The sequence below is a fragment of the Tamandua tetradactyla genome, chromosome 5, assembly GCF_023851605.1.
Source record: "Tamandua tetradactyla isolate mTamTet1 chromosome 5, mTamTet1.pri, whole genome shotgun sequence".
NCBI lineage: Eukaryota > Metazoa > Chordata > Mammalia > Pilosa > Myrmecophagidae > Tamandua > Tamandua tetradactyla.
The window spans coordinates 194,628,220-194,772,398 of NC_135331.1; the positions used below are offsets into that span (position 1 = coordinate 194,628,220).

Sequence of the window (144,179 nt, forward strand, 5' to 3'; positions counted from 1 at the left end):
CATTTTTAATACTTTCCATGTTTTCTTCTGCTTACAGATTTTTCTTGATAACAAGCTTTTATGTTTATTTGTATTTCTCAGTTTTAAATATTATCTAATTATTACATACCATAAATGAGATTTTTAACCTTTACACATCAAAGAGAAAGCAACAGTGAGAGCAAGACTGAGAGAGAAGACACGACCTTAGACCATCCTGTTGTTTCCAATCCCAGGTGACACCAGCCTCCTTCAGCGGCACCTGGTGCGTTCTGATCTCCCCCATAGGACACTCCTTGCTGCCGAAGGTTTCTGCTTTCGCAGGTCTTTTAAGATAGTTACCATCCAGCCATCTGCTTTCCAGCTTACAAAAGGTTGACTTTGCTTTTCTGCCGTCATCTCCTCCACCTTCTCTCTCTCTCTCTCTCTCTCTCTCTCTCTCTCTCTCTCTCTCTCTCTCTCATAAGTTTATGCCTTCTTTATTCTTGTACTTCCATTTTGATAGGTAGAAACAATTCCATATGTAAAATGTGTCATATTTAACTGGAAATCCATATCTAATCTTCAAGGTCTAGCTCATATCACCTACCTCATGATACCACTGCCTCTGTGATTCTCAGCTAGAAGCAATTTCTTCCACCTCCAAACTCTCCTGGTCTTTTCCTGCACATCCAGGACGGCACTCAGCACATTCTTGGTATTAGCTATTCATGCACATGCAAAACGGTTGTGGTATATATTCTTTTCTTTTACTTTTTTAACTTTTAAAAATTGTGTAATATAACATATATACAAAGCAAAAAAAGGAAGAAGCAATAGTTTTCAGAGCACTCTTCAAAAAGCAGTTACAGGACAAATCCCAAAGTTTGTCATGGGCTACCATACCATCATCTCAGATTGTTCCTTCTAGCTGCTCCAGAATATAGGAGGTTAGAAGGAATAAATATTTTTTGTCATCACAATTGACTTTTTTCTTTTTTGTGTGAAAAATAACATATATACAAAAAAGCAATAAATTGCAAAGCACAGCATAACAATTAGTTGGGGAACAGATTTCAGTTTGGTATAGGTCAAAATTCCACAATTTTAGGTTTTTACTTCTAGCTGCTCTAAAATATTGGAGACTAAAAGAGATATCAATTTAATGATTCAGCATTCCTATTCATTTGTTAAATCCTATCTTCTCTGTATAACTCCACCACCACCTTTGATGTTTCTATTCCTCTGTTTAGGGGTATTGGGATATGGCCATTCTAACTTTTTCATGTTGGGAGGGGCTGTCATTGATATGAGGTAGGGAGATGGAACTAGCTGATGTTCTCGAAAGGCTGGGCCCCCTCGATTTCAGGACTTACCTGGCCCAGGGACTCATCTGGAGGTTGTAAGTTTCTGGAAAGTTACTGTAGTGCATGGAGCCCTTGTGGAATCTTATAAATTGCTCTGTGTCCTTTAGGATTGGCTGGAATGTCCTGGTTGGGATTGGCAGGTTATGATAGGTAGCAATGTCTACCTGTATCTTGTGTAAGAGCAACCCCTAGAGTAGCCTCTCGACTCTATTTGAACTCTCTCTGCCACTGATACTTTATTAGTTACATGTCTTTTCCTCCTTCAGGTCAAGATGGAATTGTTGATCCCAGGGTTCCAGGGCCAGATTCATCCCTGGGAGTCACTCCCACGTCGCCAGGGAGGCTTTCACTCCTGGATGTCGTGTCCCATGTAGGGGGGAGGGTAGTGATTTCACTTGCAGGGTTGGGCTTAGAGAGACTGAGGCTTCATCTGAGCAACAACAGAGGTCCTCCAGAAGTAACTCTTAGACATACCTATAGGTAGGCTAAGCTTCTCCACTACGTACATAAGCTTCCCAAGAGTAAGCCTCAGGATCGAGGGCATGGCTTATTGATTTGGATGTCCCTAATGTCTATCACAATATCAGGGGATTTTCTGATGGTAAAGTTCAATAGTTTCATATTTTTTCTCCCATCTCTCAAGGGACTTTGCCAATACTTTTTGATTATCTGCTTAATATATTCTAGGGTGTATCCAGACATTACATTAAGCTATACAGGATTAATGACCCTCATTCTTAATCTGGGCTCCTTGTGTTTCAATTGTCCAGATGAGCTATCAGAACAGCTTGAGTTAGATTATGTGCTACAGAAAATTTAGGTTCCAGACAAAATAAACCTTTCTTCCTTTGATCTCAAAACTAGGTGTGGTTCTAAAATAAAATGTCTTCCTTACCCCTGTATTCTGAATTACCGTAATCCCTGCCTGACCAGCTTCATTCTTATCTCTAAATACCAGGGTTTTTTTGTCTGTTTGTTTTGTTTTGTTTTTCCTGGGCAGGCACTGGGAATCGAACCTGGGTCGATGGTATGACAGGCAAGAATTCTGCCACTGAGCCACCATCACACTGCCCTAAGTACCAAGTTATAGAGGTATAAAATGTCCTCTCGAAATCCGTAAATAACAATTACTGCTCCAGACTAAATGAGTCCGCTATAAGAGGTTACAGTCTATGCCCCTGTTTTCTTATAAGCATTTTCTAAAGGCACCCATACAATAATCCTCCTTTCATTTCTGGCTTATTTTGCCTCACCCAATGTCCCACAGGTTCATTCATATCCTTGTATGCCTCACAACATCATTCCTTTTGGTAGCAGCACAACATTCAGTCACATGCATTCACCAATCTACTTCTCAGTCAGTGCATCCTTCAGCCACCTGCATTCGTTGGGCATCATGTAGAGAGCCCAAAGTCCACAGTCCAACAACATTCTCAATTTTAGATCATTTCATTGTTCCCAAGAGAAAGAAAATCAATAAACACACCCTCGCCAAATAGGAAACTAAACCTTCCCTTAACTCTTGTTCTCCCCCCCATTATTTACCCCTGCTGTTGCTATGGTAGTGCTGATGTTTTCCTGTTAAATATAATCCATAGCATGCAATAGCAGTTTCCCCCCCCCCATACCGTGGACTTAAACACTCTTTGTACAGGAATCATACCCTTGAAGTAGTTCTTGCTAGAACTTACTTATATTTGTAGTGTTAATCAGTGGGACACGTAGGTCTACACAACCTTTTACAATCTTGTTCGCTTTCAATATGGTAATACTACTTACAGATCCACTAGTGAACCGCCTTCATGTCTTACATTTGGGCTCAACCTCATTAGCTAACCTTTCACCCATCTCTAGCTTCTCTGTAGCTCTAAGTCTCCTATATTCTGTGTTATAAGTCTGATTATACCTTTTTGCTGGTCACAAAAGTGGAATCATACAGTACTTATCCTTTTGTGTCTGACTTGTTTCACTCAGCATTATGTCCTCAAGGCTCATCCATCTTATCATGTGCTTCAGGATGTCACTTCGTCTTACTGCTGCATAATATTCCATTGTATGTATATACCACATTTTGTTAATCCACTCCTCTGCTGATGGGTATTTTGATTATTCCCATCTTTTGGCGATTGTGAACAACGTTGCTATAAATATTGGTGTACAAATGTCTGTTTGTGTCACTGCTTTCAGTCGTTCTGGGGATATACCAAGTAGTGTTATTTCTGAGTCATACGGCAACTCGAAATTTAGTTTCCTAAGGAACTGCCAGTCTCCCATAATGGCTGCACCATTGTACATGCCCACCAGCAGTGCATAAATGTCCCAGTTTCTCCACATCCTCTCCAAAATTTATAGTTTCCTGATTGCTTAATAGCAGCCATTCTTATAAGTGTGAGGTGGTATCTCATTGTATTCTTGATCTGCATTTCCCTTATAGCCAGTGAAAATGAGCATCTCTTCATGTGCTTTTGAACTATCTGTATTTGCTCTTTCAGAAAAATGCTTATTCAAATCTTTAGCCTATTTTGTAATTGGGTTGTTTGTTCTTTTGTTGTTGAGTTGTTTGATTTCTTTATGTTTATATGATATCAAATCTTTGTCCAATGTGTGATTTCCAAATATTTTCTCCCAAATTGAGTTGGCTGCCTCTTCACTTTTTTTCACAGTCTTTTGAGGTACAGAAGCATTTGATTTTGAGAAGTTCCCATTTATCTATTTTTTGTTGTTGTTGTTGTTGCTTGTGCTTTGGTGTAAAGTTTAGGAAGCTGCTCCTATTATTAGATGTTGAAGATGTTTCCCTACATTTTCTTCTAGAAACTTTATGGTGCTAGTTCTTATATTCAGTTGTTTCATCCACTTTGAGTTACTTTTTGTATAGGGTGTAAAGTAAGGGTCCTCTTTCATTCTTTTGGCTATTGATATCCAGTTCTCACATGCCCATTTATTTAAAAGACTATTGTACCTCAGTTCAGTGGATTTGGGGGCCTTGTCAAAAATCAGTTGACCATAGATTTGATTTTGTATTTCTGCACTCTTGATTCGATTCCATTGGTCAATACTTCTATTTTTGTGCCAGTACCATGCTGTTTTGACACCTGGCTTTATAATAGGTTTTAAAGTCAGGGAGTGTTAATCCTGTCATTTCATTCTTTTTTTTCTTAGGATTCTTTTAACTATTTGGGGTTTCTCTCCCTTACAGATGAATTTGGTGATTAGCTTTTCCAAGCCTTCAAAGTAGGTTGTTGGAATTTTGATTGGTACTGCATTGAATCTCTAGATCAATTTGGGTAGAATTGACATCTCAACTATATTTAGCTTTCCTATCCATGAGCAAGGAATGGCTTTCCACCTAGTTAGATCATCCTTGATTTCTTTTTAGAAATGTTATGTAGTTTTCTGCATACATGTCCTTAATGTCCCTAGTTAAGTTCATTCCTAGGTACTTGATTCTTTTAGTTGCCATTTTGAATGGAATTTGTTCCTTAACTGACTCCTCAGTTAGGTCATTGCTTGTGTATAGAAACATTACTGATTTTTTCACATTAAATTTATATCCCGACACCTTGCCAAATTTGTTTATTAATGAAAGTAACTTTGTTGTAGATTTCTCAGGATTTTCCAAGTATAGTATCATGTCATCTACAAATAATGAGAGTTTTACTTCTTCCTTTTGAATTTGAATGTCTTTTACTTCTTTTTCCTGCCTGATTGCTCCAACTAGAACTTCCAGCACAATGTTGAATAATAGTGGTGACAGTGGGCATCCTTGTCTCGTTCCTGATCTTAGAGGGGAAAGCTTTTAGTCTCTCTCCATTGAGTACGATGCTGGCTTTATCATATTGCAGAAGTTACCTTTAATTCCTATCTTTTTAGGTGTTTTTATCAGAAAAGGATATTGAATTTTGTCGAATGCTTTTTCAGCATCAATCGAGATGAGTATGTGATTTTTTTTCCCTTTTGATTTGTTAAGGTGCTGTATTACATTAATTGATTTTCTTGTATTGAACCATCCTTGCATTTCTGGTATAAACCCCACTTGGTCGTGAAGTATAATTCATTTAATGTGTTGTTGGATTCAATTTGCTAGTATTTTGTTGAGAATTTTTGCATCTAATTTCATTAGGGAGATTGGTCTGTAGTTTTCCTTTCGTAAAGCATCTTTACACAGTTTTGATACTAAAATGATATTAGCTTCATAAAATGAGCTAGGTAGTGGTTTTTTTTGAGAAATTTTTCCTCAATTTTTTGGAAAAGTTTGAGCAGGATTCACGTTAGTTCTTTTTGGAATGTTTGATAAAATCCCCCTGTGAAGCTGTCTGGTCCTGGGCTTTTCTTTGTAGGAAGATTTTTAATGACTGATTGAATCTCTTTACTTGTGATCGGTTTGTTGAGATCTTCTATTTCTTTCTGAGTCAGTGTAACTTGTTTGTGTTTCCAGGAATTTGTCCATTTCATCTAAGTTGTCTAGTTTGTTGGCATACAGTTGTTCATAGTATCCTCTTATGATTCTTATATTTCTTCAGGGTTTGTGGTAACACATCCCTTCTCATTTCTGAATGTGTTTATTTGCATCCTTTCTCATTTTTTCTTTGTCAATCTTGCTAGTGGACCATCAATTTTCTTGATTTTCTCAAAGAATCAATTTTCGGTTCTATTGATTTTTTCTATTGTCTTTTTTTCTACCATTAATTTAACTCTGCTTTAATATTTGTTATTTCTCTTCTTCTATTTGCTTTGGCGTTAATTTGCTGTTCTCTCTTAAGTTCCTCAAGGTGAGCAGTTAAATCTCGATTTTTGCTTTCTCTTGCTTTTGTTTTTTGTTTTTTTTTAATATAGGCATTTAGGGCAATACATTTCCCTCTCAGCACAGACTTTGCTGCATCCTATAAGTTCTGATATGCTGTATTCTCATTTTCATTAATCTTCAGATAGCTTCTGATTTCTCTAGCAATTTCTTCTTTGACCCACTGGTTGTTTAAGAGTGTGTTATTTAATCTCCATATATTTGTGAAAGTTCTTGTTCTTTGGTGGTTGTTGATGTCCAGCTTCATTCCATTGTGATCAGAGATAGTGCTTTGAATAATTTCAATGTTTTTAAATTTACAAAGAACTGTTTTGTGCCCCAGCATATGATCTATCCTAGAGACTGTTCCATGAGCACTAGAGAAGAATGTCTATCCTGGTGTTTTGGGGCTGCAATAACCTATATATGTCTGTTAAATCTAATTCATTTATGAAGTTGTTTAACTTCTCTATTTCCTTGTTGATCTTCTATCTGGTTTTTCTATCTATAGAAGAGAGGGTTGTATTGAAGTCTCCTACTATTATCATTGAAACATCTATTGCTCCCTTTAGCTTTGCCAATTTTTGTCCCATGTACTTTGGAGTGCCTTGATTGGGAGTATAAACATTTATGATTGTTATTTCTTCTTGGTGAATTGTCCCTTTTTTAATATATAGTGTTCTTCTTTGTCTTTTATGATATCTTTACATTTAAAGTCTATTTTGTCTGATATTAGTATAGCTACTCCTGCTTTTCTTGGTTACAACTTGCATAGAACATCTTTTTCCATCCTTCCACTTTCAATCTATTTGTATCCTTGTGTTTAAGATGAGTCTCTTGTGAGCAGCATATAGCTGGATTATATTTCTTAATCCATTATGACAATCTCTATCTTTAAATTGGTAGATTTAGTCCATTAACATTCAAAGTTATTACTGAAAAGGTGTTTCTTAAATCCATCATCTTATCTTTTGGATTTTGTTTGTCATATCTATATATTCTTTTCCCTCTTTCTCTTTTACTCCTTTAAGTCACCCTTACTGCTACTCTTCAATTGTGTGCTCCCCTCCAGACCTCCCTCTCCTGTCTTTTTTTTTTTCAACTGGCAGAACTCCCTTTAGTATTTCAAGTAGGGCCAGTCTCTTGTTCACAAATTCTTTCAGGATTTGTTTGTCTGTGAAACCTTTAATCTGTCCCTCAGTTTTGAAGGACAATTTGGCTGGGTACAGAATTCTTGACTGGAATTCTTTGTCTTAGAAAATTTTAAATATATCATACCACTGCCTTCTTGCCTCCATAGTGCCAGTTGAGTAGTCTGAACTCAGTGCTCTGCAGTTACTTTTGTATGTAGTTGAGTATTTTTCTCTTGCCACTTTCAGGATTTTCTGCTTCTCTTCAAGATTTGACAGACTGATTAGTATGTGTCTTGGGGAAGGTCTATTTGGATTTATTCTATTTAAGTTTGCTGAGTTTCTTTTACTTGTATTTTTATGTCCTTTATAAGGGTTGGGAAGTTCCCCTCATTGTATACTCAACTACTCTTCCTAGCTGTCACTCTTCTCTTCTCCTTCTGGGACACCAATGATTCTTATGTTTGTTTGGTTTGTTTTGTCCATCATTTCCCTGAGATCCAATTCAAAATTTTCCATCTTTTTGCCCATTTGCTATTTTGAGTGTTCAAAATCAATTTTCCTGTCCTCTAGTTTGCTTATTATTTCTTCTGCCTCTTAAAATATACTGTTGTGTGTCTCTAGTATGTTTTTATTTGATGTACAATGTCTTCAATCTATGAATATATGCTATTTTTCTATTTGTTCTTTCAAATTCCTCTTTATGCTCTTCTAGTGTCTTCTTGATCTCCTTTATGTCATTAGCCATCCCATTTGTTTTATCTAGTAGAGTCATATGAACATCCTAGATTAGTTGTTCCAATGTCTGTGTCTCCTCTGGTGTTTTAATTTGGATGTTGGTCTGGGAAATATCTGCATCATGATATGCTTAGTGATTTTCAGCCATCTTAGTGGCATGCAAATATCTTGATTGGTTTACTTTGGAAGTTGATTTCCTTCAGTAGTCTAAAGCCTTGTATTTGTGGGATGGATGTGGAGGAGAATGTAGGGCCTGGGGTGGGGCACAACAGTGTGGTGATGTATTGCAGCACAGGTATAGGTGTAAGTTGGAGATGCTTCGCTGGTATTATAAGTGTGAGTGCCCAATGATGAGACGATGTGGCTGTGTGGGTGCATGGGTCTGGGGGTGGGGCCCTGGCATGTGCTGGCCTAGGGAGTAGGACCCTTTGTGCACATACACAGAGTTCAGGGCAGTGGTTTGGCATTCTGCCTGTGAGGTCTGGGGGCAGATGCCACCTGGCTGCGAAGGTCAGAGCTTGCTTGGGAGCATGTCTGGGGTCCATGTGCATGCACAGGTCTGCTGTGAACTGATGTACACGTGCTCAAGGGTCTGGGGTTGGGGTGCACGACTATATGGGCTAGGGTCAGGTGTAGTCAGGTATAGAAATAAGTGCTGAAGCATTTATGCACTGGCAACCACCTGCAGGGGGCAGGAAGGGGGATGTAGGGCTCAGGAGGGATGGAGTGTGATGTGCTGGTGCTGGAGAGGTGGGTTGTGCTGTGCTTGAAGAGGGGGTGTGGGGTGGGTACACACAGGAGGGGTTCATGGGGGACACTTGGAGCACAGGGAGAGGAGGCGGACGACAGGGCTGAGGTGTGTGGGTTGTGGGGTGAGCTGCGGGTCACGGGGCTGCACTGGTGAGGGTAGCGCATTCAAGGAACATGGCTTGGCTTACTTCCTAGTCCCCGGTTCCCCGTCTGTGCACTCCTGAGGGCTCTGCACTTCTGCATTAGGCTGTTGGCACCAGCCGGACAGTCTCTGGTTCTCTGGTTCTCAGTTCCTCAGCGTTTGCAATGGGGGCTCCCCAGGTGGTTCAGAAGACTCTCCCAGTCTCTCACACCCTGGAACCACCTTCTCAGTCATTCTCCCATCCCTTCTTCAGCTGCTCCTTAGAGCAAGGGTGGACTCAACCTATCCTCTTCTGCCATTTTCCTGAAACCTCTTTTACTTTAATTAGAGAAGTTATAGGTTTAGAGAAGAGTCATGTGGAAAAAAATACAGTGTTCCCATATACCTCTATTGTTGACATTTTGTATTAATGTGATACCGTTCTCACAATTGATGAAAGAATACTAAAATAAGACTATTAAGTATAACCAATAGTTTACATTAAGCATATTTCCCCCATATACCACTGTATTATTAATACCACATATTAGAGTTGTGCATGTTATAATTCATTAAAGAACATTCTTGTACTACTTACCCAAGTCCACCATCCACAAAAGGGTTCACTGTTATACAGTCCCATGTTGTATCTTCTAACTTTCTTTCCAGTCACAAACTGACCCAGGACTTCTTTCAACCACATTCACACACATAATCCAATGTTGTTAATTACACTCACAATAATGTGCTGCCATCACCACCATCCATTTCCAAACCTTTAAAACCAACCTAAATAGGAACTCTGTACAAATAACCATAAGCTTCCCATTTTCTACCTCCAATCTATTCTTTGGTAATTTATATTCTAGATTCTAATTCAGTGGGTTTGCTTATTATAATTAGTTCATATCAGTGAGGTCCTACAATATTTGCCACTTCGTCTCTGATTTATGTCACTCAGTGTAATGTCATCAAGGTTCATCCTTGTTGTCACATGCATCAGGACTTCATTCCTTCTTATAGCAGAATTATATTCCATCAAGGTATACACCACATTTTCTTTATCCATTCATTGATTGATGGACACTTGGGTTGCTTCCATCTTTGAGCAATTGTGAATAATGCTGCTAGGAACATCTGTGAGCAAATATCTATTTTGAATCCCTGATTTCAAGCCAGATGGAAATTCCTGAAATTACTGAACTGTAATCCAGTTGCCCTGATCTTTCATAAGATTGTATAGCTATATAGCCTTTATCTTAGAAAGTTGTGATTGTAAATTCCTTGTCACTTGTACTCCCTTTATACTTTTTTTTAAACTTTAGAGTCTCATAGTCACAAAAGCAAACTCCCGACGTTAACGCAGCAACTTGAGTAAGCGTAGAACTAACCATTGACTTTTTCTTGTAATTGTTAGCTTAGTTCTAGCATAGCTCCACTCCTTTACATTCGTGAATTGTTTCTGCTGATACTTGTTATTGATATGGTAACGTGTCCATCTACCCTTGTTTGAATCAATAAAAACATTGGACTCTTTGGACTCCAGGAGACAGATTTTGGGCTGAAAGGCCATCAGATCTCCTGCTTTGTGCCTAGGAATAAACTCTTTCTCTCTTGGGGTCTCAAGAATGGATCATTTGAGCACATTGTGTGCAGAGAACCCACCACTCTTTTTGGTATCAGTTTCCTTCTATTCTTAGTTTCCCAAGTGTTTAACCAAAGAGGGATGCTGGATTTGTCAAATGCCTCTTCTATATCCTTGAGATGATCGTATGGTTTCCCCCTGTTTTGTTAATGTGACATATTACATTAATCGATTTTCTTATGTTGAACCCTCTTGCATACCTGGGATTAAACCTATTTGATTATGATATATAATTCTTTCGATGTGCCATTGGATTTGATTTGTAAGTATTTTTGAGGTTTTTTTTTTTTTTACTTTTTTTATTGTATAGTATAACATAGATACAAAGCAAAGAAATAAAAAAGCAATAGTTTCAAAACACTCTTCAACAAGTGGTTACAGGATAGATTCCAGAGTCTGTCATGGGATACCATATGATCTTCTCATATTTTTCCTTCTAGCTGCTCCAGAATATAGGAGGTTAAAAGGCTTAAATATTTTTTATCATCACAATCAGCTTTAATTCCTTCTCTTTTTTTGTGAAAAATAACATATATAAAAAGAAGCTATAAATTTCAAAGCACAGCACCACAATTACTTGTAGAACATATTTCAGAGTTTGACATGGGTTACAGTTTCACAATTTTAGATTTTTACTTCTAGCTGTTCTAAAATACTGGAGACTAAAAGAGATATCAATTCAATTATTCAGCATTCATTTTCACTTGTTAAATCCTATCTTCTATGTATAACTCCACCATCACCTTTGCTCTTTCCATACTTCTCTTTAGGGTTGTTTGGGTTATGGCAATTCTAAATTTTTGAAATTAGAAGGTCTGTCACTAATATGGGGTAGGGAGATGGAACTATCTGATGTTCTGGAGAGGCTGGGCTAGGTTTCAGGACTTATCTGGACCAGAGACCCATCTGGAGGTTGGAGGTTTTGGAAAGTTACTCTAGTGCATGGAACCCTTGTGGAATCTTATTTATTGCCCTAGGTGTTCTTTAGGATTGGCTGGAATAGTCCTGGTTGGGGGTTAGCGGGTTATGATAGGTAGCAAGGTCTACCTGAAGCTTGCGTAACAGCAACCACCAGAGTAGTCTCTCAACTCTATTTGAACTCTCTCTGCCACTGATATGCTATTAATTATACTTCTTTTCCCCTTTTTGGTCAGGATGGAATGGTTGATCCCATGGTGCCAGGGCCAGATTCATCCCTGGGCGTCATCTCCCACATTGCCAGGGAGGTTTTCACACCTGGATGTCATATCCCACGTAGCGGGGAGGGCAATGATTTCACTTGCAGAGTTGGGCTTAGAGAGAGTGAGGCCACATCTGAGCAACAACAGAGGTCCTCCAGAAGTAACTCTTAGGTAGTCTAAGCTTCTCCACTACCTACATAAGCTTCACAAGAGTTAAGTCTCATGATCGAGAGCATGGCCTATTGATTTGGGTGTCCCTAAAGTTTGACACAGTATCAGGGGATTCCCTGATGATAAGGTTTAATAGTTCTATATTCTTTCTCCCATCCCTCAGGGGACTTTGCCAATACTTTTTGATTATCTGCTTAATATATTTCAGAATGTTTCCAGGCATTGCAATAATCTATACAGGATTAAAGGACCTCTTTCTTATTCTGTGCTCCCTGTGTTTCAATTGTTCAGATGAGCTATACAGATAGGTTGAGTTAGATTATGCACTACAGAAAATTTTAGTTCCAGATTTAATAAACCTTTTTTCCATCTTCCTTACCGTTATGTTCTAAACTACTTTAACCCCAACCTATTCGGCTTTGTTCTTATTTCTAAATATCAGGTTATATATATAAAACAGCCTCTTTTGAGGATTTTTACATCTATATTCATAAAAGAAATTGTTCTGTAAGTTTATTTTCTTGTATTATGTTTATGTTTTTATTATGGTGATGTTGGCCTCATAGTATGAGTTAAGTAGTGTTCCCTCCTCTTCAATTTTTTGGAAGAGTTTGAGGAGAATGGGTATTATTATTTTTTGGAATGTTTAGTAGAATCCCCCTATGAAGCCATCTGGTCCTGGCTTCACTTTGTTAGGAGGTTCTTGAGGACTTATTCAATCTCATTACTTGTAGTTGGTCTCCTAAGGTTTTCTATTTCTTCTCAACTCAGTGTAGTTTGTTTGTGTGTCTCTAAGAATTTGCCCATTTCATCTAGGGTATCTAATTTGTTGGTATACAGTTGCTCATAGTATTTTCTTATGATCCTTTTTACTTATGTGGGGTCAGTATAATGACTCTCCTCTCATTTCTGATTTGATTTGTATCTTCTTTTTTTCTCTATCAGTCTAGCTAAGTGCTTGTCAATTTAATTGATCTTCTCAAAGAGCCAACATTTAGTTTTGTTAATTCTATTTTTTTTATTATTCTCCATTTCATTTATCTCTTGTCATTCCTTTCCTTCTGCTTTCTTTAGGGTTGGTTTGCTTTCCTTTTTTTAAAAATTTTCTCCAGATGTGCAATTACATCTTTGATTTTAACTCTTTCTTCTTTTTGGATGTAACATTTCGGGCTATATGTTTCCTTGTCAGTACATGCCTTTGCTGAATCCTATAAGTTTTGATATGTTGTATTCTCATTTTCATTCATCTCAAGATATTTACTGATATCCCTTGTAATTTCTTCTTTGACCAACTCATTGTTTAAGAGAGTGTAATTTAACTTCCATATATTTGTTGATTTTCTAATTCTCTGCCTCTTATTGATTTCCTGCTTCATTGCATTCTTGTCAGAGAAAGTCCTTTGTATAATTTTAATCTTTTAAAACTTACTGGGACTTTTTTGTGACCCAACACAGGGTCTATCCAGGAGAATGATCCATGTGCACTTGAGAAGAATGGATATCCTGCGATTTGGGGTGCAATATGATAATTCATTTATCATATTATTCAAGCTCTCTGTTTCCTTTTTGATCTTCTGTCTAGATGTTCTATCTATTGATGTGAGTGGTGTATTGAATCTCCAACCATTATTGTAGAGGTGTCTATTTCTCCCTTCAGTTTTGTCAGTGTTTGCCTCATATATGTTGGGGTACCATCGTTAGGTGCATAAATACTTGTGATTGTTATTTCTTTTTGGTGGATTGCCCCTTTTATTAATATATAGTGTCCTTCTTTCTCTTATAACAACTTTTTACTTAAAGTCTATTTTGTTCAATATTAATATAGCTACCCCAGCTCTTTTTTGGTTACTATTTTCATGGAATATATTTTTCCCATTCTTTCACAGCCAACTTATTTGTACCTTTGGGTCTAAGGTGAGTCTTTGTAAACAACATATAGTTGCTTTCTGTCAACCGGTGTCTTTCACTGGGGGGTAATCCATTAACATTCAATGTTATTACTGTAGGCAGTACTTACTTCAGTCATTTTGCCCTTTGGTATTTATATGTCAAATATTTTGTTTGTTTCTCTTTTCTTTATTGCAACTTTCTTTTCTGTATAGTTATATTTTGTATGGTATCTGACTGATCACTTTCCCATTTCTATTTCTGTATGCTTTTTAAATAATTCTTTGTTGTTATCCCATGGTTTATATTATACAACCTACATCTATAATCTACTAATGTGAAAAGATATGAACTTTCAATAGCATAGCATTCTCTGCTCCCATATCCCTCTCTTTTCCTTCATGTTGTTTTTGTCCCACTTTACTACTTTATCCTTTGCATGTTCATTATCAGGAAATATGTATTCTTCTCATTCAATTTTACTCTATCAAGAATTAAAGGGTAGAGTTGTATATTGAGGATTCAATACTATTGGGATTTGCATTTACCATTTTAGTTACATTTACTGAAGATCTTCATTTCTTCACACTACTCCAAGCCATTCTCTTTTGTCTTTTCCTCTCAACTTTAGTGGATGTAATTTTTGTTGTTGTTGTAATTTTTGCTGATGTGTAGACCTCTGATTGTCTTGATGAGTTAACTCTGATGGTCTTTTTCTCCCCCTTGTCTAGGGTTTTAATGTTGATGGCTTTGTGTTAAGGCTGCTCTTCAACATGCAGTTCAACTTATTCTAGACCTTCAGAATGGCCTACATGTCAAGTGTAACTGCACACCTGGAGAAGATAGAAAAAGGAAAGCAAACCAACCCCAAAGAAAGCAGAAAGAAAGGAATAATGGTTCAGGTCTTCTCAACTCGTATTCATTTGACTCTTGCCCTAGATACAGAGCACCAACTTTAAAACAGCACTTTTTGTGCAATTGCCAGGAGAAAGCTTCCTTTCCTCTGGTTCCTCCTTTGGGAATCTTGATCAGTTCTGTTTGTTTTTGTGCAACAAAACAAACAGAGGGAAGGGGAGGAGAGGAGAGGGGAGGGGAAGAGGAGGGGAGGGGAGGGAAGAAAAGAATGAAGAGATTTGACAGGAAATAATTAGGAGAATTTCTTGGGTTTGCCAATCATCCAAAGTGACATAAGTAAAGTAAGAGACAATATTGGTTTAAAGTTAGATGAAGGGCAATCCAGCTGGATAAGTGTTATGGGATTTCCATGGGAAAACCTGCTCCAGCTTCAAGTACAAATATGATAGGAGGAAACCTGTATCTAGAACAAGTAGAAACTTCTCTCAGTATTTTTGTTTTGAGTATTCCTCATTCTCATCATATTTGTGGATCAGTCTAGTTCCTTTAATCATAAATCCAATGGCTTTATGGTTCTCTTAAAGAATGTCACATGATATGTGTTCTTATTATCACAATTTTTCATATAAAATATTCTCTATCATATACTATAGAGATAGAATTGATAACAAAGTCAAGGTTTTTTTGTACTTTGAGTTGCTTTTTAAGCAGAGTTGCATCAATTTCAACCATCATCATTTGATGTCATTCATCTAAAAAGCTTATGGTCTTTCTCTTTGAAACCAACTGAGCAAGGTGAGATGATGAATTAGTCCTCACCAGCAGCCTGTTCTCGTCATTTGAATTTTCTCTGATATTATACATGCTACCCACCCCTCTAGGGTTCTTTCTCCATACCCTAAGGGGATATTGGCAAATCAACCTCATTCAGGTGGATCACTTGGAAAACAGGTTTTAAGTAGACCAACAGAGAAAACAAAACAAAACCCATTGCAAATTGTAACAAGTCTCTCTGATAAGAGTTCCTATTATGATAAATTCAGGTCTAATTTTCTTGGTTTACAGGCTTAGAATCCATTCCCATATAGTGTCTCAAAATGTTTGCCCATAATTAGCAAAGCCCTGCACTGTTTGTATGTATTATCCTTTTCCTCAGTTTTCCTTTTAATGGCCTTGGGTTGAGCCTCTGGACTCGGACCCTGTTTCTCGATAGGTATGGGGAGGACCGGCTCCTTCCCCCTGTGACCCTCTCTGAGGAGGCCCAGCAAGGAGGCCTCGTTCGGGAAGAGGGAGGCTGCTTGGGCTATGGTGGGAGGTGGGCACTGGGGCGCGGAGCCCGCATACACCCAGTCTCTCTCCCAGAGTCCGACTCCAACCATGAGAGCCCTTACTTACCAAGGTCTGCAGGGGCGTTCACTTTCTGGTACCATTTTCTCTATGAGTCAAGCTCCTTGGTGGTCAACATGGAAAGAAATTCTGATAATTTAAAGAGAAAGGAAATACTGGAAGATGGTGGTTAACAGAATCAGTGAGAAGTGTAAAGCACGAAATGTGGTAAATGAGCAATACGATGCAGCCAACGTCCCACCCGGGAAGAGACGACCAAGGAATGGTGGTCGGTACCGTCACTACGGAGCATCACCCACCAAGGCAGCCACCTGAGTTTGTGACAGTCATTTCCCCTCCTTGTCCTTTTGCATTTCACCACAATTCAAATCCTGCGTTGGAGCGTCTGACAGATGATAACTGGGTTATACCCTCCCTTTGCTTCAAGAAGCTGGGAAAAGGTTACACTCCTCACTTCCCCCAGTTTTCTCCAGGAGAGCCAGAAACAACTAATGTCCCCTAATCCATCACATCAAAGTTTCACTTATTTAAAACAACATTGTTGTTATGATTTCTATTGAAAAGTGTGCTCTACCTTCCCCCCACCTCCAAAGTTTATTCTTTTTCCTAGTGTCTCCAGAACTTCTGCCAACTCAGGGTTTTAAAAATATCATCTTGTCTTCCTTGATTTGAGCAGGTGCCTCCCAACAAAATTCAATGAAGCACGTGAATGAAAGTTTCCTGTAGGATCTCATTCACCTGGGCTTTACCAAATATCCATGGTTGGATCTTCCTCTCTTCCTTGTCCTCCTGATTGCCTGCATCTTCAAGTTGTTGAGAGACATTGCTATTATTCTCCCAGCTCTGAAGCCCCAAAAAGATCCCCTACCTAGGCTGCACGGCCCAGGCCTACATAGTCCACTGGCCAGGCTGTACGGAACGTGTCCTGCTGGCATCATAGCCTTAGACCACTACGTGGCTGTGTGTAAGCCTCTGAGGTGCTCTGAGACCATGAGCCACGAGCTCTGCCCGCAGCTGCCCAGCACTGCTTGGCTCACTGGTCTGGCCAATTCTCTGCTGCAGTCCGCACTCAGTCCAGCTGCCCCTGTGTGGGAACCAGGTACTGGGCCACTTCTTCTGTGAGCTGCCCAGTCGTATAAAGATGGCTTGTGTGGACACAACCACCAATGAGCTCACTTTAGCCATGGTGGTATCCCTCCTGATAATGGGACCCTCTCCATGACCCTGGTCTCCTACGGTTACATCACCCACGCCGTAGTTCGACTCTTGTCTGCTGGTGGGAGACTTAAGGCCTTCAGCACTTGCTCACACACTTACTGGTGGTGTCTTTAGTTTATGGCCCTGGCATCTACATCTATGTGCAGCCCTCAGGCGACACCTCTCAAGATCTTACTAAAGTTCTGACCCCGTTTTACTGCATTTTTACGCCCGTGGCCAACCCACTCATCTACACTCTGAGAAACAAAGACATTAAAGGATACTTGAGGAAGCTTCTGAGGAGGGCCATTTCATCCAGGAGAACATGAGAAAATGATGCTTTATTCTGAACGGGAAACCCCAACAGTAACCTGAAATATATCCTTCTCTCTGTTTTGCACCAAAACCATGCTCAAAAGGCAAGTCAAAAAAACCTTTACTTATGAAGGCACCTTCCTAAAAGAACACCTAACAGACAGTTTGAAAATCCACTTGAACATTCAATACAGTATCCGTGAAAAACACTAAGAGCATTTGAAGTTCTGAGACAAACAAATCTAAAAGGAATACCTGAAGAAGTTTCATACTTTCTTAGAGTCCTACAAACCTTCAAAAACAATTATCAAAGCTATATGGAATTTTCTTGAAAATATAAAATTATCCTATGACTTATTATATTTAATTTCTTTAGAAACATATAAAGCCAAACACATTTCAATAACACGGAAAGGAAGGACTATAGAAAAACAGTGTTGATCCTATCGAATGTTGCCATGGTGAAAAAATAATTTGGGTCTATACTTCACACCACAAATCATGATAAATTAAATTTGAATCAAAAGTTAAAATTTAAAATATTTTTCAGTGGTAAATGAAAGTCCTTTTCTATTACAATTGTGGAAAAGAGAAATACATTTCTGGCAATTGAATAAGACCCAAACCAAAATGAATAGAAATGGTAACTACGTGTGTAACAAAATAAACATCACAAGTACAGTTGTTTTTTAAATGTAGCCAATAATATACCTTATCTATGCAAAATACATAAAGGTTTAACAGATAAATAAGTACTCAATAAATAGTAAGTAGATGTTCAGGTATTTTATGAATGGGGAGGCATCAGAAACAGCAGCATTTTGTAATAAAACTTCATCTTAAAAACAAGCTTTTAAAAATGCAGGCAGTGCACTGGGAAAAGAACCCTGGGTGCTCAGTAAGGCTAAGGGCCAGCCTGCTGACCTGTGCTGGCCTCCTCCCACACCCCTTCCACGCTGGCCTAGCCTCAGGTGCCTCTTGCTGGGCCTAGAGTGTGCGGATCCTGCTGCCGCTGTGCCCGCTGGAAGCTGTCCTGCTGCCTGTGCCACCCTCCCAGGCATCTGCTGGGCCTGCCACCTGGCTCCAACCCCCACTACCCACCCCTGCACTGCCACTCCAGCCCCTTATGGCCTCCTTTTCCTTCACGCTGTAATCACCATCTGGCATATATTCATTTCATAAATGTTTTCTTTATTCATCAACAGAAAATAAGCTTAAAAAAAGTTTATTTTGATCATTGCTGTACCTGGTACAGAGTAAGAGTCCAAGAGATGTATGATGAAAGAATGAATGAATAGTCCTCATCTCACCACACGACAGGTGGAGCAAGAGCTAGTCTGAATCAAGACTGTGCTAACGACTTCCCATGGAAATTTTAAAACCTTAATATTGAAATCTTGTAATTTCCCTCATTTTTCTATAAAATAGAATGGGAGATACTTTAGATAGCTATTGAGTCTCATTATATGGGCTAGTGTCTGCTAATCAGAGTTTTGCTGTGTAATTATAGCACCAATCTCATCTCCAACTTTATTTAATAATCTTTTAATTTTAATTTCTACTCCTGACCTCCCCTCCCAAGCCTAAATCTTCATTTCTATTGCCACTTTGAATATATCCAGCAGCATGTGAGTGCTTATTACAAGTGGAAAAATGTCACTGGACTAGGCCATCCCTGGCTCTTCCTGCTCTAAAACCTCCGTGATCTGAGGTTCAGAGTTTTTTCCTGCTGATGTCGAGTTTTCTCCTCTCTCACCATCTACCCAGCTCCAGACTCTCCATCAACTTCTGCATTCCTCACCTTATACATACATTCTCTTAATTTGATGTACATAATATCTCTTGAATAATCACCATTGTTCAAATTGACATTGTCCATCCTCTCAAGTCAACCTACTCCACTCTCCTCATAACCAGTTCACCAAGCCACGCCTCCTGAAAGAGTCTCCACACATGCGGGTGGCGCCTCTTTGTGTAAAGGGTAAAGTCCAAACTTCTCAGCCTGGGCTTCCTGGGGATGACTCAGTTCCAAGATACCCTTCCAGCCAATGAGCCCAGAGCGCAGTGACTGCCAGTCTCTGGTCCCCATCCCCCCAGTGAGGAAGGCCTGGGTGGGCAGGTGTTTGTTCCCCAGCTCCCTCCCTGCAGAGGACACAAAGGCCCACAGGTCTCACCAGCACCCTTTCCGGTTTCCTGGACTTGCCCCTTCTTGCCCTTCAGGGCCTCGGGGTGGTAGAAATACTAAAAGGAAATAACACTATACTAGAGACAAAAATTTAAAAAGAAAATACGATAAGCAGAGTCAAAACAAGTGGCAAACTGGAGAAAATATTTGCAAATCATATCACAAAGAATTGCTATCCATAAAATACAAAGAGCTCCTAAAATTGAGCTGAAAAAGCCAACCATCAGATAGGAAAATGGGGTTAGAAGTTAAATATACAGATAGTTCTCAGAAAATGGAAGTGGCTCTTAAACCTATGAAAGAAAGTTGTTCAATGTCGCCATAATGAGAGCACTGGAAATTAAAACAACACTGATTTACTATTTCTGAACTATCAGATTCCAAAAATCTAAAAGTTTGACAGTATAAGTGGTAGATGAGTCTGTGAGGAAATAAACATCTTCATATATGATTGGTAAAAGAGCAAACGTTACCATTTTCATGGAGGGGAATTTGGGAATATATAGGGAAATGGAACATGCATTTATCTTTTCAATCCTAAATATGCACTAGCAAAAATACAAAATAATATATTAGCACACCTTGTTGTTATTTGTGGAACTCCAAATAACCACCAAGCCCATCACTGGGAACTGAATAAACTTCGTTAAATACACATGATAGGGCACTACACAGCTTTAAAAGGAATGAAGATCTCTAAATATTTCTACAGATTTATATCCAGTTATCAGTGTGAAGTGTAAACAAAAGTAAAGCACAGAGAAATTTATATAATATGCCTTTTTATAAGAAATGGGGTGGATACAATATAAAAATATATTTCTTATATTTGAGGGAAAATGCTGAAAAGATAAAGCAAATCTAATGAAAATGGGCATCTATAAGGCGCTGGCAGAGAACGGGAGAAGGCACGTAGTGAAAGTGGGACATCTCTAAATATATCCTATTACATCATTTTCACTTTAGTAGTTAAATAAATGTTTTGAATATTTAGAAAGCAATATTTAAATTACAAATCTGAAAAAAAATCCCGAAAAAATGGAAACAAACTGAACCAAAAAACCTCATTATACATCAGATTGGTGACATTGCCACAAAGAAAGAACAACTATATTAGGTGACTCTAGAATACAAAATTATGCAATTTTATGGCAATATATTTCCTGGACAAAATTTACAGCAGTGTAATTTTAAACATCATTTATTAATTTCACTGTTAGTAATAACATTAAAATTGCTATATTGAAACCATATGTGTGTTTTATAAACTAAATCAAGTAAGGAATTATGTTGTAAGGAACTGATAAACAATAGATGCAAGTAAAAAAACAATAAATATTATATTGTTAAAATTAAATAGGAAATATCAGGATGAACTCAAGATTTTTTTTTGCCTTTTTAAGAATATTTGTTAGCTTTGTTCACTGAAAAGGCCTAGAGGCCATGACAACACGTTAGCTATGAATGTCTTAGCACCGAACTGTGGCTTGTAAATAGCAATCCGTTAAAAGGCAATGGAAAGCAAAGAACCTATGAAACACTAATGGAATTATGTCAAAAGGACACAGAAACCAACTTGTAGCAGCTTTTATTAGCCAGATATAGGATAATTTTAGCACCATATAGAATATAGTATAAAATATTGATTATAAAAATCCATGAGTTTATAATGAAATAAAAAAGAAAGGAAAATAAAAATTAAAACAAATAGAATCTTCACTGGGGCAGGCTCAGTGGCAGAGTTCTCACCTGCCATGCTGGAGACCCAGGTTCGATTCCTGGTGCCTGCCCGTGTAATTAAAAAAAAAAAAATCTTCATTGGCCATCATTGGAAATAGTGTATCAACCCCTTACAGAGGTAATTGATAATTAAAGGAAAGAAGTAAACATCTTACTGCCTCTCTGGATTGAAATGTTTCCGTATAATGAATTTGCTCTGAATAGCCTTGTTCAGGTGGGAAAGGCCCACTTTACATTAAAATTACAGCTAGTAACTACAGGAAGAATAAAAGAATTGGATAATCATTGTTTTGCAAACATAACTGAAATACTTGCTTTCGGCAATGACAATCAATACCTGCTTAACCCATTAGGAAGCAGGCTGATGGAGAACTGTACGAAGGAAGGCTCCATCAAGTTTAGCATCACAACAATTGGGGCAATTGATTTGAAATACACGCCACTATCCATAAAAATATAATCTGAGTCTAATCAAGCCTTTAGAGCTAAAGTGAACTTTTTAAAATCATATGTAATGTAGTGTGGCCCTTACTTCGTTCTGTTTGTGTGGGTTGAGTTGTGCGCCCCCCAATAAACCGTCCATCTTCCTGCATGCCTCTGGGGGTGAGCCCACGGTAGACAGCCTTGCTGAAGACATTATTTTTATTAAGACGTGGTGTACTACGTCAGGCCGGGCTCCAATCAGAATTACTGGAGCCCTTTATGAACAGAATGAAATTCAGACAGAGAGACAGCGTCCCAGGAAAAGCCAGAAACTAGAGAAATAGATGGGAGCAGAAGAGAAACAACATCACCAGGTGACAGGAGAGCCAAGGGCCAGGGCCACTGGCAGCCCCTGACTGCCACCGTCTTCAAGTTCAGAGGTGCTGGGCAGATGCCTCAGCTTGGGGCTTCTCCTAAACGTATATAAAAGTAGACAAAATTAAAATGTCAACTTTTTTGAACGAATTAGGTATCAAACTCCTGAGGGACCATATATTTCTTTTATTAACCATGCTCCCCCAACAGTGAATAAATACCTCAAGTTCAATTAAGGAAGGAAAGTGCTAGAAAGGAAACAAGAAATAGATACATATTATAAATAATTAATCTATGTAATACTTGCTAAGTATTACTGAGGTGGGGCTGGGAACAGTCTTTACCACCAAAAAAGTGGACAAAACATCAAAGCATTTTGAAAAAGTCTAAGTGTATGAAGAGTATTTTAAGTTGCATTCAATTTCAATGATATCACAAGGCATAAGGTATATAACCTATTACTTGGAATGAAAACCCTTTGTCTTAGCCTTGCCCAAAATAGGGCATTGCTTGCAGATTCAATATAAACCAATAATTCATTTATATAAACAAGTATCAGTGCTCTTTTGTAAACAACGATACAAAATAATTCATGTAAGTGTGATTTGGCATAAAGGAGATAAATTAAATGTTCCGTTGAGCTTATTAAAATGGAGATTCCAAAAGAAATACTAGAAAGGTACTGATTTCTTCACTTTCCTAGTCACGTTATTCTTGCTTTCTGGAGACAGGTTCTGAAGGGGGTCAGGATTTTAAAAAAGGGATGCCTGATGAAGGGAAAGCAAATTTGTTACACAGGGAATGTGGAAAGGAAAAAGAGCACTTACTGTAGACCTGAGTGACAATGTAGGGGAAAGTACTGACCCAAAGAGAGAAAAGAACTTCATGTGGAAGAAAATAGGAGAAACAGGAGAGGTTTTGAGGGTGAATTTATCACTGATGGATTGAGAAAACTTAAAGGGATGGGTAGCATGCAGAGGCTGGAAGAATTGTGAGCTGCTTGACAGAGAAGGCCTGGACTGCCTTGAAGAGACTTCAGTAGAAATACGGATGCTGGAGGTGCCTCCAATGCAGCCATAGGAGCTGATAAGTGTATTATTGGAAACTGGAAGAGAGGGGATCCTTGCTATAACGTGGCAGAGAACTTAATAAAATTGTGTTCTGATTACAGCTGGAAAGCAAAACTTGAAAATTATGAATTTGCATATTCAGCTGAGATTGCCGGGCTAAGAATAGAAGGTACAGCCTGGTGTCTCCTTGCATTTTATACTAAACTGTGAGAGAAAAAGGATAGGCTGAGAATTTCAACTCTAAAACACAAAGGAACCAGAAATTGGTGACTGAATATTCACAGCCTATCCAGATTGTGTGCTCTGAGACTAGGACACAGAAGCCGCTTGATCAGAGACTTTCAAGCTTTCCCAGGACATGAGTTTCCAGAGAGCAGGATCCAGGAGAGGGCTTAACTGAATAAATCTGTAATATAACAATGTTTTTGCATTTTTCAGTATCTCCCAACTCCTCAACTTTGTCAGCAATTATGTTCATTTCTGTGCACAACCCCCCAGCTCTGTGCCTTCTAACCCCCTGGAGACGTGTTCCCAGAGAGACCAACTGAGAAACAGCCCTTTGTTGGCAGCACATGCCCACCTTCTCTGTGCTGGCCTGATTGGTCTGTGCCACTACGCAGCCCTGCCTCTCCCTGCTCAGTGCGACTGCTTTCCCTCTGAGCTCTGAATCAGCCACCATCAGAGCAACTTAACTCCTAGATTAATTTCTTTCTTCTCTCCTATGAGTCAGTCTCTATAAAGTTCGTGTCTCAGTCCATGCCTGGCATTTTCTTTGGTCCCTTGGCTGCAAAAGGCCCTTTGGGCCGGAATGAACTCTGCTTAAGAGGCTGCACCTGAGCATTAGCCAGGACGGATCTGTGGAAAGTCCTTTTGTCTGAATCCCCTTGAGTTGCACAAAACTGACAAGGCTTTGTGTTTTTCCCCCCATTTCATTTTTTATTGTGAAAAATAACATATATACAAAAAGCAATGAATTTCAAAACATACTGCAACACTTAATTGTAATCTCCCTGGAGTATCAGCCCTCCTATAGGGAAACCACTCTCTTGAGTGAAAATGGTGACAGATTTTGTCATTCAGAGGGACATGTGATAGTTGAGGTAGAGGAGGTTAAGTTCTTTGAACAGGAAATTAACTTGCAGCAGAACAGCCTGTCCAGCCGGGAGGAAGCCTTCTGCTTTTGACAGCTCTGCTACCAGGAGACTCGTGGGCCCAGGCAGGCATTGAGCCAACTCTGGGAATTTTGCCATAAATGGCTGAGGCCAGAGAATCATTCAAGCAGCTTCTGGTGCTGGAGCAGTCCCTGACCATCCTGCCCGAGGGCTCTAGTCCCGGGGGCTGGAGCAGCAGCCCTTGAACGGAGATGGGGCTGTGTCTTGGCTGGAGGATTTGCAGAGAGAACTCTATGACCCAGGATTTCAGGTGGGAAAGGGAGGTGCGCTCTTTGATAGTAGAATACAGCATTTAATAGTTAGGTCAATAGGAAAACAGTGTGGATTCCACACAGGGATAAAGCCCTTTCAGTGTAAAGTGTGGAAGAACCTTCAGTCAAAATTCAACACTTTTTAAACACCTCATAATTCATACTGGTGAAAAGCCGCATCATTGTAATCAGTGCGGTCAAAGTTTTGGTCGAGGCTCAGTCCTCATTAAACATCAGAGAAACCACTCTGGGGAGGAACCTTTTGAGTGCAGTGAATGTGGGGAAACCTTCAGTAAAATGAAGGACTTAGCATCAGAGATACCATACCTTAATAAAATGTTACAGTGCAATGAGGGTGGGAAGGCTTTCAGGGAAAGTTCAAACCTCACTAAACATCAGCGAATTCACACAGGAGAAAAACCCTACAAATGTGATGAAGGTGGAAAAGCCCTCAGTGGAAGTTTTGACCTTACTAGACATCAAAGAATTCACACTGGGGAGAAACGCTATGAATGTGGCAAGTGGGAAGGCCTTCCATGTGAGCTCACATCTCACTAACATCAGAGAATCCACAGCAAAGAAAAATCCTATTAATGTAATAAGTGTGGAAAATCCTTCAGAGGTCAGGTCTCTTTCAACACAAGAAAAAGCACAACTAATCAAAACTGGATTACTTTAATTATTGCAGTAAAAACGTTAAGCAGCATTTGTTCCTTGCAGAATTCAGAGAAGCCACGTAAACAGTCTCAATATCTGTTATCCATCTCAGTCTCCTCTAACGTCAAAGTACCCACAAAAAGTCACCAAAAGTTGGCAAAAATGATGAAAAAAACAACAAACCCTGAAATTGAACATAAGCAAAAACAAATGTCTAACTGTATATGAAATTTATAACATAACCATACAGAGAAAAGAATTCAAGTAAAATGTCTACAGTGAGTTGTCTGTTCTCCCTTAATGGGATATAATCCAAGCACAGATAAAACTGCAAAGACTTTTTAAACTCCATATAGTATGTGTGTTGTTGCTAGTGAGGGTAGTGTAATTTTGAATCTATATTTTTCATATTATAAAATACAGCAAATTGATGTTGGTTGGGAGTCAGGATTTTCTTCGTGAAGGAAAAACAAATACACAATGGTGGAAATGAAGAATTCTGTGGAGTTGTGTTTTTTTTTTTTTTTTTGGAGTTGTATTTGAACTGGAGGTATCCTAAAAAATCTTGATTTTTAAAAATGCATATTTCCCAGCTCTTGTCCACTGACAAGGCATAGAAGCAATGAATACCGGTTGCAGGGAGCTTAATCTATCACACAGAACCCAGCTCTTGGTTTCCACACACCATTCTGCAGTAAAAGAAACCACGTTTTCATGGAGCAGTGACTGATTCCAAGTCTGGGGCGGGGAAAGAATGAAATGAGCCTAGAATATCTTGTGCAAGAAAGTAAGAAAGTGCACAAACTAATAGGGACATGTCCAAAAGACATAGAAACCCACTTGAAAGGACTCCCTCAGATTAAATTTGAAGAAATTTGAGTATCAAAATTAATTACAGTAACTGGCTATAACGTTGAACTTTAAAGGAATTCATGAGTTCATTGAAATAAACAAAAATGGGGATGGAGAAAAGGAAAGCTTTTCTTCGCAGGAAATACCAACTGACTCATGAAGAAGGAATGTGCCTCAGTTTCCTCCCCTGTGAAAGGGGGTCATTGTGCCCGGCCCACAGGTGTAGCAGGAGGAATGCGCGATGGGTGTAAGCCCTGTGCTTACACCCATCTGGGTTACCATGGAGACCCAGAGCCCAGCCGCCTTTCCACCTGGGGTCCCCGCCGGCCTCCACAGGGAGGCGACCACGGAGACGTGGAAACCTCCGGCTTTCTAGAAGGAACGCGCCGGAACTGCGGTTCCGCTGGGGAGCGCGCGGCTGTGACACACTTCCGGCCTTTGTGGTCCGTCGCGCTGCGAGTGGAGGCACCCGGGAGTCCCAGGCGGTGTGAGGCGGCTCGCGCCGTCTCCTCACGGACCCTCGGTGAGCTTCCGAGTCTCGGCGCTTGCGGAGTCCGGTGTGCCGCCGAGGCCCTCGGCAGGGCGGGCCTGTGCGCTGCGGCCCGGACGGGGTGTGGCGAGGGCGGCGAGGACTTCCGGCCGGAGTCTGCGGGCCGGCGGGGGGCGAAGGCCGAGCGTCGGGAGGCCCGGGCTCCTCTGGAACCACGTCTCCGCTCGCCCCGCCCCGCGCCGTCCTAGCGCCGCTGCCCCTGAGCTCGCCCTGTCCTCGCCCTGACCTCGCCCTGAGCTCGCCCTGACCTCGCCTAGGATCCGAATTGACTGGGTACCCAGGGCTGTGTGTGTTTTCCGACGTGTCGTTCTCTGGAGGCGGATAGTTTTGTAACAAGGCCGCCACCTCGCATCGGCTTCACTGGGGTGAAGGCGTTGGGGCCTGCGCTGGTTACATGGCACGGGAGTTTACGTGCCACAGGCTCTCTTCTAAGCACTTTCTAAGCGTTACTTAAATACGTCTGGTGTTTTGCCTACACCCACCCCCTCAGCACCCCTCCTTTGTTTTTTAACGTGGAATAAGGAAATGAGGTCCAGTACGTCAGTTTTTGTATTCAGACAGTGCCCCTGATGCTTGAGCTCTTCCGTAGGGCGTCTCAGTCCAGTCATTTTCTGGTACGTGGTTTCTCAAATGTTTATACTCGGTTTCACTAAGATTGATTTCCCTCCATTCACTGTAATTTCCGGGTTCCCTGCCCTTCCCTTTCCCAGATGGTGCGTCTCTCTGGCGGTGTGAATGCCCACATCCTTCACTCATACCAGCCTATCTCAGACTATTTCAACACGGTTTCTCGAAAATGCTGCACAGGTGTTTTTGTTTGTTTGTGTTTATATGATGTATATGTAAAACCTTGCTTTCCTGGTCCTATGCAGAGTTTTTAATCTCCCAGCAAGGATCACCACCCTATTGTATATTATTAGCGTAAAATATTCCCCATCTTTAAAAAAATAATTTTCTTATTTATAATATGGGTATAATGATAGTACCTTATTCAGGGTTCTTTTGATTATTAAAGGAATAAATATATGTAAAGCATTGAGAACAATACCTGGTGCTTTGAAAGCACTGTAAATGTCAGCCACTATTAATTTTGTGAATTCCTTGAAACTAGGGACTTTGTTTTGTTTGCAGGCTGTATCCCCAGTGCCTGGAACAGTACCTGGAGTATGTTAGGCTGTCAGTAAACATTAGCGAAATGAATGGATGGCATATGCAAACCTTTAACAGAAGAAATAATGTGATGTTCACAGTGGGGGTGAGTCAGCACCAAGGTGAGTCTGCAGGGTAGGCGGGAGGTGGGGGCTTGAAGTCAGCGATCCTGCCTTTGGAAAAGATCCTTCACTGGGGTGACGACGGTAGAAGTTGGTTATGCCAAAGATGTCAGAGATTTGTAGAGAACGTATTTGCAGACTACCCAGAAGGATGTTCCATCTCCAGTGTTTTTGTGCCTTGATAAATATAACCAATAGGAGCAATATGAATTTCTTTTCTTCTAGTTAGAAGTGTGATCAGTGTTCATTAGTTCAAAAATTATGATAATTTTACTACAAAACGTTTTTAAATTGCAAATTAAGATGCATTTGTGGATCATGAAATCTATGTGGTGGGTTGTGAACAGAGTTTTACAAAATAAACAAATATAAAATATTTGTTACTGAATTACTGAAGATCCTGGTTGAAAAAAAAAAATACATTTGAAAGTCTCTGACCAGGAATGGTGCTTGGAAATCACTTGGTCATGTCATATTTCTTTCAGAAAATTGCCCTACACTATCATGGTTAGAGCTTTATGTGGTCATAAGCATTTTTCTCTTTATTAACAGTAATTTTTATTTTGCATAAAGTTGCCTTCCCTCCACCCTCAGGATACTTCAAAGAGAAAACATAATTTCCAAGAAACTAAAATATAGGGAAAAAACAAACTCATGTACCTGTTTTGTTGTTACTGTTTTATTTTGATTTGTTTTTAAAAGAGAACTTCAGTTTTACAGAAAAATGCATAAAACAGTGTTCCCACACTATGATTAACACCTTGCATTCATTCCCATTCCTGAAGGAATGTAATTCTACTATTAACTGTCCATTGTTTGCAGTAGGGTTCCCTGTTGCTGTACGGACCTGATTTGTTGTTTTTTTTTTTTAATTTTCTGGTCTGTATATACAACTGAAAATTCTCCCCTTCAACTTAAACAAATACATAATTCAGTGCTGTTAATTATGTACACAATGTAGTGTACATAATTGTACAGTTATGTACACAATTGTACATGTTTTAAAATATTAGAATTAATATTTCCTTCATTTTTATATCTGAATCAAGACTACACCAGTTGACTGCTTTCTGATTCTTTTTGCGCTAGTGTTTGGCTCTGTAAGAAATTCATTTACTCTTTCAGTAATGTAAGAAAAATAAAAGTAGTGGTGAAAGTAGGCAGTGTTGGTTTTAGGATGCCTGTTGGACGGATGAGAAGAATGAGGCTCTAAGGCCTATGCCCACGATTGCAGAGGAAGTACCTGAAAGATCAATTCAATCCCAGATCTTCCATGCTTCAAACATGAGTCTCTTCTGCACCCCATCAGATTGGAAGGACTGCCACTTAACTCCCCAAGCACACTTCTTTCCTCATTCTGCTTTTCTTATCTTGTTTACTTTCTTTCCCTCCTCTCTTATGTTTCCTTTTTCCCTTGGATTCTTGGTGTCATCTGATCACTTAGGCCCAATGTCCTTGTTTACTTCTGGAAATGCAGTATATTAAGGCTTATTAGTTAGAGCTGTTTCATTCAGGATGATCAAAGTGGCCCCTTCCTTCAGTAAAACGTCGTTTGTTTATTTTTCCAGTTTTCTTTGTCACAGCAAGTCAGACATCTCACATTACCAGTATCAGTATTTGGGTGGTCCTTATCATTTGTCGTGCATTCATTGTTCTTTCATCATGATACAAAGCAACTAGTCTTGGTATAAATACTGTGACTCATTAGGTTTTCTACGTTTTTATATTTTTTCTTTGCAAATTATTTCTTAGATCTCAGGATTTCTGGAAGAAAAGATCAAGGGGGAATTACAAAGAATAGATTCCTTTTCTGAACAGTTAAACCTAAAATGGCCACGACCTTAGGCCTTCAGAGTCCTGAGATGCAGGAAGGACTTCTAGCAATGAAGGTAAAGGAAGAAGAAGAGGACCATTCCTTTGGTAAAGAATCAGGCCTGCCAAGAAATAATCCTCATACTAGAGAGATACATCGTAGGCGCTTCAGACAATTCTGCTATCAGGAGACACCTGGGCCCAGGGAAGCTCTTCAAAGACTTCAGGAGCTCTGCCATCAGTGGTTGAGGCCAGAGATGCACACCAAGGAGCAGATCCTGGAGCTCCTGGTGCTCGAGCAGTTCCTGACCATCCTGCCCGAGGAGCTCCAGGCCTGGGTGAGAGAACATTGCCCTGTGAGTGGAGAGGAAGCAGTGAATGTGCTGGAGGATTTGGAGAGAGAACTGGATGAGCCAGGAGAGCAGGTGGGAAGATGGGAGAACAGGGGTTTGTACTTATGGAGCAAGTATGAGATAACAGTGCAATAAGAGAAGGAGGAGGATTTCTTATGCCTGACTTGATCTTTTGTAGGCTCTTAATCTCTGTTTTTGTTTTTCCTTTGCCAGGTACTTGGTTATTCTTTTCCTATGCATTGGCCTTGAGAAGGGCTCCTCCTAATGTCTTCTCCCTGATATTTGGTTCCCAACTCCTTAATTTCCACCAGGTCTCAACTCATACTCATGAACAGGAAGAATTTATGAGAGAGAAGGCAGCTCTAGGAATAGCCCAGAAGTCATCTGATGCCCACCTCCAAACCTTGGAAGAGCAGCGTCAGTGTAATTTGCAAGAGGCGTGCCCTTTTCAGGAGATTGGTGAGGATTAGATTTCATCAAGAAGCCCTTCTCATTCCCTGAATATTCAGCAGATCAACACCTGTTTATTTAGTGTGTGCTGTATGCCAGCACTCTACTAGTTACTGGGAATACATTTATGAACAGGGCAGTTGTGCTGCCTACCCTCCATGGAGTTTCCAGTCTGCTAGGAGAGGCAGAAAATTAAGTCATTATAATACATTGTATCTTCTCCATGAGGTTTGTGTATTACTGTTTTTTAGTAAGGAAAATAAACAGAAAAAGTAGTTATTTGTCCCCTTCCATCCATACCTATGACCACTTTTTTTTCTTTTTTGTCTTTAGAAAAAAGCATACATGTGATTCATTTATTGTTTCAGTTGGTGAGGCTGGAACTTGGAATGTGGCATTAGCCCCAAAGAGAAAGATTTCTAAAGAAATGAAATCTCTTGTGGAAGAATCTGGAAAACTGAGTGGTGATATTTCTCAGGTCCCCAATTGTGGAGACACCTGTGACCATGAGGGCAGATTGGACAGGCACCGGGTAAGCCCTTTGGTAGAGAGACCCTATGTCTGTGGTGAGTGTGGGAAAAGTTTCACTCAGAATTCCATCCTTATCGAGCACCAGAGAACGCACACGGGTGAGAAACCCTACGAGTGTGACAAGTGTGGGCGGGCCTTCAGCCAGCGGTCAGGCCTTTTCCAGCACCAGAGACTCCACACTGGGGAGAAGCGCTACCAGTGCACTGTTTGTGGGAAAGCCTTCAGCCAGAACGCTGGGCTTTTCCATCACCTCCGAATCCATACTGGGGAAAAACCTTACCAGTGTAACCAGTGCAGTAAGAGTTTTAGTCGACGTTCTGTCCTCATTAAGCACCAGAGAATTCACACAGGCGAGAGACCTTATGAATGTGAAGACTGTGGCAAGAACTTCATTTACCACTGCAACCTCATCCAGCATCGGAAGGTCCATCTTGCAACTGAGTCCAGCTAGCTGCTTGGGAACAGGTAGGGCACAATTTTCTGACATCATACACTAGGCACATAGCAGGGGTTCTGCTTCTTACCTTTTTTGTTCCTGAGACAGTAGTAATGGTTTAATCTTCTAGCATAGGAAGCTCCAGGGAAAGCTGGTGAAATTTGTTTTCTTTTATGCAGAGAGAAGCATAATATCTTAAATACATCTTTCAAGTTGTCTGTGGTCAGTGACATTCACAACTTGAGAATATTGAATATCACTTCTTGTTTTGATTTTATCATAATATATATTGTAGACCTTGTCTCACACACACCTGTGCAAGGAGTTTTCTAAGTGTGCTTCAGATAAACTGTTCTTTCATCTATTTTTTAAAACTTAGAAAAAATTTTTTTTAAACTTACATGCGCAAAAAAAAACCTTACATGCAGCCTGAGTACAAAATAATGTCAAAGGTCATTCACTGAGTATTTAAACATTATACTTAAAATAGTTGTAGCAAAATCTCTAATGTAAACTCCTTGACTTCTTTCCATTCTCATAAGATATAAAATGCTTTATAACCAGTGAAAGGAGGCAGATGAATCCTCCCATGTGAATGTACAAAAGGCTTGTTTCCCTATTTAATGTTTTTGTAACTCAGCCTTCAGTCAGGGACTGAGTGTTGAAGCAACCATGTGTTATTAGCTCAATGACTAATCTTAACAAATACTGCTCATTATTTCAATTTGTGCAGACTAAGAAACTTAGTTAAGATTTAATATCTCACCTGAGATCTTTGTTGTGAAAATACAGCCCTCTTTACATTATTTCCTGTGATATATAACGAGCATTTTTGGTTTAGCTATTTTCTTTATTTAACCTTTTGTTATGGAGAATTTCAAACATACCCAAAAGTAGAGAGGAGTATGATCATTCTTCCATGTTGGTTCCTTTTTATAATCTCCACATGTCTCAGCATTCCCTATTGATTACAACCAAGGTCATGCATACAAAGATTTATTTTATTTAATCTGATTAAATGACTGACTGATTACAAAGTGTTCTAGTGGGTCCAGGAGAGGAAGAAATGGAAAACTAATGGTGATAACAGTTTCATTTGGACCATATACATAGCAAGTAATTTAATAATAGTAGTACTGTAAGAGACTTCAGAAATCACTTCTCCATGCCCTTCATTGGACAGAAAAGGCAGTGGAGGCTCTGGAAAGTAACTGTGCACAATCATACAGCTAGTTAATACCAAAACTGAGAATAGGATCTTGTCTTCTAATTCCCAGTGCAATGCTCTTTCTACTAAACCACTACAAACATTTTATCACCAAATAGAAATTATTAAGTATGTAAAACTTACAGTATTCATAAGTCATTGGGATTTTGCTTTTTATAGCTTAGCAAGTCCTCTCATCTTTATGTTTCAAAAAATGCACAGCCCTCTATATACAGTGGACTTTCAGGGAAGACTTCGCCCACCTTTCCTACATTTGAGGTATTTCATTTATTTTAGTAGTTATTTATTTATTTAAATTTATATTGACTTTTTAAAATTTAATTTACTTAGAGGAGCCTTGAAAAAAAAATTCTTCACATGGTTTAAAGACCAAAAGAATATTTTAAAAGTTCCCACCTGCATGGGTATACCCCTATAGGCAGCTATTTTACTCATTTCTTCTGTATCATTCATTGTTTTTTTATATAAATACAGGAACATATGAATGAAATGTTACTTCCCCCACTATACAGAAAGGTGGCATACTGCTTACACTCTTCTACACCTTGCTTTTTTCACAAAACAATACAATCTGGAAAGATTTTGACATCATTATGTAGAGAGCTGCTTTTCTTTACAAGGGAATAGTGTTTCATTTGTTGATGCTTCATAGTTTAACATAGCCCTATAGATGAAAAATCACTATTTTAAAATTTTATATACTATTTCATTTCTCTCCCAAATTTAGTCCAAGTCAAACTCATCTGTTTATAGAATAGATTTAAATTAGAAAAATTAATAGAAGTGTAGATGTGATAAAAATAAACTGGGTGATGTTTTTCAGTTTGGTGTATTTTGTTCTATTATATATTCATAGACTTATTAGAGTATTTGTATCACTACATGTGGCTAAAATCCAAAATTTCCTCAAGAATATAAGTGTAATTTTATTGTGTCTTGAGGTTAAAATATCCCCAAGGGAAATAAATACATATTGATTTTATAGAGAAGTTAAGGAAAAAATATACTAGATTTAAGTTTGAAGATCAGCTTTTCAAGTCCGTATACATTTTATAAAGTAATATAATATCCATACTAGTAATCAGAGTTTGTAAATATCTTAAATACCTATCCATATGCTGAAGTAGCATGTTTGGATGATTCTATTATATCAGCTCTTAAAAGATTTAAAATATGAACAGATCAAGCTTTTTAAAGAAGCACATTGTAAAAGAGTGAGTTCCTAACACCTGCAGTTGATGGCTGAATGTTTGGTTTGGTTTTTGCTTGCTGTTTTATACCTTCTCAGAAATTCCCATTTATCTCAAAAACTGGTAAAGGAAGAAATAAAATATGTTATATATGTTGTAGAAATCGGTATATCACTTGGAATACAACAATGATTAACATGATTTAAATGGTTGACAGTTAAACAGATTAACTTCCCTTGTTTTCATTTACTAATTATGCTAATTTTTTTATCTGTGATACATACTCCTCATTAGTTGGGAATAATATTTGACCCAAAATAGACAATGGCATGTAGGCCTTGCCTCTTCTATGATTATTCCACTTCTTCCTTGCCAGAAGTTCTTAGTTGCCTCTCACATTTCTGTATTTCCTTGCTACTTCTCTCTTTTCCAACCCAGCTCATTTTATTCATCTCACGAAGTTTAGCCTTCATCTCCTTTCAGGTATCCCGTGAACCAGTACCCATCCCTCCTTGTCCCCATGAACATTCTGGTCTGAAGAACAGAGTAGTCGTAATTCTATGACTAGACCTACCTATCACGATTATATACTCTCTCAGCTTTTCCCGAATTTAGCATTCAAGGGGTAAGCCCAAAACTTGCTGATTGGGTTATTCAGAGGGACCCGATTTATTTAAGGGAAGATTTAGAACAGTGGAGAGCAAGCCAACACCAGCCCCTGAAGAACTTTTTTTTTGTTTGGCTTTGAAGGCCTTGGATCCTCAGAAGGTCATATGGTGAGGGACAGATCTTAGTATGCGTGTGCCTAAACCTTACCGTCCCACCTCTCAGGGACCTGATCGGGCTCATAGGTCCTTGTAGGGGACGATGTGTGGCATCTCCCAGAAGGCCAAGGAGAGAGGGGCCTTAGGGAATGTAAGGGCCAGGATCTGGTGGGATTGGCCAGGTATCCTCAGTGGAAGAGAAAGGAATATAAGCCCAGTCTGAGTAGCTGCTGGACATGAGAAGTTATGTTCCCTGCTTGCCATTACACCCACCTGAGCAGTTCAGGAGAGGCTCTCAAGCACACCAGCCAGGTGAGGCCAACACTCCGATGATGGGTTCTCTGTGTCTCCTAGAGTAGATGTTGAGGTGGTCTGTGGAGATGCATTTGAGCAATGTGATGCCCTTCCAGTCTCTGGGTGATAGCCCCTTTCTCCAAGCAGTCTTCACTTGGTGGAATTCCCCAGCTCTCAGCAGGTGTAGGTAGGAACCTTGACTCTCCCTGCAGGATGCCCCATACCCCCAGAGAGATGACGGGATCTTTTCCCAGGCCTGGAATGGGGTCTGGCACAGCTTCCCCTCCTTGATAAAGAGACTGCCTCTGGATTTGAATTCCCTTTTTCATATCAGCCCTTCCAGACATATCAGAAATGTAGAGAACTGGACATAAGCACTACACAGAGCTGGGTCCACGTGGACCACCTTCACTTCGGAGGCACAGGCTGACTTCCCTACAAGGAGGACTTGTCGAGGGCCATCACAGCAGTTTAACCTAACCAGTTTTTCAGAGTTTTTATTAAAATCTATAATGTTCCTGATACTGCATATCTGTACTGCAAAGGCTTAGCCCTTTGTAAAAGTATTTTACCATAAGGTGATCCTCATAGTTTTGCACAGCAAAGAGAAGATCTATAGGTAAGGAAATAGGCTCAGAAGTTAGCACATTCATCTAACAGCCATTTGTTGAGTGTCAAATGTATGTCAGGCTCTGTGTCAGAAAAAATAAATCAGATAAAAGAGACACTCCCTACCATGTAATGGGGAAGACATAAACAATTACAATGTAGCATGATAAGTGTCTTAAGGAAAATAAAGTAGGAAAGTCTTTAAGGGTATGACTTAGGGGATAGTTTGAGTGGGCAATAGCAGAGCTGTCTCACTGTGACTATTGGGTAGCAAAGAGGAATGGTTTAAGAAAACTGCAAGTAGATGAAAATGGGTGTGGTGGAATTGGAGTAAAAAGGAAAAACAGAAACTGAAATGTGCCAAGGAATTTAAACTTTATAGAGCAGTGTGCTTCTCCATCTTTTTTGTGTCACACAGCACATAGAAAAAAATGGTTGTATGCACACTGTCTTACAGAAGGGACCAGGCCAAGAGCTTCAGCTGTCCTGGGTCTACACGGCTATCCCAGTAAACCTCAGAGATGGATGATGCTGGCACTTCTGTTCATCATTTGAGGCACCCAGTGAACTGTAGCATTGCACACAGATGGGAAGGTATAATCTACCACATGGGGAGTCTCTGGATTTAAGCAGGAGAGTAATCTTACTAACCTAAAAATATTGTAGAAGCAATACAGTAAATGAATTGGAAGGGGCCAAGACTGAAAGATAAGAGACTTCCATTTGTCAAAAAAAGCCAATACCGTAAATTAATGAAAGCAAGGGGAGGACATAACAGCTATGTTAAAGGAGTATTAGAGCCCATGACTAATTACATGGAAGAGAGGGAGAGAAAAATCAGTAAGTGCTTAGAGCATGTCTTGGCACATATTAGGTAGTTCATAAGTTTTTTTTTTTAATAAGATAAATGTCAGGGATAATTAGGTTTTGGATTGGATGCTTAGGTGAATGTGGTGCCATTTGATAAGAGATGGATAATGGAAGAGAGTGGTTAGGAGGGGAAAATGCTGAGTTAGTTTTCAGTTGTTTGGAGTTGGTCATAAAATCAATAAGTGGAAAGGTCTAACATGTTGGATATAAGGATCTAGAGCTCCAAAGACAGATTGGGGCAAGAGATTTAGATGTTCTCAGGAGAGGGTTGATGCCATAGAGTAGATGACACTGCCCAGAAAGAATGGGCAATGTGAAGAAGGCTGGATCTCAACTTTGAATAAGCAGACATTTCTTAAGCAGAAGAAAAAGCTATAAATGAGGCTTAAGAAAGAATTATAAATAAATATAATACTTTCTCATTGCCAAGCACTTTACAAAAAAACTAACTCATGGGAAAACAGCCAGAAGAACTTTTTTTTCCTTAGAAGTAGGGAGTGATTAGCAGTGTTAGGTGTTGCAGGGACACCTAATAAGAAAAGGACTGAAAAGTACCCACTGGGCTTGTGTGCTTAGGGGGCCTTGGTTGATCAACTTGGGACCCACGACTGAAATGCAGGACTCCTGACTGACATGTGCACTATCCCCTTCTAAAATTAAAAATGCCTTTGAAAGCATCTAGCACATTTCTTGGCACAGAGAAGTTGATTTATTAACGTTAATTGACTAAGTTTCTGACATACATTATAAGCAAGCAAAGCTTTTGCATTGCTATTCACAACTCGTTTTTCTTTATCATCTGAATATTTTATTGACATTTTTAGATATAGAAGGTAAGAGTCTTGCTCTGTAATCCTGAAGTAACTGAATTATCTTCTCTTAGTTAATTTTGTATCATTATTCTTATGCCATCTTTTCTTTGTTTTATCTTTTACAGAATTTTGACGCCTTCAAATCATTTCCTGGATCCCAGCCATTCACTCTGAGTAAATATGTTCTTAGTTTGGAGTTGATCTCTGTTATCAGTGATTTGGTGCACCATAGCACCAACCTGAAGCATGCTTACTGCTTCACTGAGCCATCTTCTGGGCTCTTCTACCCAGGGATGGATTCTTTCTGGACCTTCTGGGCTATAGAAGAACAGAAGGAACGTCAATAGTTAAAAATTCTAGCCTGCATGAAAATGGAGCTTCTGACTGGGTGCTCTTCAGACAGATCTTCAGACAGTTCTGCTATTAGGATTCCCTTGGGCCTTGAGGAACCCTGAGGTGGTTCCAGCCTCTGTGCTGTCAGTGACCAAGGCCAGACGTGCACACCAAGGAGCACATCTCGGAACTGTTGCTGCTGAAATAGTTCCTGCATCCAAGCCTGGGTGTGGGAGCATCCCACAGTGTAGGGAAGAAGCTGTTATACTGTACTGGACAACTCGGAGAGGGAACTGGCTCATCCAGGAGAAAAGGTGAGATGAAGGAGAGATGATCTTTACCAGAAAGTGGGTCTTATCTCCAGAGAGATAAGAGAGTTGATATCTTCTCAAATTTAGTGAGAGGAAAAAGGCCAACCTCTGGGGGCCAGAGTACAGTCTTCTGTGTATGTTTCTCTCCCTCCTTTTACCCTGCCCTTGCAGATTGAGACTGCTCTCCCATGCTGTGTTCCATGGTAATATTAGGATCTTGAGTTGTGGAACTCTCTGCAAAGACCACTCAAGTCAAACTGTATTTAATTGACCCCAAGTCCCGCCCTCCCATGGGGATAGGAGGTACCCCAAATCTGGCAGCAGCATAGAACTCATCTGGAGTCCAGCTCCAGCCAGTAAAGGCTCAACTCAACTCAATCTTGGATGCTGCACCTTTAAGGAGAAAGGTGCACTGGGGAAGTACTGTCATCTTTTTGCATTTTTCCCAAATGAACCCTATCACTAAAACCTTTGCACACCTTTCACTTGATCTCTAATGCCTGTTCCTCTAAGCCTGTCATATTAACTTTGATTATAATTATTTTCCTCCCTTCACCTCTTTGCATTAGTTGTTGAAAACCCCTGCTACTCAGTCTCATATTGCATGGTTTTGTTTTTCTGTTCTAACTTACTACTACCAACTTCCCTGACACTGACCTCCTGTTTCAGAGGCAGCAGAATATTTTTTATGTTGAAAGCTGTAGAAAACTATCCCAAGGTTACTATATGCCATAGAGAAATTTTTAAATGTTCAAATGTCTCATTGTTTTAAAAATGAGTGGAGAAAACAAAAATTTATTTAGTTTTATATGCTCATTGGAAAAGCATATACACACACCCAGTATACCAGGCTCATCTTATAATTTTCCTTCTCTACTTCTGGAGTCAGTCATTTCTCCAAGCAGCCCTGATCTTTTGATTGGACAATGGTATTTGAAGATCAAAAATAGTTGCTTAGTTGGTCATTGTTCCTAGGTCTCAGTGGTCAGAGCTAGGAAAAAAATAAAGTAGGGAAAAATATGTACCATGGGTTCACATGGATGGTTCCAATTCAAATTCAGTGCTACATGATCTCTACTTAATCTCTTATTTTTTCTCTTTCCTTTTAGAGAATTCTGACACCAGGAATGATAGAATATCAAGTAATTATTCATTTGTTTTATCTCAATATATATACAACAGCCTCAGAACAATAATCTCAACATGGCCATTAACAATATGGTTAAACAGTTTACTGGTAATGTGTGTATGTGTGTTTTGCCCATTCTTTTTGTTTTTAAGAAATCTCAGTAGGGATAGATTTTTAAAATTACTGTTTTAAGGACACTTGCAAAACGATTCCTTTTTTGTGTGTGATTATGCCACCAACACATACACACTTTTCAACCTTGAAGTTCAGTTGTTTCATTTCATTTTCAGTGTTTAGGGATCATTTTTTAAATTTTGTTTTCTTTAATTATATGAAATATTAAGTTGGTTTTAAATGTTAAATCTACGAAGGAAGGTATTTTCAACAGGATTTTAATTCTATTCCTGTTCCCTCCTCTCTGTTCCTTCCCATCACCATAGGTTACCTGTTCCTGTTCTTTCCTTTTTTCATTTATCCTTTTATTTGTTCTTTTGATATAAGCACACACACATAAACACACATATATGTAACCCTCCCTTTCTTTAAATGCATGTAAACTATAATAATTTCTTAATACACATCGGTTTTATGTGAAATATTTTGTTTCTGTTATCTTCTAGCATGTACTTCCATTAAGCACTTAGTGAATGAACAAATGAGTGAGTGAGAGATATATGAATTGATGAATTATACTGACATTTTCAGTCTCTTCTTTCAGATGATTTGGTCAAAATGGGGAATGAGATAGTGGTTCCAAAGCAGAAGAAATCTGAAGAAATAACATGCCAACCTGGAAACACTCTCAGATGTGCTGGCACTATTTTACAGAACTCTGGGGAAGTCCAGATATATCAAGGAAGACTAGAAATATATACAGAAAAATAACCACAAAGAGATAGCGTAAGTGTGATGAATGTGGAATGAATTTTATTCAGAACTCGATCCTTTTTCAGCATCAGAGATCTACACTGGTGAGAAATCCTGTGAATGTCATACATATGGGAAAGCACTTACTGAGCATGCAGGCTTCATTGGAAATACGAGAATTCACACTGGAGTTAGACTCTACAAATGTGAAAAATATGAGAATGCTTTCAGTGTAAACCTGGGCTTAGTCATCATTCTTGAAAGACCCTAGAATAAATGTGACAAGGGTGGAAATGCCTTTGATCAGTGGTCAGCCCTTAACCAGCAACAAAGACTTCACACCAGAGAGAAATGTAACAAGTGTGGTAAAGCTTTCAGTCCGAAGACAGAACTTTTTCATTATCTCAGAATCCACATTGCAGAGAAACCTTTTCAGTGTGATCAGTGTGGGAAAGTTTTCACTGATACTTCTTAAATATCAGAAAATCCACTCGAGAGAAGTTAGGAAATCTTAAACAGCAGCATCTCATCTGACATTGAAAACTCACAAGTTGTTAGCATCTGAAATTGGCCAGGCAGAATTTCTTCATACCTTACCACTGGACCGACTTTGATGAAAATTGCTCCTTCATGATGTCTCAGAAAGTCCTGTTGGACTTAACACAGTAAGTCATCCACTGTTCCCTTAATAATCTGATCAAATAAGCTACATTATTTTAGTGATTCGTAGGGGGGCCTGTGAACCCATCAGTTCAGGTATCCAGATATTTTCCCAGTTGCTCCAAAGTACAGTTCTTAATAAAAGCTTAAACTGTTGTTTAATAATATTTTCTAGTCAAAACTTAAGTTGTGTGTAAAATACAGAGAGGAATGTTAGAATATTTTAAAGGTTGCTGTATTGATCATGGTTTGTCAAGTCAAAAAGCTTATTCAGTGGTAAGGGATATGGAAAAAAAATAGGGGGAACAAAGGTTAAAACATTGAGTAGATGGAAATACTAGTGGTCAATGAGAGGGAGGGATAAAGGGTATGGTATGTATGAATTTTTTCTTTTGATCTCTTTCTGGAGTGATGCAAATGTTCTAAAAATGATCATGGTGATAATTATACTAGATGTGATGATATTGTGAGCCGTTGATTGTACACCATGCATGAAACGTTTGTATGTTAAGAATGTTCATGTTTGTATGTTGTTTTGGTTTGATAATAAAAAAATATTTTAAAAATAAAAAAACTTAATTCAGCATCTTTTTAGCGACAGCACACTGAATCCTTGGGCTGTTCCTAGCAGTTTTGCTAGAGTGGAGCATGTGGTCCCCTAGCCAAGAAATCAAGGAAATGTCTTTTTTTTTTTAATGTGTCAATTTACATTAGAAAAACTTAGAGATACCCAAGGTAGTCTTCAGAGGAGGGGGTGGCAAACTCAGATGTCCAGAGGCCAGGCAGGTAATCTCAATGTGTGAAGCAGTCTTAGAGTCAAAAATAAGAACCACAAACAACAAAAATCCATTTGCATTGCATTAAAGATTGAAGAAAATTGCCAGAATCTTCCTTATTGACTTTGAATTCTGCAGAATGATCAATTTAATGGTTCACTTTGGCCTCCATATATACTGATCTTTTCATGCTTTTATATATTAGTATATAGTATATACTATATTATATACTTTTATATATTAGTAAGTATAGTATATTTTAAGGAAAAGCCAGTAAGTTAGACAGCTGAATCGTTTAAGTCATCAGCTAACATTTGAACCATCATTAATTTTCATACTGGTCATTAAATTATGACTTCTGTAACCATATAATTAGTGTTTCACAACTAGACATCAGTTGTAGCACAGAGGATCTTTAGAAGTATATGAAATGAAAAGTATGCTTCATTGCCATTATTAGGATGTTATTAGGTATCAGGAGCGCAAGAGAATAGGGATCATGATGTAAGTCATGATGAGTATGAGGCTAATTTGTCCTCAACAAACATAACCAAAGAGCATATTTTTTCATTAAAAACAGATTGCCTCTTGTTTCTCTCCAGTCCTCTGTCCTCAAAGTACATTGATGCCACAGTATCAAATTTGTAAAGGCCAGGACATAATCTGATGATCATATTCATAAACCTTTCAGTTCATCAATTATAATGTATAGCTCTATACTAACTCAAAATAAAACAAAACTCATTATCACATCCAAGTTGAAACCAATTTAAAATATGGGTAATATATGGATAAAAAAATATGTGATGAGTAGTTTTAAGTAGATAAACCTGATTGTGCCTCTATGGGGAACTTTGCAATGAAGAAGCCTATACTGAATTCTGTTTAAATGGCTATTACTGTCTTTCACGTAGAGGATATTGGGGCAAAAAGTGACACACTGAATGGAGTAGGAACAGCCATGGATTGGTGGTTGTTGGGGCTAGGAGGTTTATTGCACTATTCTGTTTACTTTTGTATATATTTCACAATTACCCATAATAAAAAAAAATCCTTCAACGGTTATGAAGTACTGATTATGCACTAGGTTCTGCGGATGTTTAGTGTCAGGTGGGGATAGAATCAGAAGACATCTATAGTACATTTTATTATTTTGAAAAAACTATAAATACCAAAATCTTTCCAACCCTCTTTTATATTTCAAAACAATCATTGCTACACTATTCACTATCACCTACATTCTAAGAATACCTATCAATATGTTTGCATCTGGGGAAATGACTGATGCAAATTAAAAAAGGAAGCATGGCCATAGGTTTACAATCAAATTCACTCTAAACAGCCTTCTGCTTCTCTGTTCTTCTAACTCTTGAAAGCTTTGAGAGTGGAGATCAAACTTCAAAATCTTTTGCCTTAAGAGAGGAACATAAGGTGAGAGGTGTTGGATGATTTACTTCTCAAGACCTCTGCACTTAATGAAAAGAGGAGGTTCTTAGCCCAGTTCCAGATCTAAACTGCTATGATAATTTTTATACATTCATCACAACTTACTCAGAATCAGCTTTCAAAGGACAACTTCTGCTTATGTCACACAGATATTGCTACCATTTTATCTGCTTTAGAAATACAAAAATTAATTTCTCGTATCAATCCTCTGAGGTAGGTACCAGCAGTTCATAAAACTAATGAGCAAACTCTCTAAGGCACAAAGAGATTAAATAACTTGCCCAAGGTCACTCACCTTAAGTGGCGATTCCTGGATTCTGAACTGGGAATTTTGAATTGCCCATTCTCCAGAAAATGGTGAAAAAAATGAGTCCCTTTACAAGCACATTTCTCCAGAGATTTGAATTGCTTTCTTCAATTTTAGCTTAAATTACGGCATCTTACCTCCTACTACTATCTCTCCTTATGAACAGTTAGTTTTATATGTGGGGTTCAGAGAACTGTTCACTTGCAGCATTCATCAAGATTCTTAGAAAAAGGACCCAAAAATGAGCTTGAGTTTCATTTCCACTTGGAAGTCAGGTTGTTATCCAAGACTTGCCCCATGTCTATTGTTCTCTGATGGTGAAATTTTGACATTGGCAAAGTATGGAGAGAGATCCTTCTGTCTTCTGTGCCCATATGTCTTGCAAGTTGGTCTGGATGAAGTGGCTGGGAGGAGGGAAAAAGAGGTCCTTGAGGAATCTATCCTAGGCTGTCTTTTATCGCTACACAGTTCATGAGCTATCTCTATCAGTTTAAAATTCCTGAGAAGTGGATGATTCCAGAATCTGTATTTGTAGCCCAGTTCTCTCCTAGGAGTCCCAGACCCACAAGTCCCATCAACAAATAGCAACATCTACAGTGTGACCCCTCTTAGGATCTCACACTAGACATGACCAAAATGCTCTCGTCAATGTCTTCTCAAAACACTGCTTCTCAGTATTCCTCTCTTGGTGAAGAATCGCCATCTACTGATTATACCAGGCTGCCTTTTTTTTTTTTTTAATTTTTAAATTTAAAAAGCTATATTACAAGAAAGAAACACAAATATTCTTTACATGATCATTCCATTCTACATATATAATCAGTAATTCACAATATCATCACATCGTTGCATATTCATCATCATGATCAATTCTTAGAACATTTGCATCAATTCAAAAAGAAAAGTAAAACAGAAAAAAATTATACATACCGTACCCCTTACCCCTCCCTTTCATTGATCACTAGCATTTCAAACTAAATTTATTTTAACATTTGTTCCCTCTATTATTTATTTTTAATCCATATGTTCTACTTATCTGTTGACAAGGTAGATAAAAGGAGCATCAGACACAAGGTTTTCACAATCACACAGTCACATTGTGAAAGCTATATCATTGTACAATCATCAAGATACGTGGCTACTGGAACACAGCTCTACATTTTCGGGCAGGTCCCTCCAGCCTCTCCATTACATCTTGGATAACAAGGTGATATCTATTTAATGTGTAAGAATAACCTCCAGGATAACCTCTTGAATTTGTTTGGAATCTCTCAGCCATTGACACTTTGTCTCATTTCACTCTTCCCCCTTTTGGTCAAGAAGGTTTTCTCAATCCCTTGGTGCTGGGTCTCAGCTCATTCTAGGATTTCTGTCCCACATTGCCAGGAAGGTCCACACCCCTGGGAGTCCTGTCCCACATAGACAGGGGGAGGGTGGAGAGTTTGCTTGTTGTGTTGGCTGGAAAGAGAGGCCACATCTGAGCAACAAAAGAGGGCCTCTTGGGGGTGACTCTTAGGCATAAGTTTAAGTAGGCTTGACCTATCCTTTGTGGGGTTAAGTTTCATATGAACAAACCCCAAGACTGGGAGCTCAGCCTATAGCTTTGGTTGTCCACACTGCTTGTGAGAATATCAAGAATTCAACTTGGGGAAGTTGAGTTTTCCCCCATTCTTACCATTCCCCGAAGGGGACTTTGCAAATGCTTTTCCACTCACTGATCAAATCACTCTGGAATCAGGGCATCACCTGGACAAACCAACAAAATTTCATGTCCTATACAAAGTTCCATGTACTTAAGGTGTTCAACCAACTATCTACGTAATTTATATTAGGAAATGCACCAGTCAAAATATAAATTTTGTACCATATAAACATTTTTTACTTTAGTCTCACACATAAGTTGAGATTTAAAAATATTAATTACCATCTATTTTCAGCACCCTATAGTAATGACATTCCTTTGTTCTTCTCATGCAAAAACAGTTTTTAAATTTGTACATTTGGTCATTATCTTTATACACTCTAGGCATTCCTAGATTATACCATCTCAATCTTTATTGTCTATCTTTCTTTCTGATTTCATTTATGCCCCCAGCCCTCCTCCCTCTATCATTCTCACATGCAGCTTCATTCAGTGTTTTAACATAATTGTATTACAGTTAGGAAGTATTGTGCTGTCCATTTCTGAATTTTTGTATTCAGTCCTGTTTCACAATCTGTATCCCTTCAGCTCCAGTTACCCAATATCTTACCCTATTTCTATCTCCTGATGGTCTCTGTTACCAATGAAATATTCCAAGTTTATTGGAATAATTGGAATAATTATGTCAGTTCATATCAGTGAGACCATACAGTATTTGTCCTTTTGTTTTTGGCTAATCTCACTCAGCAGAATGTCCTTAAGGTCCATCCATGTTGTTACATACTTCATAACTTTATTGTCTTACAGCTGCATAATATTCCATCGTAGGTATATGCCACAGTTTGTATAGCCACCCATCTGTTGATGGACTTTTTCGCTGTTTCCAGTTCTTGGTAATTGTAAATAATGCTGCTATAAACATTGATGTGCAAATGTCCATTTGTGTCCTTGCCCTCATGTCCTTTGAGTAGAGACAGCATATAGATGGGTCCTGTTTTTTAATCCATTCTTGCAGTCTATGTCTTTTGATTGGGGAGTTTAATCCATTAATATTTAGTGTTATTACTGCATGGGTAGTACTTTGTTCTACCATTTTGCCTTTTGGATTTTAGATGTCATATCTAATTTTCCTTCTTTTTACCTTTACTCATAGTCTTCCTTTCTACACTCTTCTCCACACCTCTCTGTTCTGTCTTTTTGTATCTGTCTCTAGTGCTCCCTTTAGTATTTCTTGCAGAGCTAGTCTCTTGGTCACAATTTCTCTCAGTGTTTTTTTGTCTGAAAGTGTTTTAATTTCTCCCTCAAATTTGAAGGACAATTTTGCTGGATCTAGAATTCTTGGTTGGCAGTTTTTCTCTTTTAATAATTTAAATATATCATCCCACTGTCTTCTCGCCTTCATAGTTTCTTCTGAGAAATCTACGCATAATCTTATTGCACTTCCCTTGTATGTGATGGATTGCTTTTCTCTTGCTGCTTTCAAGATTCTCTCTTTTTCTTTGACCTCTGACATTCTGATTAGTAAATGGCTTGGAGTACGTCTATTTGGATCTATTCTCTTTGGGGTACGCTGCACTTCTTGGATCTGTAGTTTTAAGTCTTTCATAAGGGTTGGGAAATTTTCAGTGATAATTTCCTCCATTAGTTTTTCTCCTCCTTTTCCCTTCTTTTCTCCTTCTGGGACACCCACAACACGTATATTCGTGTGCTTCATATTGTCATTCAATTCCCTGAGTCCTTGCTCATATCTTTCCATTTTTCCCTATATTTTCTTTTTCTTGTCAGATTTCAGATGTTCCGTCCCCCAGTTCACTAATCCTATGTTCTGCCTCTCGAAATCTACCATTGTAGGTTTCCTTTTCTTTTTTCATCTCTTCTACTGTGCCTTTCATTCTATAAATTCTGTGATTTGTTTTTTCAGACTTTCAGTTTCTTCTTTTTGGTCATTCCTTGCCTTCTTTATATCCTCCCTCAATTCATTGATTTGGTTTTTGATGAGGTTTTCCATGTCTGTTCGTATATTCTGAATTAATTGTTTCAGCTCCTGTATGTCATTTGAATTGTTGGTTTGTTCCTTTGGGCCATATCTTCAATTTTCCTAATGTGATTTGTTATTTTTTGCTGGCATCCAGGCATTTAATTACCATAATTATTTTATTCTGGAGATTGCTTTCACTTCTTTTACCTAGGGTTTTCTTGCTGGATGAATTTGTTGTCTATCTGTTCTTCGACATTTAGTTCAGCTTTTTCTGGACCTCTAGCTTAGGTTTTGTTTAATAGAGGAGAATTTTTCAGTTCTTGTTTTCTTGTTTCTTGCCCTGCTTGTATGGTGCCTTCCCCCCTCTCCCCACCCTTAAGAGGGTCTACTTAGGTATTATAGACCCCAGCAAGATTTTCCCACACCAAACTGGCCTCCTATCAGTAGGAAAGAGTCATCTGTGTCGGTTTTCCCTGAGGGTAAGACCCAGCAGGTTGAAAGACTTTCTTGTGAAGTCTCTGGGCTCTGTTTTTCTTATCCTGCCCAGTATGTGGTGCCTGTCTGCCTGCAGGTCTGTTCTAGTTTGCTAGCTGCTGGAATGCAATATACCAGAAATGGAATGGCTTTTAACAAGGGGAATTTAATAAGTTGCAAGTTTACAGTTCTAAGGCCTAGAAAATGTCCCGATTAAAACAAGTCTAAAGAAATGTCCAATCAAAGGCATCTAGGGAAAGATACCTTGGTTCAAGAAGGCCGATGAAGTTCAGGGTTTCTCTCTCAAGTGAGAAGGCACGCGGCGAACACAGTCAGGGCTTCTCTCTCAGCTGGAAGGGCACATGGCGAACACAGCGTCATCTGCTAGATTTCTCTCCTGGCTTCCTGTTTCATGAAGCTCCCCGGGAGGCGTTTTCCTTCTTCATCTCCAAAGGTCGCTGGCTGGTGGACTCTCTGCTTCATGGTGCTGCAGCATTCTCTGCTCTCTCTGAGTCTCTGAATCTCTGAATGTTTCCTCTTTTATAGGACTTCAGAAACTAATCAAGACCCACTCAGATGGGTGGAGACATGTCATCCCCTAATCCAGTTTAACAACCGTTCTTAACTAAATCTCATCAACCAGGGAGATGATCCCATCACAGTCCCAAATACACAGCATTGAATAGAGACTATTCTACCTTTAAGAAATGGGATTTATATTAAAACATGACTTTTCTTAGGGGGCATACTTCCTTTCAAACCAGCACAAGGTCCCACCAGCATAAGATGATGCAGCCCCTTTAACTTTGGCAGACTCGCCCTGCTGTGGACGTGGTGGAGACAGAGGAGAGGTTGTAGGCTGGTTTTAATGGCTTCAAATTACCAAGCCCTGGTGTCTGAATTCCTTGAGGGAGGGATTCCACCCGAGTTGGGCTTCACCCCTCCCCTGGGGAAGGCACAGACTCCAGAGAAGCCCTCAAATGAGCTTGTTTCTGCCTATGCCTGGGGCAGTTGCCGCCTGAGAAGCCCTGCTGCTGTAATCAAAGGCAGTCAAGCTTGTAGAAACACAGCCACAAAAACCTCTGTTTCCTTTTTTTTAATTTTTCCATCCGACAGCCCTGCCCCCTTGGCGCCGGGGCAAAAATGAGCGACCTCCGCTTTGACCAGGTTCACCCGAGCTGGGGGCCTATTTTTAGGAGTCAGAATTTGTTAATTAATTCCACAATTGGCGTTTGGTTGGGCTCAGCCCCTGCTCCTGGTAAAGTCTCTTTCCTTTCCCCTTTGGGAAGCAGCCTGTGGGGGAGGGGCACCGGTCGCTGTGGCTTGGGGAACTCATGGTTCTGGGGGGGCTTGCAGTCAGTCCATCTGGTCCAGACTGGGGTATGCTGTGTGTCCAGTCACTGATATGGCCCCAGGAGCTGTTCTGCACTGTTTCTGGTTATTTAGTAGTTATCCTAGAGTGTCTTGTTCTTTGCAACCCACATAATTACCAAGACTGATCCATTTTCCCTCCTATTTTTCAATTCCACTTACCCATATTTAGCATACTCTTTATCAGAATTTTTTTTTTTTACTTCATTTACTGCAATAGTAACCCAATTGGTCTCCCTATCACTAGCTCTCCAGGCTTTAACATCTTTTTTGGCTTTCCCTGGACTGCAGTAAATGTTTAGCTCCTTGACATGGCTTTGAAGAACCTTCTGGTTCTTGTCTTGCTTATCCCTCTGACCTTACATCTTACCACTTTCCACAAACTACATACCTCCAGCATGCCCTTTCAAGGGTTTGATCCTCTAATTACCTGCTTCTCCACCTGAATTATTTCTATACTTTCTTTACAACTCAACCCAAGGGTCACCTCTTCCAAGCAGTCTCTAGAATGCCTAATTCCTTTTGCTCACCCCTTCTCAGTACCCTTCTCAGGTTCTACCAGTGCCACTTCCAGATTTAAAATGCATCATACTGCTTGATTGTAGTATTTGTCTCCTTCAAAAAAAAGTAGTTCCTTGAAGTTTAGTATGGCCATTCATCCCTACTCCTAATACCTTGCCAACATACAGCAAATGTTCCTCTCAGTTTTGTGGAATGAGTAAATGATTGAATCCAGTAATGTTGCTTTCTGTAGAAACAGAGCTCGAAGGATATTAAGGAATGATGAGAAAAAAAGAAAGGAAGAAAGAAAGAAAGACATAGACGGGCTCAGGGGGTCTGAAGCTTGAGTTTACTTCAGACAGACTCCAGACAATTTTATTCTCAACCAGATCCTAGTTATATACCACAGGATGTCAATAGATATGCAGGCATTTCCTGAGGGAGCAAGATTCTTATCTCACAGTGTTCTTCATACTTAACATAACTGGGGTAAACATTCTCTTCCTCCCAGACTGCTCTACATAACAATCGCCACAGTTTACCGCTGCCATCCCGAGGCCAGCAGCTTGCAAAAAATTCTGTAGGTCTTGCTTTAAACTCTTGGCTTCTACACTGTAACATAGTTCTCTGAAGTTAAGTGACTTAGAAAAGCTCATACAGTGGTTAACAGTCCTCTATAAAATTATTTTGAGTAAAAATCATGAAATGAAACAGGAAAAGAATGCAGACAGTGAAAATATTAAAATATTACAGTACAAAGGAATAAAGTAATGGTTTTATTGTTTTTAAATTACATTCATGTGTTTTTGAAAAAACCTACATATTAATCTATCACTAAAATGAATAATATTACAGTTTCCATTTTCAAGCTTTAGATTTGAAATATTTAATACAGCAGCTCTTGGTGTTTTTCTGCCTCAAGGCCAGCCTGAGATTTCCTGGCTAAAGGCTTGGAGCTCTGCTGTTGACATCTATAGACACAGTGTCCAAGAAAGGAGCACTTCTGTGAGTGTCAGGCAGAGAACTGACTGCTTCAGAGACTGTTATGAATTAGGCATGAGCCTGCAACTCATAGCTTGACTCTGGAAAGGGAGTCTGGGGAATCAGGGCTGCAGGTCAGCAGGGGCAGCTGGCTGGTTGTCAGAGAAGAAGGAGAGTCCTCTGATAGAGATGGACACCTGCAGCTCAGGAGGAAGAGTGGCCTGTCCTCAGATTGGTCTGTTCTGAAGTTTGAAAGTGGCTGTTTTTTTGTGTGCTAATGACTTTATTCATGAATCTTTCATGGAACTCAAAATAGCAAAGAACATGAAAAAATTTCAGATTAATATATATCAACCAAATACATCAGAGAATACATCTATTTTTCACATAACTAACAAAAATGCCTTAATGCACATACAAGAATATAAATACGTTCCATTTTGTGGAACTTCAAGATAGTGGAGATTTCAGTATTCATCAGAAAAGCTCAGGTTACGTTGTAAAATACAATTCAAAGAGCTGAGACTCAGCATTAGGGGAATGAGAAAACCTCGACCAAAAGGGGGAAGAGTGAAATGAGACAAAATAAAGTGTCAATGGCTGAGAGATTCCAAACAGTCCAGAGGTTATCCTGGAGGTTGCATTATGCATTAAATAGATTTCACCTTGTTAGTAAAGATGTAGTGGAGAGGCTGGAGGGAACTGCCTGAAATTGTGAGCTGTGCTCCAGTAGCCATGTTTCTTGAAGATGACTGTATAATGATATAGCTTTCACAGTGTGACTGTGTGGTTGTGAAAACCTTGTGTCTGATGCTCCTTTTATCTACCTTATCAACAGACAAGTAAAACATATGGAATAAAGATAAATAATAGGGGGAACAAATGTTAAAACAAATTTAGAGTGAAATGCTGGTGATCGGTGAGGGAGAGGGGTGAGGGTATGGTATGTATGAATTTTTTCTATTTTCGTTTTATTTCTTTGTCTGAATAGATGCAAATGTTCCAAGAAATGACCATGATGATGAATATGCAACTATGTGATGATATTGTGAATTACTGATTATATATCTAGAATGATCAAAAGTTAAAAAAAATATATAATTCAAAGGAAATTAAAATGTAACTGATAAAATAACCATGTCATGGCTAATCTTGAAAGTGCTACTTTCACACTGAAAAAGACAATTAATAAAGATTTAAAAATTTTAATTGCTGAACCATCATTCTGAATGTGTTAAAAATTTTGCTTCAGTATTCACTATTTCATCACATTCATATGTTCCCAATATGAGGCCATAAACACTATTTTGCAATGAAATATTTTAGTTCAAAGATTATTTCCTGGAAGTTAAAAATAACTACATCGGATGGTGCGATGGTGGCGCAGTGGCAGAATTCTCACTTGCCATGCTGGAGACCTGATAACCAACACATAGCAGGACTGCATAACTCCTCAGGGACTCAGAGGATGTGGGACAAGAATATGTGATAAATCTAAAACAGCTGTGGAGAACAAAGTTCAAACTAGACATAAATCTTGTGAAACAAGAAAGTACAGACAAAATTATAGCATCTCCTATATGAAGCTGCAGAAGGCAGCCCAAACATAACTGCTAGTAAACTGGGTCTTCAGCACCAAGCAACGAAGAGGTGAAATTCATGAGTTCAGGAGATTCCAGGAATCGAACTTCCAATGGTATAACCTTTTCATGGAAAGTTGGCAAACCTATAAGCAGGCACTTTATAGGATTGCTGGGCCGTACAACCTGCTCATCCTGAAGGTGCTTGGTAAGGCTAAACAACTCAGAAAATATCAGTTCTTCAGAAAAAAATGTGGCAACAACAATACTATTGTTTTGGCCTAAACTTGGAATCAGAATTCCTCCTAATGACTTTTCAATTGCTTCATTAAGAGTTTTTAAAATTTCACCATTACAGAAAGGAGAACACTTTACTTTTGACAGTTTCTTTCTCTCTAAAACATGCTATAAGTAGCATTCAAGATTGGACGCTGTCCCTTCTAAGAGAACTTTGCCAGGATGATATTCACCATAATAGTCTACAGCCCAACCATTTTTTAAAAATGCTTTTATTGTATAATATAACATACATACAAAGCAAAGAAAGAAAAAGGCAATAGTTTTCAAAGCACTCTTCAACAAGTAAATCCAGCTTTTTAGTAGTTTGCAGGATATTTATTCTTTCATTTGTGGTATCTGCTGACCTTCTTTCATAGTGATTTATTTATATTTATTTTATTTATTTATGAAACATAACCACATACAAACACAAACAGAAAAAGATTCATACATATCATTCCCCTTACCCCTCCCTTTCATTGATCACTAGCATTTCAATCTACTAAATTTTTTTAACATTTGTTCCCCCTATTATTTATTTATTTTTAATCCATATGTTTTACTCATCTGTCGATAAGGTACATAAAAGGAGCATCAGACACAAGGTTTTTACAATCACACAGTTACATTGTGAAAGCTTTATTATTATAATCATCTTCAAGAAACATGGCTATTGGGGCACAACTCTACATTTTCAGGCAGTTCCCCTCCAACCTCTCCATTACACCTTAACCAAATAGCTGATATCTACTTAATGTGTAAGAATAACCTCCAGGATAGCCTAACCATTTAAAAATATATATTTCTATTGACAAATCTTCACACACATACAGTCCATACATGGTGTGCAATCAGCTCACAATATCATCACATAGTTGTGTATTTATCACCATGATCATTTTTACAGCATTTGCATCACTCCAGAAAAGGATTAAAAAGAAAAAATTAAAATCTCGTATATGTCATACCCCTTACCCCTACCTCTCATTGACTACTAGTATTTCAATCCACCCAGTTTATTTTCCCCCTTATTCCACCCCACTATTTATTTATTGCCCTTCATTTTGCCCTTATTTTTTTTTTACTCATCTGTCCATATCCTGAATGAAGGGAGCTTCAACCACTTCTTCACTTTTGTGAAAACAGGATTTTCACAATCACACAGTCACACTGTAAAAGCTATAGAGTTATACATTCATCTTCAAGAATCAAGGCTACTGGAACACAGCTCAACAGTTTCAGGTCCTTTCTTCCAGTCACTCCAAGACACCATAAACTAAAAAAAGGTATCTATACAATGCATAAGAATAACCTCCAAGATAACCTCTCGACTCTGAAATCTCTCAGCCACTAACACTTCATTTTGTCTCATTTCTTTCTTCTCCTTTATGGTCAAAAAGGTTTTCTCAATGCCATGATGCTGGGACCCAACTCATCCCAGGGAGTCCTCTTTGATGTTGCCAGAAGATTTCCACCCCTAGGAGTCATGTCCCACGTGGTGGGGAGAGCAGTGAATTATCTGCCAAGTTGGCTTAGAGAGAGAGGCCACATCTGAGCAACAAAAGAGGTTCTCTGGGGGTGACTCTTAGGCATAATTATAAATCAGTTTAGCTTCTACTTTGCAGGACTATTTCATAGTGGTGAACCCCAAGATCAAGAGCTCAAGAATATCAGGAATTAGAGATGTTCCAAGATGGTAGCTTAGTGAGGTGTGGAATTTAATTCATCCTCCATAGTAGCCAGTAAATAGCCAGTAATAATACAGAACAACTGCTGGGACCATATCAGTTGCCAGACACACAGCGTACATGAATCTTGACAAGCTAGACAAGCTGAGATCCCACCCAGACTCCCCCGAGCTGTGGAGGCTGGTGCCCGTCCCATGCAGCCTGGTTCCCAGAGGGGAAAGGAAAGAGACTTTACTAACAGCGAGGCTTAGCTCAACCAAGCTCCAGCTGTGGAATTAATTAACAAATTCTGACCACTGAAAATAGGCCCTCAGCTCAGGTAAACCTCAAGTTAAGAGCTTAAAGTTACTAGTTCTTGCCCCAACACAGAGGGGACAGGGTTGATGGAAAAAATAAAATAAAATAAAAACAAAAACAGATGTTTTCTTGGATTCAACAGCACAAAATACTTGAAAAGGGCTGGACCCTAGAAAAAAAGAGGGGGATATAGGACCTAGAGATACATAGACAACATACCAACTTAAGCTCTTTTTTTTATGAAGCAATTTATTTCTCATTTATTTCTTGCCATAAATAACTAAGATATGTCATGTAAATACTTTTTATTGGAATCACCATGGAAACAATAAAGGATGAAAATCATTATTTCATTACTTCTCACTTACCTTCAACACTTTAAAATATGTTCACTTTTTTTTAAAAAAACATAACAACATACAAACATGAACATTCTTACCATAAGATCATTCCATTCTTGGTATATAATCAATAACTCACAATATTACATAGTTGTATATTCATCACCATGATCATTTCTGAGAACATTTGCATCAATTAAGAAAACGACTCATATATATCATACTCCTTACCCCTTCCTCTCATTGATTGCTAGTATTTCCATCTACCCAATATATTTTAGCCTTTGTTTCCCCTATTCTTTTTTCTATACCCTTATCACTCCCTTTCATTGATCACTAGCATTTCAATCTACTAAATTCATTTTAACATTTGTTCCCCTATTATTTGTTTTTAATCCGTATGTTTTACTCATCTGTCCATATTGTAGATAAAAGGAACATCAGACGCAGGTTTTCATAATCACGCAGTCACAATGAAAAAGCTGTATCATTATGCAATCATCTTCAGGAAGCATGGCTACTGGAACACAGGTCTACATTTTCAGGCAGTTCCCTCCAGCCTCCCCAATATTACATAACTAAAAAGGTGATATCTATATAATGAATAAGAATAACCTCCAGGATAACCTCTTGACTCTGTTTGAAATCTCTCAGCCATTGACACTTTATATAGTCTCATTTCTCTCTTCCCCCTTTTGGTCTCAAAGGTTTTCTCAATCCCTTGAAGCTGAGTCCTAGGTTATTCTAGGATTTCTGTCCCATGTCGTCAGGGAGGTTACACTCCTGAGAGCCATGTCCCACATAGAGAGGGGGAGGGCAAGTTTGCTTGCCGTGCTGGCTGAGAGAGGGAGGTCAAAACTGAGTGAGAAGAGAGCTTCTCTAGGGTATCTTTTTAGGCTTAATTTTAAGTAGGCTTAGCCTATCCTTTGCAGGGATAAGTTTCATAGGAACAAACGCCAAGATTGAGGGCTCAGCCTGTTGCTTTAGTTGTCCCCACTGCTTGTGAGAATACCAGGAATTCTCCACATGGGGAAGTTGAATTTTCTCCCTTTCTCGCCATTCCCCCCCAAGGGACTTTGAAAATACTTTTTTATTCACTGTTTAAATCACTCTGGGATTTATCAAAGCATCACTCTGGACAAAGCTACAAAATCTCATGCCCTTCTCAAGGTTCCATGTACTTTTGGTGTTCAGTTAAACTGTCCACATAGTTATGTTAGGAAATGCACTAGTCAAATTATAAATTTTGTACCAAATAAACATTTTTTGCTTTAGTCTCACACAGAAGTTAAAGTTTTAAAATATGAATTACCAACTATTTTCAACACTGCAATATTGACATTTCTTTGTTCTTCTTCATGCAAAAATGTTTTAATTTGTACATTTAGTCACTATCATTGTACACTCTAGGCATTCCTAGATTATGCCATCTCTGTCTTTATCATCTATATTCCCTTCTAATTTCATCTGTACCCCCAGCCCTCCTCCATCTATTATTCTCACATTCAGCTTCATTCAGTGTGTAATCCAGTTGATAGTATTGTGCTATCCATTTCTGAATTTTTACAATCAGTCCTGTTGCACAATCTGTATCCCTTCAGCTCCAATGACCCAATATCTACACTATTTCTAACTCTTGATGGTCTCTGTTCTTAGCTGAAATTCCCCAAGTTTATTCATTAATGTTAGTTCATATTAGTGAGACCCATATAGTATTTGTCTTTTTGTTTCTGACTAATCTCACTCAGTATAATGTCCTCAAGGTCCATCCATGTTGTTACATACTTTATAACTTTATTCTGTCTTACATCTGCATAATATTCCATCATATGTATATACCACAGCTTGTTTAGCCACTAGTCTGTTGATGGACATCTGAGATTTCCATCTCCTGGAAATTGTAAATAATACTGCTATAACCATTGCCAACTTAAGCCCTTGATTAACAAACCCAAGGAAGGGAGTCCTGCTCTGAAAAGGATTTTTTATTTGCTGTATTTCTATTGCTTAACTGCTCATTAGATACAAGGGAAAGGCATCTCAGGCTTGAACTGCCCAGGCAGGGGCAGAAGTAAGCTTGTCTGAGAGACAAAGAGTCTGGTCAGAGGTGAAAGGAGGTAATTCCCTGGAGGCTGTGCCTTACTCAGGCGAGGAGTGGGGCCCAGTTCAGGTGGAATCCCTCCCTCAAGAAATTCAGACCCCAGGGATTGGAACACTGAAGCAATTAAAGCCAGTCTACAACCTCTCCTCTGTATCAACCATGCCCTCAGCAAGGAAAGTCTACTGAAGTTAAAAGTGCCACATCAGTTTATGCTGGTGGGGCCCACAGGCAGACAAGCACCACATACTGGGCAGGATAGGAAAAACAGAGTCCAGAGGCTTCACAGGAAGTCTGTCCACCTGCTGGGTCTCACCCTCAGAGGTGACTCTTTCCTCCTGAGATGAAGCAAGTCTGGCCTGGGAAAATTTGACTGAGGTCTATAATATCTAAGTAGACCCTCCTAAGGAAAAAAAGAGGCTCCATTCAGGCAGGATAAGAAACAAGAAAACAAGAACTGAAAAATTCTGATCCATTAAAACCTATGCTAGAGGTCTAGAATAAGCTGAAATGAATGTCAAAGAACAGACAGAGAACAAAGTCATCCAGCAAGAAAATCCTAGGTAAAAAATAGAGAAAATAACCTCCAGAATAAACTAAATAAGGAAATTAAATGCCTAGACATCGCAAAAAATAATGAGTTATACTAGGAAAATTGAAGGTATGGCCTAGTCAAGAGAACAAACCAACAATTCAAGTGAGATGCAGGAGTTGAAACAACTAATTCAGGATGTTCAAAAAGACATGGAAAATCTCATCAAAAATCAAGTCAATGAATTGAGGGAAGATAAAAAGAAGGTGATGGGTGAGCAAAAAGAAGAAATTGCAAGTCTGGAAAAACAAATCACAGAATTCATGGGAATGAAAGGCACAGTAGAAGAGACGGGGAAAAAAAAGAAAACCTACAATGTTAGCTTTCAAAAGGCAGAAGAAAGGATTAGTGAACTGGAGGACAGGACATCTGAAATCTGACAAGCAAAAGACAATACAGGGAAGAGAATGGAAAAATATGAGCAGGGACTCAGGGAACTGAATGACAACATGAAGCGCATGAGTATTTGTGTTGTGGGTGTCTGAGAAGGAGAATGAAGGGAAAAGGAGGAGAAAGACTAATGAAGAAAATTATCACTGAAAATTTCCTACCTCTTATGAAAGACTTAAAATTACAGATCCAAAAAGCGCAGCACACCCCAAACAGAACAGATCCAAATAGACATACTCAAAGACACTTACTAATCAGTATGTCAGATGTCAAAGAGAAAGAGAAAATTGTGAAAGCAGTAAGAGAAAAGCAATCCATCAGATATAAAAGAAGCCCAATAAGATTATGTGTAGATTTCTCAGCAGAAACTATGGAGGTGAGAAGACAGTGGTATGATATATTTAAGATTCTAAAAGGGAAAAACTACCAACCCAGAATTCTATATCCAGCAAAATTGTCCTTCAAAAATGAGGGGAAACTAAAATATTTTCAGGCAAAAAATCACTGTGAATTTGTGACCAGTCTGCAAGAAATACTAAAGGGAGCACTAGAATAGATAGGAAAAGACAGGAGAGAGAAGTATGGAGAAGAGTGTAGAAATGAAGACAATCAGTAAGGTAAAAAGAGGGGAAAAAATTAGATCTGACATATAGAATTCAAAAGGCAAAATGGTAGAAGAAAGTACTTCCCTTGCAGTAATAACACTAAATGTAAATGGCCTAAACTCCCCAATTAAATGACAGAGACTGGCAGAATGGCAGAATGGATTTTAAAAACAGGACCCATCTATATGCTGTCTACAGGAAACGCATTTGAGACCTAAGGACAAACAGGTTGAAAGTGAAAGTTGGGAAAAGATATTTCATGCAGACAACAATCAGAAAAGAGCAGGAGTAGCTATATTAATATACAGCAAATTAGACTTCAAATGTAAAACAATTAAAAGAGACAAAGAAGGACACTATGTATCAATAAAAGGAACAATTCAACAAGAAGACATAACAATCATAAATATTTATGCACCGAGCCAGAGTGCTCCAAAATACATGAGGCAAACACTGAAAACACTGAAAAGAGAAATAGACACATTTACAATAAAAGTTGCAGACTTCAATACTCCATTCTTACAAATGGACAGAACATCTAGACAAAGGATCAATAAACAGAAAATCTGAATAATACAGTGAATGAACTAGACTTAACAGATATCTATAGAACATTATACTCCACAACAGCAGGATACACATTTTTCGCAGTGCTCATGGATCATTCTCAAGGATAGGCCATATTTTAGATGACAAAGCAAGTCTCAATAAATTTTAAAATCATGCAAACCACATTCTTGGATCACAAAGGAATGAAGGTGAAAATCAGTAACAGGCAAGTGGGCCAGAAAATTCACAAATATATGGAGGCTTAACAACACACTCTTAAACAACCAATGGGTCAAGGAAGAGATTACAAGAAAAATCAGTAAATATCTTGAGGCAAATGAAAATGAAAACATAACATATCAAAATTTATGGGATGCAGCAAAGGTAGTGCTAAGAGGGAAATTTATTGCCCTAAATGCCTATATCAAAAAAGAGGAAAGAGGAAAAATCGAGGAATTAACTATTCACTTGGAAGAACAAGAGAAAGAACAGCAAACTAACCCCAAAGCAAGCAAAAGGAAAGAAATAATGAAGATTAGAGCAGAAATAAATGAATTTGAGAACATGAAAACAATTGAGAAAATCAACAAAACCAGAAGTTGGGTCTATGATTGTTCTAGTTTGCTAGCTGCCAGAATGCAACACACCAGAGATGTATTGGTTTTTAATAAAAGGGGATTTATTTCATTAGTTCTTCAGCGGAAAGGCAACTAACCTTTAACTGAGGTTCTTTCTTACGTGGGAAGGCACAGGGTGATCTCTGCTGGCATTCTCTATAGGCCTCTGGGTTCCCACAACTTTCCCTGGGGTGATTCCTTTCTGTATTTCCAAAGGCTTGGGCTGAGTTGTAAGTGCTGAGATGACATATGCTGACCTGCTTTGGCTGTGCTACATTGAGCTCCCTCATTTGAGCACCAGCCAATTAAGTCAAACATCATTCATTGCAGCAGGCATGCCTCCTAGCCAACTGCAGATGTAATCAGCAACAGATGAATGATGTCCACAGCAACAGAACTAGACACATTCACCTGGCTTTTGACACCTGAACCTAACTACCACATGAGAAAATCAATAAAATTGATAGACCCCTTAGCAAGGTTGACAAAAAAAGAACAGAGAGGATGTAAATAAATAAAACCAGAAATGGAAGAGGAGACATAACTATTGACACCGTAGAAATAAAGGGGGTAATTAGAGGATACTATGAACAACTTTATGCTAATAAACTAGACAACATAGATGAAATGGACAATTTCCTATAAAGGCATGAACAACCAACATTGACTCTAGAAGAAACAGATGACCTCAACAAACCAATCACAAGAAAAGAAACTGAATCAGTCATCAAGAAACTTCCAAAAAAGAAAAGTCCAGGACCACATGGCTTCACAACTGAATTCTACCAAGCATTCAAGAAATAATAAGTACCAATTCTGCTCAAATTCTTCAAAAAAATTGAAAAGGAGGGAAGGCTACTTAACTTATTCTATGAAGCCAACATCACCTTCATACCAAAGGCACTACAAGAAAAGGAAATTACAGAACAATCTCTCTAATGAACACAGATGCATAAATCCTCAACAAAATGCTTGCAAATCGAATCCAGCAGCACATTAAAATTATTATACACCATAACCAAATTGGATTCATCCCAGGTATGCAAGGATAGTTCAACAAAGAAAATCGATTAATGTAATACACCATATCAAGAAATCAAAGCAGAAAAACCACATGATCATCTCAATAGATGCAGAAAAGGCATTTGACAAAATTCAGTATGCTTTCTTGTTGAAAACACTTCAAACGATAGGAATAGAAATTTCCTCAACATGATAAAGAGAATATATGAAAAACCTACAGCTAACATCATCCTCAATGGGGAAAAACTGAAAGCTTTCCCCCCAAAATCAGGACCAAGAGAAGGATGTCCACTGTCACCACTGTTATTCAACATTGTGTTGGAAGTTCTAGCCAGAGCAATTAGACAAGAAAAAGAAATATGAGGCATCCAATTTGTTAAGGAAGAAGTAAAACTCTCACTGTTTGCAGATATGATACTATAAATCAAAACCCCCCAAAAATCCACAGCAAAACTACTAGAGCTAATAAATGAGTACAGCAAAGTGGCAGGTTACAAGATCAATACTCAAAAACCTGTAGTGTTTCTATACAGTAGTAATGTGGAATCAGAGGGGGAAATCAAGAAAAAAATTCCATTTACAATTGTAACCAAAAGAATAAAACATTTAGGGGCAGGCTATGGTGGCTCAGTGGCAGAGTACTTACCTGTCATGCCGGAGACCAGGGTTCGATTTCCAGTGCCTGTCCATGTAAAATAAATAAATTAATTAAATATTTAGGAATAAATTTAACTAAGGATACAAAAGACCTATACAAGAAAAACTATAAGAAATTGCTAAAAGAAATCACATAAGACCTAAATAAATGGAAGGGCATACCGAGTTCATGAACTGGAAGACTAAACATAGTTAAGATGTCAATTCTACCTAAATTCATTTATAGCTTCAATGCACTACCAATTAAGATCCCAAAAACTTAATTTACAGAAATACAAAAATCAATAACCAAATTTATCTGAAGGAAAGGGTGCCCCAAATAGCTAAAAAATATCTTGAGAAAGAAAAATGATACCTCACACTACCTGACTTAAAGGCATATTACAAAGCTACAGTGGTCCACACAGCATGGTGCTAGCATAAAGATAGATATACTGACCAATAGACTCGAATAGAGTGGTCAGATAAAGATGCGCTCATCTATGGAAAAGTGATCTTTGATAAGGCAGTCAAGCAGCTCACCTGGGACAGAACTATCTCTTCAATAAATGGTGCTTGGGGAACTCCATATTCACATGCAAAAGAATGAAAGAGGATCCATATCTACCACCCTATACAAAAATTAAATCAAAATGGATCAAAGACCTAAACATTAGAGCCAAGACTATAAAACCTTTAGAAGAAAATGTAGGGAAATATCTTATAAATCTTGTAATAGGAGGCAGTTTTCTAGATCTTGTACCCAAAGCAAGAGCATTGAAGAAAGAAATAGATAAATGGGAACTCCTCAAAATTAAATATTTTGTGCTTGAAAGAACTTTTTTTCAAGAAGGTAAAAGGACAGCCTACACAATGGGACACAATATTTGGAAACAAAATATCAGAAAAGGCCAGAGTATATAAAGAGACTGTTCAACTCAACAACAAAAAGACAAACAACCCAATAACAAAATGGGCCAAAGATGTGAACAGACACTTCTCAGAAGAGGAAATAAAAATGACTAAAAGGCACATGAAAAGATGCTCAACTTCCCAGGCTATTAGGGAAATGCAGATCAAAACCACAATGAGATATCATCTCACACCTACCAGAATGGCCATTATCAAACAAAACAAAAGAAAAAAACAGAAAATGACAAGTGCTGGAGAGGATGTGGAAAAAGAGGCACACTTATCCACTGTTGGTGGGAATGTCAAATGGTACAACCACTATGGGAGGCAGTTTGGTGATTCCTCAGGAAGCTAAATATAGACTTGTCGTATCATCTGGCAATACCATTGCTAAGTATCTATTCTGAGGACAAGAGGGGAAGGACACAAACGGGCATTCGCACACTGATGTTTATAGCAGCATTATTTACAATTGCCAAGAGATAGAAACAGCCTAAATGTCCTACAACAGATGAGTGGCTAAACAAGCTGTGGTATATACATATGATGGAGTATTACATAGCTGTATGACAGAATAAAGTCATGATGCATGTAACAACATGGATGGACCTTGAGGACATTACGCTGAGGGAAATTAGCCAGAAACAAAAGGACAAATAGTGTATGGTCTCACTGATAGGAACTAACATTAATGAATGAACTTGGAGAATTTCAGTTAAGAACAGAGGTCATCAGGAGATAGAAATAGGGTAGAGATTGGGTAATTGGAGCTGAAGGGATACAGATTGTGCAACTGGACTGATTGTAAAAATTCAGAAATGGATAGCACAATATTACCTGGTTGTAGCACAATGATGTAAGTACACTGCATGAAGCTGAATGTGAAAATGATAAAGGAAGGGGGCTGGGGGCACATATGAAACCATAAGGAAACACAGACAATAAAGACTGAGATGGTGTGATCTAGAAATGCCTAGAGTGTACAATGATAGTGACTGTTGTAGTTCACTACCTGCCAGAATGCAACACACCAGAGACAGATTGGCTTTTAATAAAAAGGGATTTATTTTTTTTTAGTTCTTCAGAGGAAAGGCAGCTAACTTTCCACTGAGGTTCTTTCTTATGTGGGAAGGCACAGGATGGTCTCTGCTGGCCTTCTCTCCAGGCCTCTGGGTTCCAACATCTTTCCCCGGGGTGATTTCTTTCTGCATCTCCAAAGGCCTGGGCTGAGCTGAGAGTGCTGAGATGAGGTAGGCTGAACAGCTTAGGCTGTGCTACGTTGTGCTCTCTCATTTAAGCACCAGCCAATTAAGTCAAACGTCATTCATTGCAGCAGGCACACCTCCTAACCGACTGCAGATGTAATTAGCAACAGATGAGGTTCACATCCCATCGGCTCATGTCCACAGCAACAGAACTAAGTACGTTCACCTGGCCAAGTTGACAACTACCACAGTGACCAAATGTAAAAATTAAAAATATTTTTGCATAAGGAAGAACAAAGGAATGTCAATATTTCAGGAAATTGAAAATAGTCATTCATATTTTAAAACTTCAACTTCTGTGTGAGACTAAAGCAAAAAATGTTTATTTGGTACAAAATTTATAATTTGACTAGTGCATTTCCTAATTTAATTTATATGGACACATTAACTAAACACCATTAGCACATGAAACCTTGAATAAGGCATGAGATTTTGTAGGTCTGTCTAGGGTGATGCCCTGATAAATCCCAGAGTGATTTGAACAGTGAATAAATAAGTATTTTCAAAGTCGCCTTGGGGGAATGGCAAGAAAGGGGGAAAATTCAATTTCCCCATTTGGAAAATTCTTGATATTCTCCCAAGCAGTGGGATAATCAAATGGTACGTGAACCTCATCTGTTGCTAATTACATCTGCAGTCGGCTAGGAGGCATGTCTGCTGTAATGAGTGACATTTGACTTAATTGGCTGGTGCTTAAATGAGAGAGTGCAACGTAGCACAGCCTAGCAGCTCGGCATTCCTCATCTCAGCACTTGCAGCTCAGCCCAGACCTTTGGAGATGCAGAAAGAAGTCACCCCGGGGAAAGTTGTTGGAACCCAGGGGCCTGGAGAGAAGACCAGAAGAGACCATCCTGTGCCTTCCACGTAAGAAAGAACCTCAGTGGAAAGTTAGCTGCCTTTCCTCTGAAGAACTAACAAAATAAATCCCCTTTTATTAAAAGCCAATCCGTCTCTGGTGTGTTGCATTCTGGCAGCTAGCAAACTAGAACAGCATGTTTTTACATATTTTTGAGAGTACACAAATTCATAAAGCCACTTTAGTAAAGAAATACAGCAATGACACTGGGACTAATATTTTGAACTACCTCACTAACAGCAGTGAAGAAATACATCTCTCTCTCCACATTTTCTCCAGACTTGTATCTCTGTGTACATTATTAAACAGTTTTATTTGCACATCATATAATTCAACCTAAGTAAAACATCAGTGGTTCCCTATTTAACCACACAGCCGTGCTTTTGGCATCACAATCTATGAAGAAATTTCCTTGTCTTCTGCAAAGAATTCCACACCCTTCCCCCATATCCCCTGATTACTGACATTTAGTTTTCAGCCCAACTATTAAAGAATCCTGTAGCCACCTTAGCTTTCCATGAAAGGGTTTCCAGCATATTCCTTTCATTATACATTTTAAAATACCTGTTCCTCTGCCTAAACCATATTGTATTTTTACTACAATCAATATTAGAAACTTTTTATTAGCCAATTACTTCAGGGAAAAGGTTTCGACTAAAACTTTTGCAAGAAATATTGTACAGGACAATTCCATAAATTATTCATCTTTGCTTGTTCCTCTTTTCCCATACACTCAAACAGGCAAATGTTCTCAGAAATTGACTGTTTTCTTTCTACTTTGCCCCCTGCTCTTCTTAAGCATTTAAAAAACATACTTCTCTTTTAGCTCACAAAAGATTTTTAAATAATGCACTTTTTTCTGCTTTTTTCAATTCTTTATTAGAGAAGTTGTTGGTTTACAGAACAATCATGCATAAAATATAGGATTCCCATACACCACTCCTCCAAAAAACTTCCATTTTTTAATGTTTAACCTTTAACGTTTTTTAATTGTATAACATATATACAAAGCAAAGAAACAAAAAAGCAATAGTTTTCAAAGCACTCTTCAACAAGTAGCTATAGGACAGTTCTCAGAGTTATGTCATGGTCTAACATTCCATCGTCTCAGATTTCTTCCCCTAGCTGCTCCACAGCATTGGAGGCCAGAAGGAATAAATATCATTCCCCCCCACCCTTACATGGGACATGACATCGAGGGGTGAAAGTCTCCCTGGAGATGTGGAAGATGACTCTCAGGGATGAATCTGACCCTGGCACCATGGGATCAACAATTCCATTCTGACCAAATGAAGGAAAAGAAATGTAACTAATAAAGCATCAGTGGCAAAGAGAGTTCAAATAGAGTGGAGAGGCTACTCTCAAGGGTGCTCTTACGCAAGCTTCAGATAGACATTGCTACCTATCATAACCTGCCGAACACCAGCCAGGACCTTTCCAGACAATTCTAAAGAATACCTAGGGCAATACATTAGATTCCACAAGAGTCTATGCACTAGTGTAACTTTCCAGAAACCTACAACCTCCAGATGGGTCCATGGACCAGACAAGTCTTGAAACCTTGAGGACCCAGCCTCTCCAGAACATCAGATATTTCCATCTCCCTACCCCATACTGGTGACAGACCCTTCCAACATGAAAAAGTAAGAATAGCCCAAACACCCTGAAAGAGAGGGATAGAAAGATCAAATGTGATTGTAGAATTACACAAAGAAGATAGGATCTAACAAATGAATATAATTGGTGAATCATTAAATTGATATCTCTTTTAGTCTCCAATATCTTAGAGCAGCTACAAGTAAAAACCTAAAATTGTGGGAATGTAACCCATACCAAATTCTGAAATATGTTCTACAACTAATTGTGGTGCTGTGCTTTGAAATTTATTGCTTTTTTGTATGTATGCTATTTTTCACCAAAAAAAAGGGAAAAAATTCAATTGTGATAAAAAAAATATTTAAGCCTTCTAGCCGTCTATATTCTGGAGCAACTAAAAGGAAGGATCTGGGTGGATTGTATGGTAGTCCATGACAAACTCTGGGATCTGTCCTGTAACCACGTGTTGAAGAGTGCTTTGAAAACTATTGCTTTTTTTATTTCTTTGCTTTGTATATATGTTATAATATTCAATAAAAAGTTTAAAAAAATGATCAAGGGCTTGGCCTAATGTTTGAAACAGTATCTGGGGTTGCCTGCTGGTAATGTTTAATAGTTTCATATTTTTTCTCCCATCCCTAAAGGAACTTTACCAATACTTTTTGATTATCTGCTTAATCTATTCTGGGATATATCCAGTCATTACACTAAGCTATACAGGATTAAAGGTCCTCATTTTTATTCTGGGCTCCCTGTGTTTGGGTTGTTTAAATGAGCTATCTAGATAGGTTGAGTTAGATTATGTGCTACAGAAAATTTAGTTCTGGAAAAAATAAACCTTTCTTTCTTTAGTCTCAAAGAGTAGGTGAGGATGTAAAATATACACAATGTCTTCCTTACAGCTATGTTCTGAATTACCTCAATCCTGACCTGATTGCCTTCATTTTGATCCCTGAATACCAGGTTATACACATGTAAAACACCCTCTAAAGATCCAAAAATAATAATTACCACTGTGGACAAAATGTGACTCCTACAAGAGCTTACAATCTAGGCCCCTGTTTTCTTATAAGCATTTTCTAAAGCAGACCATGCCATAATTGCTCTTTTGTTTCTGGCTTATTTTACCTCACCAAATGTCCCACAGGTTCATTCACAATGTTGCATGCCTCACAATTTTGTTCCTTTTTGTAGCAGCACAATATTCGATCATAGGTATACACCACTGTTTGCCAATATACTTCTGTCAGTGCATCCTTCAGCCACCTCCATTCATCGGGTATTATGTATAATTTCCAAAGTTCACAGTCCATCAACACTCTCAACTTTATATCATTTCATTGTTCCCAAGAGAAAGATAACCAATAAACACACACCAAATAGGAAATCTAGACCTCCCCTTAACTCTTGTTCCTCCCCCCATTATTTACCCCTGCTGTTGCTGTGGTATTGCCGGTGTTTGCCTGTTAAACATAGCCCATATCATGCAATAGCACTTTTCCACCTATGCCCTGAACTTAAAACACTCTTTGTACAAGAATCATACTTTTGAAGTAGTTCATGCAAGAACTTATTTATATTTGTAGTATTAATCAGTGGGACCCATAGGTCTATAGAGCCCCTTTCACTCATGTTTACCTTCAATATGGTAATATTACTTATAGACCCACTATTGAACCACCTTCATGTCTATTCCTTTACATTTGAGTTCAGCCTCATTAGCTAATCAATCACCCATCTCTAGCATCTATGTATCTCTAAATCCCCTACATTTTGTATTATAAGCCTCTGGTTTTACCTTTACCATGGTCATAAAAGTGGAGCCATACAATATCTATCCTTTTGTGTCTGGCTTATTTCACTCAGCATTATGTCCTCAAGGCTCATCCATCTTGAAGTGCCTCAGGATATCATTTCATCTTACTGCTGCATAATATCCATCGTATGTATATACCACATTTTGTTAATCCATTTGTCTGTTGATAGGCACTATATGGGCATTATATATAATAATGATGCTATGAACACCAGTGTGCAAATGTCTGTTTGTGTCACTGCTTTCACCTTTTTGGGTATGAGTAGTAGTGCTATTTCCAGGCCATAGGACAACTCTATTAAGTTTCCTAAGGAGCCACCAAAATGTCTTTCATAGTGGCTGTTCCCTTATACATTCCCACCAGCAGTGCACAAGTATCCCAATTTCTCCACATCCTTTCCAGCATTTGTAGATTCCTGTTTGTTTAATAGTAGCATTCTTATAAGTGTGATCTGGTATCTCATTATAGTATTGATCTGCATTTCCCCTATACCTAATGAAAGTGAGCATTCCTTTACGTGCTTCTGAGCAATCTGTATTTGCTCTTAAGAAAAATGTCCATTCATATCTTAAGCCCATTTTATAATTGGGTTGTTTGCTCTTTTGTTGTTGAATTGCCTGATTTCTTTATGTATATGGGATATCACACCTTTGTCCGATATGTAATTTCCAAATATTTTCTCCCATTGAGTTGGTGGGCTCTTCACCTTTTTGACAGTCTTTTGAGGTACACAGGTATTTGAGTTTGAGGAATTCCCATTCATCTGTGTTCTCTTTTATTGCTTGTGCTTTGGGTGTAAAGTTTAGGAAGCTGCCTCCTGAGTTATTAGGTCTTGAAGATGTTTCCTTACATTTTCTTCTAGAAGCTCTATGCTACTAATTCTTTTATTAAGGTGTTTGACCCACTTTGTGTTAAATTTTGTAAAGGTGTAAGATAGGGTCCTCTTTCATTCTTTTAGCTATTGATATCCAGTTCTCTCATGTCCATTTACTGAAAAGACTAATTTGTCCCAGTTCACCGGATTTGGGGTTCTTGTCAAAAATCAGTTCACTAGGGGTTGCAAGAGTAGTTCAGTAGTAGAATTCTCACCTGCCATGCAGGAGACTGGGTTCAATTCCTGGCCCAAGCACTTCCCAAACAAAAAACCAAACAAACAAAAAAATTTAACAAATGGTGCTGCAATAATGGGATACTCACACGGAAAAAGAATGAAATGTGGCCCCCCACCATACAGCACATGAAAAAAAAAGAGAGGGGGGTGGGCAATGGTGGCTCAGTGGCAGAATTCTCACCTGCCAAGGCTAAAAAAAAACCAAAAAACAAAAAACAGTTGATCATAGATTTGGTGGTCTAGTTCTGCACTCTCTATTTGACTCCATTAGTCAAATGCTTCTATCTTTGTGCCAGTACCATGTTCTTTTGACCACTGTGGCTTTATAATAGGTTTTAAAAAGTCAGGGAATGGTAATCCTCCCACTTCGTTCTTTTTTAGGATGCTTTTAGCTATTCAGGGTCTCTTCCCTTTCCAGATTAATTTAGTAACTAGCTTTTCCAAGTCTTCAAAGTAGGTTGTTGGAGTTTTGATTGTTACTGCATTGAATCTGTAGATCAATTTGAGTAGAACTGACATCATAACTGTATTTAACCTTCCTATCCATGAGCAGGGAATGTCTTTCCACCTATTCAGATCTTCTTTGATTTCTTTTAGCAACATGATGTAGTTTCCTCTGTACAAGGCCTTTACTTCTCTAGTTAAGTTCATTCCTAAGTACTTGATTCTTTTAATTTCTATTTTGCATAGAATCTTTTTCTTAATTGACTTCTCAGTTATGTCATTGCTTTTGTATAGAAACGTTACTGATTTTTGCACATTAATTTTGTATCCCACCACTTTGCTGAATATATTAGCTGAAGTAACTTTCTGTCCTTTCTCAGGATTTTCCAAGTATAGTATCATGTCACCTGCACATAATGAAAGTTTTACTTCTTCCTTTCCAATTTGGATGCCTTTTATTTCTTTGTCCTGACTGGTTGCTCTAGTTAGAACTTCTAGCATAACGTTGAATAACAGTGGTGAGAGTGGGTATCCTTGTCTTGTAACTGATCTTAGGGGGAAGTGTTTCAGTCTCTCTCCATTGAGTAGGATGCTGGCTATCGGTTTTTCATTTATTCCTTTTCATTATTCCCAAAGGTAGTTACCTTTGATTCCTATCTTTTGGAGTATTTTTATAAGAAAAGGATGCTGAATTTTGTTGAATGCTTTTCAGCATCAATCAAGATGATCATGTGATTTTCTCCTTTTGATTTGTTATAGTGCTGTATTACATTAATTGATTTTCTTGTGTTGAACCATTCTTGCATTCCTGGTATAAACCCCACTTGGTCATGGTGTATAATTCTTTTAATGTGCTATTGGATTTGATTTGTTAATATTTTATAGGGAATTTTTGCATTGATGCTCATTAGGGAGATTGGCCTGTAGTTTTCCCTTCTCATAGCATCTTTACCAAATTTTGGTATCAAAATGATATTACCTTCAGAAAATGAGTTAGGTAGAGTTCCTTTTTCCTTAATTTTTGGAGAAGTTTGAGCAGGATTGGTGTTACTTTTTCTGGAATGTTTGATAAAATTCCCCTGTAAAGCCATTTGGCCCTGGGTTTTTCTTTGTAAGAAGATTTTTGATGGCTGAATGAATCTCTTTACCTGGGATTGGTTTGTTGAGACCTTCTATTTCTTCCTGAGTCAGTGTGGCTTGTTTGTGTGTCTCCAGGAATTTGTCCATTTCATCTAAATTGTCTAATTTGTTGGCGTATAGTTGTTCATAGTATCCTCTTACAATTTCTTTTATTTCTTCAAAGTCTGTGGTAACACACCCCTTCTCATTTCTGATTTTATCTGCATCCTTTCTCTTTTTTTCTTTGTCAGTCTTGCTAGTGGCCCATCAATTTCACTGATTTTGTCAAAGAACCAACTTTTGGTTTTATTATTTCTATTGTTTCTTTTGTTCTCCCATTCGTTTATCTCTGCTTTAATCTTTGTTATTTCTCTTCTTCTACTTGCTTTGGGGTTAGTTTGCTGTTCTTTCTCAAGTTCCTCTAGGTTTGCTGTGATGTCCTCGAGTTTTGTTCTTTCTTGTTTCTTAATATAGGCATTTAAGGCAATACATTTCTCTCTCAGCACATCCTTTGCCATATCCCATAAGTTCTGATAAGTTGCATTCTCATTTTCATTCATCTCCACATAGCTACTGATTTCTCTGCAATTTCTTCAACCCACTAGTTGTTTAAGACTGTGTTACTTAATCTTCATATATTCATGAATGTTCTCATTCTTTGGTGGTTACTGATTTCCAGCTTCATCCCATTGTAATAAGAGAAAGTGCTTTGAATAATTTCAATATTTTTTAATTTTATAAAGACCTGTTTTGTGCCTGAACATACGATCTATCCTAGAGAATGTTCCATGAGCACCTGAGAAGAATGTATATCCTGGTGTTTTGGAGTGTAATGATCTACATATGTCTGTTAAGTCTAATTCATTTATCAAGTTGTTTAACTTCTCTATTTCCTTGTTGATCTTCTGTCTGGTTATTCTATCTATAGAGGAGAGTGCTGTATTGAGGTCTCCTACTATCATTGTTAAAACATCTATCACTCCCTTCAGTTTTGTTAATGTCTGTCTCATGTACTTTGGAGATCCTTGATTGGAACCCTAAACAATTATGATTGTTATATCGTCTTGGTGAATTGACCCTTTAATTAGTATATAGTGTCCTTCTTTGTCTCTTATGATGCCTTTACATTTAAGGTCTATTTTGTCTGATATTAGTATAGCTACTCCTGCTTTCTTTTGGTTACAACTTGCAAGGAAAATCTTTTTCCATTCTTTCACTTTCAATCTATCTGTATCCTTGTGTCTAAGATGAATCTCTTGCAAGCAGCATATAGCTGGATGATGCTTCTTAATCCATTCTGCTAATTTGTATCTTTTAATTGGTAAGTTTAGTTCATTAACATTCAAAGTTATTACTGAAAAGGCATTTCTTGAATCCACCATTTTGTCTTTTGGATTTTTTTTTTTATCAGATCTATATATTCTTTTCCCTCTTTCTCTTTGTATTCTTTAAACTACCCTTAGTGATACTCTTTAACTCTGTACCCTCCTCCAGACCTAACTCTCCTATCTTTTTTTTTTTCCCAGCCAGCAGAACTCCTTTTCGAATCTCTTGTAGGGCCAGTCTCTTGTTGACAAATTGTTTCAGGACTTCTTTGTCTGTGAAAATTTTAATCTGTCCCTCAATTTTGAAGGACAATTTGGCTGGGTGCAGAATTCTTATCTGGAAGTCTTTCTCTTTTAGGATCTTGAATATATCATACCATTGCCTTCTCTCCTCCAGGGTCCTAGTTGAGTAGTCTGAACTCAGATTTATTTGATTTCCCTTGTATGTAGTAGATTGTTTTTCTCTTGCTGCTTTGAGGATTTTCCGCTTCTCTTAAACATTTGACAGACTGATTAGTATGTGCCTTGGGGAAGGCCTATTTGGATTTATTCTGTTTGGAGTTCTTTGGGCTTCTTTGACTAGTATATTTATGTCATTTTTGAGGGGTGGGGAGTTTTCCCCCATTATATCCTCAACTACTCTTCCCAGCCTTTTAATCCTCTCTTCTCCTTCTGGGACAATGATTCTTATATTTGTGCACTTTGTTTTGACTATCATTTCCCTAAGTTCACATTCAATTTTTTCCATCTTTTTTTGCCATTTGCTGTTTTGAGTCTTCAAAGTCAATTATCCTGTTCTCTATATCACTTATTCTTTCTTCTGTCTCTTCAAATCTGTTACTGTGTGCCTTCAGTATGTCTTATATTTGGTCAATAGTCTTTTCTATTTTTCTATTTATTCTTTCAAATTTCTCTTTGTGCTCTTCTACTGGCTTCTTGATATCCTTTATATCACTTGCTATCCCACTTATTTTATTAAGTAGAGTTGTATGAACATCTTTGATTAGTTGTTCCAGCATCTGTGTCTCCTCTGGTGTTTTAATTTGGTCATTAGGCAGGGCCTAATGTCTACATTATGATATGCTTAGTGATCTTCTGCTGTCTTCATGGCATGTAAAGACTTTGGGAGTTGATTTCCTTCAGTAGTCTAAGGCCTTGTGTTTGCAGGATGGTTGTACAGCAGGGGGCATGGGGTGGAACATTCAGTATGGTGATTTGTTTCAGGGTAGGTATAGGCGCAGGTTGGGGATGTTATGCGGATGCTTGTGAACATGGGCACCCAGCAGCCAGGGAAGATGTAGCTATGCGGGTGCACTGGTCTGGGGGGCAAAACCCTGGTGTGGGCTGGTCTAAGGCACGGGGCCCTTTGTGCGCATGCATAGAAGTGTGGCAGCAAGCCAGCATTACACTTTCATGGACTGGCGGCAGTTTTGATCCAGCTGTGCAGGTCAGCACTTTGTCAGAGCTGGGAAGTATGGCTGAGGGCTATGCACATGCACAGTTTTAGGACTGCTGTAAAGTGATTCCCAGAGCTGAATGACGTGATGTGGGTCCCATCACATGCATGGACCTGGTAGTTCTGTAAACAGATGCGCTGAGCTCAGGGGGTGCAGGGTGAGGCTGTATGATACCATGGGCAGGGGTCGGCACAGCCTCGGTATGGAGGTCAGTGCCTGCAAAGGGAACAGATAAGGGGAGGTAGTGCTCAGAGGGATTCAGGAGAGGTGGGGGGGCCTGCACTTGGGGTGGGGGGCAGGTATGTGCACTGGGGGCTGGTGGGGTGGGAGTGCGGTGAATGGGAGGGGGTGAAGGGGTTCAGTTGCATGGAGTGTGGGGTGAGTCACTGGTCATGGGGCTATACTGGTGAGGGTAGCGTACCCAAAGAATGCAGTCTGGCTTACTTCCTAGTCCCATGCTCCTATCTGTGCACTCCTGTGGGTTCTGCACCTCTGCACCAGGCTCCAGCTTTCTGCCTCTTAGCTCCTTGGCCTCTGCAACCAGGGCTGCTGCATGTGGTGCAGAAAGCTCTCCGAGGTCAGCAACACTCCCAAATCACTGCCTTAGTCGCCCTCCGGTCCCTTCTCTATCTTTTCCGTGGAGAAAGGCTAATATTAAGCTACTCTAGTTGGCCATCTTTCTGGAAGTCTCTTAATTTTTGTTCTTTGAATGGGCAGGCACCAGGAATAAACTGGGTCTCTGGAATGGCAGGTGAGAACTCTGCCACTGAGCCACCATGGCCTACCCTCTTTTTTTTTTTAATGTAGGCATTTAGGGCAATAAATTTCCTTCTCAGCACAGCCTTTGCTGCATCCCATAAATTCTGATAAGTTGTATTCTCATTCTCATTTGCCTCCAGATAGCTAGCAATTTCTTCTTTGACCACCTGGTTGTTTAAGAGTGTGTTATTTAAACTCTATATTTTTGTGAAAGTTCTCATTCTTTGGTGGTTATTGATTTCCAGCTTCATTCCATTGTGATCAGAGAAAGTGCTTTGAATAATTTAATACTTTTACATTTATAAAGACCTGTTTTGTGTGACCTATCCTGGAGAATGTTCCATGAGCACTAGAGAAGAATGTTCATTCTGGTGTTTTGGGGTATAATGACCTATATATGTCTATTAAGTCTAATTCATTTATCAAGTTGCTTAACTTCTCTATTTCCTTGTTGATCTTATGTCTGGTTGTTTTATCTATAGAGAAGAGTGGTATATTGAGGCCTCCTACTATTATTATTAAAACATCTATTGCTCCCTTCAGTTTTGCCAATGTCTGTCTCATGTACTTTGGAGCTCCCTGATTGGGAGCATAAACATTTATGATTATTATTTCTTCTTGGTGAATTGACCCTTTAATTAGTAAATAGTGTCCTTCTTTGTCTTTTCTGATGTCTTTACATTTAAGGCCTATTTTGTCTGATATTAGTATAGCTCCTTCTACTTTGTTATATTTACAACTTGCATGGAAAATCTTTTTGTATCCTTGTATCTAAGATGGGTTTCTTGTAAGCAGCATATAGCTGAATTATGTTTCTTAATCCATTCTGCCAATCTGTATCTTTTAATTGGTTAAGTTCAGTCCATTAACATTCAAAGTTATTACTGAAAAGGTATTTCTTGAATCCGCCATCTTGTCTTTTGGATTTTTTTTTTTTGTCAGATCTATATATTCTTTTCCCTCTTTTTCTTTTTACCCTTTAAGTTGTCATTACTGGTACCCTTCTATATTGTGCCCTCCTCCAAATGTCACTCTCCTGTCTTTTTTTTTCAACTGGCAGAACTTCCGTTAGTACTTCTTGGAGGGCCAGTTTCTTATTGATAAATTCTTCCAGGATTTGTTTGTCTGTGAAATTTTTAATTTGACCCTCAGTTTTGAAGAACAATTTGGCTGGGTACAGAATTCTTGGCTGGAACTCCTTCTCTTTCAGTATCTTAAATATATCATACCACTGCCTTCTCACCTCCATGGTGCCAGATGAGTAGTCTGAATTAAGTCTAACGTGGTTTCCCTTGTAGAATGTTTTTCTCTTGCTGCTTTCAGAATTTTCTGCTTCTCTTCAACATTTGATAGTCTGAAGTATATGCCTTGGGAAGGTCCATTTGGATTTATTCTACTTGGAGTTCGCTGAGCTTCTTTGACTTGCATATTTATGTATGTCTTATATAAGAGTTGGACGGTTTTCCCCCATTATATTCTCAACTAATCTTCCTGGCATTTTACTCTTCTCCTTCCTGGACACCAATGATTCTTATATTTGCATCCTTTGTTTTGTCCATTATTTCCCTGAGATCCAATTCAAATTTTTCCATGTTTTTGGCCATTTTTTTTTGAGTATTCAAAGTCAGTTGTCCTGTCCTCTAGTTTGCTTATTCTTCCTTCTGCCTCATCAAATCCACTGTTATGTGTCTCTAGTACATTTTTTAATTTGGTCTACAGCATGTTTAACCTCTGTGATATCTGCTGTTTTTCTATTTATTCTTTCAAATTCCTCTGTATGCTCTTCTAGTGTCTTCTTGAGCTCCTTTATGTCATTAGCCATCCCATTTATTTTAATTCAGTAGTTATATGAACATCTTTGATTAGCTGTTCCAACATCTGTGTCTCCTCTGGTGTTTTGGTCATTATACTAGGCTATATCTGTCTGCATCATGATACGCTTAGTGATCGTCTGCTGTCTTCACGGCATGTAAATATCTTGATAGGTTTACTTTGGAAGTTGATTTCCTCCAGTAGTCTAAAGCCCTGTATTTGCAGGATGGATGTGGAGCAGTATGCAGTGTACGGGGTGGGGCACAACAGTTGCAGTGACAACTTGCAGCACAGATATAGGCACAGGTTGTGGGATGCTCTGCTGGTGTGAGTGTTGGTGGGTCAGGGGCTCTTCGAGAACAGGGAGTGGGAGAGCATGACAGCGTCAGGTGCATGGGGAATGGGGTGAGTCATGGGTTGCAGGACTGAGCTGGTGAGGGTCATGCATTCATGGAATGTGGCTAAGCTTACTTCTTGGTCCTCATCTCCCTGTCCATGCACTCCTGAGGGCTCTGGGCTCCTGCGTTAGGCTGTTTGCGCCAGCCAGACAGTCTCAGTTCTCTGCTTCTCAGTTCCTCAGCTTTTGCAATGAGGGCCACCGTATGTGGTGCAGAAGACTCTCCCAGACCACTTACAACCTGGAATCACCATCTCAGTTCAGTCACCCTCCCATCTCTTCTCTAGCTGTTCCTTGGAGCAGGGTTGAACTCGATCTATCCTTATTCCACCATCTTCCTGGAATTCTGTCTATTCTTTACTTTAAAAATTAATACTTCATGGACGTATTTTAATAACAAGACACATAGAGCTATTGCCTGCTTTTAAACAGCTATATGCATATTCAAATGACTGTATAAAAATTTAAATGGTTCCCTTAAATGATTTATAAGTTGTTATTACTTATTTTCTACACTTATGCAAGGATATTATAATAATGGCTAAAATGTAGTAAACCCTTTGTGCTGATTTGAAAGGATGTATGGACCCTAGAAAAGCCATGTTTTAATGAAAATCCCATTTCATAAAGGTAGAATAATCCCTATTCAATACTGTATGTTTGAAACTTTAATCAGATCATCTTCCTGAGGACGTGATTTAATCAAGAGTGGTTGTTAAACTGGATTAGGTGATGACATGTCTCTACCCACTTGGGTGGGTCTTGAGTGGTTCACTGGAGTCCTATAAAAGAGGAAACATTTTGGAGAATGAAGGAGATTTGGAGAGGGTAGAGAATGCTGCAGCACCACAAAGAAGAGAGTCCATCAGCCAATGACCTTTGGAAATGAAGAAGGAAAACGCCTCCCAGGGAGCTTCATGAAACAAGAAGCCAGGAAAGAAAGCTAGCAGATGATGCCGTGTTTGCCATGTGCCCTTCCAGCTGAGAGAGAAACCCTGTTCCACCATGTGCCTTCTCACTAGAGAGATAGATCCTGAACTTCATTGGCCTTCTTGAACCAAGGTATCTTTCCACGGATGCCTTAGATTGGACATTTCTATAGACTTGCTTTAATTGGGACATTTTCTTGGTCTTAGAACTGTAAACTAGCAATTTATTAAATTCCCCTTTTTAAAAGTCATTCTGTTTCTGGTATATTGTATTCTGGCAGCTAGCAAACTAGAACACCCTCATACTTAGGCAGACATTATGTTAAATGCTTTCTGTACAATATCTCATTGAATCCCAGAACCTATTTTATAATGCTATAAAATAGGTTCTGTTAATAGTCTGATTTTAGAGACAAGGCTCAAGCATAGAGAGTTACAAAATTTGTCCAATGTCACACCATCAGTAACTGGTGGACTCAATGTTCGTGCCCAGAGTATTTCTGATTTTAGAGTCTATGTTTTTTAGCCACTTCCATACTATACATATAATTTTAGAAGTGAGTTTACAGAATTAAGAGAGTATATGATATTTTAATTTGAAAAATATTCCCAAGAGTTGCAGTAACTTACCTTCTCACCAATATTATCTAAGAGTACCTGTTTTACTACACACTCATCAACCCTGGATAGTTTGTCTATTATATGATAAATGATTACTTCTTTTTATTAATGAAAGTGACCGTATTTTCAGTTTTGTTTACTATTTTGTATTCACTTGTATTTCTACATTTCTGCCTATAAATGTCCTTTGCCTTTTTGTTAGGTTTGTCTTATTAATATAGAAGTATTCATATATTAAGAATATTAATTCCCTTAATCATGTGTATTACATTACATATTCGTTTCTAGTGCTTTTGCTCTAGAAAGATTTTAAGTTTTTATGAACTCTAATTTGCCCATGGGCTGGATTTTGTAACGTGCTTTTATGATTTTGCATTGTGCTTAGAAAAATTTTCTCCCACTCCAGGACAATGCAGATCACTAGCTACACACTCGTTTTTTTAAAATGACAGGAAATATTTTAAGTACCCAAAGAAACTATACCAAGAGACAATATTCAGGCTTTTAAAGCAAGCTTCAATAAATTTAAAAGTATTGAAATCATATAGAATGTAAAATTGAATCAAACTAGAAATAAATCACAGAAAGAGAGAGCAGGAAGATCTCCAAACTCTTGGACCTAAATAGCATACTTCTAAATAATAACTGGGTCAAGAGGAGGTCTCAAGAGAATTTTTAAAATACATTGAACAGAAAGGAAATGAAGACAAAGCATTAAAATTTGTTGGACTCAGCTAAAGGAGTACATTAAAATGCACACATTAAAAAAACAGGAAAAGTACTAAAACAGTAATCAAATCTCCCACTTTACAAACCTAGAACAAAAAGAGCAAAATAAACCCAAATCAAGTAGAAGAAAAGAAATGATAAAGGTGAGGGCAAAAATCAATGAAATTGAAAACAAAAATATAGAGAGAAAATCAAAGAAAAAAAGTGCTGGGTCTTTAAGAGGATCAATAAAATCAACAACTCTCTAACCAGGCTAGCCAAGAAAAGTAGAAAAGACACAAATTACCAATATCAGAAAAGAAATAGGGGTTATTACCAGTGACCCCTGGGACATTACAAGGAAAATAAAAGAGGACAGGTAATGATGGCAAAGCGGCAGAGTTCTCACCTGCCATGCTGGAGACCTGGGTTTGATTCCGGGTGCCTGCCTGTGCAAAAAAAAAAAGGAATACTCTGAACAATTCTCCCCACAAATGTGATAATTAGGTGAAGTGGACTGTTTCTGTGAAAGACACAAACCATCAAAACTCAAAATAGACCATGTGACTAGGCCTAAACTGTTAAGGAAACTGAAACGATAATTAAATATATCCCCAAATTCTAAGCATGAAGCTCAGATGGTTTCAGTGGTGAATTCTACCAAACATTTAAGGAAGAAATAATACCAATTCGTCACCCTATATTCCATAAAATAGCAGTGAAAACATTCCCTAACTCATTCTACGAAGCCACCATTACCCTAATATCAAAACCAGATAAAGACATTACAAGAAAAAAAATTACAGACCAATGTCTCAGAAATATAAACGCAAATATCCTCAATAAATAATAGCAAATTGAATTGAGCAATATATAAAAAAAGAATTATACAACACAACCAAGTGGGAGTTATTCGAGATACATAAGGATGGTTCAACATTTGAAAATCAATCAACGTAATCCAAAGGTCAACATAATAAAGTGGAAAACTCATATCATGTCAACTGATGCAGAAACTGCATTTAACAAAGTAACACTCACTTTGTGAGAAAAACTCTAAGCAAACAAGTAATAGAGAATTCTCTAACTTATAAAAAACATCTACAAAAGAACCAAAAGGGAGTGGTGTGGCAGAGACAAATAGTAAACCTACCTATGTGGTTTTGCTATGTATTATTGAGATTTTCCTACATTGGAAGTTTTACCATTTTGCATTTCCATCAGGGATGTATGAGAGTTCTTACTTCATGAATAGTGTGTTGTCAAACTTCTGCATTTTTTGCCAGTGGAATGATGACTAACGGTCCCTTTGCGTAGTTTTTAGTTTTTACGTCTATATTTCCAGTGAATTTGAACATCTTTGCAGATGGTTAAAGACTACAAGCATTTCTTACTCTGTCAACAGTTCATTTTCTTTGCCCATTTTCTCTACTGTGTTACTGGTTACTTTCTTCCTAATTTTTTTTAGTTCTTTATATATTAGGGATCTTAGCCCTTTTTCTGTGCTAGGTTGCAAACATTTTCCAGCATATCATTTGTCTTTTGTATATGGTGTTTTTGTTTGCTTGCTTATTGGCAAACAAAAGATTTTACTTTCATGAAGCCAGACTTATAAATCCTTTTTATTGCTTTTAGATTTTGAGTCATGGTTAGGTAGGTAGTCACACTTAGAGGCGTCAGACTTATTCGTTTTATTCTAATGTGCGCAAGAGAATACCATATTTATAATAACATTCATGTTTTCTTCTAAGATGTACTGCACTTTCTACGTGCATATCTGAGATCCTTTCGGAATCTATCACGATTGTGATGTGTGGAGGGCGGTAGGAGTCTAATTTTATTTTTGATAAATCTCACCATTTACTAAATACCATCGTGCCCGGTCTGCTGCCTACCCCCCACGCACCAGCACCCCTTTTCTTCGCACGGGCAAGCTCCGGGAACCGAACCGGTCTTCCACGCCCCGCTCTGAGCTCCGTTCGGCTGCAGCCCACGACTGCTCTCTCAGGGATGGCCTGGCTAGTCTTCCGTTCCCAAACGAACCCAGCCACCCCTCTGCCGAGCTCCGCGTCATTTTTACGGGGAAACTACAATCACACACGTGTTTCGAGAGGGCTGACGTCTTGATACCGGGTCCTGAAGAACCCGCGGCTCCCGGCCCCTCAGGAAGGCCCGCAAGTTTCCCGCCGAGGCGCGGCACCGCCCCTGCCGGGCCTCCGACGCCACCGCCTGGCCGCTGTGCTGACAGGAACGTGGGGTCCTCTTCCTTCAGGCCGTTCCCCGGGTCTTGCTCGGAGGCCCGCGGCTCTCGGCGCAGCCACTTTCCCGCAGCTCTTCACCGCTTCCCGCTGAATCCCGCAGGCTCCCGCCGCGGACTGCGGGGTCTGGGGCCGCGGGGGTCACGGTGCGTTGGCGGCGGGGAAAGACGCAGGGCGGCGCGAGACGACACGGATCCGTCCGCCCGGGCCCGGAGGGCCCAGCATCCCCAGCGAGCAGGCGGCCGGAAGCGCCACCGAGTGGCCAGCTCTACCGCCCCCGCTTCCTAGAGCGGCCCGGAAGCTCGCCCCGCCGGCAGAGCGAGCTCACCTCACTTCCGGCCTTTGTGGAAGGGCCCGGCGGCGGTTAGTCTAGGTGGTGTCAGTCCTTCGCGCCCGAAGACCACGCCCTCTGCTCGCCCCTGGGAGCCGCGGGTAAGGAAGCTGTACGGCGGGCGGGCGAGGACTGTTGCCTGGGCCCTTCGAGCCCGGGCCGGCGGGGAGCCCCCTGCTCGGTGACCGCCCAGCGGCCGGGAGGGGGGCTCGGGCCGTGTGCCCCGTACCACCCCGAACCTACCCTCGCTTCCAGCCGGCCTCAAGAGGGGCCGCCTTCTCCCACGTTCTGGAGGCGCTGGGGGCGCAGATGCCGGCCGCCGTCCTGTGGGCCTTCCTGGCTTTACCATTATTTATTTACTCTGGATATATTATTTCATTTTATTTTTGTTTATTTACGGACAAATGGAAAAAATTTCTTAGTGAGTTTTACTCTTCTTTACTCTTTCCTAAAATGCGGAAACAACTAGGCACCTTGCCTATTCGTAAGTCTTTTCTATCAGAATATTTCCCTGAATATAATCATGTAAATTGGAGGTAGGCTTTCAAAGCTAATATTTAAATTCTTACAATTTGCAGTTTTTGTTTTTGATGAAGTTTGTGTTAATGATGGTTTACTCTTTAGGTCTGTCCAGGAAGAAACTTCCCAAGGGAAAAAACGCTGATAAAGCTTTACGCGACTATCATGGCAGCTACTTGGGTTGTCCAGAAGCTCAAGGACCAGAATGAACTTTTGGAAGTAAAGATAGAGGAGGAGGAGAAAAAAGAGGAGGAATTTAAATATCCTACCATACAGAATCAGAACCAGCAAAAGAATAACTCTTATAATGGAGAGGTCTTCCGACAGTATTTTAGGCAGTTCTGCTACCAAGAAACATCTGGACCCCGTGAGGCTTTGAGCAGACTCCGGGAACTTTGCCATCAGTGGCTGCGGCCAGAGACACGCTCTAAAGAGCAGATCCTGGAACTGCTGGTTCTGGAGCAGTTCCTGACCATACTGCCTGAGGAGCTCCAGGCTTGGGTGCAGGAGCAACATCCTGAGAGCGGGGAGGAGGCTGTGACTGTGTTGGAGGATTTAGAGAGAGAGTTGGATGAGCCAGGATATCAGGTGAGAAAAAAGATGTGGTTCTGTTTGAGAAAAGATGAATCAAGGACTTGCCAGAGTGAAGTACAGCAGTGTAATTTCACTAAGCATGTTCTTGATACTGGTACATCAAAAGGAGGCCTGAGTACCATGGAAAATTGATTAATGTAATCCTACTTTCTGCAAAGAGATTTTGTATTTCTATACTGAGCTGCACAATTCTGCTTGATTAATGTGCTTCTCAGTTTAAAAACAGAAAACTTGTACAGAGAGAAGATGTTAGAGAGAAGATGGTAACAGTGTGGGTAGCAGCCTCTTGAAAGGGGTATCACTTCTGTTGAACAGTAAAAATAAGAAGTAAGTTTTGCAGATAAATCCAATGGCCCATGTCTGTTAAATGGTTTAAAGATGGAGAAAGCAATTTCATCACCTCATGGTCATGAGATGTAGCAGCAGAAGTGACAGGTGGGGAGGGGCAGGGCAGGAGACTTGTATTTCTTTCAGTAGTAGAAAGTCCAGTTAGATAGAAAGTGTGATTGTTTAGTAGAAATGCAAATAGAATGTCCAGGACCTTGAATATCAAACTCTGGCGTTTAGATTTTATTCTTTAAGACAGGCTTCCCACCTTTTCTCCTTGAGTCTAAATAAGCTTCATTAACTGCAAGATGTAAAAGAGACCCAAATTATATAGGACCTTTGTTTTAGTATTGATAGATGGTTCTTAACCTGTGGCAATTTGGCACCCCAGAGATGTCTCGAGACATTTTTGGGTGTCATATCTGGGGGAGGTGCTACTGGCATCTAGTGGGTAGAGGCAACAGATGCTGCTAAACATCCTACAATGCACAGAACAGCATTATTGATAGAATTATTCAACCTAAAATATTAATGAAACCAACCTTAGTAAATCTTGGTATAAGGAGTATGAAAGTTAGTGAGATAATAAGTCAGTATCTTAGAAAGTGTATTCTAGCATTGAGGATACAAAATAGATTGGAGAGGAAAGGAGCACATGACAAGAAGATCTAAATTTGAAATAAAATCATGAAAGCGTGACTACAAAAGATGAGATATGTCTTAGGTAAGAATTAAGTAGAGATAATGACAAATTAGATATGTAAAGAAGGAAAGACAAATGAAGAACTCTTTACTAAATCTGCTCTGGGCTAAGCATCAGGAATTTCAAAATTGAAAGGCCAGGGTAATAAAGACACTCTTAGCAGAGCTAAAGACTGTAGGAGCAGATGAATTGGGGAACAGTTGTTTGTTTATTCATTTAACGTCTATTTTGCTCCAAGCACAGTCTATGTATGGGATGCTGCTCTCTTGTGTAGTCTACTGAAAAGAGACAGGCAATAAACAAACAAAATAAACATAGTAAGTCAAATAGTGATAAATTCTGTGAAAAAAAGCAGAGTGGAGTAGAGGAATAGTGAATGAAATGGGGTTATGATTTCATTCACTGGTCAGGAAAGACTTTTCAGATAGGATGACATTTAGATCAGGAATCTGGATTAGAAGAGCAAGCCATGCAGCTATCCAGGATAAGAACATTTACGCAGAGGGGCTAGTAAATGGTGAGGTCCTAAGGAGAATGGGCTCATCAGGGTAGAGGAATAGTGAGGAGATGAGATCAAATGGGGTTTAGGGAAGCAAATCATGTATGGATTTGTATGGCTGTCATAAGGACTTTAGATTTTAATTTGAGTGAGCTGGAAAGTTATTGGAGAGTTTTAAGTAGAGGGGAGATATAATCTGACTTAAATTTTACAATAATCACCCTAGTTGCCATGTCAGAAAAGTTCTGCAGTGGTTGGCTGGGGGTTAGACGTCAAAGGTAGAAGCAGGGAGACTAGTTTGGAAGGCTATAGCTATAAGCTGTAATTGACTCAAGAGATACCAGTAGCTTGGACTAGGATAGTAACAGTGGAAGTGGTGAGATGTGTTTGGATGCTGAATATATTTTGAAAATAGAGCTTAGCAGGATTTGTTTTTATATGGTATGTAGGATGTGAGCAAAAATGAGCAGTTAGGAGTTATGCCAAAATTTTTGTTTTGAGCATCAGGTCGAATGGATTTGTCATTTATTGAGATGGCAAAGACTGGGAGAAAAGTTAAGCATGGGGTGAAGGTACAGGAATCAAGAGTTCAGTTTTAGATGTGTTAATTTTGACATAACTATTAGAAACCAAGTAGAAAAGTTGAGCAGGCAACTGGATGTAATGAGTTGGAATTAAGTGAATGGGTCTGAGCTGGAAATACAAAATTGAGATTTGTCAGAAGATAGATGGTATTTATAAGACAAGATGAGATCATCAAGGGAGTAACCAATTTGATGATGAACTGAGAGAAGCGGCCAGAGGGACCAAAAGAGGCCAAAAGAAAGAATGGGATATTCAGGTGCAGTGAAAATTAATTGATTTTAGACATGTTGAGTTTGAAGTGAAACTTTGTCAGAGAAATAGAGGTAGGGTATGACATTCTCTTACAAAATTTAGCCATTGAAAGGGGTACAGGGGTAATTTGGAGGACCTGTTGTACACCAGAACTCTGCTAGATGCTTTACATACATGATGTAAAAAGATCGTAGAGCTCCTAAACTAAGAAACAGTAAATAGAGTGATTCCATGTCACTGCTTTTCACAGTAGTATCATGCTGGGAAAACCTATTATTTTTAAATATAAGAAATAATCATGGAGTAATGAGAGCTTCAGAGTGGCTGGAATTGCTGACTAAAGGATTAATTAAGGTAGCAGGGGTCAAAGAAAAGCAGAAAGGGATGAGACTGAAGGCAAAAGCCTAGAAATGAAGGGATATCTTTCTCCAAGATAGAAGAAGAGAAGAAAAGTGTGAGGATAGAGATAAGTTAAGTGAAAGAAAGATGAAGAAGTAAACTCTGGATAATTGTCACCTCAGGTAAGTGGGAAATAAGTTCAGCTTTCCAGAGAGAAATGAGGTCACCTCAGAAGAGCTGAAACTATTGGGAGTAGCTTCTGAAATGAATATGAAAGAGATTTCTTTTTCTTCTCTTCTCTTTCTCCCACCCTCTTTCTTTTGTTCCTCTTTCTCCTTTGTCTCTTCTGCCTTTTTCTTTTTTAATCATTTCTCTCCATCATTTCCCTTTATTTACTCTCTTTCATGTTCTTCTTTTTTTATGTTTTACTTCCCAGAAATTCTATCTCCGCACACACCCCCTTCTGCCTGCTTTTAACCTCCTCTTCCATCTTTTCATTTTTGTTTCTTTCTTTCTCCGCTTCTCTGACATAAGACAAAGAAGTAAAAGTGAAACAACCAACATACCCTCCTATTAAGAATAGGAGACCTTACTTCCAGATGGGGAGGTGGGGGGAAGCTTTCCCAGCAGAGGCAGTGTTTGTATTGGCTTTGAAGAAGGAATAGGACTACGGCAGACTGATGTCTGAAAGGAAGGTCATTCCAGGCTTTAGAGAATGTAGAGCTTTCTCCTTACTGCCATGAATAGTATACCCTTTTGTTTTCTGCTTTTGGGGCAAGTCTCAGCTATATGTCATTTTCCTCAGGTCTCCACCCATATTGAAGAACAGGAAATGTTTCTGCAGGAGACAACTCTAGAAACAGAACAAGAATCCTGTATGTCCCTCCAGTCCAGGAAAGCTGAGCTAAAGTGTAAATCTCCAGAACTTGAAGCCCAGCAGGAACAAGGTGAAAAAGAGAGTCCCATCTTAGGAGGAAGGAGGAGAAAGGGCTAAAAGAACATTTTGGCCTCTTATTCTCAGCATTCACTCTGATTGGTGAAGTCAGGAAGGCCTCTCTAGGAATCCAATCACCTTTGAATAGATTCTTGGCTTGGTTTGTCACTTTTCTTTTCTCTTTATATTCAGATTTTTTCAAATTCTCACTATTTATTTTGAGATCACGTAATTTAGCCCTTCTTAGAGTTGCCTTCCTTCATACAGCCTTCTCTTCTATTTTTAGCCTTTAAACACCCTTTGCCCATGATGTCTTAAAGTTAACACTCAAATGTTCATAATTCTGATAGGTATTGTCAAATTGTCCTCTATAAGAGCTATATCAATTTATGCTTCCATCTGCAATGTATGATATCCATTTCATGAACACAGTGGTATGCCAAAAATACTTTGCCCTGTTTTCTATTCATTTGTTTGTCTTTTCCTTAACAGTTTTTGGAGTGTTTTATATATTATATTCTCCCTATATTCTGATGCCATTTTATAATCATGTTGAAACTCTAAGTTCTTGTTTTATGTTTTTCATTTGAATAATTTTATGTTCTCTAATGAAACGTTTCTGTCTACTGCCACTGGAAACTTAAATAACATTTGTGATCCCTTTGTAGTTTCAGATGTTGAGACTGGAAATGAGTTCAGGAATTTAATATTAAAGCAAGAAATTTCTGAAGAAACAGAGCCATGTGGGAATATATCTAGCAGATTTGAAAATGAGATGACACAGGATGCTAGATGTGAAGAAACCCATGAACCTGAATTAGAAACAGGAACGTCTTCTGGATACCTCAGGGAAGACAAACAGCGTACACATGGTGAAAAGGGAGTAAGTTTAACTGAGAACTTAGACCTTGCTGAGCACCAGAGAATCTGTCCAAGAAAAAAAACTTATGAATGTGATGGCTGTGGAAAAACCTTCAGTCAGCACTCACGCCTCGTAGAACATCAGAGGATCCATACTGGAGACAGGCCTTACAAATGTGAAGAGTGTGGAAAAACTTTCCGTGGAAGAAGTGTATTTATCCGGCACAAAATAATACACACTGGAGAGAAACCATATAAGTGTAATGAGTGTAGCAAAGCCTTTGGCCGATGGTCAGCTCTTAATCAACATCAGAGACTTCACACAGGAGAGAAACACTACCGCTGTAATGAGTGTGGTAAAGCCTTTAGCCAGAAGGCAGGTCTCTTTCACCATCTCAAAATCCACACAAGAGACAAACCTTATCAGTGTACTCAGTGTAATAAAAGTTTTAGTCGGCGTTCAGTACTTACTCAGCATCAAGGAATTCACACAGGGGCAAAACCCTATGAGTGTAATGAGTGTGGAAAAACCTTTGTTTATAACTCATCCCTTATTTCCCATCAGGAAATCCACCACAAGGAAAAATGCTATCAGTGTAAGGAATGTGGAAAATCTTTCAGTCAGAGTGGCCTTATTCAGCATCAGAGAATCCACACTGGAGAGAAACCCTACAAGTGTGATGTATGTGAAAAAGCCTTTATTCAGAGGACAAGCCTTAGAGAACATCAGCGAATTCACACTGGAGAGAGACCCTATAAATGTGATAAGTGTGGGAAGGCCTTTACTCAAAGATCAGTCCTCTCTGAACATCAGAGAATCCACACTGGAGAGAGGCCATACAAGTGTGATGAGTGTGGGAATGCCTTTCGAGGAGTCACCAGCCTCATTCAGCATCAAAGAATCCACACTGGGGAGAAACCCTACCAATGTGATGAGTGTGGCAAAGCCTTCAGACAGAGGTCAGATCTTAGTAAACACCAGAGAATCCATAATAGATGTGGTACCTATAAATGTAAAGAGTGTGGGGAATCATTTAGGCAAAAAAATGCTCTTATTCAACATCAAACTATCCACAAAGGAGAAAAATCTAATTCTGTATAATGACCACAGGGAAGCTACTTAACAGAGTGCAGGCTGCAAAGAAATACTAGCTTTGTAATGATTTGGGGCAAAACTGAAGTCACGATTGCTGTAAGGAAACCCCAGCTATTTTATGAAGAACCTGTTGTATTAGGTGCTGTGGAATAAGAAACATAACGCAGATTATTTTTCTCAGAGAGTTTACAACCTAATTTGGGATACATATGTTCCACATATTTACTTAAATAAAGCTATAGGACAGTAGAATTGATTCTCAAAATAGTGTAGGGTTAAAATGGCACTTGACAGTGCTGTAAATTCTGAAGGACAGTTCACTGTTGCCAGGGTGATCAGGAAAGATTTTATTGAAATCAGGAATTTTTAAAGCTGCTTATCTGGGTGGATTTTGAACTCACCAATAATTTTGAACAGGTGGCCAGATATAAAGGAAGAGTATAAAAGTGAAGTATGTCCAAGGTAGGAGTAACAGCCAGGTAAAAGTAACTGGTGTGAAACTCATGACGAATCATGAAGCAGCAGCTCAAAAATGGCATTAATGTTGAAAATAAGATTGCCTGGCTTCTCTTTTCTAATTGATTCAAGGTAAATAAGATACTGAGTTTTTAAAGCAAGTAGCACCCAGGAAAGCCAGGTTTCTAAAGCAAAGAAAAGTGACGTGAGCTTAAACATGGGCTTTGGATGAAAAAGCAATCTGACACAAAACAGGTATTTGAAAGAATAAGGTGGAAGGGGCTGCAAAGGGAAGAAAGAAAGACAGGGAAAGAAAAGGAGAATGACTGAGCAGAGCTCTGAATTTGAGAGCTCTCACATGTATGGTGAGGATAGAAGTGAAAAGCACTGAGATAAAAGAACTTGGAAAAGCTCTGTGCTCTTGTACTCAGTATAGAGGTAGCCTATTTCATTAAATGCCAGAACTTCCTAACAATTACACCTAGAAATGCTTGGAATGTGAGAGGATTCTAAGAAATATACATTAAAAAATGATGAGCTGCTGGAGGGGCTATAGTATAAGAACTTTCATTATAAAAGGTGCTTATTGATAGAATGAGGACAAAGCCGTTACTGGACATCTTTTGGAATCAAGAAAAGGATTTATTAATAATAATACAATGTTTATTAACTGCTTACCAAGGGGGCAGACGTTACTAAGTTGTCTTAATTGCATTATTTTATTTTCAGCTGGAAAAACTGAAAATGATAAAGCTGTGCATGTTCACGAAATTTGTATGTTAGTAGAACTGAGCTTTGAACCTAAACTATTCTAGAGCCCGCACTTTTAATTGCTGTGATACATTTTCTCTGTTTCAGTTAAAGAAACCACTTGTTTCCATGGTTTCCATTTGTTACCCTTTAATTGAATTTCTTCTCAATTTTAGTCCTTTCACATTAAAAAGGTCTCGTACCACAGCCCTTTGGCAGGTCATCATTTTATTTGAATTTCTTTGGATCTTCTCATTAAAAATGTTTCTAGGTGTAGTTAATAGAGTCCTTACACATTATTTTTATATATATACAACAGTTTAATATATTTATGTGTATATGTAATATGCATATGTTTGATATATTGCATATAATGTATTTCTTATTATATATATATAATTTAATTTTTACAAAGCCAATCATGATTAATGTTAACTTCTCTGTTTATTAGCCCCCTAGCTCACGTTGTAAGATTGTCATTGAGAGCCAGCAATTTTGCCCTTGATTTCATGGAAACAGTTGATTCTCTTCACTCAGATTAAAGCAGACAGATTCTGGGTCTGAAAATCCACCAGCCAAGGCTCCCTGAGTTTTCACCCACCACAATTTAAAGTGATCTTTGGGGAATATTTCTGATTACTGCTGCCATCATCTTCCTGAGCCAGGCGGCCATGGCATGGCTATCTCCAAAAGCACTGCTAAGTGGAGGCCATTTGATCTTCATTATTCCTCTCGAAGCTTGCCATATATGTCCTGCTTTTTGATCTAGTGCCTCATCTCTGCCAGTTCAGTGAAGGATTTAGGACTAGGTATCTGCTCACTTATCCCTGTTAAAGAGCAAGGCAATTTAGGGATTCTTTACAGCTTCTTGTACCCAGATACCCTATTTCTGAGGCAGAGCTTAAAAACATAACTTCTAAAGACAGATACTGGGTTCTAATCTCATTTTGCCACAAGTAGCTGAGTGACTTGGAGCATAACCTTCTCTGCTTCAGTCTCCTCGATTGTAAAATAATGGTAATGATAGTACCTACCTCAGTGGCAATTATATGGATTAAATGAATTGAGATGTAAAGGGCTTAGAACAGTGCTTAGCACATGGTAAGTACTTTGTAACCATTGCTGTTTTGATTTTTACCGTGGACTTCCTCAGATGCCTTGGCTCAAGATGCCCTGGACCCGCCATAAACCACCTGTAACTGCTGCAGCTTTCCCAGGAACACTGCATAGTCCACCAGTCTTGGGGTAAAAGCCCCCATTCAGGCTGACTTTTAACTTAATACTCTGGGAACTAAATAACAGAATCCAGCAGATACCCCAGGCTGGAAGGGAGAGGTTTCATTGCCTTTTATCCCTGCTTCTGCCAGTTATCTGAGGAAACTCAGAGCCCACGACTTTGGCTGTATGTCTTTGGAGTGGCACTTTGAAGTCCTACATCCTGAAGGCAGATACCTGGCCTGACCTGGCATGCTCTGGGCCCTGCACACTCAGGGTACAGGTCCCTGGGGTTACCTGAAGATGCAGCCAGGCAGCCATGGGCAGGAGGAGCCCTCCAGGATCCCAGCGAAGAAAGTGCTGAGGCCACTTGTAACAGTGGGGGGTCTTTCCAGCCTTCTGGTATATTTAAAGGCAATGGTGGTCATAGGTTTGTTCATTCCAGGTTTGAATCTGGTGTCCAGTCTGACTGGTTAAGGTTGGGGGCTGATGATTGGGAGGGGTATTGGAAATCTAAGAAAGACTTCCAAGTTTTGAGCCAAAGTACCAGGAAATTGGGGCTGTTAAAGAAGAAAATTTGGGTTCCCAATTTGGGAAAAAGTAAGTTGGGTTCGTTTGAGGGTTTGTGTGGTCATGACTCTCAGGAGTAGATGTAAAGTCGATACTTGAATTCAAGGAGAGAGTGGACTCCACGTGCTGGTTGTATGACTGAGTAAATCCCTTACTCTATATGCCTCAGTGTCATCTGTAAGTGGGGATTATGGGAAGTACATAAATGAGTTATCTGTAGTAAATATTAAATAAATGTTAGCTGTTGCTGGTTTTTTTTTTTTTTTTCTCATTTCTCATGTTCTTTTCTTTTCCCTGTGGTATATATGGGATTCTCTGAAGGGGGAGAATGAAAGGGAAAGGGTTCCTCGTCTTTCTCTCGAGCTTTGGTAACATACACATTTAGAACTAAAAGACTTCATCAGGTGAAGCTAGCTAACAGTTTGCAAAGTCACCCCCACTCTGTCTCCTAATTTATTTAGCTTCCTGACACAGTTTCCTTTTCATTCAGTGCATTGTCCAGGTAAATGAGTTCTTGGGTAAAAGCTAAACAAAATTTAGTGTTTCTGTTAACAGTGTTATTTTATGCCTCAGGAAGAAGACTAGCTACAAGGAAATACTTCTGAAAAATCAGTGTGAACCCCAAGCGGGAGTGAACCTTCTCCTGAGCACTCTCATTCCAGAATGGCAGTCCTCTTGCATGAAAGCTCTCTAGTAGTGATGGTAGAGGAAGAGGACTGTGCCTGGGACTAAGAATAAGGCTGGCAAAAAAAAATTACTCATCTTTTCCCAATCCTTTAAGTTACTACCAGGAAATAGATGCCTGGACCTCACAGGCTCTCTGTAGGTTTGGGGAGCATCACCTACAGTTGCTGAGATCAGTAGTACATACCAAGGAGCAGGTGCCGGAGCAGGGAAGCTGCAGAACTGGTAGAATAATACCATCCGGAATGTGGAGAAGAGGCATTGATTATGCTGAAGATTTAAAGAGACGTCTTGAAAGATAAGCCATCAGGTGGGAAGGATTGAAACAAACATGGTTAGTGGAAAGCTTTGAGAATAGCAAAGAAAGCAGCAAAACTGAACTTCTGGATACACCAGATGTATCTGGAGTCATAATCCAGCATCTCCCTCATGAGCTTTAAACCCCCTGATAATCATGTGCACCTCTGAAACCTCTTTCTGTGTTGGAGAATTTTTTTGTTCAAGAATTTTTGCTGAATGTTTAAATTCCCAAACCAACTTTATCCCATTACCTTTAGGTTCCAGGCTGAAAGATAGAAAAATAGCCTTATGGTATATCTCAGTATAATTCTCAGAATACTGCTTTTTAAAACAAGATGATGAAAAAGGGTCTCTGGAGAGAATGACAGGAGAACCTCTCAAGGGAAGCTTTTTAGAACTTCAGTTACTTGTAAATGGTCCTTTTAACTGTCCTAAGCAAATGAAACTTTCTGTTGGTTTCATAATATTCCCTGTTTCTTAGTTCCCGATTCAAACTGATCTCAACTTGTTAAATTATACTTTCTGATTCTTTGTCACATTTTGTGAGGAAATCTCTCTGCTCTTCTAGTTTCTTTCTGCCCAGTTGTCTCCTTTTCTCACCCAGATTTGGTGCTCCACCCTCACTCCCCATCCTAGGTACTTCACAAAATTAGGATGCCAGTTTAGAGACACAGCAAAGTTGCACACTTTGGGTAAAACTAGTTTTTTTCTTCACTTTGTTTCTCATACCTCACTAGCGGAAGAGAAAACTGACAAATTGTCTACATTTTTTTTAGATGGTGCTACTGAGAGTGAAAATAAGAACTTGGCTCCAACACAAAAAATTATGAAGATTCTGAATCGTGGGCAGATCACATATCTGCCACATGGGAGCAGTAAGTGTAGTAAGAAATTACTGCTGAGTCATGCAGCATCAGAGAGCTCGCACTGAAGAGAACTCCGAGCAGTTGGTATGTTTCTAGTGGGTCCCTAGTGGGTGCTTCTAGTGAGAAGGACCAGGACATATACACCCCAAGGAAAAATGCTGACACTTGAAGGACTGTGGGACAGCTCTGTCATAGCAGCCTTGTTTGACATCAGAGGAACCAAATAAGAGACCCTATAAATGTGACAACTGTGAGGACACCTTCATTGAGCAAGGAAACCTTACCGAGCCTTGTGTGGAGAATTTAAGAAAGCCTTTTTTCACCCAGAATTTGGGACTGACTGCACCAGAGAGACTCTACACGTAAGAAAGATGTTAATGTAATGCATGTGAGAATGATTTCCATGGAATCACCAGCTTTATTCAGCATTGGAAAATTCACACTAAAGAGAACCTACCAGTGTGGTGAACATGGGAAGGACTTCAGATAGAGGCTGGACTTCTCCAAACCTCTATGAATCCATATAAAAGCAACTTGTATAAATGAGAATTGTGAGAAATTGTATAGACAGAGCTCAAGCCTCAACTCCAACGTCTCTGCAATATTGAAAAATTAGTGTAAGGAATATAAATGAGCAAGTTGCATAGGGAATGGGTATTCCAAATCAACCATTTTAGCCAGGAAAAACATTCAGTGAATGTCTCAGGTCAAGAAAAGGAAAGGTTGGAAGTTATTTTTCCCTTCTCAAGAGTCTATGAATGTGAGCAACCCGGAGTTTTGAAGTAAACTGTTTACATGCATCCCTGGGCTTGTGATACTGCCTTTGGGATAATTATCTGAGTATTGAGGAGCATGCTCTTTCATCCAGACCTACTCCAATCTTTTATCTTTAATTCATTAAAGAAGCACAGACAAGAGTATTGTGTGCTGTTTGCATATATAATGCTGAATTTTCTTTATGGGAAAAATAGGCTTCTGTGTGTACCTCAGGACACAAAAATCATGTGTAATATTTGAATAAATGGAATGAAAAGAACCAACATTGAATTGCCTAATATTTTGATAAATTTGGGAGTGGCTTTGTCCTTCAACACAGGCTATGTAGGTTTCAGATATTTTCAGAAAGTATATATTTTTCAGCTCTGGTTTGATTATGTTTTTAAGATAGAAAAAGATGTTTCACATACATCCTACTGATAGATAATTAGTTATTTTGTCAATAACATGTATGTAATACTGATAAGTAACTTGCTTATTTTCAGTTCTCAAACCTATTGGATAAAAGGGAAAAATATTTAGAAGGTCTTCGCTAATTTGATAATATAGTCCAGTCTCTAACCATACATAAGAGAATGAGGTTTATATAGTTTATAGTAGATCACTAAATATAGGAACTACTTTACATGATTATTTCAGTACCCTGGGAGTGTATCTGCTGTACATCCCTACATTTTTTTACTTTTTTGCATAGGTATTACAGTTAGCATTTTAAAAGATGGACTCCGTTCTGGATAAAGCTTTTTTACAACATCTATGAAAATTACATACTTTTTCCTTAACTTTATTGGTATCTTGTACATATTGAAACAACATTGCATTACTGGAATAAATATCACTTAGTGTTCTAGTTTGGTAGCTGCTGGAATGCAATAAACCAGAAACAGAATGGCTTTTAAAAAGGGGAATTTAATGAGTTGCTAATTTACAATTCTAAGGCCGAGAAAACGTCCCCATTCAAACAAGTCTATAGAAATGTCCAATCAAAGGCGTCCATCCAGGGAAAGATACCTTGGTTCTAAAAGGCCGATGAAGTTCAGGGTTTCTCTCTCAAGTGAGAAGGCACATGGCGAACACAGTCAGGGTTCCTCTCTCATCTGGAAGGGCACGTGGTGAACACGGCATCATCTGCTAGCTTCTCTGTGTCTTCCTGTTTCATGAAGCTCTCCCAGAGGCGTTTTCCTTCTTCATCTCCAAAGGTCACTGGCTGGTGGACTCGACTTCTCGTGGCTATGTCATTCTGCTCTGCTCTCTGTATCTCTCATTCTCCAAAATGTTTCCTCTTTATAGGACTCCAGAGACTTGTGAAGACCCACCCCAGTGGGTGGAGACATGTCACCTAATCCAGCTTAACAACCACTCTTGACTAAATCACATCATCCAGGGAGATGATCTGATTACAGTTTGAAACATACAGTATTAATAGGGATTATTCTGCCTTTACCAAATGGGATTTTGATTAAAACATGGCTTTTCTAGGGTCCATACATCCTTTCAAACCAGTGCACTTAGTCATAGTGTAGTTTTTAAAAATATTTTTATTGAAAAAATAACATACACAAACATTCTTAATAAATGAATATTCCATACTTGGTGTACAATCAGTGGCTCACAATATCATCACATAGTTGTATATTCATCACCATGATCATTTCTTAGAACATTTACGTCACTCCAGAAAAAGAAAAAAGAAAAAACTCATACATACCATGCCCCTTACTCCTCCCTCTCATTGACCACTAGTATTTGTATCTATATTTTAACCTTTGTTCCCCATTTTTTTCATATACTCCTTACCACTCACTTTCATTGATCACTAGTATTTCAATCTACTTATTTTAACATTTGTTCCCACTATTATTTGTTTATTTTTTATCAATATTTTTTATTCATCTATCCAAACCACAGTTAAAAGTAGCAGCAGTCCTGCCGCCAGCCAGCCAGCCCACCTCTCCCTCTTTCTCCGCCGGCGGCGCCCCCGCTGCCAGCCAGCCAGCCCTCCTCTCCCTCTTTCTCCGCTGGCGGCGCTCCCGCTGCCAGCCAGCCAGCCCTCCTCTTCCCCATTCTCCGCCGGTGGTGCTCCCGCCGCCATCTTGCCCTTCTCTTTCCCCTTCTGCTCCGGCGGTGCTCCATCCGCCATCTTATCCTTCCCTTTCTCCTCCTGCTCCGGCGGCTCTCCAACCACCACTGTGCCTTCTTCCACCTTCACCAGCTCCTCTGCCACCGTCCTCGACAGCCTTGCCACCCTCACCTTTCCTCCTCCAGAACAGCTACTGGGGGAGTGGAGACAATACAGAGCAGCTCCCGAAGCCACGACGGAGATCAAAGGGACTGCGTACCCCATCCTGGAACGGCTGACTGTCTGGGAGAACCAGCTCCGGTGAGATCGCCGAGGGGCGGGGGCTTTCCCGGGCGGGACGGCAAGCGGCCGGAGTCCCTCCCTTCCTCCTTCCCAGGCCAGCTGGCAGAATTGGGCAGGCGGTCCCCTCGGGCCATGGCGGCTGGCACCCCCACCACATGAGGCCCCCTGGACCAACTGAGAGAGTTGGGTCGGAAATCACCAGACCGCAGAGAACGGTGACCGGGGGGGTCCCTTCCAAACACGTGACTCCCCGGTCCTGCTGGGAACGGTGCATTCTCCTGGGCTGCGGTGGCTGGCGACCTCCCACCACGCTTGGTGCCCCAGGCCGACTAGGAAATTCGTTCGGGCGCTCTCCCGGGCTGCGACGGCCAGCGACCCTCCCCGCGTTTGGACGCCTGGGCCGGCTGGCACTCTTCCAAGCTGCTTGAGCTGGAGAACCTCCCCCACGGCAAGAGTTTTCCAAAGTTAAAGGACCCACAGCACCTTTTACTGGTGGAACCCACAGGAAAACGTGTGCCACGAGTGCCACCTACAGGGCAGGATAAGAAAAACAGAACCCAGAGATTTCACAGAAAAATCTTTCAACCTGCTGGGTCCAAAACCCAGGGAAATCTGACTAAATGCCCAGACGCCAGCAGAAGATAACAGATCACGCTCAGAAAATTGAAAATATGGCCCAGTCAAAGGAACAAACCAATAGTTCAAATGAGATACAGGAGCTGAAACAACTAATGCTGAATATACGAACAGAAAAGGAAAACCTCTTCAAAAACGAAATCGATAAATTGAGGGAGGACATGAAGAAGACATGGGCTGAACAAAAAGAAGAAATAGAAAAACTGAAAAAACAAATCACAGAACTTATGGAAGTGAAGGATAAAGTAGAAAAGATGGAAAAAACAATGGATACCTACAATGATAGATTTAAAGAGACAGAAGATAGAATTAGTGATTTGGAGGATGGAACATCTGAATTCCAAAAAAGAAACAGAAACTATCCGGAAAAGAATGGAAAAATTTGAACAGGGTATCAGGGAACTCAAGGACAATATGAACCACACAAATATACGTGTTGTGGGTGTCCCAGAAGGAGAAGAGAAGGGAAAAGGAGGAGAAAAACTAATGGAAGAAATTATCACTGAAAATTTCCCAACTCTTATGAAAGACCTAAAATTACAGATCCAAGAAGTGCAGCGCACCCCAAAGAGATTAGACCCAAATAGGCGTTCTCCAAGACACTTACTAGTTAGAATGTCAGAGGTCAAAGAGAAAGAGAGGATCTTGAAAGCAGCAAGAGAAAAACAATCCATCACATACAAGGGAAAGCCAATAAGGCTATGTGTAGATTTCTCAGCAGAAACCATGGAAGCTAGAAGACAGTGGGATGATATATTTAAATTACTAAAAGAGAAAAACTGCCAACCAAGACTTCTATATCCAGCAAAATTGTCCTTCAAAAATGAGGGAGAAATTAAAACATTCTCAGACAAAAAGTCACTGAGAGAATTTGTGACCAAGAGACCAGCTCTGCAAGAAATACTAAAGGGAGCACTAGAGTCAGATACAAAAAGACAGAAGAGAGAGGTATGGAGAAAAGTGTAGAAAGAAGGAAAATCAGATATGATATATATAATACAAAGGGCAAAATGTGAGAGGAAAATATTATCCAAACAGTAATAACACTAAATGTTAATGGACTGAATTCCCCAATCAAAAGACATAGATTGGCAGAATGGATTAAAAAACAGGATCCTTCTATATGCTGTCTACAGGAAACACATCTTAGACCCAAAGATAAACATAGGTTGAAAGTGAAAGGTTGGGAAAAGATATTTCATGCAAATAACAACCAGAAAAGAGCAGGAGTGGCTATACTAATATCCAACAAATTAGACTTCAAATGTAAAACAGTTAAAAGAGACAAAGAAGGACACTATATACTAATAAAAGGAACAATTAAACAAGAAGACATAACAATCATAAATATTTACGCACCGAACCAGAATGCCCCAAAATACGTGAGGAATACACTGCAAACACTGAAAAGGGAAATAGACTCATATACCATAATAGTTGGAGACTTCAATTCACCACTCTCATCAATGGACAGAACATCTAGACAGAGGATCAATAAAGAAATAGAGAATCTGAATATTACTATAAATGAGCTAGACTTAACAGGCATTTATAGGACATTACATCCCACAACAACAGGATACACCTTTTTCTCACGTGCTCATGGATCATTCTCAAAGATAGACCATGTGCTGGGTCACAAAGCAAGTCTTAATAAATTTAAAAAGATTGAACTCATACACAACACTTTCTTGGATTATAAAGGAATGAAGTGGGAAATCAATAATAGGCAGAGTGCCGGAAAATTCACAAATATGTGGAGGTTCAACAACACACTCTTAAACAACAAGTGGGTCAAAGGAGAAATTGCAAGAGAAATTAGCAAATACCTCGAGGCGAATGAAAATGAAAACACAACATATCAAAACTTATGGGACACAGCAAAGGCAGTGCTAAGAGGGAAATTTATTGCCCTAAATGCCTTTATCAGAAAAGAAGAAAAGGCAAAAATGCAGGAATTAACTGTCCACTTGGAAGAACTGGAGAAAGAACAGCAAACTAATCCCAAAGCAAGCAAAAGGAAAGAAATAACAAAGATTAGAGCAGAAATAAATGAAATTGAAAACAATAGAGAAAATCAATAAGACCAGAAGTTGGTTCTATGGGACAATCAATAAGATTGATGGGCCCTTAGCAAGATTGACAAAAAGAAGAAGAGAGAGGATGCAAATAAATAAGATCAGAAATGGAAGAGGAGACGTAACTACTGACCTCACAGAAATAAAGGAGGTAATAACAGGATACTATGAACAACTTTACGCTAATAAATACAACAATTTAGATGAAATGAACGGGTTCCTGGAAAGACATAAACAACCAACTTTGACTCAAGAAGAAATAGATGACCTCAACAAACCAATCACAAGTAAATAAATTGAATCAGTCATTCAAAAGCTTCCTAAAAAGAAAAGTCCAGGACCAGATGGCTTCACATGTGAATTCTATCAAACATTCCAGAAAGAATTAGTACCAACTCTCCTCAAACTCTTCAAAAAAATCGAAGCAGAGGGAAAACTACCTAATTCATTCTATGAAGCCAACATCACCCTCATACCAAAACCAGGCAAAGATATTACAAAAAAAGAAAACTGCAGGCCAATCTCTCTAATGAATATAGATGCAAAAATCCTCAATAAAATTCTAGTAAATCGTATCCAACAACACATTAAAAGAATTATACATCATGACCAAGTAGGATTCATCCCAGGTATGCAAGGATGGTTCAACATAAGAAAATCAATTAATGTAATACACCATATCAACAAACCAAAGCAGAGAAATCACATGATCATCTCAATTGATGCAGAGAAGGCATTTGACAAGATTCAACATCCCTTCCTGTTGAAAACATTTCAAAAGATAGGAATACAAGGGAACTTCCTTAAAATGATAGAGGGAATATATGAAAAACCCACAGCTAATATCCTCAATGGGGAAAAATTGAAAACTTTCCCCCTAAGATCAGGAACAAGACAAGGATGTCCACTATCACCACTATTATTCAATATTGTGTTGGAGGTTCTAGCCAAATCAATTAGACAAGAAAAAGAAATACAAGGCATCAAAATTGGAAAGGAAGAAGTAAAACTATCACTGTTTGCAGACAATATGATACTATACGTCGAAAACCCAGAAAAATCCACAACAAAACTACTAGAGCTAATAAATGAGTACAGCAAAGTAGCAGGTTACAAGATCAACATTCAAAAATCTGTAGCATTTCTATACACTAGTAATGAACAAGCTGAGGGGGAAATCAAGAAACGAATCCCATTTACAATCACAACTAAAAGAATGAAATACCTAGGGATAAATTTAAAGAGACAAAAAGCCTATATAAAAAAAAAACTACAAAAAACTGCTAAAAGAAATCACAGAAGACCTAAATAGATGGAAGGGCATACCGTGTTCATGGATTGGAAGACTAAATATAGTTAAGATGTCAATCCTACCTAAATTGATCTACAGATTCAATGCAATACCAATCAAAATCCCAACAACTTATTTTTCAGAAATAGAAAAACCAATAAGCAAATTTATCTGGAAGGGCAGGGTGCCCCGAATTGCTAAAAACATCTCGAGGAAAAAAACGAAGCTGGAGGTCTCGCGCTGCCTGACTTTAAGGCATATTATGAAGCCACAGTGGTCAAAACAGCATGGTATTGGCATAAAGATAGATATATCGACCAATGGAATCAAATAGAGTGCTCAGATATAGACCCTCTCATCTATGGACATTTGATCTTTGATAAGGCAGTCAAGCCAACTCACCTGGGACAGAACAGTCTCTTCAATAAATGGTGCCTAGAGAACTGGATATCCATATGCAAAAGAATGAAAGAAGACCCATATCTCACACCCTATACAAAAGTTAACTCAAAATGGATCAAAGATCTAAACATTAGGTCTAAGACCATAAAACAGTTAGAGGAAAATGTAGGGAGATATCTTATGAATCTTACAATTGGAGGCGGTTTTATGGACCTTACACCTAAAGCAAGAGCACTGAAGAAGGAAATAAATAAATGGGAACTCCTCAAAATTAAACACTTTTGTGCATCAAAGAACTTCATCAAGAAAGTAGAAAGACAGCCTACACAATGGGAGACAATATTTGGAAATGACATATCAGATAAAGGTCTAGTATCCAGAATTTATAAAGAGATTGTTCAACTCAACAACAAAAAGACAGCCAACCCAATTACAAAATGGGAAAAAGACTTGAACAGACACCTCTCAGAAGAGGAAATGCAAATGGCCAAAAGGCACATGAAGAGATGCTCAATGTCCCTGGCCATTAGAGAAATGCAAATCAAAACCACAATGAGATATCATCTCACACCCACCAGAATGGCCATTATCAACAAAACAGAAAATGGCAAGTGCTGGAGAGGATGCGGTGAAAGAGGCACACTTATCCACTGTTGGTGGGAATGTCAAATGGTGCAACCACTGTGGAAGGCAGTTTGGCGGTTCCTCAAAAAGCTGAATATAGAATTGCCATACGACCCAGCAATACCATTGCTAGGTATCTACTCAAAGGACTTAAGGGCAAAGACACAAACGAACATTTGCACACCAATGTTTATAGCAGCGTTATTTACAATTGCAAAGAGATGGAAACAGCCAAAATGTCCATCAATAGACGAGTGGCTAAACAAACTGTGGTATATACATACGATGGAATATTATGCAGCTTTAAGACAGGATAAGCTTATGAAGCATGTAATAACATGGATGGACCTAGAGAACATTATGCTGAGTGAGTCTAGCCAAAAACTAAAAGACAAAAACTGTATGGTCCCAATGATGTGAATCGACATTCGAGAATAAACTTGGAATATGTCATTGGTAACAGAGTCCAGCAGGAGTTAGAAACAGGTTAAGATAATGGGTAATTGGAGCTGAAGGGATACAGACTGTGCAACAGGACTAGATACAAAAACTCAAAAATGGACAGCACAATAATACCTAAGTGTAAAGTAATCATGTTAAAACACTGAATGAAGCTGCATTCGAGCTATAGGTTTTTGTTTTGTTTTGTTTTGTTTTGTTTTTACTATTATTACTTTTATTTTTTTCTCTATATTGACATTCTATGTCTTTTTCGGTTGTGTTGCTAGTTATTCTAAACCGATGCAAATGTACTAAGAAACGATGATCATGCATCTATGTGATGATGTTAAGAATTACTGATTGCATATGTAGAATGGTATGATTTCTAAATGTTGGGTTAATTTCTTTTTTTCCGTTAATTAATAAAAAAAAAAGAATCATGACAGAACAATGAAGAGAATTACAAATTCTCTACAGCTGTTCATTGAAAGTATGCATTTAATGTCACTATTTCATTCATAACTTGTCTTCACGTTTTAATTATAGCTATACCAGAAGTTATTAGCAAAGTTGTAATTGACCATATAGTGAGAACACTTTCTGCAAATAAGCTATATATTAAATTTAAACATTGAATGTGATATTCATCTAATCTAACTGCATTGTCAAAATATAGAAGGTTAGAGAATCTCTGAAGTGTTCCTGTGTTTGGGTTTCATAGCACTCACGGTATACAAATCAGTCTCACAAATATATGTTTAGGAAAAGGGAAAGAGATATTTCAATGCAATTTTAGCAACCTCAGGATATTCACTTATCCCTTATATCCAAAATGAAATGAGTGACACTGGGTTTTCAAAACTCATACTCAGGTCCTTATCTAAAGCTAATGCCAATAAGTTATTTTACAAAGTTATAATTAAATGTAAATTATCTTTGCTGTGTTAAATGCATTCTGGATCCATGAATATCCATGTGTCTCTTATTTGATAGAAAATAAAATCCTCAATGTTCTGTGAGATTCGCAAAGTGTTTGGTGATCATTTTCACTGCTCTATATGTCCAGGATTATTACCTAATTCATAGGTAATTGTTATTAAATTATGTAGTACAACATAGCAAGCTATAGATATTCTGCACTTCAAAACTTCCAGTTTTGATTTTACTGCTTAACTGTATCTGACGTTGAAAAACATGTTGCATTTCTTCCTTGCAAGGAAGAATTTATTACTCTTTTCAGAAAAACAGCTTTTATTTTCATTGATATCTTTATTTTCCTGTTTTCAGTTTAATTGACTTCTGTTCTAATTTTTATTATTTATTGTATCAAGTTTAATTTTCTTTTCTTTCTTCCAACTCATCTTGGAAGCTGTCTTAGTTTGAGTTGCTAACACAAATACACAAGCTGATTGGGTGAAACAATGGAAATTTATTTGCTCATAGTGTTGAGGCTACAAGTCCTAAATTTAGACATTGTCAAGGATTGCTTTCTTCCCAACAAGTGTGACATTCCAATGCTAGTCACAGGAATCTGTGGGATTTCCTGGCTTTTCCATCTCCCCTTGAAACTGTTATGTACACCAGAAAAGCCATGCTCATTTAACTTTAATCAAATCTTGTTAGGGCTCACCTATTGTTTTGGGTGGAACTTTTTATTTAGGTGATACCCATGGAACTGTGAGACACCAAAATATTGATGTGCCTTTTGATTATATTATTTCCATGGAGGTGTGGCCCTGCTCATTCAAAATGGTTCTTGATTAGTACTGGGATCCTTTAAAAGGAGAAATATTTTGGAGAAATCTCAGGTGTAGGCATTTTGAGAGATACTTGGAGTGCTGAAAAAGATGCTTAGAGAAGTCATATGTAACCAGAACACCGACTTTTGCATAGAAGAATTCTCCAGCCCTGAGATATTCTAAGCTTAGAGATGAAACCCAGAGTTTTGCCCAAGAACAGCTGAGTGAGACTCACAGATGCTTGGAGAGAAAGCCAATGGTATCAGAAGATGGAACAAGGACCTCAGATGCCAGCCATGTGCCTTTCACATGACAGATGTCAGCCGTTCTTCAGATTCCCGGTATCTGTCTCTCTCTGGATGCCTTGATTTGGATATTTTTATGGTTCTGTAAGCTTGTAACTTAATAAATCCCCTTTATAAAAACCAATATATGTCTGGTGCACTGCATTCCAGCAGCTTTAGCAAACCAGAACACCATATTCCTGTGATTTCAGGGTCATCTTTATAAATCCTCCAGTTCTCTGGATTATGAACTACCCTCATTCAGTTGGCAACACCTTGACTAAAAATAACATCTTCAAGTTGTCCTAGTCACAAGGGGTTCACACCAGAAATGAAGGTTAAGATTTAGAACATGGCCAAATTGCAGTACATAATATACATAATGTAGGTGCTTAGAATATTCACAGTTCCTCCCTCACATCCCTTGTGGCATTATAGTCATTAATTTTACATTTCCATATGCTATAAATCTCTAAAACAGTGCTATTATTGCTTTTAAAATTGAGAAAAAATAATAAAAGATTATAATTTATTATTTCTTAAATTCCTTTTCCAGTGCTCTTTCTCTTTTTGTATATATCCAAGTTTTTGATCTACATATTATTTTCCTGCACCTATTCTTTTTTTTTTTTAACATTTCCTATAGGGAAGTAAAATAGACAGTCATCTCTGCAACTATTATGTGGAAGAACTTTCCATGTGCTTATCATCATTGGACATATCCTGTGTATGTTCATGCCTTAAACCCATTTTTTATTTAGTCTGTCCTTTTTTGTTGTTGATTTGTAGTATTCTAGATTCAAGTTCCTTTCAGAATGTTTATTGCAAATATCTTCATCTCATCAATGCTTGTCTTTGTGCACTCTTTTTTATTAATTTTTTATTTTTTAAAAAATACCAAAAAAATCAAACAAATGCAAACATTCATATTTTTTATCATTCCGTTCTGCATATATAATCAATAATTCACAATATCATCACTTAGTTCCATATTCATCATCATTATCATTTCTTGGAACATTTGCATCTATTCAGAAAAAGAAATAAAAAGAAAATGGAAAAAAGTTCATACATACCATAACCCCCAACCATCACCCTCCCTGATCACCATCATTTCACTCTAAATTTATCTTAACATTTGTACCCCCTAAAATTATTCATCTTTATTCCATATGTTTTACTTGTCTGTTGATAAGGTAGATAAAAGGAGCATCAGACCCAAGGTTTTCACAATCACACATTCACACTGTGAAAGCTCTATCATTATACAATCATCTTCAAGAAACATGGTTACTGGAATACAGCTCTACATCTTCAGACAGTTCCCTCCAGCCTCTCCACTACATCTTGACTAACAAGATGATATCTATTTAATGCATAAGAATAGCCTCCAGGATAATCTCTCGACTCTGTCTGGAATCTCTCACCCATTGACACTTTATTTTGTCTCATTTCACTCTTCCCCCTTTTGGTCAAGAAGGTTTTCTCAATCCCCTGATGCTGAGTCTCAGCTCATTCCAGGATTTCTGTCCCACGTTACCAGGAAGGTCCACATCCCTGGGAGTCATGTCCCACATAGACAGGGGGAGGGTGGTGAGTTTGCTTGTTGTGTTGGCTGGAGAGAGAGGCCGCATCTGAGCAACAAAAGAGGTTCTCTTGGGTGTGACTCTTAGGCCTAATTTTAAGTAGGCTTGACCTATCCTTTGTGGGGTTAAGTTTCATATGAACATGTACTTATGGTGTTCAATTCAGTTGTCTACATAAGTTATATTAGGAAATGCACTAGTCAAAATATAAATTTTGTACCAAATAAACATTTTTGCTTTAGTCTCACACATAAGGTAAAATTTTAAAATATTTATTACCATCTATTTTCAGCACCCTTCAGTAATGACATTCCTTTGTTCCTTCTCATGCAAAAACATTTTTTTAATTTGTACATTTAGTCACTATCATTATACACTCTAGGCATTCCTAGATTATACTATCTCAGTCTTTATCATCTTATCTTTCTTTCTGATTTCATTTGTGCCCCCAGCCCTCCTCCCTCTATCATTCTCACATTCAGCTTCATTCACTGCTCTAACAATAAGTTAGGTAGTATTGTGCTATCCATTTCTGAGTTTTTACATTCAGTCCTGTTGCAAAATCTGTATCCCTTCAGCTCCAATTACCCAATATCTTACCCTATTTCTATCTCCTGATGGTCTCTGTTACCAATGAAATTCTCCAAGTTTATTCACTAATGTCAGTTCATATCACTGTGACCATGCAGTATTTGTCCTTTTGTTTCTGACTAATCTCACTCAGCATAATGTCCTTAAGGTCAATCCATGTTGTTACATTCTTCATAACTTTATTCAGTCTTACAGCTGTATAATATTCCATTGTATATATATATATATATACCACAGTTTGTTTAGCCACTCGTCTGTTGATGCACACTTTGGCTGTTTCTACCTCTTTGCAATTGTAAATAATTCTGTTATAAACATTGGTGTGCAAATGTCCATTTGTTCCCTTGTCCTCATGTCCTCTGAGAAGATACCAAGCAATGGTATTGCTGGGTCATATGGCAATTCTATATTTAGCTTTTTGAGGAAGTGCCAAACTGCCTTCCACAGTGGCTGTATCATTTGACATTCCCATCAACAGAGGGTAAGTGTGCCTCTTTCTCCACATTCTCTTCCACACTTGGAATTTTCTGTTTTATTGATAATGGCCATTCTGGTGTGTGAGATGATATTTCATTGTGGTTTTGATTTGCATTTTTCTAATAGCCAGGGAAGTTGAGCATCTCTTCATGTGCCTTTTAGCCATTTGTATTTCCTCTTCTGAGAAGTGTCTGTTCAAGTCTTTTGCTCATTTTGTAATTGGGTTGGCTGTCTTTTTGTTGTTGAGTTGAACAATCTCTTTATATATTGTGGATACTAGACCTTTATCAGATATATCATTTCCAAATACTGTCTCCCATTGTGTAGGCTGTCTTTTTACTTTCTTGATGAAGTTCTTTGATGTGCAAAAGTGTTTAATTTTGAGGAGCTCCCATTTATTTCTTTCTTTCTTACTTCAAAGCTCTTGCTTTGGGTGTAAGGTCTAGGAAACTGTCTCCTAGCATTAGATTTATAAGATATTTCCCTATGTTCTAGTTTGCTAGCTGCCAGAATGCAACACACAAGAGACGGATTGGCTTTTAATAAAAAGGGATTTATTTTGTTAATTCTTCAGAGGAAAGGCAGCTAACTTTCAACTGAGGTTTTTTCTTATGTGGAGAGGCACAGGATGGTCTCTGCTGGCCTTATCTCCAGGCCTCTGGGTTCCAACAACTTTCCCCAGGATGATTTCTTTCTGCATCTCCAAAGGCCTGGGCTGAGCTGCAAGTGCTGAGATGAGGTATACTGAGCTGCTTGGGGTGTGCTATGTTGAGCTTTCTCATTTAAGCATCAGCCAATTAAGTCAAACATCATTCATTGCAGCAGGCTCACCTCCTAGCTGACTGAAGATGTAATCAGCAACAGATGAGGTTCAGATACCATTGGCTCATGTCCACAGCAACAGAACTAGGTGCCTTTACCTGGCCAAGTTGACAACTGACTCTAACTACCATACCCTACATTTTCTTCTAACAGTTTTATGGTCTTAGATCTAATGTTTAGGTCTTTGATCCATTTTGAGTTAATTTTTCTATAGGGTGTGAGATATGGGTCCTCTTTCATTCTTTTGCATGTGGATATCTAGTTCTCTAGGCACCATTTATAGAAGAGACTGTTCTGTCCCATGTGAGTTGGCTTGACTGCCTTATCAAAGATCAATTGTCCATAGATGAAAGGGTCTATATCTGAACACTCTATTCAATTCCATTGGTCAGTATATCTATCTTTATGCCAGTACCATGCTGTTTTGACCACTGTAGCTTCATAATACACCTTAAAGTCAGGTAATGTGAGATCTCTGACTTCCCTTTTTTTTTTCTCATGTACTTTTAGTTATTCAGGGCACCCTGCCCTTCCAGATAAATTTGCTTATTGGTTTTTCCATTTCTGAAAAGTAAGTTTTGGGGATTTTAATTGGTATTGCATTGAATCTGTAAAGCAATTTAGGTAGAATTGACATCTTAACTATATTTAGTCTTCCAATCCATGAACACGGTATGCCCTTCTATTCAGGTCTTCTGTGGTTTCTTTTAACAATTTCTTGTAGTTTTCTTTGTATAGGTCCTTTGTCTCTTTAGTCAAATTTATTCCTAAATATTTTATTGTTTTGGTTACAATTGTAAATGGAATTCTTTTCTTAATTTCCTCCTCAGATTGTTCATTACTAGTGTATAGAAACACTACAGGTTTTTGAGTGTTGATCTTGTAACCTTCCACTTTGTGTACTCATTTATTACCTCTGGTAGTTTTACTGTGGATTTTTGGCGTTTTCAACATATAGTATCATATCATATGCAAACAGTGAGAGTTTTACTTCTTCCTTTCCAATTTTGATGCCTTGTATTTCTTTTTCTTGTCTAATTGCTCTGGTTAGAACTTCCAACACAATGTTGAATAGCAGTGGTGATAGTGGACATCCTTGTCCTGTTCCTGATCTCAGGGGGAAAGTTTTCAGTTTTTCCCCATTGAGGATAATGTTAGCTGTGGGTTTTTCATATATTCCCTTTATCGTTTTGAGGAAGTTCCTTTCTATTCCTATCCTTTGAAGTGTTTTCAACAGGAAAGGATGTTGAATTTTGTCAAATGCATTTTTTTCTGCATCAATCAAGATGATCGTGTGGTTTTTCTGCTTTGATGTGTTGATATGGTGTATTACATTAATTGATTTTCTTCTGTTGAAACATCCTTGCATACCTGGGATGAATCCTACTTGGTGATGATATATAATTCTTCTAATGTGTTGCTGGATTGGACTTGCAAGAATTTTGTTAAGGATTTTTGCACCTACATTCATTAGAGAGATTGGTCTGTAGTTTTCTTTTTCTGTAATATCTTTGTCTGGCTTTGGTATGAGGGTGATGTTGGCTTCGTAGAATGAGTTAGTTAGCTTTCCCTCCTCTTCAATTTTTTTGAAGAGTTTGAGCAGGATTGGTGCTCATTCTTTCTGGAATGTTTGGTAGAATTCACATGTGAAGCCATCTGGTCATGAATTTTTCTTTTTGGGGAGCTTCTTAATGACTGATTCAATTTCTTTGCTTGTGATTGGTTTGTTGGCATCATCTATTTCTTCTCAAGTCAAAGTTTATTGTTCATGCCTTTCTAGGAAGTTGTCTATTTGATCTACATTGTTGTATTTATTAGCATAAAGTTCATAGTATCCTGTCATTATTTCCTTTATTTCTGTGGGGTCAGTGGTTATGTCTCTTCTTCCATTTCTGATCTTATTTATTTACATCCTCTCTCTTCTTTTTGTTAATCTTGCTAAGGGTCCATCAATCTTATTGATTTTCTCATGGAACCAGTTTCTGGTTTTGTTGATTTTCTCAATTGTTTTCATGTTCTCAATTTCATTTATTTCTGCTCTAATCTTCATTAATTCTTTCCTTTTTCTTGCTTTGCAGTTAGTTTGCTGTTCTTTCTCCAGTTCTTCCAAGTGGACAGTTAATTCCTCGATTTTTGCCCTTTCTTCTTTTTTGATATAGGCATTTAGGGCAATAAATTTCCCTCTTAGCACTACCTTTGCTGCATCCCATAAATTTTGATATGTTGTGTTTTCATTTTCATTTGCCTTGAGATATTTACTGATTTGTCTTGTAATTTCTTCCTTGACCCACTGGTTAAGAGTGTGTTGTTGAGCCTCCACATATTTGTGAATTTTCTGGCTCTCTGCCTATTATTGATTTCCAATTTCATTCCTTTATGATCTGAGAAAGTGTTTTGTATGATTTCAATCTTTTTAAATTTATTGATACTTACTTTGTGACCCAGCATATGGTCTATCCTTGAGAATGATCCATGAATACCTGAGAAAAAGTGTATCCTTTTGTTGTGGGACATAATGTTCTATAACTGTCCGTTAAGTTTAGCTCATTTAGTGTTGTGCTGGTTTGAGAGGAAGTGTGCCCCCTAAGAAAAGCCATGTTTTAATATAAGTCCCATTTCATAAAGGTAGAATAATCCCTATTCAATACTGTATATTTGAAACTGTAATGAGATCATCTCCCTGGTTGATGTGATTTAGTTAATAATGGTTGTTAAACTGGATTAGGGGATGACATGTCTCCACCCATTTGAGTGGGTCTTGATTAGTTTCTGAAGTTCAAAAGAGGAAACATTTTGGAGATTCAGAGATATTCAGAGAGAGCGCAACACTACAAAGCAGAGAGTCCACCAGCCAGCGACCTTTGGAGATGAAGAAGGAAGACACCTCCCGGGGAGCTTCATGAAATAGGAAGCCAGGAGAGAAAGCTAGCAGATGACGCCGTGTTCGCCATGTGCCCTTCCAGCTGAGAGAGAGAAGCCCTGACTGTGTTCGCCATGTGCCTTCTCACTTGAGAGAGAAATCCTGAACTTCATCGGCCTTCTTGAACCAAGGTATCTTTCCCTAGATGCCTTTGATTGGACATTTCTTTAGACTTATTTTAATTGGGACATTTTCTCGGCCTTAGAACTGTAAACTAGCAACTCATTAAATTCCCCTTGTTAAAAGCCATTCTGTTTCTGGTATATTGCATTCTGGCAGCTAACAAACTAGAACAAGTGTATTATTCAAATTCTCTATTTGTTTATTGATCTGCTGTCTAGATGTTCTATCCATTGATGAGAGTAGGAATTGAAGTCTCCAACTATTATGGTTGATATGTCAATTTCTCTTTTCAGTGTTTGCCTCATGTATTTTGGAGCATTCTGGCTCAGTGCATAAAATATTTATGATTGTTATGTCTTCTTGCTGAATTGTTCCTTTTATTAACACATAGTGTCCTTCTTTGTCTCGTTTAACTGTTTTACATTTGAAGTTTAATTTGTTGGATATTAGTATAGCTACTCCTGCTCTTTTCTGATTGTTATTTGCATGAAATATCTTTCCCAACCTTTCACTTTCAACCTATGTTTGTCCTTGGGTCTAAAATGCATCTTGTGTTGATAGCATATAGATTGGTCCTGTTTTTTAATCCATTCTGCCAGTCTGTGTCTTTTAATTGAGTTTAATCCATTAACATCTGGTGTTATTACTGTATGGATAGTACTTTCTTCTACCATTTTGCCTTTTGGATTTTATATGTCATATCTAATTTTTCTTCTTTTACCTTTTCACTAGTCTTCATTTCTACACTCTTCTCCATACCTCTCTCTCCTGTCTTTTTGTATCTGCCTCTAGTGCTCCCTTTAGTATTTCTTACAGAGCCAGTCTCTTGGCTGAGAGCCAAATTGTCTCAGTGATATTTTTTTTGTCTGAAAATGTTTTAATTTCACCCCTCAGTTTTGAAGGACAATTTTGCTGGATTAGAATTCTTGGTTGGCTGTTTTTCTCTTTTTGTAATATAAATATATCATCCCACTGCCTTCTCGACCCATGATTTCTACTGAGAAATCTACACATAGATTGGGCTTCCCTTGTATGTGATGGATTGCTTTTCTCTTGCTGCTTTCAAGATTCTCTCTTTCTCTTTGACCTCTGACGTTCTGATTATTCGGATCTATTCTCTTTGGGGTATGCTGCACTTCTTGGAGCTGTAATTTTAAGTCTTTCATAAGAGTTGGGAACTTTTCAGTGACAATTTCCTCCATTAGTTTTTCTCCTTTTCCCTTCTCTTCTTCTGAGATACCCACAACACATATATTCATGCACTTCATGTTGTTGTTCAATTCCCTGAGTCCCTGCTCATATTTTTCCATTTTTCCCTATATTTTCTTTTTCTTCTCAGATTTCAGATGTTCCATCCTCCAGTTCACTAATCCTATCTTCTGCCTCTTGAAATCTGACACTGTAGGTTTCTATTTTTTTTCATCTCTTCTAGTGTGCCTTTCATTCCCATAAGTTCTGTGATTTCTTTTTTTTTGGACTTTTGATTTCTTTTTTTTTTTTTTGCTCATTCCTTGCCTTCTTTATATCCTCCCTCAATTCATTGATTTGATTTTTTGATGAGGTTTTCCATGTGTGTTCGAATATTCTGAATTAATTGTTTCAACTCCTGTGTCTCATTTGAATTGTTGGTTTTTTCCTTTGACTGGGCCATATCTTCAATTTTCCTAGTGTGATTCATTATTTTTTTTGCTGGCATTTAAGCATTTAATTACCTTAACTAGTTTATTCTGGAGATTGTTTTCACTTCTTTTAGCTAGGATTTTCTTGTTGGATGACTTTGTTGTCTGTCTGTTCTTTGACATTCAGTTCAGCTTATTCTGGACCACTAGCTTAGGTTTTGTTTAACAGGACAGAATTTTTCAGTCCTTATTCTCTTGTTTCTTGCCCTGCCTATATGAGCCTTCCCCCCCCCCACCCTTATGAGCATTTACTTAGGAATTATAGACCACAGCCAGATTTTCACAGACAAACTGGCCTCCTGTCAGGAAGAAAGAGTCACTTACATCAGTTTTCCCTGAGGATGAGACCCAGCAGGTTGAAAGACTTTCTTTTGAAAGCTCTGGACTCTGTGTTTTTCCTATCCTGCTCAGTATGTGGTGCTTCTCTGCCTGAGGGTCCCACCAGCATAAGGTGATGCAGTACCTTTAACTTCAGCAGACTTTCTCTGCCTGGAGTGTGGTGGAGACAGAGGAGAGGTTGTGGGCTGGCTTTAATCGCTTCAATTTTCCAAACCCTGAGGTCTGAATTCCTTGAGGGAGGGAATCCACCTGAGTTGGGCCCTACCCCTCTCCTGGGGAAGGCATAGGCTCCAGACAAGCTCTCAAACAAGCTTGTTTCTGTCTATGCCTGGGGCAGTTGCAGCCTGTGAAGCCTTGCCGCTATATCCAAAGGGAATTGAACCTTTGTAGAAACACAGCCACAAAATCGAAAGAGAAAAATCCTTCTCAGAGCAGGACCCATATTCTTCAGGTTTGCCAATCAAAAGCATAAGCTGGTATGTTGTTTTGTGTACCTTCAGATCCTATGTGCCCCACCTTTCCTTCAGGGCCTAAACCCTTTCAAATATTATGTGTTATCTGGTCAAAAAAACCTCTGTTTCTTTTTTTCTTTTTTCTTTTTCCGTCAGCCCTGCCCCCTCGGTGCCAGGGAAAAAATCAGCAACCTCCACTTTGACCAGGTTCAGCTGAGCTGGGGGCTTAGTTGCACTCAGCCCATGTTGCTGGTAAAGTCCCTTTCTCTTCCCCTCTGGGAAGCAGCCTGTGGGGGAGGGGCACTGGCCACCATGGCTTGGGGAACTCATGGTTCTGGGGGGGTTCGCACCTGGTCCAGACTGGGGTACACTGTGTGTCCAGTCACTGACATAGCCCCAGTAGTTGTTCTGTACTGTTCTTGGCTGTTTAGTAGCTGTTCTGGAGGATGAACTAAATCCCACACCTCACTAAGCCACCATCTTGACACTCTCCTCTCAGTGATTTTTTGCCTGAAAATATTTTAATTTTCCCCTCAGTTTTGAAGGACAGTTTGGCTAGATATAGAATTCTTGGTTGGCAGTTTTTCTCTTTTGAATCTTAAATATATCATAGCACTGTCTTCTCACCTCCATGGTTTCTGCTGAGAAATCTACACATAGTCTTGTTGGGCTTCCTTTGTATGCAATGGATTGTTTTTCTCTTGCTGTTTTCAAAATTTTCTCTTCTTCTTTGACATCTGACATTATGATTCATAAGTGTCTTGAATCACTTATGATTGGGGTGTCTGTTTGGGGTATGCTGCACTTTTTGGATCTGTAATTTTGAGTCTTTCATAACAGTTGGGAAATTTTAAGTGATAATATCTTCCATGAGTCTTTCTCCTCCTTTTCTTCTCTTCTCCTTCTGAGATACCCATAACATGTATATTCATGTACTTCATGTTGTCATTCAATTCCGTGAGTCCCTGCTCATATTTTTCCATTCTTTTCCTTATATATTTTTTTGCTTGTCAGATTTCAGATATCCTCCAGCTCACTAACCCTTTCTTCTGCCTCTTGAAATATAATGTTGTCTGTTTCTTTTGTTTTTATTTCATCTCTTCTTGTGTGCCTTTCATTCCCATAAGTTCTGTGATTTGTTTTTTTCAGTCTTTTGATTTCTTCTTTTTGTTCACCTATTGCCTTCTTTATATCCTCCTTCAATTCATTGATTTGATTTTTGATGAGATTTTCCAAGTCTGTTTGAACATTCTGAATTATTTATTTCAACTCCTGTATCTAATTTGAATTGTTATGTTCCTTTGGCTGTACCATTTCTTCAATTTTTCTAGTATGATTCATTATTATTTGCTGGTATCTAGGCATTTGATTTCCTTATTTAGTTTATTCTGAAGATTGTTTTCACTCTTTTACCTAGAATTTTCTTGATGGATGGCTTTGTTCTCTTTCTGTTCTTTAACATTCAGTTCAGCTTATTCTAGACCTCTAGCCTCAGTTTTGTTTAATGGATCAGAATTTTTCAGTTCTTGTTTTCTTGTTTCTTGCCCTGCCATATGAAGCCTTTTTTTTTCTTCCTTAGGAGAGTCTATTTAGATATTATAGACCCCAGTCAGATTTTCACAGACTAGATTGGCCTCCTCTCAGGAGGAAAGAGTCACCTCCCATCAGTTTTCCCTGAGGGTGGGACCCACAAGTTTTCAGAGTTTCCTATGAAGCCTCTAAACTCTGTGTTTTTCCTATCCTACCCAGATCGTGGTGCTTGTCTGCCTGTGGGTCTCACCAGCATAAAGTGATGCAGTACCTTTAACTTCAGCAGACTTTCCCTACAACAGAAGAGAGGTTGTAGGCTGGCTTTAATTGCTTCAGTTTTCCATACCCTGGGGCCTGAATTCCTTGAGGGTGGGATTCTACCTGAGCTGGCCCCCAACCCTCTTCTGGGAAGGCCTCTAAGGAATTAACTCCTATCACCTGACCAGCCTCTTTGTCTCTCAGACAAGCTTAATTCCACCCTTGCCTGGGGGCAGCTGGAGCCTGAGAAGCCTTGCAGTTTTATCTAATGAGCAGTTAAGCAATAGAAACAGAGCAAAAAAATTTTTGTTTCAGAGTAGGACCCCTGTTCCTTGGCTTTGTTATTCAGTAGCTTAAGTTGGTATGTTGCTCTATGTATCTCAGGTTCTATGTGCCGCTTCTCTTTTTTAGTGTTCAGACCTTTTGAAGTATTTTGCGGTGTCCAGTCCAAAACAAATGTTTATTTATTTATTTTTTTTTGTCTGTCAACCCTGCCCCCTCTGCACTGGGGCAAAAATAGTAACTTTAGCTTTTATTTGAGTTCTTTCTGAGCTGGGAGCCTGTATTTAGTACTCCAATTCCACAATTGGAGCTTGGTTGAGCTCAGTGCCTGCTGCTAGTAAAGTCTCTTTCCCTTCCCCTCTGGGAGCCAGCCTGTGAGGGAGGGGCACCAGCCTCCACATCTTGTGGGACTCACAGTTCTGGGTGGGATCTATTACTCCAGCTTGTCCAGACATGTATGTTGTGCATCTGGTCACTGATGTGGCCCCAGCAGTTGCTCTGTTCTTTTCCTGCCTATTTACTAGCCGCTCTGGAAGACAAACTAAATCCCACACCTCACTAAACCACCATCTTGGAACGTCCCATGATATATTCTTAATGTGATAATGGATTCTATTTGCTAATATTGTATTTCATACATTTTCCTCAATATCTGTGTGATATTGGCCTTTTCTGTAATGCGTTTTCAGGTTTAAATATTAGTATTACTTGCATGATAACATGAAGAGGTTTTTGTTCATTTTTAATCTCTAGAAAATTTAAACTAGCTGATCTTCAAAGGTTGCATTGTGATGTGAAATTATCTGGGCTAGGTTTTTTTGGGGGGAGATAGTTTTTCATCTCTCCTCTAAAATGAACTTTTTTGATATTCTCTTTATATTAGGGGTCAATTTTATTTATTTGTATAGGGAATTATGAATTTTGTCTAGATTTTCACATTTATTTACCTATAGCCTGTGTGATAGTTGGATTTAGGTGTCAACTTGGCCAGGTGATGTCCCATTGTTCTGTTGCTGTGGACTTGAATCATTAGCATGTGAAACTCATCTATGGCTGATTACATCTGCTGTCAGCTGAAGGAAGTGCCTAGTGCACTGAGTGACAATTTAATTAGCTGGGGGCTCAAAAGGGATGTCAGAAGAGAGCTCAGCACAGTATAGCCCAAGCAGCTCAATGTACCTCATCTTAGCACTCACAGCTCAGCCAGGATACAGAAAGGAATTGCCCTGGGAAATGCTGTTGGAACCCAAAAGCCCAGAAAGAAGACTAGCAGACATTATTGTGTGCCTTCCCATGTTATGGAGAAGCTCAGATGAAAGCTAGCTGTCTTTCCTCAGAAGAACTATACATTTTTAATTGAATAAATCCCCTTACTAAAAGCCAATCCATCTCTGGTGTGTTGCATTCTGGCAGTTTTAGCAAACTAAAACAGTCTGTAATGTAGTCTGTTGTGACTTTTTAACAGCTTTATTGGGGGAAATTTTTATACAGTGAACTGCACAAGTGTACAATTTGATAAGCTTTGACATGTATACTTTGAAACCATGACCACAAACAATGTCATGAACATATCTATCACCAGGGGAGAGTTTCCTTCTGTTCTTTGATAACCCCTCTCTCCCACCCATCTTTTCAACCTGCCCCCATCTCCAGGTCACAATTGCCCTGCCTTCTGTACTATAGATTTAGTTTGTATTTTCTGTATTTTATAGGTTTGGAATCATAAAATATGTACTTTTTGGTTTTTATTCATCTTATTTTGGGATTCTTCCAGGTTCTTACATGTATCAATATTTCATTCTTTTTATTGTTGAGTAGTATATCAATGAATGGAGATACTGATAAGTATGGTCACTTATTGATGGACATTTAGTTTATTTCAACTTTGGGACTGTTACAAAGTTAGTATGGACATTTGTTTGTACATACATTGCATAATACCTATGAATGGAATATATGGAGTTTTATTGTAGGTTCATTTTTAGCTTTTAAAGAAATGTCCTGATTGTTTCTCAGGTTTTGTTCTCTTTTACATCCCTACCAGCAGTATAGGTGAGTTCCATTGCTCCATAAACTTAATAACACTTGGTATGGTCAGTCTTTTTCATTTTAGACATTGTAATAGGCTGTATAGTGATACTTTATTGTAGTTTTAATTTGCATTTCCTAATAACTAATTATGTTGAGCATCTTTTCATGGGATTATTTGCCATCCCTATGTTTCCTTTCCTCAAGTGTTCAAATGTTTTCTCATTTATTCCTGGGTATTTCCTTGCTGAATTTATACATTATGGATGTCAGTCCTTAAACTGAGAGATGATTTGTGAATATTCTCCAGTCTGTGGTTATATTTTCATTTTATTAACAATGTCTTTTGAGCTGCAGGCTTTTACATGTTGATGAAGTCCAATTTATCATTGTTTTCTTTTATAGATCACGTTTTTGATGATACTATCTATGAAATCTTTGCCTAGGCCAAAGTCAGAAAGCTTTTCTTTTATGGTTTCTCCAAGAATTGCTACACTTTTGGTGTTTTTTTACTCCACTGAATTGCCTTTTAATGTTTGTGGAAATTTTTTTCTTTTCAATTGATCTATTTGTCTGCCTTTACACCAACACTATGGATTTTTTATTATAGCTCTATAATAACTCCTGAAGTCAGGTAGCTTTAGTTTTCCAACTTTGTTATTTTTCAATGTTGTTTTGGCATCTTGTGGGTCATCTCCATTTCTATACGAATTTTGGAAACAGCTCATCAATTTCCATGAAAACTGCTGAGATTTTGTTTTGGATTGCGTTGACTTTAAAGATGAATTTGAGGGAATTGACATCCTAGGACTACTGATTATTCCAATACACAAACATGGTATATCTCTCCATTTATTTAGATTTTTAAAAAATTATGTCAGCAGTGTTTTGAAGTTTCCAGTATACTGGTCTTATATTTTTAAATATTTATCCTAATGTATTCTATCTGTGTTTTCTTATTTAATGTGATATCTATGGTCCGTGATTAAAAGGTGGTTCATGGCTGCTTTAATAAATTACCACAAAGTTGGTGGCTTAAACCAATAAATATGTATGTTCTCACTCAAAAAAATTATCCTAAATATTTCCTATTTTAATTGTATTGTAAATGGAATTGTTTTTAAATTTTCAATTTTTGATCGTATGCTACACTAGTCTAGAGAAATAATGTTCATTTGTATATTAAATTGTTTTATACAACCTTGCTAAACTCACAATTAGTTCTAGTAGCTTTGAGGAAGATCCTATAGGATTTTCTATGTAGATCAACATGTCTGTGGATAAAGTGTTTTAGTTTTCCTTTCTAAACTAACTTTCTTGATTGTAAGCTTTTATAGCAGGCACATTAAGTCCAAAGTGGTAATTATCATTTCTGGATTTCAAGAGGCTGATATATATATATATATATCCTCATATTTAGAGATAAGAATGAAGTCAATCAGGTTGGGGCTAAGATAATTCAGAACACAGGGGTAAGGAAGACAGTGTCTATGTTTTAGAACCACACATACTCTTTGAAACCAAAGGAAGATAGGTTTATTTGGTCTAGAATTGAAAGTTTCTGTAGTGCATAATCTAACTCAATCTATCTGTGTAGCTCATTTGAACAATTGTAACACAGGAAGCCCAGAATAAGAAAGAGGTCCTTTAATACTATATAGATTAATGTAATGCCTGGATACATCCTAGAGTACATTAAGCAGATAATCTAAAAGTATCGGCAAAGTCCCTTGAGGGATGGGAGAAAGACTATGGAACTATTAAACCTTACCATTAGAGAATCCCTAATACTGTGTCAAACTTTAGGGACACCCAAATCAATAGGCCATGACTTCAATCATAATGCTTACTCTTGTGAAGCTTATGTAGGTAGTGGAGAAGCTTAGACTACCTATAGGTATGCCAAAGAGTTACTTCTGGAGCACCTGTGTTGTCACTCAGATGTGGCCTCACTCTAGGCTCAACTCTGCAGCTGAAAGCATTGCCCTCCCCACTACATGGGACATGACATCCAGGGGTGAAATTCTCCCTGGTGACATGGGAGATGACTTCCAGGAATGAATCCAGTCCTGGCACCATGGGACCAACAATTCCATCCTGACTAAAAGAGGGGAAAGAAGTATAACCAATAAGCATCAGTGGCAGAGAGAGTTTGAATAGAGTTGAGAGGCTACTGTGGAGGTTGCTCTTATGAAAACTTCAGGTAGATCTTGCTACCTATCACAACCTGCTGACCCCCAATCAGGACAATTCCAGCCAATCCTACAGGACACCTAGACAATATATTAGATTCCACAAGGGTTCCATGCACTAGAGTAGCTTTTCAGAAACTTACAATCTCCAGATGGATTCCTGGACCAGATAAGGCCTGAAATCTAGAGGGCCAAGCCTCTCCAGAACATCAGTTAGTTCCATTTCCATACCCCATATTAGTGACAGACCCTTCCAATATGAACAAAATTAGAATGGCCATAGCCCAAACACCCCTAAAAATGGGCATGGAAAGATCAAAGGTGATAGTGGACCTATACAGAGAAGATAGGATTAACAAATAAATATGAATACTGAATCATTAAATTGATATATCTTTTAGTCTCCAGTATCTTAAAGCAGCTAAAAGTAAAAACCTAAAATTATGGAATTGTAATGCATATCAAACTCTGAAAATATGTTCTATAACCACGTGGTGCTGTGCTTTGAAATTTATTGCTTTTTTGTATATATGTTATTTTTCACAAAAAGGAAAGAAAAAGTCAACTGTGATGATGAAAAAGTATTTAAGCCCTCTAGCCTCCTATATTCTGGAGCAGATTTTAAGGAATAATCTGAGAGGATCATATGGTAACCCCTGACAAACTCTGGGATCTGTCCCGTAACTACTTGTTAGTAGTTACTACTTGTTAGTAGAAGGATGCGTTGAAAACTAATGCTTTTTTTTTTTTCTTTGCTTTGTATATATGTAACATTATACAATAAAAAAGTTTTAAAAAGGGCAGGCCGAGGTGGCTCAGCAGGCAGATTTCTTACCTGCCATGCTGGCAATCTGGGTTTGATTCCTGGTGCCTGCCCATGCAAACAAAAAGTAAAAAAAAAAAAAAAAAAAAATAATAATAATAATAATAATAATAATAAAACACAGAAAGAAAAAAAAACATTTACCCATGTAATTGCCATTTCTAGTACTCTTTATTCCTTTTTATATGCCTATGTTTCCAGCTTTTTAACTTCTTTTTAAGGATTTCCTTTAACGTTTCTTGAATTATGAGTCTGCTGGTGATGGATTCTGTTAGTTTTTGGATGTCTGAAATAATTTTCCTTTGTCTTCATTTTTGAATTATATTTTCACTAAATACAGAATTTTATCATTTTTTTTACTTTCAGTGTATTAAAGATATTACTCTCCTCTCTCCTGGCTTGCCAATTATTGTTTCAAGTGAGAAATCTGCAGTCATCTTAATCTCTGTCCCTCTCTACATAAGATGTCTATTTTTCTTTGGTCTGTTTATAATGTCTCTTTTTCCCTCTGGCTGCTTTTTAAAAACTTTTTTTTTTTTTTTTTATTAACGGAAAGAAAAAAAAGAAATTAACACAATATTTAGAAATCATACCATTCTACATATGTACTCAGTAATTCTTAACATCATCACATAGATGCATGATCATTGTTTCTTAGTACATTTGCATCAGTTTAGAGGAACTAGCAACACAACAGAAAAAGATATAAAATGTTAATATAAAGAAAAGAAATAAAAGTAGTAGTAATAGTAAAAAACAACAACAACAAACAAACCAACAAGCAAACAAAAACAAAAAAAAACCCTATAGCTCAGATGCAGCTTCAATCAGTATTTTAACATGATTACTTTACAATTAGGTATTATTGTGCTGTCCATTTTTGAGTTTTTGTATCTAGTCCTGTTGCACAATCTGTATCCCTTCCGCTTCAATTACCCATTGTCTTACCCTGTTTCTAACTCCTGCTGAACTCTGTTACCAATGACATATTTCAAGTTTATTCTCGAATGTCCGTTCACAACAGTGGGACCATACAGTATTTGTCCTTTAGTTTTTGGCTGGATTCACTCAGCATAATATTCTCTAGGTCCATCCATGTTATTACATGGTTCACAAGTTTATCTTGTCTTAAAGCTGCATAATATTCCATCGTATGTATATACCACAGTTTGTTTAGCCACTCTTCTGTTGATGGAGATTTTGGCTGCTTCCATCTCTTTGCAATTGTAAACAACGCTGCTATAAACATTGGTGTGCAAATGTCCGTTTGTGTCTTTGCCCTTAAGTCCTTTGAGTAGATACCTAGCAATGGTATTGCTGGGTCGTATGGCAATTCTATATTCAGCTTTTTGAGGAACCGCCAAACTGCCTTCCACAGTGGTTGCGCCCTTTGACATTCCCACCAACAGTGGATAAGTGTGCCTCTTTCTCTGCATACTCTCCAGCACTTGTCATTTTCTGTTTTGTTGATAATGGCCATTCTGGTGGGTGTGAGATGATATCTCATTGTGGTTTTGATTTGCATTTCTCTAATGGCCAGGGACATTGAGCATCTCTTCATGTGCCTCTTGGCCATTTGTATTTCCTCTTCTGATAGGTGTCTGTTCAAGTCTTTTTCCCATTTTGTAATTGGGTTGGCTGTCTTTTTGTTGTTGAGATGAACAATCTCTTTATAAATTCTGGATACTAGACCTTTATCTGATATATCATTTCCAAATATTGTCTCCCATTGTGAAGGCTGTCTTTCTACTTTCTTGATGAAGTTCTCTGATGCACAAAAGTGTTTAATTTTGAGAAGCTCCCATTTATTTATTTCCTTCTTCAGTGTTCTTGCTTTAGGTTTAAGGTCCATAAAACCACCTCCAGTTGTAAGATCCATAAGATATCTCCCAACATTTTCCTCTAACTGTTTTATGGTCTTAGACCTAATGTTTAGATCTTTGATCCATTTTGAGTTAACTTTTGTATAGGGTGTGAGAGATGGGTCTTCTTTCATTCTTTTGCATATGGATATCCAGTTCTCTAGGCACCATTTATTGAAGAGACTGTTCTGTCCCAGGTGAGTTGGCTTGACTGCCTTATCAAAGATCAAATGTCCATAGATGAGAGGGTCTATATCTGAGCACTCTATTCGATTCCATTGGTCGATATATCTATCTTTATGCCAATACCATGCTGTTTTGACCACTGTGGCTTCATAATATGCCTTAAAGTCAGGCAGCGCGAGACCTCCAGCTTCGTTTTTTTTCCTCAAGATGTTTTTAGCAATTCGGGGTACCCTGCCCTTCCAGATAAATTTGCTTATTGGTTTTTCTATTTCTGAAAAATATGTTGTTGGGATTTTGATTGGTATTGCATTGAATCTGTAAATCAATTTAGGTAGGATTGACATCTTAACTATATTTAGTCTTCCAATCCATGAACACGGTACGCCCTTCCATCTATTTAGGTCTTCTGTGATTTCTTTTACCAGTTTTTTGTAGTTTTCTTTATATAGGTTTTTTGTCTCTTTGGTTAAATTTATTCCTAGGTATTTTATTCTTTTAGTTGCGATTGTAAATGGGATTTGTTTCTTGATTTCTACCTCAGCTTGTTCATTACTAGTGTATAGAAAAGCTACAGATTTTTGAATGTTGATCTTGTAGCCTGCTACTTTGCTGTACTCATTTATTAGCTCTAGTAATTTTGTTGTGGATTTTTCTGGGTTTTCTACATATAGTATCATATCATCTGCAAACAGTGATAGTTTTACTTCTTCCTTTCCAATTTTGATGCCTTGTATTTCTTTTTCTTGCCTAATTGCTCTGGCTAGAACTTCCAACACAATGTTGAATAATAGTGGTGATAGTGGACATCCTTGTCTTGTTCCTGATCTTAGGGGGAAAGTTTTCAATTTTTCCCCATTGAGGATGATATTAGCTGTGGGTTTTTCATATATTCCCTCTATCATTTTAAGGAAGTTCCCTTGTATTCCTATCTTTTGAAGTGTTTTCAGCAGGAAAGGATGTTGAATCTTGTCAAATGCCTTCTCTGCATCAATTGAGATGATCATGTGATTTTTCTGCTTTGATTTGTTGATATGGTGTATTACATTAATTGATTTTCTTATGTTGAACCATCCTTGCATACCTGGGATGAATCCTACTTGGTCTTGATGTATAATTCTTTTAATGTGTTGTTGGATACGATTTGCTAGAATTTTATTGAGGATTTTTGCATCTGTATTCATTAGAGAGATTGGTCTGTAGTTTTCTTTTTTTGTAATATCTTTGCCTGGTTTTGGTATGAGGGTGATGTTGGCTTCATAGAATGAATTAGGTAGTTTTCCCTCCACTTCGATTATGTTGAAGAGTTTGAGGAGAGTAGGTACTAATTCTTTCTGGAATGTTTGATAGAATTCACATGTGAAGCCGTCTGGTCCTGGACTTTTCTTTTTAGGGAGGTTTTGAATAACTAATTCAATCTCTTTACTTGTGATTGGTTTGTTGAGGTCGTCTATTTCTTCTTGAGTCAAAGTTGGTTGTTCCTGTCTTTCCAGGAACCTGTCCATTTCTTCTAAATTGTTGTATTTATTAGCGTAAAGTTGTTCATAGTATCCTGTTATTACCTCCTTAATTTCTGTGAGGTCAGTAGTTATGTCTCCTCTTTCATTTCTAATCTTATTTATTTGCATCCTCTCTCTTCTTCTTTTTGTCAATCTTGCTAAGGGCCCATCAATCTTGTTGATTTTCTCATAGAACCAACTTCTGGTCTTATTGATTTTCTCTATTGTTTTCATGTTTTCAATTTCATTTATTTCTGCTCTAATCTTTGTTATTTCTTTCCTTTTGCTTGCTTTGGGATTAGTTTGCTGTTCTTTCTCCAGTTCTTCCAAGTGGACAGTTAATTCCTGCATTTTTGCCTTTTCTTCTTTTCTGATAAAGGCATTTAGGGCAATAAATTTCCCTCTTAGCACTGCCTTTGCTGCGTCCCATATGTTGTGTCTTCATTTTCATTTGCCTCTAGGTATTTACTAATTTCTCTTGCAATTTCTTCTTTGACCCACTTGTTGTTTAAGAGTGTGTTGTTGAGCCTCCATGTATTTATGAATTTTCTGGCACTCCGCCTATTATTGATTTCCAACTTCATTCCTTTGTGATCCGAGAAAGTGTTGTGTATGATTTCAATCTTTTTAAATTTGTTAAGACTTGCTTTGTGACCCAGCATATGGTCTATCTTTGAGAATGATCCATGAGCACTTGAAAAAAAGGTGTATCCTGCTGTTGTGGGATGTAATGTCCTATAAATGTCTGTTAAGTCAAGTTCATTTATAGTAATATTCAGGTTCTCTATTTCTTTATTGATCCTCTGTGTAGATGTTCTGTCCATTGATGAGAGTGGTGAATTGAAGTCTCCAACTATTATGGTATATGTGTCTATTTCCCTTTTCAGTGTTTGCAGTGTATTCCTCACGTATTTTGGGGCATTCTGGTTCGGTGCGTAAATATTTATGATTGTTATGTCTTCTTGTTTAATTGTTCCTTTTATTAGTATATAGTGTCCTTCTTTGTCTCTTTTAACTGCTTTACATTTGAAGTCTAATTTGTTGGATATTAGTATAGCCACTCCTGCTCTTTTCTGGTTATTGTTTGCATGAAATATCTTTTCCCAACCTTTCACTTTCAACCTATATTTATCTTTGGGTCTAAGATGTGTTTCCTGTAGACAGCATATAGAAGGATCCTGTTTTTTAATCCATTCTGCCAGTCTATGTCTTTTAATTGGGGAATTCAGTCCATTGACATTTAGAGTTATTACTGTTTGGATAATATTTTCCTCTACCATTTTGCCTTTTGTATTATATATATCATATCTGTCTTTCCTTCTTTCTACACTTTTCTCCATGTCTCTCTCTTCTGTCTTTTTGTATCTGACTCTAGTGCTTCCTTTAGTATTTCTTGCAAAGCTGGTCTCTTGGTCACAAATTCTCTTAGTGACTTTTTGTCTGAGAATGTTTTAATTTCTCCCTCATTTTTGAAGGACAATTTTGCTGGATATAGGAGTCTTGGCTGGCAGTTTTTCTCTTTTAGTAACTTAAATATATCATCCCACTGTCTTCTAGCTTCCATGGTTTCTGCTGAGAAATCTACACATAGTCTTATTGGGTTTCCCTTGTATGTGACGGATTGTTTTTCTCTCGCTGCCTTCAAGATCCTCTCTTTCTCTTTGACCTCTGACATTCTAACTAGTAAGTGTCTTGGGGAACGCCTATTTGTGTCTAATCTCTTTGGGGTGCGCTGCACTTCTTGGATCTGTAAATTTAGGTCTTTCATAAGAGTTGGGAAATTTTCAGTGATAATTTCTTCCATTAGTTTTTCTCCTCCTTTTCCCTTCTCTTCTCCTTCTGGGATACCCACTACACGTATATTTGTACGGTTCACATTGTCCTTGAGTTCCCTGATACCTTGTTCAAATTTTTCCATTCTTTTCCGGATAGTTTCTGTTTCTTTTTGGAGTTCAGATGTTTCATCCTCCAAATCACTAATTCTATCTTCTGTTTCTTTAAATCTGTCATTGTAGGTATCCATTGTTTTTTCCATCTTTTCTACTTTATCTTTCACTTCCATAAGTTCTGTGATTTGTTTTTTCAGTTTTTCTATTTCTTCTTTATGTTCAGCCCATGTCTTCTTCATGTCCTCCCTCAATTTATCGATTTCGTTTTTGAAGAGGTTTTCCATTTCTGTTCGTATATTCAGCATTAGTTGTTTCAGCTCCTGTATCTCATTTGAACTATTGGTTTCTTCGTTTGACTGGGCCATATGTTCAATTTTCTGAGCGTGATCCGTTATCTTCTGCTGGCGTCTGGGCATTTAGTCAGATTTCCCCGGGTGTTCGACCCCACAGGTTGAAAGATTTTTCTGCGCAGTCTCTCGGTTCTGTTCTTTCTATCCTGCCCAGTAGGTGGCGCACGTGGCACACGCCTGTCTGTGGGTTCCACCAGCGAAAGTTGCTGTGGGTCCCTCAACTCTGGAAAACTCTCGCCGTAGGGGAGGTTCGGCAACCGAAGCGTCTTGGAAGAATGCCAGCCGGCCCGGGGTTCCAAACGCGGGGAGGGTCGCCGGCTGTCGCAGCACAGGAGAGCGTCCGGCCAAATTAGCTAGTCGGCCCGGGGCACCAAGCGTGGCGGGAGGGCGCCAGCTGTCGCAACCCGGGAGAGTGCACTGTTCCCAGCCGACGGGGGAGTCACGTGTTTGGAAGGGATCCCCCGGTCACTGTTCTCCGCAGTCTGGGGATTTCCGACCCAACTATCTCAGTTGTTCCGGGGGGCCTCGTGTGGTGGGGGCACCAGCCGCCGCAGCCTAAGGGGACCGCCTGTCCAATTCTACCAGCTGGCCTGGGAAGGTGGAAGGGAGGGACTCCGGTCGCTTGCTGTCCCACCCAGGAAAGCCCGTGCCCCTTGGTGATCTCACCGGAGCTGGTTCTCCCAGATAGTCAGCCATTCCAGGATGGGGTACGCTGTCCCTTTAATCTCCCTCGTGGCTCCGGGAGCTGCTCTGTATTATCTCCACTCCCCCAGTAGTTGTTCTGGAGGAGGAAAGGTGAGGGCGGCAAGGCTGTCGAGGCTGGTGGCGGAGGAGCACGGTGAAGGCGGGGGAAGAGGGCACCATGTTGGTTGGAGAGCAGCCGGAGCAGGAGGGGGAGGAGGGGGGTAGGGAGGTCGGGCGGCTCGGCTGCTGCGGGGCGCGTGCGCCACGCGGCGGGCCGGCGGAGAAAGAGAGGGGGTAGGGAGGTCGGGCGGCTCGGCTGCTGCGGGGCGCATGCGCCGCGCGGCGGGCCGGCGGAGAAAGAGAGGGGGTAGGGAGGTCGGGCGGCTCGGCTGCTGCGGGGCGCGTGCGCCGCGCGGTGGGCCGGCGGAGAAAGAGAGGGGGTAGGGAGGTCGGGCGGCTCGGCTGCTGCGGGGCGCGTGCGCCGCGCGGCGGGCCGGCGGAGAAAGAGAGGGGGTAGGGAGGTCGGGCGGCTCGGCTGCTGCGGGGCGCGTGCGCCGCGCGGCGGGCCGGCGGAGAAAGAGAGGGGGTAGGGAGGTCGGGCGGCTCGGCTGCTGCGGGGCGCGTGCGCCGCGCGGCGGGCCGGCGGAGAAAGAGAGGGGGTAGGGAGGTCGGGCGGCTCCTTAAAAACTTTTAAAATTATATAACATACGTGTGAAGCAAAGAAAGAAAAAAACAATAATTTTTGAAGCACTCTTCAACAAGTAGTTACAGGACAGAACCTAGAGTTTGTCATGGACTATCATACAATCCTCTCAGATTTTTCCTTCTAACTGCTCCACAATATAGGAGGCTAGAAGGGAATATTATTTTTTATTATCACAATTGACTTTTTTACTTTTTTGTGAAAAATAACATGTATTTTAAAAAAACAATAAATTTCAAAGCACAACACAACAATTAGTTGTAGAACAGAATTCAGAGTTTGGTATGGATTACAATACCATAATTTTAGGCTTTTACTTCTAGCTGCTCTAAGATACTGGAGACTAAAAGAAATATAATGATTCAGCAATCGTATTCATTTGTTAAATCCTACCTTCTCTGTATAACTCCACCATCACCTTTGATCTTTCTATCCCACTCTTTAGGGGTATTTAGGCTATGGTCATTCTCACATTTTCATGTGGGAAGGGGTTGTCAATATTATGAGGTAGAGAGATGGAACTAGCTGATGTTCTGGAGAGGCTGGGCCCTCTAGGTTTCTAGACTTATCTTGGCCAGGGGCCCTTCTGGAGGTTGTAGGTTTCTGGAAAGTTACTCAAATGCATGAAACCTTTGTATAATCTTATATATTGCCCTATGTGTTTGTCATGGTCAGGTTCATGTGTCAACTTGCCCATGTGGTGGTCCCTGGTTGTCTGGTCAGGCAAGCACTGGCCTGTCTGTTGTTATAAGGACATTTCATGGACTTAAATCATGACCATATTGGCTGCATCCACAGCTGATTGCATTGCAATAAGCTAAGGGGAGTGTCTTCTGCAATGAATGATGCTTGATCTAATCACCAGAAGCTTTTTAAGGATGATTCTGAAGAGACAATCACTCTTTCTGTTTCAGTCAGCCAGCCTATTGTAAGAGTTCATTGAGGACTTTCATTGGATCTTCCAGCTCATGGCCCACCCTACAGACCTTGGACTCTACATCCCCGCAGTTACATGAGACACTTTCATACATTTTAATTTACAGATATCTCCTGCTGGTTCTGTTTTTTGAGAGAACACTAGCTAATATGGTATTCTTTAGGATTGGCTGGAATGATGTTGGTTGCAGTTTGTTAAGTTATGATAGGTAGCAATGTCTAACTGAAGCTTGAGTAAGAGTGGCCTCTAGAGTAGCCTCTTGACTGTATTTGAACTCTCTCAGCCATTTTCCCCCCTTTTGATCAGAATGGAATTGTTTCTCCCATGGTGTTTGGGCCAGATTTATCCCTTGGAGTCATCTCTCATGCCACCAGAGAGCTCTCTGGCTGCTTTTAAGATTTTCTCTTTATTGCTAATTTGAGCAATTTGTTTATGGCTTGTCTTTATGAAGTTGTTTTCATGTTTATTGTGTTTGTGGTTCTTGAATTTAATGAGCTTGAGAAAATTTGGAGCTTTTTCAGCCAGTATTTTTTCAACTGTTGTTTTTTTTTTTCTGACCCCTTCTCTGCACTCCTTTAGGGACTCTAGTCACATGTATATTAGGCCGTTAGTTGTCCCATAGCTCACTGATGCTGAGTTGTTATTTTGGTTTGGTTTTCCTTTTTTCTCTCTTCTTGTATAGTTTCTATTGCTATGTCTTCACACTTTTACAAATCTTTTCCCTTCTATTCTCAAGTTTCCATAATACCATAAGCTGTATTTTTTTTTACATTTTTAAAAAAAATTTCAAACTTCAGGACAGTTACAAAAACAATACCAACATAACCCTATCCCTCAGATACCAACCTGCCAATACATTTTGCTATATTTGCTGTATCATTCTTTCTACCTATACATCCATCATTCCATCTATCTATCAATCTGCCATCTATCTATTTATAAATCTATTTTATGAACACCTCTAGTAAGCTGTATACAACTTGCTCCTTTTACTGCCATATAAATTTCCTAATAACAGGGATATTCATTTATGTAACCAACTTAAGTGCAGTTATCAAGTTCAAGAAATTTAACCCTGATATAAGCTTCCAGTCTATATTTCCATTTTTTCATAGGTCCCAATAAGGTCCTTGTCATGGTCAGGTTCGTGTGTCAACTTGGCCTGTGGTGGCTCCTGGCATCTGGTCGGGCAAGCACTGGCCTGTCTATTAATATGAGGACATTTCATTGACTTAAATCATGATTATGTCAGCTGCATCCACAGCTTATTGTATTTGTAATCAGCTAAGGGGGGTGTATTCTGCAATGAGTGATGCTTAATCTAACCAGAAGAAGACTTTTAAGGAAGATTCAGAAGAGACAGTCATTCTTCCTGCTTCAGCTAGTGAGCCTCTCCTGTGGAGTTCGTCCACACCCTTCTTTGGAGTCACCGGTTTCACAGCCTGCCCTATGGATTTGGACCCTTCCATCCCCACAGTTGTCTAGCCAGCCTCTCCTGTTAGTTTGTTGCAGACTTCATCAGAATTAGCAGCTTGTGGCCTGCCCTGCAGACCCTGGACTCTACATTCCCACAGTTATGTGAGACACTTTCATAAATTTTATATCCACAGATATCTCTTGCTGATTCTGTTTCTCTAGAGAACCTTAGCTAATACAATCCTTTTGAGACTTCTCTACTCTCTTGTTAGATCCTTTGAAAAAGCTCATATTGCATTTAATTGTCTTTGTCTCTTTCTTTGTACTTTAAAAAATTTGTGAGAACATATATTCAACATTAACTTTCCCATCTCAGCCACTCCCAAACATACATCCTGTGGGGTTAATCACATTAACAGTGCAGTGGTGCCCTCCTTACTTTCATTGCAGAAACCTCCTCATCTCCCCAAACAGAAACCTTATGCCCATTATGTATTAACTTTCCCTTCCCAGTGCCCCTACCCCTGGTAACCTATGCTTTTCTTTCTGATTTTCAGACGGGATGATTTTGATTGTCTTTTCTTCAAGTTCACTGGTTCTCTTCTCTGTCAACTTCAGTCTCCTGTTGGATCCCTCTATGGAATTTTTAAATTTCTGTTACTGTGGTGTTTAACACTGTTTGATTCCTTTTCATAATTTCAGTCTCTCTGTTAATATTCTCTTTGTTTTCATCTATTGTTTTCCTAATTTCCATTAGTTTTTTCTCCATGTTTTCCTTTAATTCTTTGCAGATATTTAGGATATATTTTTTAAGTATTTAGTGTAACTGAGTGTGCTTGTTTGAAATGATATATGTCCCCTAGAAAAGCCATGTTTTAATCAAAATCCCGTTGCATAAAGGTAGTATAATCCCTATTCAATACTGTATGTTTGAAAATGTAATCAGGGTGGGCCACGGTGGCTCAGCAGGTAAGAGTGCTTGCCTGCCATGCCCGAGGACCTGGGTTCGATTCCCGGTGCCTGCCCATGTTAAAAAAAAAAAAGAAAGAAAATGTAATCAGATTATATCCCTGGATGATGTGATTTAGTCAAGAGTGGCTGTTAAACTGGATTAGGTGACGGCATGTCTCCACCCATTTGGGTGGATCTTGAGAAGTTTCTGGAGTCCTATAAAAGAGGAAACACTTTGGAGAATAGGAGATTCAGAGAGAGCAGAGAACGCTACAGCACCACGAAGCAAAGAGCCCACGAGCCAGCGACCTTTGGAGATGAAGAAGGAAAACAACTCCCAGGGAGCTTCATGAAAATGGAAGCCAGGAGAGAAAGCTAGCAGATGATGCCATGTTCACCATGTGCCCTTCCAGCTGAGAGACAAGCGCTGCTCATGTTCACCATGTGCCTTCTCATTTGAGAGAGAAACCCTGAACTTCATCAGCCTTCTTGAACCAAGGTATCTTTCCCTGGATGGATACCTTTGATTGGACATTTCTATAAACTTGCTTTAATTGGGACATTTTCTTAGTCTTAGAACTGTAAGTGAGCAACTTATTAAATTCTCCCTTGTAAAAGCCATTCTGTTTCTGGTATATTGCATTCTGGCAGCTAGCGAACTAGAACACTGAGAAGTTAGGATTCAAAGGATGATTTCAATTACTGAATCATTATATAAATATTCCTTTTTGCTTTCTGGTGTACACAGAAGGAAATATCTGAAATCTCTAGGTTGTAATCCATCTGACTTGATCTCTGATAATGATTGTGTAGCTTTTATTTTCTGCCCCTGTGATTGTAAAAACCTTGTGACTAACTTTCATTTGTACCCATTTATCCAGTTTTACAACTTTGGAGTCTGGTGGCCACTAAAGACAGCCCCTAGTGTTTTTTAATTGAACAGTCTTGGGTCAGCCCAAGACCCACCTCAAGTCCAAAGTTATCTTGATATTGGAGACTAGATCTAACCAAAGTGGGAACACCTGACTTGTGCAGTAGCTTAAGCTTTAACCTACAAGACACCTATACCTCATTATAATACTAAAAACCACACCCATCACCATATTAAGGCCACCATTTTCTTACATACATTCTGTGACTAAGCATATACTCAATCTGCACATGCTTGATAATAAGATCACCTCTAATTACAACATCTGGGGCCACTGTGCTCATTATCACAAACCCTGCCCATATTTTTCTCTAATAAAACTATCAGAATTACTGCAGTTCAAGCAGACATATTTTGGATTGATAGACCATCTTCTTTCCTGCTATGCACTTAGTAATAAATTCTTTCTCTTTTTTTAATGCTGGTGCCTCAGGGATTGATCATTTGAGCACATCAGGCAAAAGAATCCAATGCCTTTGGTAACATTTGGTATGTCCTACATCTGACTTTCCTCATTCATGAGTTATAGTGCTTTCATCTTCTCTTTTGCCAGGGCCATTGCTTGCTGTTCCTTTGTATGTTTTATAACCTTTTATTGAAACTTGGGCAATTTAATATGTTATCACTGAAATTTAGATTCTGTGTCCTCTATTCCTTAATCTTGTACCCAGATAGTTTAAGAGCTTTCCTTGAATGCCAGAAGCTAACAGAAAAAAGAAGGAAAAAAGAGAAAACACCTTTCCTAGTTTTTACAGGGTAATGTGTACAAGTGCTCTCATTCAGAACTTTTTCACATAATGAGTTTAGAGAACAGCTCAAGGCCAAAAACATAGGAGACTCCTGATCCATTCTGTGCATGAGTCTTGTCTTAGGCATACAAATGTGGCACTGGGAACTTCCCAGTTTAGAGAGATATGAATGTCTCCTCTTCTCTATGAAACAGTTTCTCTACAGTACCAGTTATTGAACTGTATGTCTTAGATCCACTAATCTCCTGCCCCAGAAAGCCACAACTTGACTGCTTTCTCATAATATTCTATAGGAGAGCTCTCTGAGCTGCCTTCTACATGCAGGGTAAGTTCTGGGATGGCAGGCCTGTAATGCATGTCACACTTCAGTCCCTTAAGCTGCCAGCAAAGAGATTAGGTCAGACATACATGTTCCCAATATGTGCATGAGGGCTACTATGCCTCAACAAGAGTCAGAACCAGGGATGTGCATTGGGAGCACAGGCTTGCTCTGTGTTGAGTCTAGGAGGAGATGGGTGGGGGTGCCAACCAAAGCACCATGAGATCCTATTGCCTTTTAATTGCCTTTTTCTTGATTCAGCACTTGCCCTGATACTGCAATCCTTTAACAGTTTACTGGAACTTTGAAAAAGATATTTATCCTGGTTCATATTAGCTTTTCAAGTCTTCTGTAGGGTGATGGAAACATGAAGCTTCTCATTCCACCATATCGAGCAGACCCATCTAGAATATTTCTCATCCCAGGCATTTCAGTTTATTATCTCTAAAATTTTGATTTGGGTTTTTAATATCTTCCATGTCTTTACTTAATATGTTTGTGATGATTAGGTTCATGTATCAGCTTGACCAGGTGACAGTGTGCAGTCTTTTGGGCAATCAAGCACTGGGCCATCTGTTGCTGTGAAGACATTTCATGGATTTAAATAATCATGCATCTGTGGCTGATTACATCGGCAGTCAGTTAAGTGGAGTTTCTTCATGGTGACAGATGTGTGATCCAATCAGTTGAATGCTTTTAAGGGGGGAAGTGATAGCTTCAGCAGTTAGAAGAGAGAATTTTCATTTCTACTTCAGCCAGCCAACTCCTGGGAAATTCATTGAAGATCTTCATCGGAGTGCCAGCTTGCAGCCTGCCCTACAGAATTTGGACTCATGCATCCCTACAGTTACATGAGACACTTTTATAAAATCTCTTTCTATTTAAAGATGTATCCTGTTAATTCTGTTTCTCCAGAGAACCCTATATAGTTTTGGTACTGGAAGTGGTTCTTAAGAAACAGAATCTTAAAAATGGGTTTTTGCCATTGGTTTTCTACTCTGATTAGATTCAGAGGTACTAATGTCTCCATTTCCAATAATCAAGATGGCACTGACAATCCATGGCATGAGTTGATGATAGAGACACACAAGATATCACCCTTAGATTCTGCTAATCATTTGCTTATAGGAGACAAGGCTCTGGGTAACAGTGTTTTATGGAGTTAAAAGGTATAATGATGTTGGCTGATTTTTCCTAGATATGCTGGATTTTTTATAAAGTAAAAGGATGCAATTAAGGCTTCTACATTGCAGCTTAAGTGCATTATGAAAGGTGTAAAAGTTTCTATGTGTGCCCTGAAAGAAAATCTTATTTCCCATGGTTGCAGACTAGAGATTTCTGAAAACCAGACCCAGAGTCTCATCGTGCGAGTAGCAGATTTACCATGTAAATGAAACTCTCAACCTTGCAGGGTGTCTGCTGTCAAAATGAGAGTATTTATTGGAAAGGAATGGGATCCTGAAAGGTGGGATGGGGACATATGGGATGATAATGATGGCCATGGGGACACTGAAGCCATAGATTCTGCAAAGTCTTTGCTAAGTAAACTTATGATGGTCTGCCCTAAAGAAACAGGCACCCAATCTCAAGGCTGCCCTGAGAAAACAGCCTCCTGACCTCCAGCCTCCCTTGAGGAAACAGTTTCCTGGCCTCCATTCTCCTCAGAGAACTCTGCCATCCAACCTCCACCTGAAGAGATTAACCCTTCAGTACCTGCTATTTCGGTAACATCCTCACCTGGGTAAATTGTCCTCACTCCTCTGTCTGGAAACATAATCTTGTTTCATAAGATGAATCTGCAGGGGAATTCCCCAAGATAATTGACTTGAAAGACACTTTTATTTCTTTTCATGACCCACCACCACTACTCTTCTTTTCTTCCAGACCTATAACAGACTAAAGTCCCAACAGGCCCCAAAAGGTGAGGTACTAAGTGTGACCCATGAGGAGGTATGCTATACTTCAAAAGAACTGCATGAGTTTTCCAATATATACAGATATAAATCTATACATGTAGGAACGGATATTAAGGTAATAAATATTACTGGTAGAAGGAATGTAAAGCTAGACCAAGCTGAATTTATTGATATGGCCCACTAAGCAGAGTTGAATCAGTGTTGTAGCTCAAGGTGTTACAAAGGGCATTAACAGCTTTTAGGTGGTTGGCAGAAATATGGATCAAAAAGTGGCCAACATTACCTAAGGTCAAAATGCCAGAACTACCCTGGTATAATGTAGGTGAGGGGAGCCAGAGGCTTAGAGAGAGATGGGAATGTTAGAGTGGATTTATTGTGGAAGATCTGTTCACACACCCCAGGAATGTCCAGAGAATACACCTTTTACCAGGAATAAATTCCTGAGACTAGCTCTATCATCCCTGAAGAGCTCTGTAGTCATCCTTTTCTGAAGGTCAGATATTACTGGTCTAACTGTTGTCACTGAGCTGGAATCCTTAAACAAAGCAGGGATGATCGGATCCCGAGTTGGCAGAAGCCAACTGTGGTGACAGTTAAGTACCAAGAGAAGGTGGGTGTGGCCACCATAATAGACAGCAGACTCAAAGCAGCAGTCAAAATAATCTGACTCACAGGGATTTATGGCACTGGCTAGTAGATCATGGGGTACCTAGAAGTACAACAGATAGGCAGTCTACTAAATTCTTGTTTGAGCTGGATAAGCAGAAAACTTCTAGGTCAAATGAACAAAAATATAACTTGAAATACAAAAACAGAGACTCATAGCCCTGTAATCAATTCCCAAACTTGAGACGGTTTACAAACCCAGAGCCCTTTGAATAAGGGGAGGGCCTGGTACTCTTGGGAAAGGACCCTGTTACACTGCCCAAAATTGATACTGCTAACCTTCTTCTCAGCCTTCCCCAAGGAAATATATGGCCTTTTACCAGGGTGACTGTGTATTAGGGAAAAAGAAATGATCAGAGAGATTATTAGACACTGGCTCAGAAGTAACACTAATTCCAGGAGACCCAAAACATCATTCTGGTCCAACAGTCAGAATAAGGGCTTATGTATGCCAGGGATTGATGGAGTTTTAGCTCAGGTAAATCTGGTTCACTAGACCTAGTCTTTGGTTATTTCCCCAGTTCTGGAATGCATAATTGGAATAGACATACTCAGCAACTGGCACATTCCTCGCATTCATTCCCTGACTTGTGGAGTGAAGGCTATTATGGTAAGAAAGACCAAGTTGAAGTCACTAGAACTATCCCTACCTATCAAAATAATGAACCAGAAGCAGTACCATATTTTTGGAGGGTTTGCAGAGATTAGTGCTACTCTTAAGGGCTTGAAGGATGCAGGGGTGGTGATTCCCACCACATCTCCATTGAATTCTCCAATTTGGCCTGTGCAGAAAACTGATGGGTCTTCAGTGGATTATTGTAATCTTAAGCTGGTGGTGACTCCAATTGTAGCAGCTATTCCAGATATGGTATAATTGCTTGAGCAAATCAATATATCGCCTGGTACCTAGTACGCAGCTATTGATCTGGCAAATGCTTTTCTTCTCAATAGTTGTTAGTAGGGACTACAAGAAAGAGTTTGCTTTCAGCTGGCAAGGCCAGTAGTATATCTTCACTGTCCTGCCTCAAGGGTACATCAACTCTCCAGCCCTATGTCATAATCTTGTCATAAGAACCATGATCACTTGACCCTCCCACAAGACCTCACACTAGTCCATTATATCGATGCTATCACATTGATTGGACATGTTGAGCAAGAAGTAGCAACAATCCTACACTTATTGGTAAGGCATTTGGGTGTCCGGATGGAAGACAAATCCAACAAAAAACAGGGTCCCTCCAACTCAGTGAAATTTCTAGGTGTCCAGTGATGCGGGGCATGTTGACATATCCCTTCTAAAATGAAGGATGACTCTTGCATCTGGTCCCTTCTGCAATTAAAAAGAGGAGCCCAGCCTAGTTGGCCTCTTTGGATTTAGAGAATGACCCTCATTTGGGTGTGCTACTTCAGCCCATTTACTGAGTGACCACAAAAGCTGTTAGTTTTGAGTTAGGACTGAAACAAGAAGAGGCTCTGCAACAGGTCCAGGCTATTGTTCAAATTGCTGTGTCACTTGGACCATATGACCCAGCAGGCCCAATGGTGCTGGAAGTGTCAGTAGCAAATAGGGATGCTGTCTGGAGCCTTTGACAGGCCCTTATAGGAGAATCACAATGGAGACCCTTAGGATTTTGGAGTAAGGCCTTGCCATCCTCTGTAGATAACTACTCTCCTTTTGAGAAACAGCTTTTGGACTGCTATTGGGCCTTAGTAGAGACTGAACACTTAACCATGGGCCACCAAGTTTACTGTGAGAATGAGTTGCCTATCATGAGCTGGGTTTTGTCTGACCCACCAAGCCATAAAGTTGGGTGTGCACAGCAGCACTCCATCATAAAGTGGAAATGGTATATATGAGATAGGGCCAGAGCAGATCCTGAAGGCACAAGTAAGTTATGTGAGGAAGTGGCCCAAGTGCCCATGGCCCCCACCTCTGCCACATTACCTTCTCTTCCCAGCCCACAGCTATGGCCTCTTGGGCAGGTCCTAACTGTCAGTTGACTGAGGAAGAGAAAACACTAGCATGGTGTAGAGATGGTTCTGCATGATATACAGGTATCATCCAAAAGTGGACAGCTATAGTACTGCAGTCTCTTTCTGGGATGTCCCTGAAAGACAGTGGTGAGGGGGAAACCCTCCAAGTGGTTGTTCATTTTGCTTGGAAGAAGAATTGGCCATAGATGCAAATTTATGCTGACTCATTACCTGTTGCTAATGGCTTAGATGGATGGTCAGGGATGTGGAAAGATCATGATTGAAAATTGGCAACAAAGAGGTCTGGGGAAGAGGTATGTGAATAGACCTCTTTGAGTGGGGAAAGAACTGAAGATATTTGTGTCCCATGTGAATGCTCACCAGAAGATAACTTCAGCAGAGGATGATTTTAATAATCAAGTGGAAAAGATGACCCACTCTGTGGATACAAGTCATCCTCTTTTCTCAGCTTCTCCTGTCATTGCCCAATGGACTTATGAACAAAGTGAGCATGGTGGTAGGGATAGAGGTTATGCATGGGGCTCAGCAACATGGACTTCTAGTTACCACAGCTGACATGGCTACAGCCTCTGCTGAGTGCCCAATCTGCCAGCACAAGATACCCACATCAGTCCCCAATATGGCACCATTCCCAGAGGTGATCAGCCAGCTACATGGTGGCAGGTTGATTACATTGGGCCACTTCCATCATGGAAGGGACAGCAATTTGTTCTAACTGGAATAAACGCATCTGGATATGGGTTTGCTTTCCTTTCATGAATGACTGCCAAAACTACCACCCATTGACTTGCAAAATTCCTAATTCACCATCATGGTATTCCACTCAGCGTTGCTTCTGATCAGGGAAACCACTTCACAGCAAATGAAGTACAGGAATGGGCACGTACTAATGGAATGTTCCCCATGATACAGAGGCAGCTGGGTTGACAGAACAGTGGAATGGCCTTTCAAAGACCCAATTACAATGCCAACTAGGTGGCAATAACTTGCAGGGCTGGGGCAATGTTCTTTGGTAGGCTATGTATGCTCTAAATCAGCATCCACTCTAGGGTGCTCTTTCTTCCATAGCCTGGATTCATAGGTCCAGAAATCAAAGGGTGTAAATGGGAGTGGCACCACTCACCATCACCCCTAGTGATCCATTAAGAACATTTTTGCTTCCTGTCCCTGCAGCCTTGAGCTCTGCTGGCCTACAGGTCTTAGTTCCAGAAGGAGGAGTGCTCCTTCCAGGAGATACAACAATGAATCCATTGAAGTGGAAGTTAAGACTGTCACCTGGCAACTTTGGGCTTCTTATGCCTCTGAATCAACATGTACAGAAGGGGATTACTCTTCTCTCTGAGGTAACTGATCCTGACTATCAAGGGGAAATAATACTGCAACTACACAGTGGAGGTAAAGAAGAGTTTTCCTGGGATACAGGAGATCCCTAAGCGTGTCTCTTGGTACGACCAAGCACTGTGATTAAAGTCAATGGACAACTCCAACAACTCAATCCAAGCAAGACTATCAATGGTCCAGAAACCAAGAATGAAGGTTTGGGTCACCCCACCAGGCAAAGAACCAGGGCCAGCTGAGGTGCTTGCTGAGGGTAAAGGGAACATGTAATGCATAGTGGAAAAAGGTAGTGATAAATATGAACTATAGCCATATGACCAGTTACAAAAACAAAGACTGAAATTGTATGAATACTTTTTCTTCTTTTGTTATGAGTATGTTTGTATTTGTACAAAAAGTGAATATTTTTGTTTTTTCTATATCTTATCCCCTATTATATGACATAAGTTGTATTGTTCATGTTATAGCATTTAAGTGATAAGTATACTATCACTATAAGTTTAAGAGTGAATGTTACCCAAGAACTCATATCCTATTCTGGAGAGATTTAATGTGTTTACAGTTGTATGCAGGACAGTTGAGTATTGTTAGGTGAAAACATGTCTGTTGCTGTTTTTTATTTTGATATTAGTATGGTTAATGTGATGTCTGTAGCTGTGAAGTTGACAAGGGTGGACTGTGATAATTGGATCAACTTGTCCAGGTGATGGTGCCCAGTTGTCTGGTCAAGCAAGAACTGGCCTAACTGTTGTATGAGGACATTTTCTGGACTTAAATTATCAGAATGTTGATTGCATCTATGGCTGACAACACCTTCAGTTGGCTAAGAGGAGTTTCTTCCACAATGAAATACATTTAATCTAATCAGTTGAAAGCTTTCAAAAGGGAGGTAATGGCTTCAGCAGTTAGAAGAGAGAAATTTTATCTCTACTTTAGCCAGCCTCTCCGGGGAATTCATCAAAGATTTTCAGCATTATTGCCAGCTTGCCACCTACCCTACAGAATTTGGACTCATGCATCTCCACAGTTGCATGAAACACTTGTATAAAATCTCATTCTACTTACTGATATCTTCTGTTGATTCTGTTTCCCTAGAGAACACTGACTAATATAATGTGTAGTCTTTCCTCTAGCTTTTTGAACACATGGAACATAGTTTTAAAATTTTTTTTGGTGTTTGCTAATTCTACCATTAGCAAATGGTAGACACATTTAAACACATTAAATCTCTCCAGAATAGGATATGAGTTCTTGGGTAACATTCACTCTTAAACTTATAGTTAAGTCATTAACTATACCATTAGCAAATGGTAGAATAGCATTCTATCTGTGTCAGAGTTTATTGTCTTTTCTCCTCATAGCTCATGTTTTTCCTGCTTATTTGCATACCAACAATTTTTATTGGATGCCAGATATTTTAATTTTAGTTATTAGATGTTGCATATTTTAGTATTTTATAATTATTTTTGAGCTTTTTATTTTGAGTCACAGTTAAGATAATTTAGGACAATTTATGTCTTAATATCTTGTTACTAATACTAAGAATTATTAGCTTAGATGAGAGCAAATTTTAGTCTAAGGCTAGTTATATCCCACTAATAAGCACTCTACCCTGTGCCCCATAAATTTTGACTTTTCTAGGCTTGCAGGTGCACATGCCAATTTCTTTCCCTTCTAATTCTTCTTCTTTTTTTTAGTATCATAAAATATTTTATTGTATTTTGGGTTTTTTGCTTTGTTTTTTCTTTTTAATTTTTTTAATTGTATAGTATAACATATATACGAGCAAAGAAATTTTTAAAAACAATAGTTTTCAAAGCACTGTTCAACGAGTAGTTACGGACAGATCCCAGAGTTTGTCATGGGCTACCATATGATCCCATCATATTTTTCCTTCTAACTGCTCCAGAATATAGGAGGCTAGAGGGCTTACATTTTTTTTATCCTCACAATAGACATTTTTTCCTTCATTTCGTGAAAAATAACATATATACAAAAAAGCTATAAATTTCAAAGCACAACCACAATTAGTTGTAGAACATATTTCAGAGTTTGACATGGGTTACAGTTTCACAATTTTAGATTTTTACTTCTAGCTGTTCTAAAATACTGGAGACTAAAAGAGATATCAGTTTCATGATTCAGCATTCATATTCATTTGTTAAATCCTATCTTCTCTGTATAACTCCATATTTGATCTTTCCATCCCTCTCTTTAGGGGTGTTTGGGCTATGGCAATTCTAATCTTTTCATAATGGAAGAGTCTGTCACTAATATGGGGTAGAGAGATGGAACTATCTGGTGTTCTGGAGTGGCTGTGCTAGGCTTCAGTACTTTGCTGGACCAGAGAACCATCTGGAGGTTGTAGGTTTCTGGAAAGTTACTTTAGTGCATGAAAGACTTGTAGAATCTTATATATTTCCCTAGATGTTCTTTAGGATTGGCTGGAATGGTCTTGGTTGGAGTTTGGCAGGTTATTATAGGTAGCAAGGTCTACCTGGAACTTTCATAATAGCAGCCTCCAGGGTAGCCTCTCAACTCTATTTGAACTCTCTCTGCCACTGATACTTTATTAATTACACTTCTTTTCCACCTTTTGGTTGGGATGGAATTGTTGATTACATGGTGCCAGGTCTGGATTTATCCCTAGGAGTCATCTCTCATCTCACCTGGGGGAGACTTTCACCCCTGGATGTCATGTCCCATGTAGGGGGAGGGGCAATAATTTCACTTGCAGAGTTGGGCTTAGAGAGACTGAGGTCACATCTGAGCAACAAAAAAGGTCCTCCAGAAGTAACTCTTAGGCATACCTATAGGTCTAAGCTCTCCACTACCTACATAAGTTTCATAAGAGCAAGCCTCGTGATCGAAGGCATGGCATATTGATTTGGGTGTCCCTAAAGTTCGACACAGTCCCAGGGGATTCCCCGATGGCAAGGTTTAATAATTCCATATTCTTTCTCCCATCCCTCAGGGACTTTGCCAATACTTTTTGATCATCTGCTTAATATACTCTAGGATATATCCAGGCATTACAATAATCTATTCAGGATTAAAGGACCTCTTTCTTATTCTGTGCTCCCTGAGTTTCAATTGTTCAAATGAACTATACAGATAGGTTGAACTAGATTATGCACTACAAAAATTTCAGTTCCAGACTGTCTAGTTTGCTAGCTGATGGAATGCAACACACCAGAGATGAATTGGCTTTTAATAGAAGGGGATTTATTTCATTAGTTCTTCAGAGGAAAGGCAGCTAACTTTCAACTGAGGTTCTTTCTTATGTGGGAAGGCACAGTGTGATCTCTGCTGGCCTTCTCTCCAGGCCTCTGGGTTCCAACAAATTTCCCTGGGAAGATTTCTTTCTGCATCTCCAAAGGCCTGGGCTGAGCTGCAAGTGCTGAGATGAGGTATGCTGAGCTGTTTGGGCTGTGCTATGTTGTGCTCTCATTTAAGCATCAGCCAATTAAATCAAACATCATTCATTGCAGCAGGCATGCCTTCTACCCATCTGAAGAGCTAATCAGCAACAGACGAGGCTCACATGCCATTTGCTCATGACCATAGCAACAGAACTAGGTACCTTCACCTGCCCAAGTTGACAACTGAATCTAACTACCACAGAAGGGAACTTCCTCAACATGTGTATTAGTCAGGGTTCTCTAGAAAAACAGAATCAACAGGGAACACTAGCAAACATAAAATTTATAAAAGTGCCTCACATGACCATGGGAACACAGAGGCCAAAATCCACAGGGCAGGCTGTGATGCCAGCGATTCCGATGGAAGGTCTGGATGAACTCCACAGAAGAGGCTCATCAGCCAAAGCAGGAAGAGAGCCTATCTCTTCTGAATCCTCCTTAAAAGGCTTCCAGTGATTAGATTAAGCATCACTCATTGCAGAAAATACTCCCCTTGGCTGATTGCAGATGGAATCAGCTGTGGATACAGCTGATGTGATCATGATTTAATTCTATGAAATGTCCCCATCGCAACAGACAGGCCAGCTCTTGACCAACCAGACAAACAGGTACCACCACTTAGCCAAGTTGACACATGAACCTGACCATGACCCAGACCAAATAAACCTTTCTTCCATTTCACCTCTAATTCTTTTAGAGGGAATTTTTCCTGGCCTTGGGTAGTTTCCACACATGAACCAGTACTTTGCAAAGTACTGGTCAATACTTTGCTGAATGTCTCCATGGCTTGTTCTCTGGGTAGATCATTCCTATCTGGCACTCTGCCCTGAAAATTCTAGGCTCTTTGTTTCCATAGACCCTCAGCTCTATCTTGCTAACTCAGCACATCCACAGAGCTCCCTCTCAGTTCCTTCTCTCTGTCTGGTGGCCGGGAAACTCCCTCAAGGTCACAAGTGGGGACAATCATAGGACACATCTTGATTGTTTCTCATCTCTCAAGGGTCACTGCTATGCATTATCTGATATCTAATGTCCTTAAAACTTTTTTTGTATATTCTATATGGTTTTTTAGTTGTTTAATGCAGAAGGGTAAATCTAGTTTCCTGTTACTCTATCTTGGTCTCTTTTATTGTGGTCAGAAAGTGTTTTGGTAATATTTCTTTGTATAGAAACTGCTGGCATTTTTTGGGTCAATTTTTGTGTCAGTTTCTTGAGCATTTGAGGAAAAGGTGTATTGTTTTACTTATCAGGAAATAAAATTCAGTATATATCATTAAATCTTCTTTACTGATTGTTAAGTCTTCTGTCTCCTTCCTTATTTTTTGCCTCTTGATAAGTTTTATACTAGGAGAGGTGTGTTAAAATGTTCTATTAATGTGTTTTTATATATGTCTCCTTGCATCTGCTATAATTTTTTCTCCACAAAGTTGGTTGCTATGTTTTTGACATAAAATATTCACAACTTTTATAGCTTTATTGTGAAGTATAGCTTTTAATGTAAGCTGTTTTTTTCATATTTGATGCTTTTTTGCTTAAATTCTACTTACTTATCAATGTCACTGGTTCTATATCCTCTATTTTTCAATTTTCCTGGTACATTTTTGCCTATTTCTTTATTTAATATTTTGTCAGTCACTTTGTTTTAGGTCAATCTCTTATATATGGCTGTGGTAGTTAGGTTCAGGTGACAACCTGGCCAGGTGAAGTTGCCTAGTTCTGTTGCTGTGGACATGAGCCAATAGTACATGAACCTCATCTGTTGCTGATTACATCTGCAGTTGGCTAGGAGGCGTGCCTGCTGCAATGAATGATGTTTGACTTAATTGGCTGGTGCTTAAATGAGAGAGATCAATATAGCACAGCCCAAGCAGCTCAGCATACTTCATCTCAGCACTCGCAGCTCAGCCCAGGTCTTTGGAGATGCAGAAAGAAATCACCCCAGGGAAAGATGTTGGAACCCAGAGGCCTGGAGAGAAGGCCAGCAGAGATCAATCACCCTGTGCCTTCCCACGTATGAAAGAACCTCGGTTGAAAGTTAGTTGCCTTTCTTCTGAAGAACTATACGTTAACTAAATAAATCCCCTTTTATTAAAAGCCAATCCATCTCTGGTGTGTTGCATTCTGGCAGCTAGCAAACTAGAATAGCCTATAGTCCTGCTTTTTTTTTTTATAAAGGGTATCTCTAAGAATTTTAAGAATCAATAATAAAAAAGGGTATTTATTATTTTACGAAGTTTACAGTTCTAAGGCCATATAGTCTTTTTTAAAATATATTTTATTAACACATCTTCACACATATACAGTCCATACATGGTGTATAATCAATGACTCATAATATCATCACATAGCTGTGCATACATCACCACGATCATCTTTGGAACATTTGCATCACTCCAGAAAAAGAAATTAAAATAATTTTTTCTCCTCCCTCTCATTGACCACTAGTGTTTCAATCTACTCAATTTATTTTACCCTTTAGCCCCGGTATTATTTATTTATTTGTTATCCATTTTTAACTCCTTTGTTCATATCCTGGATAAAAGGAGCATCAAACACAATGTTTTCACAATCGTATGGCCACATTGTTAAAGCTATATCAATTTTCTTCAAGAATCATGGCTGCTGATTCTTGAAGAAAGAATCACACAGCTCAACCGTTTCACTCCAATACACCACAATACACCACAAGCTAAAAAGGGATATCCATATAATGTGTAAGAATAACCTCCAGGATAACCTCTTGACTCTGCTTGAAATCTGTCAGTCACTGAAATTTTATTTTGTTTCATTTCTACCTTCCCCCTTTTGGTTAAGAAGGCCTTCTTAATCTGATGATGCCAGGTCCTTGTTCATCTTGGAGTTCTGTCCCACATTGCCAGGGAGATTTTCATCCCTGGGATTCATGTCTCACATAGGAGGAAGGGCAGTGAGTACACCTGCCAAGTTGGCTTAGAAAGAGAGGCCACATATGAGAAACAAAAGAAGTTCTCTAGAGGTGACTATTAGGCATAATTATAAGTAGGCTTAGCTTATCCTTTGCAGGAATAAATTTCATAGGGATGGACCCCTGTGTGGTAATTTTAAGAAAGCCAATGCCATTATAATTATTTTGGCCTTTAATCTTTTTGCCTGTAGGCCTACAGTATATTTTTCTTTATCTGTAAAATCAAATAGATTTACTATGCTAAGTCTTTGAGTTCATTGTTAAAGGTCAATTTTCTTAGGTATCTTGTGAACCCTTTCTAAAATCAGGTCTTTTCTTCATTGTTTTATTTCCATAATGCTTCTTTGGATTATGGTTTTAAATATTAATTTTGTTTGATTTTTTTTTCTTTTTGAGGTACTCCATTGCTCATCTTCCATTTCAATCACTTTTTCTCTGGTACTTTGCACTTCCTTCTTTATCTCATTCTCTTTGTTTTCTTTTCAATGCAACTTTTAAGTTTTAACTTTGTACAATTTTTCCTTTTAATATAATTTTCACTTCTCAAATGATTTCCTTTTTCTTTCATGATTTGAGTCAGGTCTCTGTTCATCTTTTCATTTCTTTCTGGGATG

The 144,179-nt window shown here is 39.0% G+C and overlaps 2 protein-coding genes, 1 long non-coding RNA gene and 1 pseudogene across 14 annotated transcripts; 3 read left to right on the forward strand and 1 right to left on the reverse strand.

Annotated features, from left to right (window-relative positions):
- Positions 1-8,694: 8,694 nt before the first annotated feature.
- Positions 8,695-25,317, forward strand: LOC143683429 (uncharacterized; annotated as a pseudogene).
- A 1,272-nt stretch (positions 25,318-26,589) lies between these two features.
- ZSCAN23 (zinc finger and SCAN domain containing 23) lies at positions 26,590-37,565 on the forward strand. 5 transcript variants are annotated; one of them, XM_077162942.1, is made up of 6 exons: positions 26,590-26,690; positions 27,849-27,988; positions 29,741-30,225; positions 30,465-30,612; positions 30,972-31,599; positions 37,463-37,565. In XM_077162942.1, the coding sequence occupies exons 3-5, from the start codon at positions 29,818-29,820 to the stop codon at positions 31,583-31,585; spliced, it is 1,170 nt and encodes a 389-aa protein (XP_077019057.1). In that variant the 5' UTR covers positions 26,590-26,690; positions 27,849-27,988; positions 29,741-29,817; the 3' UTR covers positions 31,586-31,599; positions 37,463-37,565. The 5 variants fall into 5 exon arrangements, with proteins under 5 accessions (XP_077019057.1, XP_077019061.1, XP_077019058.1 ...); XM_077162946.1 differs by having other exon boundaries at positions 27,849-27,972; XM_077162943.1 differs by lacking the exon at positions 37,463-37,565 and adding an exon at positions 36,113-36,218.
- A 2,968-nt stretch (positions 37,566-40,533) lies between these two features.
- Positions 40,534-93,606, forward strand: ZSCAN12 (zinc finger and SCAN domain containing 12). Of its 8 annotated transcripts, XR_013176468.1 has the most exons (6): positions 80,529-80,626; positions 81,150-81,632; positions 85,149-85,290; positions 85,946-87,098; positions 90,799-91,219; positions 91,986-92,098. XR_013176468.1 is itself a non-coding variant. In XM_077162935.1 (5 exons), exons 2-5 carry the CDS (start codon positions 81,210-81,212, stop codon positions 91,996-91,998), a joined length of 1,731 nt encoding a protein of 576 aa, XP_077019050.1. In that variant the 5' UTR covers positions 80,529-80,626; positions 81,150-81,209; the 3' UTR covers positions 91,999-92,115. The 8 variants fall into 8 exon arrangements, 7 of the variants coding, with proteins under 7 accessions (XP_077019045.1, XP_077019050.1, XP_077019047.1 ...); XM_077162935.1 differs by lacking the exon at positions 90,799-91,219 and having other exon boundaries at positions 91,986-92,115; XM_077162932.1 differs by lacking the exon at positions 91,986-92,098 and having other exon boundaries at positions 90,799-91,976.
- Positions 42,694-80,424, reverse strand: LOC143685220 (uncharacterized). The gene is made up of 4 exons (XR_013176472.1): positions 80,038-80,424; positions 78,346-78,385; positions 60,819-60,854; positions 42,694-43,570 (listed from the first exon to the last, which is right to left on the reverse strand). It is a non-coding gene; the product is annotated as an uncharacterized LOC143685220 (long non-coding RNA).
- Positions 93,607-144,179: the final 50,573 nt, after the last annotated feature.

Coding starts and splice junctions, on each gene's coding strand:
- ZSCAN12 (XM_077162930.1), top strand. CDS start 81,210: ATGGCAGCTACTTGGGTTGTCCAGAAGCTCAAGGACCAGAATGAACTT. Junction 81,633..85,148: donor TGGATGAGCCAGGATATCAG/GTGAGAAAAAAG, acceptor CATTTTCCTCAG/GTCTCCACCCATATTGAAGA. Junction 85,291..85,945: donor TGAAGCCCAGCAGGAACAAG/GTGAAAAAGAGA, acceptor ATCCCTTTGTAG/TTTCAGATGTTGAGACTGGA.
- ZSCAN23 (XM_077162942.1), top strand. CDS start 29,818: ATGGCCACGACCTTAGGCCTTCAGAGTCCTGAGATGCAGGAAGGACTT. Junction 30,226..30,464: donor TGGATGAGCCAGGAGAGCAG/GTGGGAAGATGG, acceptor AATTTCCACCAG/GTCTCAACTCATACTCATGA. Junction 30,613..30,971: donor GTGCCCTTTTCAGGAGATTG/GTGAGGATTAGA, acceptor TTATTGTTTCAG/TTGGTGAGGCTGGAACTTGG.